The 144179-nt window shown below is 40.7% G+C and overlaps 3 protein-coding genes across 5 annotated transcripts in view; 1 reads left to right on the top strand and 2 right to left on the bottom strand.

Annotated features, from left to right (window-relative positions):
- Positions 1 to 47384: 47384 nt before the first annotated feature.
- Positions 47385 to 121110, top strand: rims4 (regulating synaptic membrane exocytosis 4). 3 transcript variants are annotated; one of them, XM_062051061.1, is made up of 7 exons: positions 47385 to 47866; positions 55245 to 55913; positions 89172 to 89316; positions 102854 to 102966; positions 104978 to 105079; positions 115158 to 115297; positions 118338 to 121110. In XM_062051061.1, the coding sequence occupies exons 3-7, from the start codon at positions 89240 to 89242 to the stop codon at positions 118554 to 118556; spliced, it is 651 nt and encodes a 216-aa protein (XP_061907045.1). In that variant the 5' UTR covers positions 47385 to 47866; positions 55245 to 55913; positions 89172 to 89239; the 3' UTR covers positions 118557 to 121110. The 3 variants fall into 3 exon arrangements, with proteins under 3 accessions (XP_061907045.1, XP_061907025.1, XP_061907035.1); XM_062051041.1 differs by lacking the exon at positions 55245 to 55913 and having other exon boundaries at positions 118338 to 121109; XM_062051051.1 differs by lacking the exon at positions 55245 to 55913 and having other exon boundaries at positions 115374 to 118479.
- Positions 109002 to 114988, bottom strand: LOC133645946 (uncharacterized). The gene is made up of 3 exons (XM_062040873.1): positions 114939 to 114988; positions 110384 to 111522; positions 109002 to 110305 (listed from the first exon to the last, which is right to left on the bottom strand). The coding sequence occupies exons 1-3, from the start codon at positions 114986 to 114988 to the stop codon at positions 109002 to 109004; spliced, it is 2493 nt and encodes an 830-aa protein (XP_061896857.1).
- Positions 121111 to 138289: 17179 nt separating the features above from the next.
- abraa (actin binding Rho activating protein a) overlaps positions 138290 to 144179 on the bottom strand; it is a 7992-nt gene continuing 2102 nt past the window's right edge. Inside the window, exon 2 of the mRNA XM_062051029.1 lies at positions 138290 to 139334. Coding sequence (XP_061907013.1) covers positions 138897 to 139334 — 438 coding nt within the window. The 3' untranslated portion in view covers positions 138290 to 138896. The remainder of the gene's footprint in view (positions 139335 to 144179) is intronic.

The following is a 144179-nucleotide window of genomic DNA, read 5'->3' as shown; positions in this document are numbered from 1 at the left end:
AGTAGAGAAAGTCAAACACAAATACAAATAGACGGAATAGAAATTGAAAGAGTAAATGAAACCAAATTTCTAGGTATAATGATTGATGATAAATTGAACTGGAAATCTCACGTAAAAAATATACAACATAAAGTAGCAAGAAACACGTCAATAATGAATAAAGCAAAACATGTTCTAGACAAAAAATCCCTTCATATTGTCTACTGCTCACTAGTGTTACCATATCTGAGCTACTGTGTAGAAATATGGGGAAATAATGACAAAAGTACACTTAATTCATTAACGGTGTTACAAAAAAGATCAGTTAGAATAATACATAATGTTGGATATAGAGAACATACAAATCCTTTATTTATTGAATCAAAGATACTGAAATTCCACGACATAGTGAATTTGCAAACAGCTAAAATTATGCACAAAGCAAACTATAACCTGCTACCCAAGAATATACAACAATTCTTCTCAACAAAAGAGGAGAAATATAATCTTAGAGAAAAATGTAATTTAAAACATTTGTACGCACGTACAACACTTAAGACCTTCAGTATATCAATATGTGGAATTAAATTATGGAATGGATTAAGCAAAGCAATCAAACAATGTACTAATATGATCCACTTCAAGAAACTCTTCAAACTTAAAGTGTTTACAAAGTACAAAGAAGAAGAACCATGACAAACATTCTCAATTTATTTCATCCATCCATTCATTCATTCTTAAAGTAATCTTACTTATCTCATCACATGAAATATGACTTACTTCACCAATTATTATTATTAAATTCTTACTATTATTTATTTATTTATTTTTATTGTGATTACCTATGGAGTTATTGTGAATAAATTGAGAACAGGAAGTGAATAAAAAAGTTTCAGCAACTGTTATGTAAAGAAAAGGGGTAGGATTAAATAAGCTCTGCTTCTTCCTACTCCTTTTCGAACATGTTGAAAAGAGAAACTGGAAATTGTGATGTATCATGTTGTATGCTTGCATGTTCGAAATAAACTCAAACTCTAACTCTAACTCTAACTCTTAAGGAGGAGCTTTTCCTTCCGCTTAGCTACTTTTGGACCCATGTACCTAGGTAGCTTACATCAAAGCTACAAAGACAAAATAGACTGTGAATCCTGGCCAAAAAACATATAGAGAAAATACAATGACCTGGATGAATGAGAAGATTGATTGGTGTTCGTATGATGAATCACAATTGGCTAGGGTCAGGGCAAAACTTTATGGACTAGCCAATCAGAGGCAAGAGAAGGCGGTCATCAAATCTAATAAACAAAATCGTAACAGTCACGCACTCATGTCACATGACAATGAGGGAGCCTGAGACAGAGGGACGCTTAAAAAAAACATACTTGAAAATGTCAGATTAGATTAGATTTTTCCTTTAGTGATGAAGACAACTTGCAGGAAACCTACGATAATGCGTGTCTTTGGCCATATTTAGACAATTGTATGTGTTTGGAAAAAAAAAGGCCAAAACCTTAGTTTTTAGTGTTTTACTCTGTAAACCAAAATCATAACTGCTCTCTTCATCCAAGACGTCCAACACAAATTTAGGAACACACTTTAAGGTGAGTTCATGAAAAGTTTTACTACACATAATAATTACCAACTGTTCCCAAACAACACACAAGTCATTGTTTGTTTGTTTTTTGTCAAGAAATGGTTCGATGATGTTGTTTACTGTAGGTAGGAGAAAATGAATAACACTAGAGGAGTGGGCCAAAGAAAAGAAAAACTAAAATACATACAGTGGGGTGTGAGGACCCCCAGAGGTAGTTGTAGGTTGTCCCCAGCTAAATGACAGATAGTTAAAAGTAATGGACACTTATTGGGTTAATTTGTGAATATCAGTTACATTAACATTGATATTACACATGTGTGGGGCAGCACGGTGGGACAGGGGTTAGTGCATGTGCCTCACAATACAAAGGTCCTGAGTAGTCCTGGGTTCAATCCCGGGCTCGGGTTCTTTCTGTGTGGAGTTTGCATGTTCTCCCCGTGAGTGCGTGGGTTCCCTCCGGGTACTCCGGCTTCCCCCCACCGCCAAAAACATGCACCTGGGGATAGGTTGATTGGCAACACTAAATTGGCCCTAGTGTGTGAATGTGAGTGTGAATGTTGTCTGTCTATCTGTGTTGGCCCTGTGATGAGGTGGCGACTTGTCCAGGGTGTACACCGCCTTCCGCCCGAATGCAGCTGAGATAGACTCCAGCACCCCCCGCAACTCCAAAAGGGACACGTGGTAGAAAATGGATGGATGGATGGATTACACATGTGGCCCTATATATATAAAAGGCCATTAAATGTAGCTTGTAGTGTAATTTGCTACAATTCTCTGGGGATAGCTTCCCCTATAGCATAGCTACATTTAATTGTGAGTAACTTGTGGCTTAGCTTTCCAAATAGCTGGCCGGTCACTGCATTTAGCATGCACATGTAGATTTAGATCTAACGTTTAGGTTTAGATTTAAGATTTAGGTTTAGATTTAAGATTTAGGTTTAGATTTAACATATATATTTAGATTTAAAATTTAAGTTTAGATTTACCCTTTAAATATATTTAGTCAACATTTGATTTAAACTTAAATGTGCCTGCGCCCGGGATCTTTCTGTGTGGAGTTTGCATGTTCTCCCTGTGACTGCGTGGGTTCCCTCCGGGTACTCCGGCTTGCTCCCACCTCCAAAGACATGCACCTGGGTAAAGGTTGATTGGCAACACAAAAAAAAAAATTGGCCCTAGTGTGTGAATGTGAGTGTGAATGTTGTCTGTCTATCTGTGTTGGCCCTGCGATGAGGTGGCGACTTGTCCAGGGTGTACCCCGCCTTCCGCCCGAATGCAGCTGAGTTAGGCTCCAGCACCCCCCGCGACCCCGAAGGGAATAAGCGGTAGAAAATGAATGGATGGATTGTGATGAAAATTTGCTGAATCTGAGTTATATCTGAAAAAATGAGTTACGTCCGAGAAATATATCTGCTAGAAAAGTGTGACTGAATTTTCTACATTCGACACCGCATATTTTACAACATTTACGTAACGTCATAATATTTACTTTATTTCAGAAAGAAACCCATCACAAATGTCTTCTATGTGTTCCACTTCAACATCATTTCCATTTAAGCATCATAATGGGAACCATTTCTAATTGTATATCTGACTGCTGCTTTGCTGACTTGCAGTGAAAATGCATTAAATGCCTACTGAAACCCACTACTACCGACCACGCAGTCTGATAGTTTATATATCAATGATGAAATCTTAACATTGCAACACATGCCAATACGGCCGGGTTAACTTATAAAGTGCAATTTTAAATTTCCCGGGAAACTTCCGGCTGAAAACGTGTAGGTATGATGACGTTTGCTCGTGATGTCAAGGGTTGAAGCGGAAGTATTGGGACACCATTGTATCCCAATACAAACAGCTCTGTTTTCATCGCAAAATTCCACAGTATTCTGGACATCTGTGTTGGTGAATCTTTTGCAATTTGTTCAATTAACAATGGAGACTGCAAAGAAGAAAGCTGTAGGTGGGATCGGTGTATTAGCGGCTGGCTACAGCAACACAACCAGGAGGACTTTGAGTTGGATAGCAGACGTGCTACCGTGAGTACAGCTTTGGCTTCCAAACATTTGATCGCTTGCCCGTACGTGCGTGGTGCTATGTGCATGTCACGTACGTAACTTTGGGGAAATATATGTTTCTTGCCGACTCTGATGGCGGCCGGGGTTTCGTCGAAAGCTACAACGCCTGCCGCCGCGCCGCTGTCATCACCTTGACTTCCTCCGTCTCCGGGCCGCCGACCGCACCGATCATCGTGGTGAAGTCCTTCGTCGCGTCGTCGATCGCTGGAACGCAGGTGAGCACGGGTGGTGATGAGCAGATGAGAGCTGGCGTAGGTGGAGAGCTAATGTTTTTAGCATAGCTCTGTCGAGGTCCCGTAGCTAAGTTAGCTTCAATGGCGTCGTTAGTAACAGCATTGCTAGGCTTCGCCAGGCGGTACAGCATTAACCGTGTGGTTACAGGTCCAGAGTTTGGTAGTATTGTTGATCTTCTGTCTATCCTTCCAGTCAGGGGCTTATTTCTTTTGTTTCTATCTGCATTTAAGCATGATGCTATCACGTTAGCTCCGTAGCTAAAGTGCTTCGCCGATGTATTGTCGTGGAGATAAAAGTCACTGTGAATGTCCATTTCGCGTTCTCAACTCTCATTTTCAAGAGGATATAGTATCCGAGGTGGTTTAAAATACAAATCCGTGATCCACAATAGAAAAAGGAGAGAGTGTGGAATCCAATGAGCCCTTGTACCTAAGTTACGGTCAGAGCGAAAAAAGATACGTCCTGCACTGCACTCTAATCCTTCACTCTCACGTTCGTCATCCACAAATCTTTCATCCTGGCTCAAATAAATGGGGTAATTGTCGCTTTCTCTGTCCGAATCGCTCTCGCTGCTGGTGTAAACAATGTGCAAATGTGAGGAGCCCTTCAACCTGTGACGTCACGCTACTTCCGGTACAGGCAAGGCTTTTTTATCAGCGACCAAAACTTTATCGTTGATGTTCTCTACTAAATCCTTTCAGCAAAAATATGGCAATATCGCGAAATGATCAAGTATGACACATAGAATGGATCTGCTATCCCCGTTTAAATAAGAAAATGTCATTTCAGTAGGCCTTTAATGGCATTTGTTTGTGTGAATGTATGTGTGTGTGTTTGTGTGCAATGCATGCTGGGAAGGAGCGGAAAACAAAGCGCTGCTGCAGATTGAATCCAAATCACATGCTGGTGTAACTCCCCAGAGAGCTGCAGGTTGAGTCGCTTATTGCAGAGACGGATGAGAGGCGAGCTCGTGGTCGGCATGTTCCACCGGGGCCTGCTTGGCGCTCATGGTGACACACAGAGAGAAATGAGCGCAGACTCCTGCTGGCGTCCTCAGAGTAAGGAGCAGGACAGTTATTTATAGTAGAGAGGATCAATGCGCCTCCTGTGCAAATTTTTTTTTTTTGGAACGCTCATGTGATGACTCAGCGTGCAGGTGCATTTACCTGCACCACAAAACCTTTTCTTTATACTACTCTAACTGATTGTTTACTCAATGTTGACTGTTTTTGGCTGGAATGTGTTTGGTTTACTAAAAGCGACAGTGAATTGACTGAAATAAATCGACAATCAATTTTAACCCTTGTGTAATGTTCATATTGTTGTTACTCAGCCAGCGTTTGTGGGTCTGATGGACCCGTTGCATTTTGTGGCTTTTAATGCCTCACAATCAAACACTTTTATGTTAAAATACTGAACAGATGTTGACCTTATCCCAATAAACATCTGTTGCACATATGAACGTTGCACGGAAAATTTCTCTGCCAGTTTCTGCATCCCACGGGGATTCTTCGTTTGTATTTCTGCACCTGCGGTTCCCACACAAGGTTGCAACATTGTTTGTCAACACTGTCTGCTCTCATTTTCTCGCACATTTGACCCTCTGATGTTCTGTTTACCTACACTCTGTCCTCCTCCTGTCTAGGTCTGCTGTGTGTGTGTGTGTGTGTGTGTGTGTGTGTGTGTGTGTGTGTGTGTGTGTGTGTGTGTGTGTGTGTGTGTGTGTGTGTGTGTGTGTGTGTGTGTGTGTGTGTGTGTGTGGTACACAGAACATCAATTTCCATACTTCTATTAGTCCCGGGTCCAATGGACCCGGACATCTTATATGTAATAGAAATGTGTAGGGGGGGTGTATGGTGTGTGGTCATTAAATATGTATTCTGATATATGTTCTTCACAGAAAATGAGCCAAAGTCAGTGAGTCTCAGTTTGAAAAATTAATTAATTGTATCATTTTTCTTTTAATAAAAAATGAAAACAGATCCCACAGACCCGAACACTACACAAGGGTTAACCCTTGTGTGGTTTTCTTCTAAGAGTTTCATTCAGCAAAAGTGCTTTATTGGATCTTAACGACATGTTCTCCCCTGCTTTGCACTCAGCATCAAGGGTTGGAATTGGGGGTTCAATCACCAAAAATTATTCCTGGGTGTGGCCACCGCTGCTGCGCACTGCTCCCCTCACCTCCCAGGGGGTGATCAAGGGTGATGGGTCAAATGCAGAGAATAATTTCGCCACACTTAGTGTGTGTGTGACAATCATGGGTACTTTAACTTTAACTTTGTTGAAACGGGGAAATTAATTCATAAGTGAATTGTTCGGTTCGTTGCAGAGTTGCACCGAATTCCCGCATAGTACATGTTAAGTGACAGGAAGTAATATTTTGCGTCGTAAACAAATGCAACGCAGACCAGCCTTTGTCTATAGTAAAATTACAGCCCGAAGTCTTCAGTTCGGGTTTTATAAGGAATTTTACCCACAGAGAGATGCATTTATTTTAGTAGTCTGACCATTTTGATGCTGCTATTGTGTTGCCATTTAGTGGACAACGTGAGTAATTCAGGTCAATGCACAGCATTTACCTACATGACCCAATGAAAACAACCATGGTGCAAAAAAAAAAAAAAAAAAAGAATCCAACCAACACAAAATGTCAACAAACATGATCACACATCACACAACCTGCTCACTAAGCTCCAAACACCATTAAAAGAAAGAATACACAAATGTTTGGCACATTTTAGCTGCTTGATATTTCTGATTGATTACAAAATTTTAAGGAGGTTGTCATGGAAGTAAACGAGGTAGAAATTGAACTTTCACACACACACACACACATACACACACACCACCGGTCTATAGTCATGGCTACAGATAGTGCTCAGGAGAAGAAAGAGCTCGTAAACCACCCACACACGTTAAAACCACCTTTTCGGCAACCCTGCAGGGTCTCCCGGTGAAATAGGTGACGGGGCAAAGACAAGTAACCTGACTCTCGCCAGATCCTTGTAGTTCGCTGAGCTCCACACAAGGGTCTGGGACTTCTCAATAAGAGATGTATTTCAGAAGGCGGGGCCTTGTAAAATTGTGATTGGATAAACCACTTGTCCGTTATCTTGAATGGCGTGCTACTTCAAACACTCACATCGACATCAACCCGTGACGCTGATGAGAGCGACGCTGGGAAATCCAAAACAGAACAGCCGACATATTGGATAACAACAGAGCAAAAAGTTTGAGAACTTTTACTGAAACAACGCAGCAATGTCAGTAGACGATCGATGTCGTTTGTGCAAAGAAAATATGTCAGCACACAACTCCTCGCTGCGTGCCGCCATTGTTGTTTGAATCAAACAGTCGCTTCGGCGCTACGTCACATCTATGAAATCCCGCCCGGCGATCCTGATTGGTTCATTATTTTTTGCTATCTTGAAGGAGTTTGCATTGCTCTCGATCCCAGGTCCTTGTGTGGAGCTCAGCAAACTACAAGCATCTGGCGAGAGTCAGATTAAAAGAAAAGCGGATAAGAGGAAAATACAGTGCCACCATTGTCCAGTAGAGATGGGGAACATAAGGTACAATGTGTACAGAAAACAAATCAACAAAAGACAAAACAATTTATAATTACGAAAACCAATTGTAAAAAAAAAACAAAAAACATTTTAGAAAACACATTCATTTGTTAGTTGTTAGTTTAATTTGGTTTGTGTAATTAAAATTGTTTTGTCTTTTGTTAATTTGGTTAGTGTAATTTTAAATTATTTTGTCATTAGTTTGGTTTGTGTAATTGTAACTTGTTTGATCGTTTGTTAATTTGGTTTGTGTAATTATTACAAATAATTTGTTTTGTGTTAATTTTGTCTTTTTATTTTGGTTTGTGTAAGTGTTTGTTATTTTGTCTTTTTAATTAGATTTAGATTTAGATTTATTGGTCCCCGTTGGGGAAATTCATTTTCACTGCCGTACATTTAAACAATAGACATTACACATCACAAAACAAAAATAACAAAAAGACATCATACATGACCAACACATTTACAGGCTTGTCAGACAGGTCGGTAGGGCCTGCTGTTAAGGGCGGCTATAGCTGCAGGGATAAGACTTTTCCTGAGGCGGACCCTCCGGAATTTGATGGTTCTGTACCTGCGCCCTGATGGTAGTGGGATGATGTATTGGTGTAGTGGATGAGTGATATCCTGGACTATCGTGTTTGCCAGTCGAATGATGGACCTGTGGTTTAAATCTGAAATGTTGGGTGTGGGTAGTGTTAGAAAAATTGTATTTAAATTATCAAATAAACTTTCCGTTCTGAGTTTCCAATGAAAAGACAAGAGGCTGTCTTTGTTGCACCAAGCCAAACGCTTGGAAGATTCCGCTGTGTACGGTGGAATGAGACGGGAGGGGTCATCCATTGTCCTCAAAAACCTGCCAGAGCTGAATCCACGACAAGCCCAAGCCCGAGGGATCTTCTTCTTTTGTCTTCTAATGTGACCGAAAACAAGGACTGTTTACATACTACCCATTCCTGTTGAGACAGGTGTTGTTGCGTAAACATTGAACATCTAAATAAAAGAGGAGACGAAAGCCTTCTTCGTCAGAGCGTGGTGCAAGACTGTGCAGAGAGTACAGTGGCCATGTCTCTCCTCAATATTGAGTCCAAATTGAATTCAGTCTCTGTTTGATTCCTTGCCTTTTGTCTTGTTTAATAGATGTCATCAGTGTTTGAACCTGACATCTAATTGGTCCTTCGAGCCGGATCCAAAACGTTTTGACGATTCCAGCATGAATGACTGAAACCAGAAAGACCACGGCAACCAAATCCTGATTGAGGAACTGCTTTCTTCATTTCGGGCTGGAATTGAAAAACTGACGGAAATCCGAAGACAAGAGGAAGGAACGCAGAGAGCAGTGAGTATGTTTTTAATTGACGAAGAGAGAAAAAGACTAAGAAAAAGCGTGTGACTGAGGGTTACGACGCATATACAAACCCTGTAAATCCTAGGCTCTAACAGGTAAAAAGGCCAATATACTGCAGGACGCCGGTGTCCGCGAAAACTGGAATACCAGAAATAAGCTAAAAACTAAAATTCAAAAATTCGAAATAAGATAAATTAAAATAGGAGAGGCCAAAATACTGCAGGTAAACGGAACCGCGAAAACTGGAATCCGTAATATCAAAAAAAAAAACATACTGGAGGGAGGCGGAGCCTACAATAATTTGAAATATCCGTAAGCCATTATCCTGAGGACGACGGCGTCCAACGCAGACCTAAAAAGGTCTATTCAGAAAAAAAAAAGAATTTTGTCCGTAAACAACAATAACCTGGAGGGCGTCGGAGTCCACATGAAGGAAACATTGAAATTTCCGGATGTAAATATACTGAAAGGTGTGAACGTGAGAGTGTGTGGGAGTAATCGCCATTAGGCTATCACTCCATATTAACGTTGTGAGAAGTAAATAGTGGGTTATTGTGGAAGCTTGTAGGCAAGACACCTCCACTGGGGAACCATCTCCAGTAGAAGCGACGTGTACCACAATAATAAATTAAACCACTATCTTACAACAAAGAAAAAAGTAATCCTTATAAGTTCTGCTCTGTAGGGGACGGCGGATTACTCCAAATATACAAAATGGGAAAAGGGACAAGAAAACCAAAGGTTAGTCCAAAAGACGAGTTAAAATGTAAAGACTGGAAAGCAGTAGAAATAACAAACCCAGATTTACTAAAATTCCTCGATGACTGGATTTCAAAACATAAATTTACCGGTTGTCTCAAAGTAGGTGATGTATTAAAATTGAGAGAATCAATAATACAAAAATGTAGAAATAAAAAGAAGCTAGCCAGAATGGGGTGGTATCACACGGGGTGCTGGCTCAAAATAGAGAAGATGGAGAAAGACAGGAAAAAAGGGAAGAAAAGGCAGAAAGTGAAAGAAAAGACAAAGAAATTGATCAGAGGGATAAGAAGGACATCATAATTTAAATAGGAGACATCCAAATCTCCAAAGACCACACGAAAAGACAAATACATTGATAATAAGGACATACTAAATTATGAGGACTTAAGTAAACAAACAGCGAGTAAATCAGAGATAATAATATAAATAAAGGGTAAAGAAATCAAATTTTTGTGTGACACCAGAGCATGTAAAGTTAAAAAAGGTAAAGTGCCAATGATTGTCACACACACACTAGGTGGGGCGAAATTATTCTCTGCATTTGACCCATCACCCTTGATCACCCTGGGAGGTGAGGGGAGCATGTACAAGCACATGTAGAGAATAAAATGACTGTGCTAGGTTTAGCGATAGTATCAGATTATGAAGGAGGAATGAAAAATTGAAAAATAGATGGTAAAATTGAGATTGAGTATGGAGGGAGACAAAGAGAGAGAGAAAAATAAAATGGGAGAAAAATCTCAAAGTGCTAAAATGAGATAAAAGTAAAAATAGATTAAGAAATGGAAAAAAATCAATAAGAACAAGACTGTTCAGGGTGGTCTCTGTAGAAGTCCCTGATGAGAGTGGGGTCGACAATGTGGCGGGAAGGAACCCACTGTCTCTCTTCAGGTCTGTATCCTTCCCAATCCACCAGGAATTGTCTGCCCCGGCCCCGGTTGCGCACTGCCAACAAGCGTTTAACTTTGTATACTGGTCCACCTTCAATTACTTCGGGTGGTGGAGGGGATGTGGTGGCTGGGACCATGGTGCTTTCTTTGACTGGTTTGACCTGACTGACGTGGAAGGTGGGATGGACGCGGAGGGATCGGGGCAGACGAAGCCGAACCGCTGCAGGTCCGACGAGCTTGGTAATTGGGAATGGACCTACAAAGCGTGGTGCCAGTTTCTTTGATGTGACCTTGAGATGTAAGTTCTTGACTGAAAGCCAGACTCTCTGACCGGGTTCGTACGCAGGCGCAGGTCATCTCTTGCGGTCTGCCGCTCTCTTCATCCGATCTTGTTGTCTGGTCAATACTTGACGGGCGGCTGCCCAAATGCGGCGACAACGTCGGACCATGGCATGGGCGGAGGGGACCGACACTTCTGACTCATTCTCTGGAAAGAGAGGGGGCTGGTACCCTAAGGCACAATGAAAGGGAGAGAGGCCGGTGGCTGATGTAGGCAGCGAATTGTGCGCATACTCTACCCAGACCAGGTGTTTGCTCCATGTGGAGGGGTTCTGGCAGACCAAGCACCGGAGGCTGGTTTCCAGCTGCTGGTTAAGTCGTTCGGTCTGGCCGTTGGCTTCCGGATGATATCCTGATGTCAGGCTGGCCTTGGCTCCAATGAGTCGGCAGAACTCCCCCCAGAACCGTGATACAAACTGTGGTCCCCGGTCTGAAACAATGTGTTTGGGAAATCCATGAACTCGGAATACATTAGTCATCATAGTCTCTGCCGTCTCTTTGGCGGATGGTAATTTAGGCATAGCAATGAATCTGACCATTTTGGAGAATCTGTCGACCACAGTGAGGACGGTGGTGTTACCTTGTGAGACCGGGAGGCCTGTAACGAAGTCCATCGAGATGTCTGACCACGGTCTGGAGGGAATGGGAAGCGGCTGGAGAAGTCCCATGCGAGACCTGGAAGACATTTTGTTCCTGGCACAGACCAAACAGGCCTCTACGTACTCCCGGGCCACACCGTTAGCTTGCTTTACCTCAGTTTCTATTGGCCAAGTTACCGCTCCTACCACACAGTTCAGTGGAAGGATAGTCTCAGGTTGCTTGGCCTCAAGCTCGGAGTCGAATAATCGTGACAAGGCGTCTGGCTTGACGTTGCGGGACCCCGGCCTGTAGGAGAGCGAGAAGGAAAAGCGATTAAAAAAAAGCGCCCACCTGACCTGGCGAGAGTTGAGTCTCTTAGCCTTCTTTATGTATTCCAGGTTCTTGTGATCTGTCCAGACGATGAATGGGTGTTCGGCCCCCTCGAGCCAATGCCTCCATTCCTCCAAGAAGAGCTTCACCGCCAGCAACTCACGATTGCCGACATCATAGTTTCTTTCAGCTTTGGACAGCCGCCGCGACAGAAAGGCACATGGATGCATTTTGCCGTCCTGTTGAGAACGTTGAGACAGGACCGCTCCCACTCCTTCATTAGAAGCGTCCACCTCCACGACGAACTGGCGCTGCGGGTCCGGAATGGTGAGGATGGGCGCTGAGGTGAAACGGAGTTTGAGTGTCTGGAAGGCCCTCTCTGCCTCCGGAGACCAGTGGAACCACACTTGGGGAGAGGTACGACCATGGAGAGGAGCAGCTATTGCGCTGAAGCTTCTGACAAACCGCCTGTAAAAGTTAGCAAAACCCAAGAATTGCTGAACCTTCTTGCGGTTGTCAGGTGTAGTGCCAATCGGCCACAGCGCTAACTTTAGCCGGATCCATCTGCACTCTTCCAGGAGCTATAATGAAGCCCAGGAAGGAGACAGTGTCGGCATGAAAAACACTCTTTTCAGCTTTAACATACAAGTCATTGTCCAAAAGTCTCTTTAAAACCTGAGTTACGTGGACTTGGTGAGTGTCACTGTCAGGAGAATAAATCAATATATCGTCAAGGTAGACGTACACAAAATGGTCCAGGAAGTCTCTTAGAACTTCATTGATCATTGCTTGGAACACGGCGGGGGCATTGGTGAGTCCGAAGGGCATGACCCTGTATTCATAGTGGCCGCTGGGTGTGTTGAATCCAGTCTTCCACTCGTCTCCCTCTCTAATTCGGACCAGATGGTAAGTGTTGCGTAGATCCAGTTTGGTGAATATTTTGGCCTGTTGGAGTTGGTCGAAGACAGAAGACATGAGGGGAAGAGGGTAACGGTTCTTGATGGTAATGTCATTGAGTGGGCTGTAATCAATGCAGGGTCTTAACGACCCGTCTTTCTTCTTCACAAAGAAGAACCCTGCTCCTGCTGGCGATGACGACGGGCGGATCAAGCCAGCTTTCAGTGATGCAGAGATGTAATCATTCATGGCTGCCCTTTCTGGACCAGAGACAGAGTGCAGGTGCCCCTTGGGAATAGTGGCCCCGGGCAGTAAATCAATGGCACAGTCGTAGGAACGGTGGGGTGGAAGTGACAGAGCCTTAGTCTTGCTGAAGACTTGTCGTAGGTGGTGGTAACAGGAGGGAACAGAATTCAGGTCCGGAAATTCTGAGTCTGTGGCGGGATTGGCAGAAAAAGATTAATTTCCTTGACATTTTTCTTTTGGACAGTAGAAAAACTACATTTCTGGGTACATTCCCTTCCCCATACACTGATCTTCCCTGTTTTCCAGTCAACCCGAGGGTTATGCTGGTACAGCCATGGATACCCCAAAATTAGCGAATGAGAGGGAGAAATAATCAGGTATGGACAAATTTGTTCCTGATGGCCGTCTATGTTCATTTGGAAAGGTTCACTGATGTGTGTGATGGTGAAAAGCTCCTTACCATTTAGAGACTTGGCCCTAATGGGTTTAGCTAGTGGTTCTGACTTGAGTCCTAGTCTCCTAGCTAAACCCCAGTCCATCAGACTCTCATCTGCCCCAGAGTCTATTAGCGCCTCTAGAATTGTGGTCGTGTGATGGTTATTGTGATCTTGGTAAGAATACGTGGCATCTGAGGAACAGCCGGAACGTGAGTCACCGCCTGGGATCCCTTGGTTGGACACGAAACGACAAGATGGCCGCCCTCTCCACAGTAAAAACATCTTCCCTCCATCAGCCGCTTGCGTCGCTCCTCTGGGGTCAGTCGGGCTCTCCCCAGCTGCATGGGTTCCTCCTCCTGATTTGTGCGTAGGTGAAGAAGTAGCTCCGGAGGTGGGCGCCGAGTCGTCGACCAGCTAGGTGCGAAAGGACGGGTGGTTCTCCCTGCAGCTTCCGATCCTCCTCCTCGCTGTCGTTTGAGCTGGGCTAGTTGGTTGTCCGTCCTGATAGCGAGCGCGATGAGGGCATCTAGGTTATCGGGTAGGTCCAGGGGAATGAGGAGGTCCTGTATGGAAGCTCCGAGCCCCTTAAGAAAAACATCATAGAGCGCCATGTCGTCCCACCCACTTTCAGCTGCCAGCGTGCGGAAGCGGATGGCGTAGTCGCACACGGAGCCGCTGCCCTGCTTTAAGCTGCTTAGCTCTTGTGCCTTTTCTCTGCTGGAGGACACCGGGTCAAAAGTTCTTGTTAGAGCAGCTTGAAAGTCTTTAAATGAGTGGCAGAGTGACGAGTTCCGCCCCCATTCAGCAGAAGCCCACGCCTTGGCTCTATCCGTAAGATGGGAAATCATGAAAGCAATCTTGGAGCGGTCAGTAGGAAATGCATGGGGCATCAGTTCATAATGAATAGCACAGTCAATCAAAAAGGTTTTGCACAAACCGGGAGCGCCATCTTATGGCGCTGGAGGGGCCAGGTTGCATCCGGCTCCGGGAGGAGGTGAAGACAGAGTGGGAGCAGCGGGTGGCGTGGGGGGCTGGGACGCCGGAATCGGTCGAGCAAGCTGCTCAAGTAGTCCATGTAGCTGGGAGGAAAGGTGACCCATGTTTGCTGCCATCGCCGTCTGAAACTCCTCCTGTCGGGCGAGCCGTGTTTCCAGGGTGTGCAGGATTTCCGTCAGTTGTTTAGCCTCTGCTGAGTCCATACTGGCCAGAGTATACTGTTATGCCTTGGCGAGAATGAGGACTCAGGTGCAGAAGGGGGACAATTGACACAGGCTTTATTTAAACAGGTTTCTTTGAAATCTCTTTGAACAAAGTGATTAAAACAAAGCGGCTACAAAATCTAGCTTTGATATATTAGTAACAAAAGACATATAGGCATAAGGCCATAAACGGAAAATCACTCCATAGGGAGGAAAAAGGCAACAGCAAAATAACACACGAATCTAATAACAAAAAAACAACAATCTATGATTAGCTACAAAAAGGTAACTTAATCATGCAGAGGAGACAAGAAACTATAAACAGAAAGTAAGCTATAAAGAGCTAAGATAACTACAAACTAAAGCGCTCCAAGAGTAGGAAAAAAGGAAGGCAAGGCACTATGAAATAACACACAAAAAAAAACTTGACCAAAAACTTTAGCAAACGAAAATCACTCTTTCTCAGAGGAAACAAAGAAATCAATAAATAAGGCAAGGCAATACTTAGCAACTTGGTTCGATACTGTGGACGAATGCTGGCGGTACGTGACTAGACGATATACTCTGGCAACAAGACAGGGGAAGACGAGGACTATATACACATGAGGGAGGGTGACACAGGTGGGCACAATCAGGCAATCAGGAGAGACATCAGACCAGTGACACAGGAGGAAGGGCAAGTGGCCTGAAACGAGAGGAGGATTAGAATTTTCAAAATAAAACAGGAAGTGTGCCAGACAACCCCAAACAGGACTTCCCTCAACACGGTGTGACATGCTGGGTAAATAGCATGAGGTGCATGTACAGGAGTATGACTATAACCAAAACAACTGTTTGCTTTGAATATTGTTGAATAAAAATTGCAAATAAAAAATATAAACAATGGGAAGAATGCAAATTCAGAGTGTAAAAGTATAGATTAAGTGGCGTATAGACAGTTAAGTGAGTTTAAAACGTTACTTAAAAAATACATAAAGTAATATGTATAAAAGTTGTATTAGGAGAAAAATAACATTAGCGTTATTATAAAATCTACATAGTGAAGAACACAAAATAAGCAAAATAAAAGTCTAATTATGCAAAAGAGAAGTAAAGGATCTAGGACGTTCTCTAAACAAAAATGGACGCACTATTGTGGAAAATAGAAAAATAGCAGTACTACAAGTACAAAAACCACAAACAAAGAAGCAAATTATGTAATTTTTAGGATTAAGAAATTATTGTAGAAGGTGGCTGCAGATACCAAATTATGCTGAAATAGTAGCTCCTTTAAGTAAGTTAATGAAAAATTTAATAATCTATAGAGTGGAATTCAGAAGCTAAAGCAGCATTCTGTGAAATAAAAATAGAACAGAATGTGATATTGTTACAGTAATGAAAATTTTTAAAGCTATCAAATGACCATCAAATTGCTCAATGTAAGTGGCAGAACTAGAAGCACTAATAGAAGCATGTAAAGTAATGAAAGATCAAAAGGTCACAATATTCATAAAGATAGCCAAAATATAGGAATGATAAAGTCAACAGGAAAATCTGTAACACACTGGAGAACTGATTAGAAAAAAGAAAAGAAAAAAAAGAGAGAACATTAAAATAATTAGTAGAAGCAGTACAGCTACCAGCTAAAATAGCAATATGCAAATGTGCAGCACACACCAAAGGAACAGACACAGTATCAATAGGAAATGTGTTTGCTGACAAAATAGCAAAACAAGTAACAGAAAAGGAATTACAAATTTCAAACTACAAACTAGCGCATGATATACTAAAAGACATGCAACAACAAAGTACTCCAAAAGAAAAAGATAAATGGATTAAAAAAATGGAGTCACATTGAACAAAGAAGACATCTATGTATGTCCAGACAGTAAACTAATCTTACCAAAAAATCTATATAAGTGGGTAGCAGTTTTGAGCCATGGTTGAACTCATGGCTCAGCAGGAGGGATATGAATACCCTTATACAGATGTACTATACTTCCTATAGTTTAATTCTTATAAAAACATTTTTTTGCATAAAACATCTTTGCAATTAACTAAATTAGAGTGAAGGAAAACATTATTGTCTGGTCATAGTAGATGCATTATCAAAGTGGGTAGAAATATTTCCTGAAGGAAAAGCAGATGTGCTGACAGTAGCAAAAGCATTATGCAAAGTTTGATAAAAATGTACATTAACATTACAAGTACAACACGACTAACACCATTTGAAAGATAGTGGAAAGACCAAGCTGAGTACACTTAGCACATTGGAAAAAGGTCATATAAGGGAAAAAGTATTTGGGATTGTAGTTGTGTTATCAAAGGGACATGTTAACTAGCACACTACAAATTCCACTGTGACAAGTTGTAAACATACCATTTGATGGTGCATCAAAGGTTGATAATAATTGGTTCATGTTTTGGTAATTAATTTGTTCCTTATGGCGGAGCAAGAGGGAAAGGCTACAAAAACTGATTGTGTTGTATGTACAAGCCCAGACAATTACTCAAGATGAGTCAAAAAAAAGTTGAATTGAAGTAATGAGCAAAACAAAATGTACCTTGTAGCTAAAGAGACAAAGCAGAAACCAATATTTGATAAATATGTAAAAAAAAGCAAATTATACCTGCATTAACATACAAGGCTCTGTACAACAGTTAGGAAACCTATCATCAGATAACTGCATACACATAGTAAATGTATCAATATTTGTACAAGAATTGTTAACACGCCTGAACAGTTTGATATCTGAACATTGGAAAATAACTAGACATGATGTAAACTGGCAAAGTGTTGTAGATCCAACTTATATTAATGGGTGTCCAAAGAAGTATATCTGAAGACTATAAATTGGTAAATCAAGTTGCAGCTGGATTTGAATCATATGTCTACTGGTGGTGTACGATTAACAAGAATGTTGACAGAATAAACTACGTCCACTACAACGTACAGAGATTGGAAAATTACACAGGCCAAGACTTGAAGCCGTCGCTAATCAACTCGCCGCCGCCTGCCTTATGGCTTTTCTTTTTTTTTTTTTTTTTTTTTTTTTTTTTTTTTTTTTTTTTTTTTTTTCTTTTTTTTTTATAATGTCCTGCCCAGCTTCTCGGGCAAATCATATAGCAGATGTAGATGCCCATATCGGCTGTTCAGATTTACTTTACAAAAGAGAAGTGTAGGATACTTCTCTTGTTGCCTTACTTGTATTTTGACTTTATTAAATGTATTTATATTATCATTTGGTGCAGCCGGGCCGGAGCAGGAGGGGATAGAAAGAGAGAAAAAGGAAGACAGAGGGGGGAATTGTGGGGACAAGAGGGGGATTAGACAGAGAGACAAAAACAACAACAGCAAACACAACAACAACAACAACAGAGCAACATCAGCAAATACAACATGTACAAATATGATGGTAAAAGTAATAGCAAATAAGCAGTTAGCGAAAATTAAAAAAAAAATAAAAAAATACAGAAATGACAATGAGCATTATTACACTAAAAATGGAGCAATATGAATACCAATAGAAATAGTGCTATTGATAATAAACAATACCAGTGCTTTACCTTTATTATCAACAATACAATTGTTCAAATGCAACAATACATATACGTAATGATAACTTGAGATACGAAAGAATGCAGAAAAATGGAGGGGAAGAAAGAGAAGCAACCTTAACCTTGTAGATTGTTATAGTAACAATAGGTTAAGCTTTGTCAGTGTGCCATGTGTTATACCCAGTTTACCCTAGGGCAACAACGTTAATATATGTTTGATGAAACGTGATTATGTGCATGAGTGTATGTGTGCATATGTACTTGTATATGTACAGTATGTGTATGTGTGCTTGTACAGTGAATGTATATGTACAGTATGTGTATATGTGTGTACAGCGAATGTATATGTACAGTATGTGTATACAGTATGTGTGTTTGAACAGTGAATGTATATGTACAGTATGTGTATATGTATGTTTTTACAGTGAATGTATATGTACAGTATGTGTATACAGTATGTGTGTTTGAACAGTGAATGTATATGTACAGTATGTGTAAATGTGTGTTTGTACAGTGAATGTATATGTACAGTATATGTATGTGTGTGTTTGTACAGTGAATGTATGTGTAGTATGTGTGTGTTTGTACAGTGAATGTATATGTACAGTATGTGTATATGTATGTTTTTACAGTGAATGTATATGTACAGTATGTGTATACAGTATGTTTGTATAATGAATGTGCGTGTGGATGTACGAACTTTGAGTGTGTAAATATGTACTGTATTTATTTGTATATGTATGTGGGAGCGTAGGTACCTATGTATGTCTGTATGTATGTGTGTGAGTATATGTGAATTTGCATGTACAATACATTTGACTCCCAGTGTGTGCGGGAGCCAGAGTACGGCCCCAGCCTCCCCGAGAACCCATCTCACAAACAGTAGGTGTGGTGCCCAGGGAACCAGGGGCCACCGCCCCCACGCAGCCAAGACGGACAGCGACAGGAACCCCAGAGCCTGGCCCACCGTGCCGCCCACAAGGGCCAGCAGCAGGCCGCAGACAGACGCACCCGGCAGAGGACAAGGCACGAGAAAAACAGGGGGAAGCCAGACCCCAAGCCAGCGAGAGACCACACCCCACACGGACAGAAAGGCGGGACGCCCCGCCCGAGGGGCCCGGAGACCCCCCGCAACCGGACGGGAAGACCGCCCCCGCCCCACCGGCAACAGGGCCCCCACGAGCCCCCCCCCACCCCCGGAGAGCGCGGCGAGGCCAGCCCACGGCCACCCCACCCAAGCCGGCCGCCACAGGACCACCCAGCACGGGGCCACAGGAACCACCCACCCCACCCGCAGGGACCCCAACGATGGAGATGGAACAACCAGCAACCGCCCCGCCGAGTCCCCCCCCCCGAGGTAGGGGAATAAATAAATAAAATAAATAAATACATAATAATAATAATAATAATATTAATAAAATATATTTTTTTAAAAAAGGGGGGGAAAAATAAATAAATAAATAATTAAATCTATTTATAAAAATAAATAAATAAATAAATAAAAAAAGAATTAAAAGAAGGTCACAGACATGCTGACACACAAGGTCGCTACCCCAACAACTGGCTGACTCGCAGCACCTCGGAATACCCTGCAGCACCAAGCCACCACAGTAGACGCAGGGACCAGACCCAGCAGGCCCCAACCAAGACGGCCACCCGGAAGGGATGGACGGCGGGACCCAGGAGCTCCAGACACGCAGTCCGGATGCAGTAGCCTGAGGCGCCGACCCCCACCCGACAGGCAGGCCCAGAACGTACCCCCAGAAATATACATACATATATATATACATACACATAAACATACACATGTACACATACACACACATACACATGCATACACATACACATATATATACATACATACATACATACATACACACACACACACACACATACACATACATATACACAGTTTGTCAGCCCCGACAACCACCACGCGCGCGCGCTGCCACCAGTCACAACATCAGCCACCCCCCTGCACCAGACCCAGCAGCCACGGGCGCCCACACCACAAACAAACGGCAGCAGAAACAGCAGCCACAACACCCACAGACAGCCAGCACCACCCAATCAAATCAAAGCGATCAAAAAATAAACCGCGACCGGCAACCACACGCCAACAGGATCACAGATACCAGCCAGCGCCAGCCCGCCAGCAAGCCCAAACGCCAACACGCAAACAAGAGACACCAACACCCCCCCCCGCCAAAAGACCCCACCACCCCAACCCAAACCCGCACAAACACACCACCGCCCAAACAACCGAGACACAGTATCCAGACCAGACACGGGCGCCGCGCCGCCACCACATCAGGTCGCCAACAGAGACCCCACAGCGCAAGGTCGGGCCACACGGGCACGGACCCCACCCAACAGGAAGCGAGACCCGCGCGACGCCACACACAAATAAAAAATAAAATAAAATAAATAAATATATATATATATACATATATACATACACATACATACACATACACATACATACATACATACACACATACACACATATATATATATATATATATATACATACACATATATACACATTAAAAAAAAAAAATAATAATAATAATAAATTAATAAAAGCCTGGCAGGCCACCAGAACGCAGTCCCCGGAATCCGCGCCGGCCGACGAGGCAATGAGGGGTGCGCCGAACCCCAACCCCCCCACATGCATGTGTACAAGGCCCCCAGAGTGTCTACTGTGTAGTTAAAATTAGGAGGTCAGCCATTACAGCCGACCTCCAGTCCCTATTGATGCGTGTACTGTAGCGTGAGTGAGATATGTATGCTTGTGGGAACTAATAATGCGATTAAAATTGGGGGACATCAAGGTCTTGGTGGGTCCCAACCAAGCCGAGCCCTCCAAATCCTAAGTGTCTAATATGCAGCTAAGATTGAGGGATGGCCGAGCAGGGGACAAGACAGGAGGACCGGAGCCCCATAGGAGGCATCCTCAACCCCCCGCCATGCCTTATGGCTTTTCAAAACCGTATGACGCTAAACATGGCGGAAAATGGCGTGTGCGCAATATTTGGTGAACAGTGTTGCATGTTCGTACCAAAGTGCACTGATGCAGAAAGTAGCCTGACCAAAGCACTGGAAGGCCTGCACACCCTTAACGGTAAACTGAAAGAGCATTCAAGCATAGATACATCTATGTGGGAGGGGTGGTTGGACGTGTTTGGCAAATACAAGTCTATGGCCGTGTTCAGCAATACTGACGTTGTGTGGATGTTGTTGTATCCCTGTCTGTTCTCTGTCTGTTCTCTGTTTAACCGTCTGATTACCACAGCGATTAGCCCAGCAGATGATAAAGCTGTTCAGATGTACTTCCTGGTGGACGATAAGGAAGATGAATCTGATGACGAGGATACCTACCTGGATGGTGTTCCTGATTTGTTTCCAGAAATGTCATAATTATGAGGAAACAATTGATGTTTAATTCTGAGTGTAAACATAACTTGGTCCTAGAGAAATTAACCATTAACTGAAAATCGCAAGAAGATTGTTATTGGGGATAAGAAGATTATTGGAAGTTATTTGATAAACAGGAGGGAAAAGTCAGAAAAATTGTATTTAAATTATCAAATAAACTTTCCGATCTGAGTTTCCAATGAACAGACAAGAGGCTGTCTTCATTGCACCAAGCCAAACGCTTGGAAGATTCCGCTGTGTACGGTGGAATGAGACGGGAGGGGTCATCCATTGTCCTCAAAAACCTGCCAAAGCTGAATCCACGACAACCCCAAGCCCGAGGGATCTTCTTCTTTTGTCTTCTAGTGTGACCGAAAACAAGGACTGTTTACATACTACCCATTCCTGTTGAGACAGGTGTTGTTGCGTAAACATTCAACATCTAAATAAAAGAGGAGACGAAAGCCTTCTTCGTCAGAGCGTGGTGCAAGACTGTACAGAGAGTACAGTGGCCATGTCTCTCCTCAATATTGAGTCCAAATTTAATTCTGTCTCTGTTTGATTCCTTGCCTTTTGTCTTGTTTAATATATGTCATCAATGTTTGAACCTGACAGGTAGGCCGATGATTTTAGCTGCTATGTTTGTAATGCGTGTGAGTTTGGTCCGGTTGGTTACAGAAAGCATAGTGAAAAAACATGTGGAACAGTACATAAGGATGGGTCGAACAATGCTTTGGTAAAGTAATAACAGGAGGTGAGGTGCAACGTATAGTCCTTTTAAGTTTACCGATGGCTGACAGTCTTTGTTGACTTCTTTTTTGAATGTCCGTGGTGTGCTGATCAAAGGTGAGTTTATTGTCCAAGGTTACACCCAGGTATTTAAAAGTGTCAACTGTTTTAACTGTTTGTGTGTTTATGATGATGGGGTGCTGAGGTGAGGGGGGGGGGGGGGTTGAACCATATTTCTTCTGTTTTATTGACATTGATTTCCAGATAACTGGCCATGCATGACTCGGTGAAACGTTTGACTGTGTTATGATAGTCCAGGATGGATTGACTGTTGGAGAGGAGTGCAAGAATGGCTGTGTCATCTGAGTATTTTAAGTATGTTGTGGTGATGAGATGCTACGGTAGTAATTGGTGTAGAGTGTGTACAGGAAAGGGCTCAACACACATCCCTGTGGGACTCCGGTGTTGATGGTAAGCATCGGGGATGTGTTTGAGCCCACCCTTACTGCTTGCAGTTGGTTGGTGAGGAAGTTGTGGGTAAGGTGGATCAGCTGAGGGGGGATCTTGAGATGGTGTAGTTTCCGGATCAGTAGATGCTTCTGTAGGGAGTTGAAGGCGGAGCTGAAGTCCACAAAGAGGATCCTGGCAAAGTTGCCTGGGGAGTCCAGATGCTGGAGAAGGAAATGCAGCAGGCAGGCCACAGCATCCTCTGTGCCCCTCCTGGCCCTGTAGGCAAATTGGAGGGGGTCCAGGTGTGTGGTGACAAGTGGAAGGATGATGTAGAGCAGCAGTTTCTCCAGGCACTTCATAATTATGGATGTGAGGGCTATGGAGCGGTACTGGTTGAGTTCTGTGGGTCTGGATTTCTTCGGTACTGGGATGATGGTTGCAGTTTTCCACAGTGTAGGTATTGTTGCAGTCCAGTAGCATTGACATAAGAGTGAGTGTAGAATAGGGGAGAGCTCTATGGCACAGTCCCTGATCACCCTGGCTGGAATGCCATCAGTCCCTGGTGCCTTGCTTGGCTTGCAGCTGCTCAGCTGGCGCCGTACTTCCTCCTCTGTGAAGGGGGCCGGTTCCTCTGGGTCTGGTGGTGGGAGGGCTCTCAGCAGGTCCTGACACTCTGGTGAGAAGTCCAAATTATCAAAACGGGTAAAAAATGTGTTCAGGTCTTTAGAGAGGGTTTCCGGGTCACTGACAGTGCATGATGTTTTTTTTGGCATCTTGTCAGGGTTTTCACCTTCTGAAAGGCCTGCTTGGTGTTCATGCTGCTGAATTCGGTTTCCAGATTGTTTTTGTACTTCAGTTTTGCTTTAAATACCTCGTTTTTTTAAATTCCTATTTTTTGCCTTGAGGCTGGCCCAGTCTTGTTGCCTGAATGATTTATGTTTTTCCCTCAGGCTCTTTTTTAATTGTGGGTTAATCCATGGTTTGGAGTTGGGATAAATATTTATTATTTTGGTTGGTATTGTGGAGCTGATGCAGAATTTGATGTAGTCTGTAATGACAGTGACCCTGTCATTCAGACTACCATCAAAAATAGCCCAGTCAGTACAAGCTAGGGAGCCTTGGAGTTGAGTGGTGGCGTCCTCCGTCCACTTGGGGGCACTGCTGTATTGTGGTTTGTGACGCTTTATTTCCTGTTTGTATGACGGAAGTAAACAGATGACGTGGTCAGCAGCTTCCAGCGGAGGGCATGAATGGGCACGGAAGGCATCTGTGATGTTCCCGTAGCATAAGTCCAATATGTTTCCCCTTCTTGTTGGAATGTCCACATACTGTTCTAAAGATGGTAAAACATTGTCCAGTCTGCATCAGTTAAAGTCCTTCAAATAAAGCAGCGGAGCACCGGGATACTTAGCTAACATGGCATTAGCATCCTCGGCTATCAGCTCCGCTGCTGTGTTGATGTTAGCACTGGGGGCTACATAAATACAGCTGACCACAACAGTGGGGAATTCCCGGGGAGATAGAAGAGACGGAGGCACAGGGTCAACAACTCCAGGTTGGGTGTGCACACTTTACGATGCACTTTGATGTTGTTACACCACCTGTCGTTGATGTAAAGGCAGACCCCACCGCCTCGCGTCTTCCCCTAGTGCTTTGTCCTGTCGGACCTGACGTTGGTGAAATTGTCCAGGCTCACCTCAGAGTCGGGAACCGACTCGTCCAGCCAGGTCTGAGAGCGATGATACAGATGTCTCTGAAGGCCCTTTCAAAACTGCACCTTGCATGTAGTAGATCCATGTTGTTACGGAGTGATCGTACATTGGACATGATGATGGTGGGCAGAGGAGGTTTAAAGGGACGTCTTCTTACCCGGCTCCGGATGCCTCCATGCCTTCCCCTTTTCTTCGGCCGAAACTCCGAAGGTAGGACCACGGCAGGCTTTGTGTTACTCCACAGCGAGGCTCGATGTAACAGGAGTTCATCTCGGCTGTAGGTGAGTAGCCGGTCGTTGGTGTCAGGCTGTAGTGCAAGGCTATCGCAAATCAGCGATAAGATTGTGAAAAAGGCGGCGATCACCTTGTAACTTGTCATAGCTGATCTGTCTGACTTTTGCCTACATGCAATGTGACAGTTACACGTAAAGCACGAACATAAAACATATATAAGACATTAGACACAGGGTACGGTCAGTGCTGTCGCAGCAGAGCACGCGCCATTTTGAAACCGAGATTCAAAATGGCACATGGGTAATTGGTTTGTGTAATTGTAAGTTGTTTTGTATTTTGTTAACTTGGTTTACATAACTATTATAAATTGTTTAGTCTTGTGTTAATTTTGTCTTTCAATTTGGTTTGTGTGATGGCAAGTGCTTTTGTTTTTTAATTTGGCCTGTGTAAATTTTAATAGTTTTGTCTTTTAATCTTGTCTGTGTAATTTGTAATTGTTTTGTCTTTTAATTCTGTTTTGTGCGGTCGTAAGTTGTCTTTTGCTACTATGGTTTGTGCAATTATAAATTGTTTTGTCCTTAGTTAATTTGGTTTGTGTAATTGTGAGTTGTTTTTCTTTTGTCACTTTGAATTGAGTAATTACTATAAATTGCAGCTGGGATAGGCTCCAACCACCCTCGCGACCCCGAGAGGGACAAGCAGTAGAAAATGGTTGGATGGATGGATGGATGGATGATTTGACTTTTGTTAAATTGGTTTGTTTAATTGTAAGTTGCTTTGTCTTTTAATTGTGTTTGTATAATTGTAAGTTGTTTTGTCTCTTATTGATTTGTTTTCTGTAATTGGTTTGTCCTTAATGAATTTGGTTTGTGTGATTGTATTTTGATTAATTGATTTGTGTAAGTTGTTTTGTTTTTTGCGAATATGGTTTGTGTAATTGTAAATTGTTTTGACTTTTATTTGGTTTAGGTCAGGGGTCGGCAACCCAACATGTTGAAAGAGCCATATTGGACCAAAAATACAAAAAACAAATCTGTCTGGAGCCGCAAAAAATGAAAAGCTGGATATAAGTCTTAAAATGAAGACAACACATGACGTGTCTATATTATCTATAATAGCCTACTATCAAAATAACTATGTGTTGCAGTCTGAAGCAAATCTTCGTTGACAGAAATGTTGAAATTGTATATTTATTCTGCACATTTTTACAACATTAGAAACCATCAGTAAATCAGAGGCTACTCAGAAGGTGAGATAACTCCTGGAATTGACTGGCCTTTAATGGCCAACGTTTAGATGTGTGTGTCCAAGTTAAAGGAAACGGCAGACTGTCTTCTTTTAATAGATTTATTACAATCTTTGGCAAGCTAGGTAATGTTTGCTGTGGTCTGAAACAACATGGCACACACACAACTATCTGAAATGCAGCCAATATTACATACAGATAATGTTTCATGAGACATGCAAAACTAAATACAAAGAGGATAAAAATAAAGGATATTAATTGAGCTCAAATCAACCTACAAATGAGGCATAATGATGCAATATGTACATACAGCTGGCCTAAATAGCATGTTAGCATTGATTAGCTTGCAGTCATGCAGTGACCAAATATGCCCGATTAGCACTACAACAAGTCAATAACATCAACAAAGCACACCTTTGGGCATTCACGCACAGCATAAAACTTTTGGTGGACAAAATGAGACAAAGAAGGAGTGGAAGATTTTACATGTAAACAAACTGTTGCGTCACAGTCCACACTATGGTGAGTTCAAGAACCACCCAAATTAGTAGGACAAAACGATGTTCACCAAATACTCTCATCAGCAGGGATGATACTCGAAACCGGTTTTCCCGGTTGTTCGATAAGAAAAGAACAGAGTCCTCGGACTCGAATCCCTTTTCGAGAACCGGTACCAGTTATCAAGACCACTATAGTAAAGAAAAAGAGTTGCTTCTTTATTCGAATCCCTGGGACTAATCCCGTCCCGACCAGAAATGCCCCGTGGGACATCACACGAAATGACGTCACGTAGCTCAGTCATTAGGAGCAGATAGGGAAAGCAGGAAAACAATGCTCCGGAAAAAGCGCTACAAGGTGTAATAAAGTTCAAAACAAAAGGTATAATCCAATGAATAACTTTACTGAGAGATTTGAGCAGGGTACAAACACATGACGAACACTTTTACGACCTACCGAAAACATAGTAACCAGGCTAGCAACGCACCTCCTTTACGGCAGCTGTTGCAACGTTCTTAAGGCAACCGCAGCACATACATATATATACAACATATATGACATCTCCCTTTTTTAACTTTTGTTTTTCTTTCCTTGTAAACAAAACAAAATCACACTGTATATGTGTTGTCTTTCTAATTATAAATAATGCAAACGAGGCGTGTTGGCTGAGTTCTTGACGTTTACTTTCACAGCGTGCTCATAACCTCATTCTTAGCTGCCGGGTGGAGACATGCAACAACACTTTTCGGGGCTACTGCGCATGCTCGTCACTCCCGTTGCATGCTGGGTAGTGTAGTTGTTATATTCCTAGCTCATAACATCACATCTTTTCCCCTTTAAAGAAATAATGTTAACTCAATAAAGTGTATTTCTTTTTTTAGCTTTAACTTATCATTTTTTAGCATTGTAACCACATTTGCAAACAACTTTTCTCTTCATAGAATGTTCTTTCTAATAAAGAAATAAAGTGCAAAAATGTCAAAGCATCATAACAAACAGTTATGTCAAATAGCAGCAGAAGTGCACTTTTTGGAGAGCTGTATTATTTTCAGTTTTGTGCCCAAGGGACTGATTTTATTTAACACTATATTATTATTTATACACCTATAGTGATCACAGAGACAGGTAGTTTTTGTGTTACTGTATATATTTGTTTTACTTAAAAATCCCACTTAATATAATATATAATATTTATTTATTTTAATTTTATTTTTTTAGGGGGGTAACAGTCAATATTTATTTATTTATTAGATTTTATTTTTTTCTTATATAATAAAAGTGAGCTTTTGTTAAACCAAATATTTTGTGTTTTTTTCCATATACAACAACCTATCTGGACTCGATAAGACAATCGATAAGGAATCGGTTCGATAAGAGGATTCGATAATAGGCTCGAACTCGATCATTTCTTATCAAACATCATCCCTACTCATCAGTGAAGCATACACACACACATATTACAACAGTGGGCTTTCTAACAATTGGGAAGGTTTGTGTCATGTTTGTCCTAAAAAAAAAACATACTAAAACAAAAAAAAATATTTCCCCCCCATTTTTTCCATTTTTAATCCGTTTTTAAAAATGCTCCAGGGAGCCACTAGGGCACTAAAGAGCCGCATGTGGTTCGATAGCCGCGGGTTGCTGACCCCCGATTTAGGTAATCGTAAGTATTCTTGTTTTTTGTTCATTTGGTTTGTCGATTGAAAAAAGTTTTGGCTTTTGTTATTTGGTTTGTGACGAGGTGACAAGATTACAATTTTGCAATGTTTTGAGAACAAAGTTAAAAAGTGAAGAAAAAATGGAGTGTAGAATGTGTTGCAGGCTATTAAAACATAGTAGTGGGACTCAAATGGCCCCTGGACAACACTTTTGAAGCCCCTGCGGTCGAGTAAAATGTTCTAAGGTTTCTCGAAAAAGATTATTTTCTACGTTGTCACTAAGAAAAGAATGTTGTGTCCTGGTGGGAGACGAGGAAGAAGAAGAGCAGATAATTGTGAGTCTCCGTTCTACTTTCTAAATAAATTGTGTCTGAGGCCGTGGCCCACTTTGCCCACAAACTAGGCTGAACTTTCAAAAAAGGAAAAACTATTTTCCAACGACCTAAATATCTTCCAACATACGACTGACCTCCACCATCTCGTGGTCACGGTAAGCACAGCTAAGCATCCGGTGAGACGACGTTGTTCGATTCCCATGTCCAGATTCTAAAGGCGCTGAGGCCACTCTCCACTGCCCCTACTGGCCTGCATTCACACTGCGCTACAGCCTTCAGGCTCCACTGGTCTATTGACCTGTGCCATCACTTCATCACACAACCCCCAAGGGTCATTTGTTTCTGTTTGTTTTCGGAGCGCGACAAGAAGTCCTGATGAAACGGTGACGACAACATATGCAACATCTGTTGTAACCTTTACCGTGAAAATGTCACAGCAGCAAGCGGCAACAGCCTGACAGCTATTTATGGCCAAGGGGCGGAGCCATGGTGTCATTTAGCGACAGGGCGCTATCTCAATTCATAGCTGCACTGGGATGTTGTTGTCGTGGCAACCACTACGATGGGGCCTTATTGACAGACCGGTTGTACATACATGTACATCGCATGAACCCTATTGGTTTTGAATCAATGGATGGATAGATAGATTTAGAAACAAGTTGACCCATTTACTTCCTGTGTAGGAGGTGGGGCCATTCCTGGCTCCCATCAGAAACAAGCTGCCCGGTTCACACATGCTCAGTCTGCCACATTTGAAGCTTCTTTGGCTATAAGCTTCTAGAATATTTGTCTGCTGATTGTCAAGTAAAATTCCCACCTGTAGCTGGTTAGCTTGTTAGCAAGGTGACCCTTTTCATGCTAGGGTAGGTAGGTGTTTTTTGAGTTTTTTGGCTTATTGACCTGTTAGATAGTTGGCTACTTAGATTAATAGCTTATTTGCTGGTTGACTAGTTAGCTGGTAAGCTAATCTGTTGGTTACAGTTGGCAGGTTGACTGCTTAGCTGGTCATGCTAGCCCCTTGAATGTTTCCCTGGATATTTTTTTAAGCGTTTTAGCCAGTAGGCTAGTTAGTTGAGAGTAGGGCTGTGCGATATATCGAGGTTGTAAGATATACCAATACATTTTTAAACAAGATATGAAAATATCGTAATATCGATATAATTTGTTTCACGTTAAAATGACCAAACACCGCTTATTTGCTGTGTTCCTTGTCCTCCCCCGCTCCCCCTCCATAGGCTACTAAACCCCTCCCCTTCCTCCTTCCAAGATGTGCTTGCAGGTGTAAGAACATCCATGATTGGTTGGTTGTTTACTATGATGAGTCACGATTGGTTGAGATTAGGGCACAACATTAGGGACAGGCCAATCAGAGGCAAGATAGGGCGGGTCATTGAACCAGGAAGGGAAATCACAACAGACATCCCAAATGACGACGAGAGAGTCGTAGAAGAGAAAAGGGAATTTTCAAGCGGGCGATTTATATATTAAAAAAACTAGTGGAAGATGGCAGAGGGATTCTCTTCCTTAGATATTTATTTTAGCGATGTAGACGATGTCCATGAAACCCACCCTGCGTCTACTTGGATGGACGTATGGATGGATATGCGTCTGGATAAAACATTAATTTGGGTTGTTTACCATGTAAGCCCAAATCAAAACTGTTCTCCAGTTGCCAAGCCGGGCATATTTTTCACAAGAAATGCTGCCAAAAATGTATGTGAAGAAGATCATAGCCACACAATTAAGTAAAGTCACTTACTTGACACTGACCAGAACCGTACGTGTGTGACAGACCATTATATCGTCGACTGGGAATTAAAAAGTGCCTGTCAGCAAATGTATGTTTTATCTGAGTTTGATACATTTTGTATTATTTGCACAGTTATGTTATTTACTTCACATGGAATTATTTTCTATTTTATTTATGTTATGTAATTCAGTGCTACTTAAACAGTTTCTTTTCTGTGCTGTTAATACCCATCTTGACTAACTGGGTTAATAAAACAGCCACTGACTGTTTACTGTACAGTTGTCGTTCACTTCAATTTCAGTGAATCTTACTAAAAAATTAATATCTTTATATGTATACTTTCACCGGAAAATGTATCGAGATGTACACTATATTGCCAAAAGTATTTGGCCACCCATCAAAATGATCAGAATCAGGTGTCCTAATCACTTGGCCCGGCCACAGATGTATACAATCAAGCACTTAGGCATGGAGACTGTTTCTATAAACATTTGTGAAAGAATGGGCCGCTCTCCGGAGCTCAGTGATTTCCAGCGTGGAACTGTCATAGGATGCCATCTGTGCAACAAATCCAGTCGTGAAATTTCCTCGCTCCTAAATATTCCAAAGTCAACTGTGGGCTTTATTATAAGAAAATGGAAGAGTTTGGGAACAACAGCAACCCAGCCACAAAGTGGTAGGCCACGTAAACTGACAGAGAGGGGTCAGCGGATGCTGAAGCGCATAGTGCAAAGAGGTCGCTTACTTTCTGCGCAGTCAGTTGCTACAGAGCTCCAAACTTCATGTGACCTTCCAATCAGCCCACGTACAGTACGCAGAGAGCTTCATGGAATGGGTTTCCATGGCCGAACAGCTGGATCTAAGCCATACATCACCAAGTCGAATGTAAAGCGTCAAATGCAGTGGTGTAAAGCACATCGCCACTGGACTCTAGAGCAGTGGAGACGCGTTCTCTGGAGTGATGAATCACGCTTGTCCATCTGGCAATCTGATGGACGAGTCTGGGTTTGGAGGTCGCCAGGAGAACGGTATATTTCGGACTGCATTGTGCCGAGTGGGAAATTTGGTGGAGGAGGAATAATGGTGTGGGGTTTGTTTTTCAGGAGTTGGGCTAGGCCCCTTAGTTCCAGTGAAAATTACTTTGAATGCTCCAGGATACCAAAACATTTTGGACAATCCCATGCTCCCAACCTTGTGGGAACAGTTTGGAGCGGGCCCCTTCCTCTTCCAACATGACTGTGCACCAGTGCACAAAGCAAGGTCCATAAAGACATGGATGACAGAGCCTGGTGTGGATGAACTCGACTGCCCTGCACAGAGTCCTGACCTGAACCCGATAGATCACCTTTGGGATGAATTAGAACATCAATCAATCAATCAATCAATGTTTATTTATATAGCCCTAAATCACAAGTGTCTCAAAGGGCTGTACAAGCCACAACGACATCCTCGGTACAGAGCCCACATACGGGCAAGGAAAAACTCACCCCAGTGGGACGTCGGTGAATGACTATGAGAAACCTTGGAGAGGACCGCATATGTGGGTAACCCCCCCCCCTCTAGGGGAGACCGAAAGCAACGGATGTCGAGTGGGTCTGACATAACATTGTGAAAGTCCAGTCCACAGTGGATCCAACACATCAGCGGGAGTCCAGTCCACAGCGGGGCCAACAGGAAACCATCCCGAGCGGAGACGGGTCAGCAGCGCAGAGATGTCCCCAACCGATGCACAGGCTAGTGGTCCACCCGGGGTCCCGGCTCTGGACAGCCAGCACTTCATCCATGGCCACCGGACCTATGCAACTCCCCCTCGCAAGGGACAGGGGAGAAGAGGAGAGAAGAAAAGAAACGGCAGATCAACTGGTCTAAAAAAGGGGGGGTCTATTTAAAGGCTAGATTATACAAATGAGTTTTAAGATGGGACTTAAATGCTTCTACTGAGGTAGCATCTCTAACTGTTACCGGGAGGGCATTCCAGAGTACTGGAGCCCGAATAGAAAACGCTCTATAGCCCGCAGACTTTTTTTTGGCTCTGGGAATCACTAATAAGCCGGAGTTCTTTGAACGCAGATTTCTTGTCGGGACATATGGTACAATACAATCGGCGAGATAGGCTGGAGCTAAACCGTGTAATATTTTATACGTAAGTAGTAAAACCTTAAAGTCGCATCTTAAGTGCACAGGAAGCCAGTGCAAGTGAGCCAGTATAGGCGTAATATGATCAAACTTTCTTGTTTTTGTCAAAAGCCTTGCAGCCGCATTTTGTACCAACTGTAATCTTTTAATGCTAGACATAGGGAGGCCCGAAAATAATACGTTACAGTAATCGAGACGAGACGTAACGAACGCATGAATAATGATCTCAGCGTCGCTAGTGGACAAGATGGAACGAATTTTAGCGATATTACGGAGATGAAAGAAGGCCGTTTTAGTAACACTCTTAATGTGTGACTCAAACGAGAGAGTTGGGTCGAAGATAATACCCAGATTCTTTACCGAGTCTCCTTGTTTAATTGTTTGGTTGTCAAATGTTAAGGTGGTATTATTAAATAGATGTTGGTGTCTAGCAGGACCGATAATCAGCATTTCCGTTTTCTTAGCGTTGAGTTGCAAAAAGTTAGCGGACATCCATTGTTTAATTTCATTAAGACACGCCTCCAGCTGACTACAGTCCGGCGTGTTGGTCAGCTTTAGGGGCATGTAGAGTTGAGTGTCATCAGCATAACAGTGAAAGCTAACACCGTACTTGCGTATGATGTCACCCAGCGGCAGCATGTAAATACTAAAGAGTGCAGGGCCAAGAACCGAACCCTGGGGAACTCCGCACGTTACCTTGACATAGTCCGAGGTCACATTGTTATGGGAGACGCACTGCATCCTGTCAGTAAGATAAGAGTTAAACCAAGACAAGGCTAAGTCTGACATACCAATACGTGTTTTGATACGCTCTAATAAAATATTATGATCGACGGTATCGAAAGCGGCGCTAAGATCAAGAAGCAGCAACATAGATGACGCATCAGAATCCATCGTTAGCAATAGATCATTAGTCATTTTTGCGAGGGCTGTCTCCGTAGAGTGATTTGCCCTGAAACCGGATTGAAAAGGTTCACAGAGATTGTTAGTCACTAAGTGTTCATTTAGCTGCTGTGCAACAGTTTTTTCGAGAATTTTGGAAATAAACGGAAGGTGGGAGACCGGTCGGTAGTTTACCATGAGGTCAGGATCGAGGTTAGGTCTTTTGAGCAGAGGATGAATAACCGCTTTTTTGAATGCTAGGGGAACAGTGCCGGAGGAAAGTGATAAGTTTATAATATTTAACACTGATGGACCTAATAATACAAACAGTTCCTTGATAAGTTTCCCAGGAAGTGGGTCAAGTAAACATGTTGTTTGTTTTATCCCACTTACACGCTGTAATAATTCCTCTAATGTTATTTCATCAAAAATAGAGAGACTATTTTGGAGGGCAGTGTCCGTCGTATATACAGTCGTATTTGTGTTAATAGAGCCCAGTTGTAGCTGGGATGCGTTGTCTTTAATCTCCTTTCTAATGAGTTCAATTTTCTTATTAAAGAAATTCATAAAATCATCTGCCGAGTGGGTGGAGCTACTGGGAGGAGTCCCTTGTTGGGTTAGCGATGCTACTGTACTAAACAGAAATTTAGGATCGTTTTTGTTGAGGCGGATGAGATTTGAGTAGTATTTAGCTTTAGCTAAGGTAAGCATGCGTTTATAAGTTATTAAACTATCACTCCATGCTTGATGAAAAACCTCAAGTTTAGTCGCGCGCCATTTGCGTTCCAGTTTTCTACATGATAATTTATGAGCTCTAATTTCTTCTGTAAACCATGGGGTGCGCCTTTTAGGGGCCCTTTTTTGCTTTAGCGGTGCTATACTATCAATAATTTCGCGCAAGGCATCGTCAAAGTTGTTAGTGAGTTTATCAATAGAGCCGACATAATTTGGGAATGGTGCTATTACCGAAGGCAGTAGGTCAGCAAGAGTCATCGTTGTGGCAGCATTAATGTTGCGGCCGCTATAGCAGTTATTATTATTATTAGCTTGTTGACAAAGAGTCAAAACTTCAAATTTTATAAGGTAATGATCGGACATTACTTTAGTATATGGAAGTATCATAACTTTGGAGGTGGTGACACCCCTGACAAGCACTAGATCTATTGTATTACCGTTGCGATGCGTGGGTTCATGTATTATTTGTGTAAGACCACAGCTATCAATTATGGTTTGGAGCGCCACGCACTGAGGGTCCGATGGGGTATTCATATGGATATTAAAGTCCCCCATTATGATTATATTGTCGGCGTGCGTCACTAGATCAGCAACGAACTCTGAGAATTCACTGATAAAGTCCGAATAGGGCCCAGGGGGGCGGTAGATAACAGCCAGGTCGAGAGGTAGCGGTGTGACAGACCTCATAGTAAGCACCTCAAACGATTTATATTTATTATTTAGGTTAGGGGTAAGGTTGAAATTTTCATTGTATATTAGTGCGACACCCCCTCCCCTTTTAAGAGGGCGGGCAACATGCGCATTCGTATAGTTAGGAGGAGATGCCTCATTGAGCGCAAAAAATTCGTCCGGTTTGAGCCAGGTTTCGCTAAGACCAATGACGTTAAGATTGTTGTCTCTAATGACCTCATTAACCAATAACGCCTTGGGAGACAATGATCTTATGTTTAAAAAGCCCATATTATAGGTATTGGGCTGTTTTGACGAGTTTTTGTTAAGATTATCCGTAGTGGCAATATTAACAATGTTGCGTTTATTATGCGTAGTGCACTTTAAATAGTTTCGACCATATCTAGGAATTGATATGACGGGAATTTTCCGATTGTTTGCTTGGTGCTGCAGTAGACTGGACATATCATAATTTGCCACCTCAGTAGAATGCATGTCCACCTCTGACACAGACACAACAGAAAAAACATTATGTGAATTGTGTATTATTCTAAGAGAATTGCTATGCGTACATGGATTATCCAGCCTGGCGCTGGCTAGTTCTAGCTTAACTGACTCCTCACCCGGACTAACAGACATTGTAATTGCCTGTGACCGGGCTTGCTCTAGTGTAGTCAGTCAAGTGAGACTTAAATAGTAGTCTATGTTTCTAGACAGGATGATGGCGCCTTCCTGGTTAGGGTGAAGGCCGTCTCTCATCAGCAAGCCTGGTTTGCCCCAGAAAGAGGGCCAGTTATCAATAAACGTTAGTCCCTGCGTCCTACAGTAGCTAGCCAACCACTTGTTAAGCGAGACTAATCTGCTATATCTCTCATCATTGCCTCTCGCAGGCAGGGGGCCAGAGACAATTACTCGATGCCTGGACATCTTTCTGGCGAGATCACAAGTCCTGGCTATGTTTCTCTTTGTAATCTCTGACTGTCTCATTCTAGTGTCATTGGAGCCAACGTGTACAACTATATTCGCATAATTAGTGGTGCGATTAGCCTGTCGTACGTGTTTACTAGGCCTGTTGCGAGTTAGCTCCCTAAGATTAGCTTCAATGTCAGGTGCTCTGGCCCCGGGGATACACTTTACTGTGGCTGGTTTGCTAAGCTTTATGTTTCGGGTGATGGAGTCCCCTATAACTAAGGTGTGGTGCCCGGTAGACTGGGGTGTAGGACTAGCTAAAGAGCTAAATCTATTATGCGTCTCAACCGGTACACCGTAGCTTGTAGGCCGCTTAGGACTGCTACAAGCTGGGCTAGTTAGCTCGCTACAGCTAACGCTAGCAGATGTGTCCGCAACATCTAAAGTTACGACATTACTCTGCTCTAACTGGCGGACACGGCCCTCTAGCAGAGCCAACCTCTCCGTGAGTATGGTGCAAGACGCGCAGGAAGCCATTACTCACAGTGTTTTCTGTCACCGAGTGAAGTTCCTGCTGTCCTCAGGGAAGTGGTCGCGGTCTGTAGGAGTAGCTTCTTACTGACCGGCGCTGCCTTTCTCCGCGCTAGCTTAGCAGCTGGCTAGCTGAGGAAAGGGTGGTGGGACAGAGATCGGGTGATTTGCAAGTTAAATAGTACCACTAAAAATGTTTGAGAAGTGATAAAGAAAGCTGTAGAACAATTAAAAGCACACAGATAGAGCGCTACTTAGCTTTTTCGCAACAGCGAACAGACGGCGAGCAGTCACGCACGGTGAACCGGAACCGGAAGTGCATGTCAAGACTGAGAGTCAGGCCTTCTCGACCAACATCAGTGTGTGACCTCACCAATGCGCTTTTGAAAGAATGGTCGAAAATTCCTATAAACACACTCCGCAACCTTGTGGACAGCCTTCCCAGAAGAGTTGAAGCTGTAATAGCTGCAAAAGGTGGACCGACATCATATTGAACCCTATGGGTTAGGAATGGGATGGCACTTCAAGTTCATATGTGAGTCAAGGCAGGTGGCCAAATACTTTTGGCAATAAAGTGTATATCGAATGTCGAGTTTAAGTAAAAATATATTGAGATATACTTTTTCGTCCATATCGCCCAGCCCTTGTTGAGAGGCAGCTTGACTGGTTGTATGTTAGCTTTTTATCTATTTAGCTGATTAGCTGCCAGGGTGGAAGGTCTCTTGCGTCATTTTTGCAGCTGTAGTATTCTCATAATCAATAATGTGCACATTAATTGTTGTGTATTGCATAATGGTCCTTTTGGCTCTTAGCTGTTCTTATCTTTGGAGATCCCAGAGGAACACACACACGTACAGTTAATACATCATGGCACCTTATATAACATATATTTATCCAAACACAAAAAATTAGCTAAAGTTCTGTGTTCCTTCATCATTTCTCTCTCTAACGCACACACACACACCGGAGGTCGTACCTCTAGCTGTTTCACCTTATGTCTTGAGGATGAAGTCCAGAGACAGCCTTGTCAGGAATGCCTGCAAATGCACTCTAAATAACGTCTTTTTTTTTTTTTACGAGACAGTGTTTACAGACGGTAACGCGTGAACATCGTGTCGCACTCTGCGCCTGAGAAGGAAGCTGCTAAGGTTCACACACTGGGCCGTGCCACAAGAGCAAAGAATGATGACTAACACGTCTTTGTGCATATACAGTACGGTACAGTACTGCACAGCACGCGCTTTGCTGTTTTAATATGTCATGTTTAAATGAAGACATGAGTTATACAGTATTTTATCAAGCGGTGCTTATATAAGAATGCACTTGCAATGTTTGATGGCATCAATGTAAGCAGAATCATAATAGCATGGACCATCTTTTTATCACCTTCCATTCACCAGGAAATAATAAATAAACACATGACTTTGTTTTTCTTCAGCCTTGGTAGAGGTCAGCTGTCTACTGAAATACTTTTATAGTTAAAGTCTGTGTCCTCAGATAGAAGACACACACTTCCGATAGACATTTTAATAGTCATGCACTTGAGACTAATACTAATATTTTACCATTCACATGCAGCCCCCGCATCTTGGCCAAAATTCTTCAAACCTGCCCTACAGATTTGTGCTAAGTTGATGCTACTGTAACCCGCTTTGTTCAGCCTGTGACTAATAAAACATTAATATCATTAAAACCATATTAGCACACTTTTTTTTTGTTTTTTGAACCACACACAAGTAGAATAAATGTAGCACAAACATTTGGACCAAGTTTGACTAAAAGTGAATAATAAAACGTTAACGACTTTAAAACCACAATAGAACTTTTTTTTTTCTTTTTACTGCACAAAGCAGCACAAATGTAGCACAAACGTTTTGGTGAGGCTGTTTTCAAATAATAAAATGTTAACACATTGAAACCATAGTGTTACGTACGGCGGGGGCAGGACACGGCAGGAATCAGTTAAATAGCTTCATTGAAGCTATTGTGTGTGGGTGTGTGGGATGTGCATGCTACTCTAAGTGTTTGGTGCAAAATGATGTGTAGAATTTACAATGTCAATGTTACCAGGGTTTGTTGTAAGTGCGTGTAGGATGAATCCTTTGTCAGACCAGAGGGGCAAGGCAAAAAGGCAGTCCGTGGGCAAGCAAGCGGTCGGGGCTGGAGAGAAGCAACGAGGTCCGTGTCTAAGCAGGGGTCGAGGATCGAGGGAGGCAACCAAAATCCAGAGAGGAGTCGAGGTACACAACTCGATCACGGGAAACAGGAAAGGCACTGTGGGGAACACAAAGGACATAAGACATGGGAACTGGGAAGACAGAGAGAGCAAGTACGCGGGAGGGAAGCCAGAGACGGGATGCTTACTACAAGGAGTTAACTACGTTCCGGCGCTGGATCTTTGGGTCCGCTGCTGCCTGCCCTTATTAGTCCCAGATGCGCTGATTACCTATTGCCTGCAGTTTTGCCGGCCAGAGCGAGCAGGGGCATGTCCTGGCGCGCTGCCAGCGGAGGTGCCGGCAGAGCTTGCCGCAGATGACATGAGGGATTGCACATGAGCCGTGACACAAGAGCACACATGTTTTACTTTGTTCAACAGCTAAAAGCAGCACAAACAAAAGAAACATGAAGGACATGTTTGGTGAGATTTGGGCAAGGTGTGGGGCTTTGTGGAAAGAAAGTCAATACAACACAATACAAATGTTTTTGGCAGCGTAAATGCAGCACAAACATAGAGGACAAGTTTGGAGCGATTTGGAAAAGGTGGGGGTTTTACTGCATGTGGACGGTAAACATTAATAACATTAAAACCATTAGAACACAAACAGTTTTTTTTATGAGTGCACAAATGTAGGCCAAATATTTGAGCCCAGTTTAGGGAGATTTGGACAAGGTGGGGGAGGGGGCTGCAGGTGAATAATAAAACAACAACATCCTAACCATAATAGCTTTAACAAGTATTTTAGACCGCACATTTGTGGCACAAACATAGCGCAACATTTTAGTACAAGTTTGGAGAGATTTGGATGAGTTAGGGGGAGGCGTCTGAATAATAAAAACATAAATTGTAACAACTGGGTCACATTTTACTGCGCGGGGGTCATCCTCCCAAGACGCAGCAGGAACTCCAGAGGCGACAAGTAGGTGAGACAATGATTTATTTATTTATTCCGATTTATTAAAATACAAAAGACCGAAAAGCGTGCCGATAGCGTGGGAGCTATGGCGAAGCTTAGCACAGGGACAGGAATCAAAGATCGTAGAAACGAACAAGTAGAAAACGTCGTCACTGTTGCGTAATGCAAACAAGGAAGCTAGACAGATTGTGGTGAGAAACGGTAATAATTAGCTTTTTAATTAGTGCCCAGGAGCAGGTGCACGTCCCAAACACTAATCAGAGGCAAGTGAACTTAATATGCAGTCATGGCAACTAAAACACAAACCCAGGGGTGCTAAACACAGAACTGAGGAAGTCTAACTAACAGAACAAAACATGATCCGGGCAACGGATCATAACATAAAAAACATTAAAACAATGATAATTCAAAAGTATTTTTGTGACAACACAAATGTAGCACAAACGTTTAGAACAAGTTTGATGAGATTTGGACAAGGTGGGGTAGACATCAATTGGTAGACATCAATTGCCAGAAAAATAAACACATTGGGTTTTTCCTGTTGGACTCAAAGAATCCGCCCTAATTTAGGAGTAGTGTTGTGGTTTACTAGGGGAGGTGACGGCGACAGACACTAGATGGCAGTGTGAACAATGATTTATTATATATATTACTATATATATATATATAATAATCAAACTATACAAATAAACAATAGAGTGGAGTGTGAACTAGATCCAAAAGTGTATGAGGTGTTAGGCTATGTGTGTAGTTAGCTGAAGTGTGTGTTACCAAGTGTTGAACGAGAGATGAGGAAGTCCAGGGGAAGAGGGGAATCCGTGTCCAAGCGGGAGGTCGAGATCCAAGGGGGCAGTCCGAGAAGCAGGGGAGCGACGAGGAATGACGAGACACACAGCAACGTCAAAACACGGGAACGGAGGTCTGCGGTAGGATGACACGACAATGAAACACGGAAGGGAAAACACTGAGAGAGCAAGATACATAAAGCAGGAGATGATCGCTTACTGTACAGTAGACTATATTCCGGCGCCTGATGGCCGGTTCAGCAGGCTTATGAAGGCAGCGTCCTCATTACCGACAGGTGCGCCGATTGTTAGTGAATGATTGCAGCTGGTGGCTGCTGCAGAGCGGAGACGCGCACGGCGGGTCCCTGGAAGTGCGCCGCGGCCTTGGGCGTGTCCCAAGGTGAGACAAGCAGGGCGCAAGGATGAGAGAGCGCATGTGGGCGTGGCCCGCGGTGAGCTCGCCATGAGGCACAGATGAGGACGCATTGGAATGCGCCCTGGCCGTGACAAGTAGATTAGAATAGTTTATTGGCATTTTATTAAATGCTCCATGATTATGGTTGCCACTCTTGGTCTGTGCTTTAAGAAAAATACAATCATTACTAAATACTATAATCAATACTATAGCTGAAAGTACACAGATAAGACATGTAGCAGGTAAAACACACATTGTTAAAGATAAAACACAAATTGTAGCAATTTGTTACAAAATTCAGTCATTTCACTTGCATTAGTTTCCGCTACGAGGGCAGTTTAAACTTTGCTAACGTTTGAACAGTTTTGTGCGCGTCTACATATCTGTATGTGCACAGCTGGAGAGCTAGTTAACTACATGACCTTTAAACTTATTGTGCAGGTCTGGATTATTGTTATTTAAATGTTTACCTAAGTTTGAAGCGCAGGTGGTCTTGCCACCTTTGGCGAGACAGGTTTTAAAGCACTGCTTGCAGCGTAGCGCTTCAGTGATTAAAGCGTCATCTTGATCGAAAGTTTTGAAGCCCAAATACCTCCATATTGCGCTTCACGCACCCTCTTAATTAACCAGTGGAATTGCCTTTATTTGCCAGTTTTCTTCTCCTCACTGTTTCTGCTTGTACGCGCTGAAACACTCAACATGCTCCTCGGCTTTGGTAACGTTACTGCAGCACGGCAACATACGGATAAAAAAAAAAAACCCTGTGTTTTTCAAAAGCAGTATAATACCGTTTTCAATTCATTGGTACCATCATACAACCCTACATCAGCCCCACGAAAACAGTCTAAGATGAATCTTGTGGAATGTTAATGTCTTGAATGGAATGTGTTTTGTCTATTTTCCGCTCTCATTTTAAATACAAAATCATTCTCTGCTTTTCTTCGTCCTCTTTAGGTGTTCTCATCATCTTCTGTTCAGCTGATTCTGACATGGCTGCTATGGTTACCTTGGTGACCCCTCTGTTTGGCCTACTGCAGTGCTTCTGGAATATTTTGTGGTACGCCCCTCCGATACGGCAAAAAAAAGCATGTTTCCCCGAGGTCTCATGCACAGCGCCTCCAAGGGGGGCCCACCCCACTATTTGAGAAGGACTGGCCTGCTCTAAGTGGAAGCGTTGGACTGTGGGAGAAATAAATCATCAATGCCGGTGTTAATTAATTTGTGTGAAAAAGGCCACATTTCTCATTGCAAGTATTAAAATAACGCTGTTTTTTGTGAGGGCAAAAAATAAACCCTTTTGTGCTATTATTATTCTAATGTCATTTATGTTTTATTACTCACACGTTTTGGGATTCAACTTATAACAAAATATATTCATACTGTAGCCTGCTCACAGTTACTGTAGATTAAATAGAGTTTCATGTGTAAATTATGCATTTTATTTGGTTGGAAATATTATACATTTAAACATGCCAGCATATCAAAAAATGATACGAAAGACTTTGACTTTTGTTTGATTATTCAATTTATTATTATAACACAGGAGAGAACTTGCTGTTGCAGCCACGTGACACTGAGTCGGCCCGTTCCTTGTGCCGTAACCACCACTGGCTGCTGCTACTGGCCGTGTCATCACCAAAGCTGTGAGGAACTCGCATGGCTGCTGTATTTGTGACCCCAAGATGCAGGAACCACGAGAGTGATGATATACAAAACAGAGAAGGAAGCAGTTGTGCATGTAAGATTCTTACCATAAGCAATCCTCGAACACTGAGGAACAGGCGAGCCCGGCATAAATAGCACCCTGCTTATTAACACCAGGTGTGGTAAAGCTGCCAATCAGCAGCAGGTGAGGGGAAAACAGCGCTCAGGGAAACAAGCAAGAAATTGAACCAATGAACCAAACAAAGAAGCACAAACAGAAATAAAGTGACAGATCGTCACAAAAGCAGTATTATTTTCCTAGCAATTTAAAAAAAAAATTGTGTCGTAAACTTTTGACAAATGTATTTTAGTTTTGGTCACATTTTAGTAATTTAAATTGATTTAGTTTTAGTCAACTAAATTCCTCAACATTTTAGTCAACTAAAATTACACTAAATTTAGTCGACTAAAGTATAAAGGATAATAAACCCAATTTGTCATTGCAGAGCATCTTAAAAACTAAATTCACAACAAGACGTGAACTCCATGAATATATCAATAAGTACATTTCAAACTAAACCTACTGTGTGTTATTATTATAGCTGAAATCAAGCATTTTTGTGAATACTGTTGGACTAAAATGGTCATATAAAGAAACAAACTAGTTGTATTGCATATTGTTGACTAAATTGAAAATTCCGTCTTTGCTTTAGTCAACATGCATTTCTTTTTTATTCTGAATTTTTTTTGCCACAAAATTAACACTGCACCCAAGCTGTGCTGAAGTCACAGGAAAAAACTTGTAAGAGCAGTAGACAGCATAAATGATTGACTCGATTAATTAATAGTCGCGCTCACAAACAGGAACAAAAGCATTAAATGCATAGGTGAAAACGTGAATTTTGTGTCCTTGCCTCGATCTTTTACATTTTTGTAATCAAATGTTGGCAAAGCCCGAGCAACCACATCTGAGTGTTGCCAAAGTGTCCACAGAATGTGGAAGTGTGCCTACATGAAGAATGTAGTTGGCGTGAGGCATTGCACATTTCCACGTTCAGTTCACACTAGATACATCTCAACCTTGCCATTAAAAAAAGGAGAACGCCAGGATTTTGTGCATATGCACGCTTAATACATGAGGCCCCTGGCCATGATCATGGTTGTTGTGGCCCCTAAATTCCCTGCTCCTGCCAACTCTCCCAGTCCTTCCGTTGCTGTGTAAGATGCAATGGAAACAAGATCATAACAATTAAAAAAAGGGGCTTAATTAGTTGCAGTTTATTTCGAACATGCATTCAATGCAATTACAATGTAATACATCACATATTTCCAGTTGTTTCATTACAGCACGTCCGAAAAGGAGTAGCAAGAAGCAGAGCTTATCTAATCCTACCCCTTTTCATATTATAGCAATTGTATCCCATTTATTCGTCCTCTGTTTTAGTACGACTTTGGTAAGCTATGAAGTGCACCGCTTGATGGATTGTTCTGTGCTTCAACATACGAGTATTATATTATGGTGTGTGTAAGGTAAGATATATTATCTGGCATTTTTGTTTTGCAATATTATGCAAAAGCAACTTTTCTTACCTTCTGGTACCTGCTGATCTGTATTTGGGATCTGCATAAATTCTGAAAAATTGTACGCGTCCACCTTTGTAGTCCGTGCCGACACCGTAGTCGATAAGCTTCTTCTTTTTTTCTATCTTCTTGTTACGTGACATTCATCCTTCGCTGTTGCCATTTCTAATATAAAGTAGTGTAAAGTTCTTACTTATATCTGTCAGTAAACTCACCATGAAAGTGCTAAAACATACCGGTATAGTGAGTTTACATTATTCACCCAAGGAACTTTAGTTATTAGAGAGTTCCGGTCGGACGGTTTTTCATTTCCGGTGTTGTTGTTTCCGGATGAGGAGATGCTGCTCCGTTATTGATTTAAGTAAAGTCTGAATGTCATTAAAACAGTTAGCTCCATCTTTTGACACTTCTTCCACACCCGTCCTTGCACGCTACACCGCTACAACAAAGGTGACGGGGAGAAGATGCTGCCGAAAGTGAGCCACGTAAATAAGACCGCCCACAAAACGGCGCATCCGGAAGCGACTGTCAGAAAGTGGCTTGAAGATGATGTGTAAAACATAATCTATGCAACATTTTGACCAAAGAACCACCATTACATGTTATGTAGACCACAGAAGTGTTTTCAATTTAGAAAAAAATATATAAAATATGACTCCTTTAATGCGCCCTATTATCCGCCTTATATATGAAAAAAGATCAAAAATAGACCATTCATCAGCGGTGCGCCTTATAATCCGGTGCGCCCTATGGTCCGGAAAATACGGTAAGTGCTTCTGCTCTACAACGGCTGCCAGATCGAGGTGGTGGTTCCTTTCTTGGAGAAGGCATGTGACCGTTTCCCTCTGGAAGTCCCTTGGGGAGTGCTCAGAAAGTATGAGACACCTGACCGCCTGATTTAGGCGGTCCTCTCCCGGTATGATCAGTGTCAGAGACTTCGTCCTCATTGCTGGCAGTAAGTCGAACCCATTTCCAATGAGGTTTGGTTGACTGCCCTGTGTCACCGATTATGTTCATATCATTTATGGACAGAATTTCTAGACTCAGTCAGGGCGTTGAGGGGATCCGGTTTGTTTACTGCAGGAATAGGTCTTTGCTTTTTGCAGATGATGTGGTTTGCAGCCGAGTGTGAAGCGACTGGGATGAGAATCAGCACCTCCAAGTCCGAGTCCACGGTTAATGCTCTGAGAAGTTTGGAGTGCCATCTCCGGGTTGAGGAGGAAATGTTGCCCCAAGTGGAGTTCAAGTACCTCAGGGTTTTGTTCCCGAGTGAGAGAAGAGTGGATTGTGAGATTGACAGGCAGGTCGATGCAGTGTCTGCAGTGATGCAGACCCTGTATCGATCTGTCAGGGTGAAGAAAAAGCTGAGCCGGAAGGCAAAGCTCTTAATGTACCTATGTTCCTATCCTCACCTATGGTCATGAGCTTTGGGGTATGACCGAAAGAATAAGCTCAATCAAGTTGCCAGCTAGCAATTATCGTCCTATTTGCCAGCTAGCGATCAGCGCGCTAGTTGCCAGCTAGTGACAAGCACACTATTTGTCAGCTAGCGCTGTAGTTGTCACCTAGTGATTAACACCTGAGTTGTCAGCTAGTTATTAGCACCCTAGTCGCCAGCTAGCGATTAGTGCGTTAGTTGCCAACTAGCGATTGACGTGCCAGTTGGCAGCCAGTGATTAGGGCATTAAAGCACTAGTTGTCAGTGATTAGCATTGATTGATTGATTGTTTGTTTGAAACTTTTATTAGTAGATTACACAGTACAGTACATATTCCGTACAATTGACCACTAAATGGTAACACCCGAATACGTTTTTCAACTTGTTTAAGTCGGGGTCCACGTAAATCAATTCAGCGAGGTAGTTGTCAGCTAGTGATTAGCACACTAGCTAGAAATTAGCGCTCTAGTTACCAGTTAGTTATTAGCGTGCTAGTTATTAGCGTGCTAGTTGCGAGCTTGCCATTAGCACTAGTTGCCAACTGTCGATTAACGTCCTTTTTGCCAGCTCGCGATAAGCACGCTATTTGTCAGCTAACGTTTGGCGCTCGAGTTGTCACCTAGTGATTAACACCCAAGTTTTCAGCTAGTTATTAGCACCCTAGTTGGCAACTAGCGATTAGCATGCTAGAAGTCAACTAGCGATTGATGTGCCGATTGGCAGCCAGTGATTAGGGCATTAAAATGCTAGTTATCAGCGATTAGCGGGGTAGTTATCAGCTAGTGATTAGTACACTAGCTAGCAATTAGCGCTCTAGTTACCAGTTAGTTATTAGCGTGCTAGTTGTCAGCTAGGGATTGATGCGCTAGTTGCCAGCGAGTGATTAGGGCAGTAGTTGCCAGCTTGCAATTAGCACTAGTTGCCAACTGTCGATTAAAGTGCCTGTTGCCAGCTAGCTATTAGTGGCACAATACTGTCATTGGAATATCATTACACACTAAAAAATTCTGGGTTATTTTGATAACCCAATTTATGAGTTGCGAGTGTTGGGTTACATTTTGGAGTTATTTTTATGAAGAGCAATCAATTTTTTGGGTTATAAGGGTATCATTTTAACTCAATTTCTGGGTTTTCAAAACTATGAAGCATTCTTGGGTTGTTTTTCAATGGGTAACACATTTTAAAGGTTTCTTTTAATTAAAAGGTACTTTTTTCTTGAAGGGAATTTTATTAAGGATTAATCTCATTAACATTATTTACAATCACACATCTTATGTACATGAACATATTTGAGCATGCTGTATAGGACAACTATGACCATACAAGGCAATCTTTTAAAATAAAATGTCACTCATATCTTGCTTTTGAGTATATTTTAATGGAATAAAGATAATTTTGATCAATAATTGGGAAGGATTAGAATAAACCAGCAGTAAAAATGATCATTTTTAACCAACTATTGGGTCAAGGAGCGCTAAATTGCGCAACCCAATAGTTGGGTTTGGAATAACCCAACATTGTAGTGAGCATAACTCAGCGTTTGTGTTAAATAAATTCAACCCAATAGTTGGGTTATGAATCAATTAACATTGAGTTAACATAACCCAATTTTTTGGTTAAATAATTTAACTCACATGTTGGGTTGAAAAAATTAACCCAAAATGTTGAGTTAAAATAACTCAAATAAGGGGTTCGTCCTTTTCTGAACCAGCAGTTGGGTTAAAATGTGGTTATTTTTTAACCCAACATTTTTGTGTGTGTAGTATTGCACAATAATAAGGCACCTTTAGTACTAGTTTAATGTAAAATACGATCATAATTTCATACACGATGTACAGTATTGTCAGGGGGTCAATCAGTTTGGGGGTCTTTGGCCTGGAAAACATTGAAGATCCCATAAAAACATAAAACTTCACTGGATGAGATTAGAATATTTTACCAATTTTTTATTTTTATTTAAAAAAAAAATTGTAACCTTGTTTCATCTCCATGAGAGTCAGGGATAAGGTTGTACGGTATACCGGTAATAGTATAATACTGCGGTACTAATTAATCATATTCGGTAATATACTACCTCTGAAAAGTACCGGTCCTCCACCCAGAGCCGGCCCAAGGCATAAGCGTACTAAGCGCTTGCTTAGGGCCCACATAATAAACATATGTTTAATGTACCCAAATATTTTTTGTTAAAATAAAGCCAAAATACATGTATTGTGTGTGGTCCCCTTTATTTAGAAAAGTATCGAAAAGTACCGAAAAGTGTCGAAATAATTTTGGTACCGGTACCAAAATATTGGTATCGGGACAACACTATAGTCAAGAGAGACAAGAAAGCAAGTGTCCTTAAGCCACGCCCCTTACTCACTCAATCAGCTCGTGATTGGCCACTCTGTCAGCAACAGTGAGCCCCCTCCTTTGCGAGCAGCCTGGTGGGGTCTAGTCAGACACTGACTGTCAGTCATCAGCAGTGTTCGGACTCAGCGCTCAGGTGCTGACCCGGACCGAGAGGCGACCTCCTTTCAGCAGCGACTCCTACCAAGTGTAGGGCTGGCAAAGTTCCGTGTTTCGTCATGATGTATCCGGCGGAGCCAAGCAGAGAGCGACTGGACCAGTAGAAGATGAGCGGGTAGCGAAGACCGGACCGCAGCCTCCAAAGCCGCATCAATCTCTATGAGAGCACCTTTCCCGCCTGCAGCCGCCCAGCTTGCCGGCCTCTGACTCGCCTTTTCCGGCTGCCGAGGGTCTGCCGTTGGGGGGCAGCCGACAGCCGTCCAAGACGCCGCGAGCCGTACTCCGCGTGAAGAATGCTCAGCCACGCCTGGCAAAGCCGGCCGACCCGGGCCCGGCGGCGGGCCTTTACATGGAGCGGTCCCAGAGCCGCATCAGCCTGTCCGCCTCCTTCGAGGCGCTCGCCATCTATTTCCCCTGCATGAACTCCTTCGACGAGGACGATGGCGGTGAGTTAGTGCGTTGTGTTTTTGTGTGTGTGTGTTTAGTGTGTTTGTTTGTGCAAATCACCTGTTTTATGCATTAGTCTGGATGATTGCAGCCACAACACAATCTGTTCCAGGGTCAAACTGGGGCCAGTATCAAGTGTACGGCAAATGTTTTAGGTCACATATTAGCATTCTTAACTGTCACGCAAGTGTAACAAGTATTTAACCACTCTTGATAACAATGTAAATAAAAATAATCTGTTCCAGGGTCAAACTTTGGCTATTAAAAACTGCACGGGTAATGTTTATGGTCACATTTCAACTTTCTTAGCTATCACACAAGTGTAACAAGAAGTTAACCCCTGTTAATAATAATGCAAATAGAAAAGATTTGTTCCGGGGTCAAGCTTGGGCCATTATTAGGTGTATGGGCAAAGTTTAAAGGTCACATTTCAACAGTCTTAACTGTCATGCAAGTGTAAAAAGAAGTTAAAATAATATTTTAAGAACAATTGAACTGATATGTTCCAGGGTCAAACTAGGGCAATCCATCTTCAATAAGTGTGCAAGCAATGTTTCAAGTCACAATTTCCCATTTTTAACCGTCACACAAGTGTAAAAATAAGTTAACCACTATTAATAATAATGCAAATACAAAATATATTTTCTAAGGTCAAGCATTGGCCATTATTAAGTGTGTGGGCAATGTTTAAGGCAGTGGTTCTTAACCTTGTTGGAGATAACGAACACCACCAGTTTCATATATTCAAAGTTATGTATTTTTACTGGCGCACAAAATGAACCGTGCATCAACATCACCTTGTTCAAAGAACAAAACCAACACAGTGCATGAACTCACAACAACTTACACACATGCAAATCAGTCTGACTTCTGCTGTTGCCGTATCCATAAAGCCGAAAGGGAGAAGTTTTTATTTACACGATAAGTCGGGTGTGTCTTGACCTCTGCGGCGGAGGCTCCGTCGAACCCCTGAGGCTGACTCACTGAACCCCTAGGGTTCGATCGAACCCAGGTTAAGAACCACTGGTTTAAGGTCACATGTCAACATTCTTAACTGTCACACGAGTGTAACAAGTATTTAACCACTGTTGATAATAATGGAAATAGAAACAATCTATTCCAGGGTCAAACTTTGGCTATTATTAACTGCACGAATAATGTTTATGGTCACATTTCAATCTATTTTAGCTGTCACACAAGTGTAAAAAGAAGTTAACCACTTTTAATACTCGCTGAGAACCAATATGGATACAGAGCTAATGTTTCAACTTCGATGGCTTTAATTGAAATTACAGAAGAAATTACCAATGCAATAGATAGTAAAAAAATGTGCAGCAGCAGTGTTGATGGATCTAACTAAAGCATTTGACACAATTAATCACAATATTTTAATAAAAAAAATAGAATGATATGGCATCAGAGTGTTGGTCTTAAACTGGATTAGAAATTATTTAACAAACAGGAAACAGTACGTGAAGCTTGGCGAACACACATCTACAGCACTAAATATATCCTGTGGTGTACCTCAGGGATCAATACTAGGACCAAAATTGTTCAATCTCTATATAAATGACATTTGTAAAGTTACAAAATATTTAAAGTTAGTATTATTTGCGGATGATACAACAGCGTTTTGTTCAGTAGAGAACACACAGAAGCTAATACAAATAACAGAAGAAATGAGCAAATTAAAAAGATGGTGTGACAAAAACAGATTATCTTTGAATCTCAGTAAAACTAAAATAATGCTATTCGGTAACAGGAAAAGGGAAAGTCAAACACAAAAACAAATAGACGGAATAGAAATTGAAATAGTAAATGAAACCAAATTTCTAGGTATAATTATTGATGAAAAAATTAACTGGAAATCTCATGTAAAAAATATACAACATAAAGTAACAAGGAACACGTCAATAATGAATAAAGCAAAACATGTTCTCGACCAAAAATCACTTCATATTCTCTACTGCTCACTAGTGTTACCATATCTGAGTTATTGTTCAGAAATATGGGGACATAACCACAAAAGTACTCTTCATTCATTAACGGTCTTACAAAAAAGATCAGTTAGAATAATACATAATGTTAGATATGGAGAACATGCAAACCCTTTATTCATTGAATCGAAAATACTGAAATTCCATGACACAGTGAATTTGCAAACAGCTAAAATTATACACAAAGCACACTACAATCTGCTACCCAATGTAATACAACAATTCTTCTCAACAAAAGAGGAGAAATATAATCTTAGAGAAAAATTTAATTTAAAACATTTGTACACACGTACAACACTTAAGACCTTCAGTATATCAGTATGTGGAATTAAATTATGGAATGGATTAAGCAAAGAAATCAAATAAGGTACTAATTTAATTCACTTCAAGAAACTCTTCAAATTTAAAGTGTTTAAATAAATGATAAATGGGTTATACTTGTATAGCGCTTTTCTACCTTCAAGGTACTCAAAGCGCTTTGACAGTACAAACTACAAAGAAGAAGAACCATGATAACTGTTCTGAATTTATTTCATCCATCCATTCATTTTCTAGATAATCTTACTTATCTCACCATATGAAATATAACTTGCTTCACTAATTATTATTTATTTATTTTTATTGTTATTACTTATGGAGTATATTATGAATACATTGAGAACAGGAAGTGAACAAACGTTTTAGCAACTGCTATGTAAAGGAAAAGGTGTAGGATTAAATAAGCTCTGCTTCTTCCTACTCCTTTTCGAACATGTTGAATAGAAAAACTGGAAATTGTGATGTATCATGTTGTATGCATGCATGTTCCAAATAAAAACAAACTCAACTCAACTCAACTCAACTGTAATGCAAATAGAAAATATCTGTTCCAGGGTCAAGCTTGGGCCATTATTAAGTGTATGCGCAATGTTTAAGGTCACATTTCAACATTCTTAACTGTCATACAAGTGTAAAAAGAAGTTAAAATAATATTATAGTTCCAGAGTCAAACTGGGGCAATCCATCTTAATTAAGTGTGCAAGAAGTGTTTCAAGTCACAATTTCATATTTTTAACCGTCACACAAATGTGAAAAGTATTTAGCCACTGTTGATAATACTGTAAATATAATAATCTGTTCCAGGGTCAAACTATGGCTATTATTAGGTGCACAGGTAATAATTAAGGTCACATTTTAACATTCGTAACTGGCACGCAAGTGTAAAAAGAAGTTAAGATAAACATGTAAATGGAAATAATCTGTTCCAGGGTTAAACTGTGGCCATTATTAAGTGTACGAGCAATGTTTAAGGTCACGTTTCCACATTCCTGTCACACAAGTATAAAAAGAAGTTGAGATATAAATGTGAATAGGAAAAATCTGTTCCAGGGTCAAACTGTGGCAATCCTCGAAGCTTTACTAGGTGTGCAGGCAATGTTTCAAGACACATTTCAAAACGATCAACTGTCACACACCCGGGCCCCCACCCACCCGGGGTGGGGGCCCGGGTGCCGGTAGGGCGGGGGCGGTCTTCCCGTCCGGTTGCGGGGAGTCTCTGGGCCCCCCGGGCGGGGAGTCCCGCCTTTCTGCCCGTGTGGGGTGCAGTGGGCCTGGCTCTGGGGTTCCTGTCGCTGGCCAGCCTGGCTGCGTGGGGGCGGTGGTCCCTGGTTCCCTGGGCGCCACACCTACTGTTTGTGGGTTGGGCTCTCTGGGGGCTTGGGCCGTACTCTGGCTCCCACACACACTGGGAGTCAAATGTATTGCACATACAGATTCACATATACATACATACATACTGTACATACATATATACATACATAGGTACCTACGCTCCCACATACATACCCAAATACTGTACACATCTACATACTCAAAGTTCGTACATCCACCCGCACATTCATTGCACAAACATTAGGGTTGGGTATCGAGTATCGAGTATCGATTGGAACCGGGACTAACTTTCCGATTCTCCCGGAATCGTTCAAAAGTTTACATTTCGATTCCTATTTTCGATGCTGTCACGCCAATTTAGTCCGCTGACCGGAAAAAAATATGTCAGAGGAAACCGGAAGAAGAAGCCGCTGAACACCAACGAAGAAGCGCCCACCGCCGGAAGTGTTAGCATAGCCGAGCGAGTCAGTCAAGCTCAAGCATGGATAGCGGGCATCTGCGGTCGAAAGTGTGGCTTTACTTTACCAAAAAAATTGAAATAACCGCGAAATAACAGAGCTCCATGTCCATCAAGAAACGAGTGGAGAGAGAGCTGCAGATGTACCAGGACGTTCCACCGATACTTATGTCTGACGACCCTGCTGCATGGTGGTGGTCCGGTGGAACCAACAAAAGACTTATCCTTTTCTGTCATATCTCGCTTTCTCCTATTTATGCGTTCAAGCTTCTTCCACACCCAGCGAACGTGTATTTTCCACAGCAGGAGACACTATCTGTCCAGAACGCTCACGCATCCTGCCTGAGAAGGCGGATATGGTCATTTTCCTAAACAAGAACTGTCTCTGATTTTATACTGTACCTGCTGCTAATCTGGACTGGGTTTTGCAAGTTGTTTCTTATTGTTTATTTGCTTTTCTGCACCAGGTTAGCCCATCAGTGGGAGCACGGTAACATGTTTAAATACCTGCAGCATCATACACTTGTGTGTGTAAATGTGTTTTCATGAGGTTTTCAAAAATAAAGCTCTCTTGAGGAAAGTGTACCCCTGGGAAAATGTATTCATAATTTATAATATTTTAAGGCTGAAACGACGCGTCGACGTCATCGGTTACGTAAATACATCGACGCCGTTTTTGTGCGTCGACGCGTCGCATATTTACGTCACACTACCGTCATGGCGAAGCGCAAAGCAGACGATGCGAGCGGTGCGAGCAAGGGGGAAAAATCACGCCAAAAGTCGTCAAAAGTGTGGGAGTATTTCAATACACGGCCTAATAATGTTGTTGTATGCACACTGTGTCGAGCGGAAATGGCCTATCATAGCAGCACAACGGCTATGAACGAACATTTGAAAAGAAAACCATCAACTAGTCAATCGTCCGCGCGAGTATACGTTGTCATCATTACACAAAAACATGAATGTGTCATTTGTATCTGCTAGGGGTGTAACGGTACGTGTTTTGTATTGAACCGTTTCGGTACGGGGCTTTCGGTTCGGTACGGGGGTGTACCCAACGAGTTTCTAAGCTAAAGCTAACTTTAGCTGCTAAAGTGTTAACAAGCTGCTTTGCTCCTTCTGCTTCTGTCTCAGCACGCAGCATTGTCCCACCCACACAACCATCTGATTGGTACACACAAAGCATTATCAGCCAATCAGCAGTGCGTATTCAGAGCGTTAGCAGCCAATCAGCAGTGCGTATTCAGAGCGCATGTAGTCATCGCTTCAGCGTGGAGCAGATAGGTGTTTAGCAGGTGAGCATCAGGCAGCGGACTCTCCCCAAATGATAATAAACATCTCCCAGTCAACTACTAGTAACATCACTATGAGCCCGTTGACCTTCTAGAAACTTCAACTGCAGCTCAGCTCACTCGCAGTCCTGGCTTGAGGTGAAGGCTAATTACCTCTCAGTTCCAGCCACATCGACCCCTTCTGAGCGCCTATTTTCAGCTGCTGGGAATATTGTAAACAAGAAAAGAACCAGAGCATGTAGACATGCTAACCTTTCTTCATAACAACTGTTAGTCACTCACTGGAATGAGTAGAATTGGTTATTGTGTACTGTGTTGGACTGGATGTTTATTTTGCACATTTTAAAAGCAATACTTAATGTTTACAGTGCTCCAGAATATTTAGATTGGCACTTTTTTGTATTGGATGTTTATCTTTATTTTTGCACATTTTAGCAAATAAGCAATACTTTCACTTTTGTTGAAATGTTTACACTGTTGTTACAGAATATTTTGTTTTGCACTTTTTTGTATTGGATGTTTATCTTTATTTTTGCACATTTTAAAGCAAAATAAGCAATACTTTTACTTTTGAAATGCTTATACTATTGCAGAATATTAAGATTTGCACTGGATGTTGACTTTTATATTTGCACATTAAAAAGCAAATAAGCTACATTTAATTTTGTTAAATGTTAAAAGTTTTAAATGTTTACATTGTTACAGAATATTTAGTCATGTTGTTGTCAATGTTGACTGAGTGGCCATACTTCTTTTTTTTTGTAAATAAAAGCCATGCCTTTTCAAAAAAACTGGCCTACATTTATTTTTTAATCTTCATTTTGAATAAAAAAAATAATCAGTAAAAGGAAAAATAATCTATAGATTAATCGAAAAAAATAATCTATAGATTAACCAATTAATCGGAAAAAAATAATCTATAGATTAATCGATAGAAAAATAATCGTTAGCTGCAGCCTTATAATATTTATATTCAAGTTCATAGATTTGATATTTATATTCTAGTTGAAAACAGCCCTGTGAGGAATTTATAGTAAAGTTCATAAAAAGTTAATAGAATTAAAATTGATGGAGAATGTCAGACTATTTCATTCAGAAAGACTGTGGGTTAGCTAGCTCATTTAAAATATCCTAAACTTTTTTTTGACCCTGCCTCTTAAAAGAATCGGAATCGAGAATCGTCAGGAATCGGAATCGAAACAAAGAACCGGAATCGGAATCGGAATCGTTCGAATTCAAACGATACCCAACCCGAACAAACATACACATACACATACTGTACATATACATTCACTGTACAAACATACATATACACATACTGTACATATACATTCACTGTACAAACATACATATACACATACTGTACATATACATTCACTGTACAAACATACATATACACATACTGTACATATACATTCACTGTACAAACACATATACACATTCTGTACATATACAAGTACATATGCATACATAAACTCATGCACATAATCACGTTTCATCAAACATGTATTAAGTTGTTGCCCTAGGGTAAACTGGGTAACACATGGCACACTGACAAAGCTTAACCTATTGTTACTATAACAATCTACAAGGTTAATATAGGTTGCTTCTCTTTCTTCCCCTCCATTTTTCTGCATTCTTTCGTATCTCTAGTTATCATTACATATATGTATTGTTGCATTTGAACAACTGTATTGTTGATAATAAAGGTAAATTATTGGTATTGTTCATTATCATTAGCGCTATTTATTAGTATCTGTATTGCTCCATTTGTAGTGTAATAATGCTCATTGTCATTTCTGTATTATTTTTTTTATTTTTCGCTAACTGCTTATTTGCTATTACTTTTACCATCATATTTGTACATGTCGTATTTGCTGATGTTGCTCTATTGTTGTTGTTGTTGTTATTGTTGTTTTTGCTGTTGTTGTTTTTGTCTCTCTGTCTTATCCCCCTCTTGTCCCCACAATTTCCCCCTCAGTCTTCCTTTTTTTCTCTTTCTATCCCCTCCTGCGCCGGCCCGGCTGCACCAAATGATAATATAAATACATGTAATAAAGTCAAATACAAATAAGGCAACAAGAGAAGTATCCTACACTTCTCTTTTGTAAAGTAAATCTGAACAGCCGATATGGGCATCTACATCAACTATATGATTTGCCTGAGAAGCTGGACAGAACAAAAAATAAATTAAATTAAATTAAAAAAAACAACAAAAAAAGCCAAAGAAAAAGTGAAACGTGAATAATCTTTTGATGCTCAGTGTATGAAGTTGCGGCGTGATCTCATGAATGAAGAGTGAATCCTGTGGTTTTGTATATCCATCCATCCATTTTCTACCACTTGTCCCTTTTTTGGGGTCGCGGGGGTGCTGGAGCCTATCTCAGCTGCATTCGGACGGAAGGCGGGGTACACCCGGGACAAGTCGCCACCTCATCGCAGGGCCAACACAGATAGACAGACAATATTCACACTCACATTCACACACTAGGGCCAATTTAGTGTTTCCAATCAACCTATCCCCAGGTGCATGTTTTTGGAGGTGGGAGGAAGCCGGAGTACCCGGAGGAACCCACGCAGTCACGGGGAGTACATGCAAACTCCACACAGAAAGATCCCGGGCTCCCCAAAAAAATCTACGACCTTTGAGGTATATTACTATGCTGATACTGTAGTTGATGACGTGTTGACTGCACATTTTACAGCAGACGTGGTCTTGTGCTTGTGAGGTCATGGATCAGGTCGCTACAGGCTCACGTTAGTTCAGTTCAGTTCAGTTTGAGTTTATTTCGAGCATGCATACGATGCAATGTAATGCAGCACATATTGCCAGTTGTTTCATTACAGCACATCCAAAAAGGAGTAGGTAGAAGAAGAGCTTATTTAATTCTACCCCTTTTCATACCATAGCATTTTGTCCTATTTCCTTGTTCTCTGTAACAGAATGAATAAATTATAAATAAATAATATACCAGAGTAAGTAAACAAATATTAAATACATGAATAATCTTTGTCTCAATAAAAAAAGAAGGAAAAAAAGGGTTCAAGATGTTCATCATAATTCTTGTTCTGTGTACTTTGTGAACACTTGTAGTTTTGAACAGTCTCTTATTGGTGCTTTGTTTCATTTCTTTGGTTAATCCATTCCATAATTTAATTCCACTTATGCATATGCTAAAGGTCTTAAGTGTTGTACGTGCAGACAAATGTTTTAAATTAGATTTTCCTCTAAGGCTATATTTCTTCTCTTTTGTTGAGAAGAATTGTTGTACATTTTTGGATAGCAGGTTACAGTTTGCTTTGTACATAACTGTAGCTGTTTGCAAATGCACCAAATCATTGAATTTCAATATTTTTGATTCAATAAATTAAGGGTTTGTATTTTCTCTATATCCAACATTATGTATTATTCTAAGTGATCTTTTTTGTAACACCATTAATGAATGAAGCGCACATTTGTAGGTGTTCCCCATATTTCTGCACAATAACTCAGATATGGTAACACTAGCGAGCAGTGAAGAATATGAAGTGACTTTTGGTCCAGAACATGTTTTGCTTTATTCATTATTGACGTATTTCTTGCTACTTTATATTGTATATTTTTTACATGAGATTTCCTGTTCATTTTATCATCTATTATTACACCTCAAAAATTGTTTTCTTTTACGCTTTCAATATCTACTCCGTCTATTTGTATTTGTGTTTGACTTTCTCTTCTACTGTCACCAAATAGCATTATTTTAGTTTTACTGAGATTCAAAGATACTCTGTTTTTGTCAAATCATCTTTTTAATTTGTACATTTATTCTGTTATTATTTGTATTATTTATGAATTTGTCTAATCATTTGTTAAACAGTTTTTCAATAATTTTAGAAAATTGTGGAAGTAAAGACACAGAACGAGAAAGAACACACACACACACACACGCACACACACACACAATATGTTAGACGGTCTGCCAGAACCACCGGAATCTGTGATGATGTCATTCATTTGGCTGAGATCCACTATCATTGCTACATTACACAGGTGGTCATTTCATGGACATCGTGTACTTTCATTCAACTGAATATATTTTGCTCTTAAAGCTGCAATAAGAAACCATGAGTTGTGTCTCCTCAAACAAGATGTGCGTATGGTAAACTCATGATATTGCCTAGCTGATGGCATGTTGTCAAAGGAAACCTTCAGGGATGCAGTCAGTCTATTAATATTCTGACAATCAAGCTAGCATGTCGTAGAATGTAAATATTATGTCAATTAAGTAAGTAGGTGGCCTCAACCCTCAACTTTCTCAAGTCGTCTTTTCAATGTTAACGCCCCAATAATCAGTTGCATTGGGCAGTAAACCTGAGTTTAGTGTACGTTAAAATGTGGCTGCAAAAAAAGGAGGAAAGTAAGAGGACACATTGACCATCTCCTATGGAATCAGAGTGGATAAAAATGGAATGGTTCTTGGATCTGGACATGCACCGACATTGAATAGCCTCTTTTTTGGTCCATGCCTGCTCATATAATAATGATAATTGATCTATTGGAGGAAACCCGTTAGGATTAGGGATGGGTTTCGTTCATATTTGTACCAACATGGTACAAATTCCCGATAACGGTACTCTTCAGTACCAATTTTCTGTACTTTTGTGTGTGTTAATAGATATTAATTGTTTGACAACATTTTATTTTTCAATGTAACATTTAAACAGCTGATTATGATAACTGTGCTGTCGAGTTGCACTTCCAAGACATTAGATGTAGCACTCTATGGGCTATCAATGAGATGTTGTTTTTGACAACCATCTTACATTTAGTCTTAGTCTTAGTCTTAGTCTTAGTCTTTTGGACTAAAACGCTTATTAGTTTTAGTCACATTTTAGTCACTTTTATATGTGATAGTTTTAGTCCAGTTTTAGTCGACGAAAACTCAAAAGGGTTTTAGTCTAGTTTTAGTCGATGAAAAGTCAAAAAGGTTTTAGTCTAGTTTTAGTCCAAAAAAAAAGAATAAAAAGTATAATATAAGTATATAAGTATAGTCTTTTAACAAATTAATTTTGGTCAATAAGTATTGGAGATTGCTGTTGGGCAGTGTCACACATAAGTTGTGAAAATAGTAGCAGATCTATAAATTCAACCCATTGTAAGCTTGCAGATCTGCTATTTTCACAAATAATAACAATAAAGGAATGGTTTTAGACATATAAGGTTTCCACCCAACAGCAAATTTCTGATCCAAGGATTGTGTATTACACACAGATAAAGTGGTAACAGTGGAATCAAAGTTCATTACTCCAAAAAAGCCAAAAAACAAAAACATTCTACTTCAGCAATTGTGGCTTTATTTCTCAGAATTTGTTAAAGTACAATGAACATAAACATGCCCAAAATATGAGTGATGGGTGAGGAACACATATGCTCAACATGGCCCTGTCTGCCAGTGCAATTACAACAGATATCATACAACCCCACTCTCTTTAATTTGTGCAAACCATGTAATACAATAATCAATTAATTCCTGATTCCTTAATGGGGCTGCACAACGTAACTTGTGGCTTTTAGGCTAAAGCAGACTCTACGTATAACAGTAACTCGACCTGTTTAACATATCAAGTTACGTGCTGACAGAACGTACCCACAAAGAGATAACCACACCTTCACTGAATGTAAACATGGCTAAACATGCTGCTAAAGTAACACACACATAATAAATTGACGTTAGCGTAACAAAAGCTAACTTTAGCCTGAAGTTAGCAGCCCATTTGCGCCAGGAGTATGTGGAAAACGTACTTATGTATTAGCTTACTATGACATTTATCGATGATGTTAACAGCATTTGTAACTTACCTTCGAAAAAATATCTTTGTGGCGAGCCTTAAGGTGCCGCTTAAGGTTGGTCGTATTTTTTCCGCATATTTTGTGGCCACATTTGTCACCGTCTTCCTTCACAATACACTCTGTTTTATTATCTGCTGGTTTATATTTAAAATACACCCATAAGTCGTCTCTACGTTTGCGACCACCGAGCCCCTGTGTTGAAACTGCCGCCGCCATTACGATCCATTGCCTGATGAGTAGCAACAGTCTGACGTGTTGAGCACGTTGTGCGCTGCACGCCAGTTGGTGAGCGTGGTTTTAATTGCCTCACACAATAAACAGAAATGTCATGCATTTTAAACGTCTGACAGATTACCCACTAACATTTTCGTCCGTTCTCGTCTCGTCAATGAAAACTCACACACGTCTCGTCATGTTTTCGTCATCAGAGAGACATGTTTATCTCGTCACCGTCTCGTTATCGTCATGAAAAAAAGTGGCGTCAACGAAATGATTTCGTCATCGTCATCGTTGACGAAAACAACACTGCTATCAATGAGATGTTGTCTAACTAGAAAGTAGCTTTTTTCAAGAATCTGAATGTGTTATGTTGCGCCCCACAAAGTGTTTACACTGTAAGTATTGTGCTTATTACACACCAGCTGTTTTGTTGTAATATTCATCGTGGGTGTAGTTTTCATTACCCAATTTGGAAGTGTTAAATCGCCATGTAAAATCACTAATGCTAATATTAGCCTGTCTATGGCAAATCCAATGTAGCATCGAGCTAGCACATTTTGGAAGAGTGGAACCTTACCTTTTTTTACGAAGCATTCTTGCTTTTTTGTTGGTGTTGAAATTTGCAACATTACTCATTGGAAGTTTGGCTGAGGCCACCCTGAGTGCTGCTTGATTGATGGTTTACATGAGCTGGTGTTTAGTCTGCAACCGACATGACGGTTCGTAGGTATCAGAATATGATTATACATGAATTGATAGCTGGTAGTACCGTTGTAATTCAGTCTGTGTCTATAAAAGTACAGAATTTGGTACCCATCTCTAATTGGGATGCATTGTGGTTGTTTTTATTGCATGTAGGGAAAAGGCAGAATGTGCACTAGATCTCATTTGACCAGCATAAGTACCATATTTTATGGACTATAAAGCGCACTTAAAATCCTTTTTTTCTTCTCAAAACTCAACAGTGCGCTAAATAACCCGGTGCGTCTAATGCATGGAATTATTCTGGTTTTGCTCACCAACCTCGAAGCAATTTTATTTGGTACATGGTGTATTGATAAGTGTGACCAGTAGATGGCAGTCAAACATAAGAGATACGTGTAGACTGCAATATGATGGCAATAGCACTCAAGTGAACAACACCAACATTGTATATGTTTCATTGAAAATATGGAACATTACACACGGCGCGCAAAAATCTATCAAAATGTTTTTTTGTTTTTTTTCATAAAGAAATACAATCATGTGTGCTTACGGACTGTATCCCTGCAGACTTTATTGATCTATATTGATATATAATGTAGAAAGTGTGTTTTTTATGTTGATTTAATAAATGTTTTTATTTTACTTTATTTATTTTTTATTTTATTTTTTTTATTTCTTGTGCGGCCCGGTACCAATCGGTTGGGGACCACTGATGTAGACCACAAGGAAATGTTTTCAATTTGGAAAAACATAAATAATAATATGACGGCGTGGCGAAGTTGGTAGAGTGGCTGTGCCAGCAATCGGAGTGTTGCTGGTTACTGGGGTTCAATTCCCACCTTCTACCTTCCTAGTCACGTCCGTTGTGTCCTTGGGCAAGACACTTCACCCTTTGCCTCTGATGGCTGCTGGTAGCGCCTTGCATGGCAGCTCCCGCCATCAGTGTGTGAATGTGTGTGTGAATGGGTAAATGTGGAAATACTGTCAAAGCGCTTTGAGTACCTTGAAGGTAGAAAAGCGCTATACAAGTACAACCCATTTATCATTTATCATTTATGACTCCTTTAATGCGACTTATAATCCGGTGCGCCTTTTGTATGAAAAAAGATAGAAAATAGACCATTAATCGGCAAGTGCGCCTTATTATCCAGTGCGCCCTATGGTCCGGAAAATACGGTAACTTTAGTGATGCAATTTGTCACGTGATGCTGTGTCTTTGTTAGCGCACATCCGTACTTACACTTAGCCTTTTGAGTGCATAAGTGCATTCACGCTGAGAAGTACAGACGGATGTGCTGTGCTGGATACTTGGCAACATAGTCGAAGAGGAGAGACTACAAAACAAGTGACGGCCTAATCTCCGCCTCATTTTAAGCAAGCCGGTACACCAAGCAAGAAGAAAGTCAGACCAACTCATCTTTAACTAGCAAAGCAAAATAAGTTTTGAATCCAGACAGTGATCCGGATATAGTCACTTGTTTCTTGTCCCATTTCCAACGTTTTCTGAAAGGTAGATGAACAATCCGCCTGTAACTTTTTGAGCTGTCTGTAGCGGAATGACAGAAACAGAGTGAAGTCTCTAGTCAGTCATGCACTGTCTTTGTCTCTGTGGGTGAAGGTGTGACCGCTGGCATACACACACAGGCATTAAAGCTCATTACGTAAACGTAAAGTAACTTTTTTGTTTGTGCGAGGCTACTTGTATAATACACACACACAGAAGTATAAAGTGAGGTGACATAGAAATGATCCGAAACTGACCCAAAATCTTATCGGTTGTTCCTTTTCCCATTTAAGACATTTCCTGAAAGCTTCATGAAAATCCGTCTGTGATTTTTTTAGTTACAGCGGTACCTCAACTTAAGAGTGTTTTGAGATATTAGCTGTCTCTCGGCTAATTGTTATGCCTTAAAGTTGAGTTACAAGCCTCCCGGCCATTAGTTGTTCTAGTAAATGCCACAGTGAACCCTGTAAGCTCGGACCAAAACATCCGGTCATGCTCACTTGCTCATCAGCTTATAGCTAGAGGTGAACATAACTTTGTTTTGCCAAGCATGGGAATAAAGAAAGTGAGTGTGAAGGACAGTGCTGAGAAGAAGAAGAGGATGATATTCATAGAATTAAATAAGTAAATCATCAAAAACATGACAGAGTGTGTCCCCAACTTGGCAAAGAAATTTGAGTGCATCACTGCTAGTCTGCACCATACTGAAGCAGAATGAGTCGATAACGCCAGCCAAGGATGTTAAAATAATATCTAAATGGTGGACATCTACTCATGAAAATACGGAGAAGCTGTTGATGGTGTGTTTGATGTTGAAACAGCTAGAACAGGCATATTCAACCAAATTGTTTTGGGAGCCACATTTCTAGAAAGCTAAGGACCGGGGCGCCTGACTTCTCCCTTCACTATTAGTCTTTTTTTTTGTATATTCATGAGAAACAGCGTCCTCTACAATAGACATTAGTTTTGTTATATTTTTGTTGTCAGAGTTACAGGAGTGCTCTGCTGTTTATTAAGACCTTCAAAGATCATCTCTATGACAGCACTCTAGTGTTTTTAGGAATCTGCTGCAAAAATGTGAGTGTCTCACAAGTTTTTTGAATGGAACTTGCAGGCCTCGAGTTGAATAGCTCCAATGATGAAAAAGAGAGGATATGAAATAGAACCTTAAGGAACACTATAACTAAAGAAGTTCATCAAGTGACTGTATCTGAGGTTAAATAAAAAAAGCTACTGCAACACCTTACTTACAGTACATAAAATCAGAGGTGGGTAGAGTAGCCAGAAATTGTACTCAAGTAAGAGTACTGTTACTTAAAATATTTATTACCCAAGTAAAAGTAAGGAGTAGTCACCCAAATATTTACTTGAGTAAAAGTAAAAAGTATGTTGTGAAAAAACTACTCAAGTACTGAGTAACTGATGAGTAACCTGTTCGTTTAATGATGACGGCAACAAATAATGCACAAAAACATAAAAATAGCAATGAGCAAATTCAGAGCCAGGAATATCTCTTAAGCAACTAAAACAATAATATATATATTAAATATTAATACATTAAAATTAAAAAAAATTAAGGCAAATTGAGCCACAATAACTTAACAGCACCATAGGCTCAGTAGGCATTCATTAAATGATTGATTGAAACGTGTATTAGTAGATTGCACAGTACAGTACATATTCTGTACAATTGACCACTAAATGGTAACACCCCAATAAGTTTTTCAACGTTAATCAATTACTTAATAAATGACCACGTCGAGGTGATCTACCTCATATATACATATACATACACACACATATTATATATATATATATATATATATATATATATATATATATATATATATATATATATATATATATATATATATATATATATATATATATATATATATATATATATATATATATATACATACATACATTTATATATACAGTATATAATTTATATTTATTTATTTTGCCGTTTTTGTTCACATGTTAAAGGTGTTTTAATGAATATACATGCATGTTTAACATATAGATTCCTTTCTTTCATGAAGACAAGAATATAAATTGGTGTATTACCTGATTCTGATGACTTGCATTGATTGGAATCAGACAGTAGTGCTGATAACGTCCACGTTCTCAAATGGAGGAGAAAAAAAGTTCCTCCTTTCTGTGTAATACCACATGAAAATTTGTCCAGCTTCCATATTCGTTTTTATACACTTTACAAGAAATACATTGGCGGCAAACTCTGCAGCTTGCTAGCTTGTTTGCGCTGGCTTTCGGAGACTCTTATTTTGTTAGCGCAGGCGCGAGGGAGCGGTACTTTTATTGTGAAGGCAGGAACTGTGCGGTCAGTCTTTAGGCTTTTGAGAGAGGTACGGTTGAAATAAAAAAGTGTCTTTTTTCCTCCACACTTTTGATTGATTGATTGAAACTTTTATTATTAGATTGCAAAGTACAGTACATATTCCGTACAATTGACCACTAAATGGTAACACCCGAATAAGTTTTTCAACTTGTTTAAGTCCACGTGTGACGGTCATGTGACCGCCTGGCTCAGTTTGATTGAACGTCACCCGTGACTGCATCTGATTGGTGAAACGGAGTCAAACGTCACCAGTGACTGTATCTGATTGGTGAAACGCAGGCATGCGCTAGAACCTACTTTGAAGGTCTGTCTGACAAACCAAAACAAACAAAGCGTGCATTAACAGATCGATAAAAATTAGTAGTGAGTAGCGAGCTGAATGTAGATAAATGCAGCAGAGTAAAAGTAACGTTTCTTCTCTATAAATATACTCAAGTAAAAGTAAAAGTATGTTGCATTAAAACTACTCTTAGAAGTAAAATGTATCCCAAAAGTTACTCAAGTAGATGTAACGGAGTAAATGTAGCGCATTACTACCCACCTCTGCATAAAATACATTACGAAAACATTTTGGGAAAAAAAGGAGATGACTTAAAGGGGTGCCTTGAGGAATGCCTCAGTTATGTAAATCATATGTTTGCTAACAAGGTTAAAGGACCTGCCAATGTGTGGTCCAAGTTCCTTGTTTTTAGGAAATTGCTGCAAAAGCCTTTGTCTCCCAAGTTTGTATGGTGTCAGTTGAATAGCCCTGAGCTAGAAGGAGGTACCAAAGTCTGCTATTATTAATATGTATTATTACTGTACTTAATAAATCTACTGTTGTTGTTTTTACTACATTCTATTAGGGCTGGGCAATATGGACGAAAAACTATATCTCAATATATTTTTACTTAAACTCGATATTTGATATATATCTCGATATATTTTTAGGTGAAAGTATACTTTTTTTTTTTTTTTGATCACTTTGATTTGATTGGGTGGTGCTGGCTGTCTGGGGGTGTTGTGGCTGCTGTTTCTGCTGCCGTTTGTGGTGTGGGCGCCCGTGGCTGCTGGGTCTGGTGCAGGGGGGTGGCTGATGTTGTGACTGGTGGCAGCGCGCGCGCGTGGTGGTTGTCGGGGCTGACAAACTGTGTATATGTATGTGTATGTGTGTGTGTGTATGTATGTATGTATGTATGTATGTATGTATGTATGTATGTTTGTATGTATGTATATATATGTGTATGTGTATGCATGTGTATGTGTGTGTATGTGTACATGTGTATGTTTATGTGTATGTATATATATATGTATGTATATTTCTGGGGGTACGTTCTGGGCCTGCCTGTCGGGTGGGGGTCGGCGCCTCAGGCTACTGCATCCGGACTGCGTGTCTGGAGCTCCTGGGTCCCACCGTCCATCCCTTCCGGGTGCCCGTCTTGGTTGGGGCCTGCTGGGTCTGGTCCCTGCGTCTACTGTGGTAGCTTGGTGCTGCAGGGTATTCCGAGGTGCTGCGAGTCGGCCAGTTGTTGGGGTAGCGACCTTGTGTGTCAGCATGTCTGTGATCTTCTTTTAATTCTTTTTTATTTTTATTTTTTATAAATAGATTTAATTATTTATTTATTCTTATTTTTTAATATATTTTATTAATATTATTATTATTATTATTATGTATTTATTTATTTTATTTATTTATTTCCCCTACCTCAGGCGGGGGACTTGGCGGGGCGGTTGCTGGTTGTTCCATCTCCATCGTTGGGGTCCCTGCGGGTGGGGTGGGTGGTTCCCGTGGCCCTGTGCTGGGTGGTCCTGTGGCGGCCGGCTTGGGTGGGGTGGCCGTGGGCTGGCCTCGCCGCGCTCTCCGGGGTGTGGGGGGGGGGGGGGGGGGGGGGGCTCGTGGGGGCCCGGTTGCCGGTGGGGCGGGGGCGGTCTTCCTGTCCGGTTGCGGGGGGTCTACGGGCCTCTCGGGCGGGGCGTCCCGCCTTTCTGTCCGTGTGGGGTGTGGTCTCTCGCTGGCTTGGGGTCTGGCTGCCCCCTGCTTTTCTCGTGCCTTGTCCTCTGCCGGGTGCGTCTGTCTGCGGCCTGCTGCTGGCCCTTGTGGGCGGTGCGGTGGGCCAGGCTCTGGGGTTCCTGTCGCTGTCCGGCTTGGCTGCATGGGGGCGGTGGCCCCTGGTTCCCTGGGCACCACACCTACTGTTTGTGGGATGGGCTCTCAGGGAGGCTGGGGCCGTACTCTGGCTCCCGCACACACTGGGAGTCAAATGTATTGTACATGCAAATTCACATATACTCACACACATACATACAGACATACATAGGTACCTACGCTCCCACATACATATACAAATAAATACAGTACATATTTACACACTCAAAGTTCGTACATCCACACGCACATTCATTATACAAACATACTGTATACACATACTGTACATATACATTCACTGTAAAAACATACATATACACATACTGTACATATACACTCACTGTGCAGACACAGACATACACATACTACACATATACATTCACTGTACAAACACACACATACATATACTGTACATATACATTCACTGTACAAACACACATACACACATACTGTACATATACATTCACTGTTCAAACACACATACTGTATACACATACTGTACATATACATTCGCTGTACACACATATACATATACTGTACATATACATTCACTGTACAAGCACACATATACACATACTGTACATATACAGGTACATATGCACACATATACTCATGCACATAATCACGTTTCATCAAACATATATTAACGTTGTTGCCCTAGGGTAAACTGGGTATAACACATGGCACACTGACAAAGCTTAACCTATTGTTACTATAACAATCTACAAGGTTAATGTAGGTTGCTTCTCTTTCTTCCCCTCCATTTTTCTGCATTCTTTCGTATCTGAAGTTATCATTACGTATATGTATTGTTGCATTTGAACAATTGTATTGTTGATAATAAAGGTAAAGTATTGGTATTGTTTATTATCAATAGCACTATTTCTATTGGTATTCATATTGCTCCATTTTTAGTGTAATAATGCTCATTGTAATTTCTGTATTATTTTTTTATTTTCACTAACTGCTTATTTGCTATTACTTTTACCATCATATTTGTACATGTCGTATTTGCTGATGTTGCTCTGTTGTTGTTGTTGTTGTGTTTGCTGTTATTGTTTTTGTCTCTCTGTCTAATCCCCCTGTTGTCCCCACAATTCCCCCCTCTGTCTTCCTTTTTCTCTCTTTCTATCCCCTCCTGCTCTGGCCCGGCTGCACCAAATGATTATATAAATACATTTAATAAAGTCAAAATACAAGTAAGGCAACAAGAGAAGTATCCTACACTTCTCTTTTGTAAAGTAAATCCGAACAGCCGATATGGGCATCTACATCTGCTATATGATTTGCCCGAGAAGCTGGGCAGGACATTATAAAAAAAAAAGAAAGAAAAAGAAAGTATACATTGAAAGATATTCATTTTTGAGCGAGATTCACTGAAATTGAAGTGAATGACAACTGTATCGTAAACAGTCAGTGGCACTTTTATTAACCCAGTTAGTCAAGATGGGTATTAACAGCACAGAAAATAAACTGTTTAAGTAGCACAGAATTACATAATATAAATAAAATAGAAAAATATTATTTCTATGTAAAATAAATAACATAGCTGTGCAAATAATACAAAATGTATCAAACTCAGATAAAAAAATAATTTGCTGACCGGCACTTTTTAATTCCCAGTCGACGATGTAATGGTCTGTCACACACGTATGGTTCTGGTCAGCACCAAGTAAGTGACTTGACCGAATTGTGCGGCTATGATCTTCCTTTCTCGTGTGAAATATGCCCGGCTTGGCAACTCGAGAACAGTTTTGATTTGAGCTTACATGGTAAACAACTCAAATGAATGTTTTATCTAGACGCATACATTTGTCCAAATGTGGCCAAGTCAGAATCACAATCAGAATAGTTTTTATTGCCATTGTTTGAAAACGGGTTCACAAACAAGGATTTTTTCTTGGTGCAATCGTGCTACATAAAACACATAAAAGTGGACGCAATGTGGGTTTCCTGGACGTCGTCTACATCGCTAAAAGAAAAATCTAAGGAAGAGAATCCCTCTGCCATGTTCCACTCGTTTTTTTAATATATAAATCGCCCTCTGGATTATTCCCTTTTCTCTTTTCCGACTCTCTCGTTTTACATTTGGGATGTGCTTGTCTGTTGTGATTTCCCCTCCTGGTTCCATGACCCGCCCTGTCTTGCCTCTGTTTGGCCTGTCCCTAATGTTTTGCTCTAGTCTTAACCAATCGTGACTCATCATAATAATAATAATAATAATGGATTAGATTTTATATCGCACTTTTCTATTATTAGATACTCAAAGCGCTCACAGAGAAGTGGGAACCCATCATTCATTCACACCTGGTGGTGGTAAGCTACATTTGTAGCCACAGCTGCCCTGGGGTAGACTGACGGAAGCGAGGCTGCCAGTTTGCGCCTATGGCCCCTCCGACCACCACCTATCAGTCATTCATCATTCATTCACTAGTGTGAGTGGCACCGGGAGCAAGGGTGAAGTGTCCTGCCCAAGGACACAATGGCAGCAATTTGGATGTCAAGAGGTGGGGCGCGAACCTGAAACCCTCAGGTTTCTGGCACGGCTGCTCTACCCACTACGCCATACTTGTAAGTTGAGGTACTACTGTATTATGATAACTAACTGACAGACAAAACAATGTGAACAATTACACAAACTCCTGGTGGAGGTAATTGTTGTACAATAGAGAAGTGGTTGACTTAGGCAAGGCAAGGCAAGGCAAGGCAACTTTATTTGTATAGCGCTTTTCATACACAAGGCAGACTCAAAGTGCTTCACAGACAACAAAGTGAAATGAAAGAAAATAAAAGCAAAATTAAAATGCAGACAATAAAAATAAAAATAAAGCTGTCTGATATTTCCAATGTTGGTAAACATTGCGATCATTACTGACAGTTATTGATTTAGAACCAAGTACTTATTGATGCTGTCAAATGTTAATGCCTCTCTTACTTTTGTCATATGCGCAAACGAAAGCACGTGATAAGAGTGGGAGTCTCTCAGCTGTTTGTTGGACTTTTTCTGTCATTTTTATCACGTCCCCAGGAACTAAGTGCACACAGCACATTTATTAAAGTGTACTGACAAAGTATTCATCTTAATTCATGTATTCAAAGTATTCACTCTAAATTCTACCTCTTCTGTGTAAAAATGTAATTTTTGAGGCGGCAATAAAGTCTTTGATCTGCAGCTTCAGGCCCCCCACCACCCATTTTTCTTCCATCCCAGTGGAGCAGACCTCCTTTCCTGACAGCCCATTTTTTACTCCGGACTTTTCTGGGTCGTTTCTCCAGCAAAGAGGCACTCCCTCTCCCCTATCCCCCACCCCCCCATCCCGCCTTTGCTTCTCTTGCTTCTCCATAAGTCACATTTTTGACATCGGCCTGAAGCGGCTTTGTTCGTCATTCGTCTCACTGAGAAAACGGGCCAAGCCGGACGGAGACAAAGGTGGCTAAGCAGAATGTATGTTTTAAATTTCAATCCACTTTCTCTCCCTCCCTCACTGCTCCATTATTTTCTACTCCTTCATCCTGATGGAATCTTCACCTCCCTTTCCTTCAAGTCTTCCTCAGGCGTTGCATTCACTGTGGATAATGATGATGAGGATGATAAATAAATGAAAAGTGCCAGCTGACTGTTGTTCATCCTGACACACACTCACACGTCACTCTTGCCCTTATTTAGGTTTAGCGATGCAACGTTAAAGTGATAAAAAGCTGTCCTATACTATATGGATGGGTGCCTTTCACCCACTACCTGGGTATCGATACTGTTATTCAACGGTACCAATGTTCAGTAATTTTGTTTCTGTTCAATTGTTGTTTACAATTATTCAACATCTAACACTGAGGTGTGCTGTCCAGTTATCTTGTTTTCTTACACTTAACTGTCTCATTTGCAAGTGCTGTACTGTATTGTATACTGTAGTATACTTTGTATGCAGGTACAATTCCAAGATATAGATAACAGTGTGTTGTCATTGTCAGGAAGTAGTCTTTGCCATTGAGGTGAATGTACCAGTCCACTACAAAATGTTTATACTGTAAGTATTGCAGGCTTTCCCTTACATGTAATTGATTGTGACTTATCGCCACGGAAAAATAAAATCTGCAACACCTTAACAATGAGGGGTTTTTTTTGTGAAAAGAAATTTAAGTAATATAATGTATGAATGGATATATATACCCTTTTATTTGCGCGCTATTGACTAATGATGCACCGGAAATTTGACCACCGAAAAAAGACTGATCACGGTAACAGCACTACTAAAACAGGATGTTGTGATTACGTAAGCAAGACACACGTGATTGTCCGGAGCAGAAACAGCTTGTCTGCGACGTCGACGTCCTGTTTCCTGTTTGCTGTGAGTGACTGCTCGCTGTTGCCGCGAAAAAAGCGAAGTATTATATTTCTATCTGTGTGCTTCTAATTGTTTTACAGCTTTCTTTATTCCTTCCCAAACATACTTAGTAGTCTTATCTAACTTGCAAAACACCCGCTCTCTGTCTCACCGCCCCTCTCTCAGCTAGCTAGCTGCTAAGCTAACGAAGCCTGGCGTGGCAAAGGCGGCAACGGTCTGAAGGAATCTGCTCCCACACGTTGCGACCATTTCTCCGAAGACAGCAAGAACTTGACTCAGTGAAAAAAAACAACGTGAGTATGGCTCCCTGCTCTTCGTGCATCATTCTCATGGATAGGTTGGCCCTACTAGAGGACCGTGTCCGCCAACTAGAGCAGAGTAATTTCGTAACTTTAGACGCTGCAGACACATCTGCTAGTGTTAGCTGTAGCGAGCTGACGAGCCCAGTTTGTAGCAGCCTTAAGCGACCTACAAGCAACGGTGAACCGGTTGAGACACATAATAGATTTAGCCCTTTAGCTACTCCTACACACCAGTCTACCAGGCACCACACCTTAGTCATAGGGGACTCCATCACCCGAAACATACAGTTTAGCAAACCAGCCATAATTAAGTGTATTCCCAGGGCCAGAGCACCTGACATTGAAGCTAATCTTAGGGAGCTAACTTGCAACAGGGCTAGTAAACACGTACGACAGGCTAATCGCACCACTAGCTACGCGAACATAGTTGTACACTTTGGCTCCAATGACACTAGGATGAGACAGTCAGAGATTACAAAGAGAAACATACAGTAGCTAGGACTTGTAATCTCGCTAGAAAGATGTCCAGGCATCGAGTACTTGTCTCTGGCCCCCTGCCTGCGAGAGGCAATGATGAGAAGTATAGCAGATTAGTCTCGCTTAACAAGTGGCTGGCTAGTTTTTGTAGACAACAGGGCCTAATGTTTATTGATATTTGAACCTTTTTCTGGGGAAAACCAGGCTTGCTGATGAGGGACGGCCTTAACCCTAACCGGGAAGGCGCCATCACTCTATCGAGAAACATAGAGTACTGGTTGGATCACACTTGACTAACTACACTAGAGCAAGCTCGGACCCAGGCAATTGCAGTGTCTGTTGGTCCGGTGGAGGAGTCACTTAAGCTAGAACTAACCATCGCCAGGCTGGTAAATTACTGCACACATAGCATTTTTCGTAGAATAATACACAACTCACATAATGTTTTTTCTGTAGTGACTGTGCCAGAGGTGAACATGCTTTATACTGAGGTGGCAAATTATGAAGCGTTCAATCTATCGCAGCACCATCATCTGAAGATCCCCATCATATCAATTCCTAAATATGATCGAATTATTTAAGGCGTACTACACAAAATAAACGTAACGTTATTAATATCACTACTACTACTACTACATATAATATGGGCTTTTTAAACATCAGCTCATTGTCTCCCAAAACATTATTAGTTAATGAGGTCATTAGAGACATCAATCTTAATGTCATTGGTCTCAGCGAAACCTGGCTCAAACCTGATTATTTTTTTACCGGTTAACGAGGCATCTCCTCTTAACTATACGAATGCACATATTGCCCGTCCCCTTAAAAAGGGTGGAGGGGTCGCACTAATATACAGTGAAAATCTTAACCTTACACCTAACCTAAGTAATAAATATAAATAATTTGAGGTGCTTACTATGAGGTCTGTCACACCGCTACCTCTCTACCTGGCTGTTATCTACTGCCCCGGTGGGCTCTATTCAGACTTTATCAGTGCATTTTCAGAGGTTGTCGCTGATCTAGTGATGCACGCAGATAATATAATTACAATGTGGGATTTTAATATCCACATGAATACCCCATCAGACCCTTTGTGCGTGGGACTCCAGACTATAATTGATAGCTGTGGTCTTACACAAATAATAAATTAACCCACGCATCGCAATGGTAACACGATAGATCTAGTCCTTGTCTGGGGTGTCACTACCTCCAAAGTTATGATACTCCCGTACATACACTAAAGTAATGTCTGATCATTACCGTTTAAAATTTGAAGTTCTGACTCATTGTCAACAAGCTACTAATAACCACTGCTTTAGCAGCCGCAACATTAATGCTGTCACAACCATGACTCTTGCTAACCTACTGTCTTCAGTAATGGCACCATCCCAAATTATGTGGGCTCTATCGATAACCTCACTAGCAATTTTAACGATGCCCTGCGCGACGCCATTGGTAGTATAGCACCGCTAAAGCTAAAAAAGGCCCCTTAAAGGCGTACCCCCTGGTTTACAGAAGAAACTAGAGCTCCATGTAGAAATCATGAAATCATGTAGAAAGCTGAAATGCAAATAACGTGCAACTAAACTCGAGGTTTTCCATCAAGCATGGAGTGATAGTTTAATAACTTATAAACGCATGCTTACCTCAGCTAAAGCTAATTACTACTCCAATTTCATCCGCCTCAATAAAAATGATCCTAAATATTTGTTCAGTACAGTAGCATCGCTAACTCAACAAGGGACTCCTCCCAGTAGCTCCACCCACTCGGCAGATGACTTTATGAATTTCATTAATAGGAAAATTGAACTCATTAGAAAGGAGATTAAAGACAACGCGTCCCAGCTACAACTGGGTTCTATTAACACAGATACGAATGAATATACAACAGATAATGCCCTCCAAAATAGTCTCTTTTCTCCTTGATGAAATAACATTAGAGGAACTCCCCCGACGTGTAAATGGGAAAAAACAAACATGTTTTCTTGACCCACTTCCTGGGAAACTTATCAAGGAGCTGTTTTTTAATATTAGGACCATCAGTGCTTAATATTATAAACTTATCACTTTCCTCTGGGACTGTTCCCCTAGCATTCAAAAAAGTGGTTATTCATCCTGTGCTCAAAACTCCTGACCTCATGGTAAACTACCGGCCGGTGTCCCACCTTCCCTTTATCTCGAAAATCCTCGAAAACATTGTTGCTCAGCAGCTAAATGAACACTTAGAGTCGAACAATCTCCGTGAACCCTTTCAGTCCGGTTTCAGGGCAAATCACTCTACAGAGACAGCCCTCGCAAAAATGACTAATGAGCTATTGCTAACTAAGGATGCTGATGCGTCATCCATGTTGCTGCTACTTGATCTCAGCGCTGCTTGCGATACCGTCGATCATAACATTTTATTAGAACGTATCAAAACACGCATTGGTATGTCAGACTTAGTCTTTTCTTGGTTTAACTCCTTTCTTACTGACAGGATGCAGTGTGTTTCCCATAACAATGTGACCTCGGAGTATGTTAAGGTACCGTGCAGAGTTCCACAGGGTTCAGTTCTTGGCCCTGCACCCTTCAGCATCTACATGCTGCCGCTAGGTGACATCATACGCAAATACTGTGTTAGCTTTCACTGTTGTTCTGGTGAAACCCAACTCTACATGCTGACCAACACGCCAGATTGCAGTCACCTGGTGGCGTGTCTTAATGAAATTAAACAATGAATGTCCAGCAACTTTTTGCAACTCAACACTAAGAAAACGAAAATGTTGATTATCGATCCTGCTAGACACCGACATTTATTTAATAATACCACCTTAACATTTGACAACCAAACAATTACACAAGCGACTCGGTAAAGAATATGGGTATTATTTCCGACCCAACTCTCTCGTTTGAGTCACACATTAAGAGTGTATTATTGCTAAAATTCATTCCATTTTTTCCACCAGCAACGCTGAGATCATTATTCATGCGTTCGTTACGTCTTGTCTCGATTACTGTAACGTATTATTTTCGGGTCTCTCTTTGTCTAGCATTAAAAGATTACAGTTGGTACAAAACGCGGCTACTAGACTTTTGACAAGAACAAGAAAGTTTGATCATCTTACGCCTATACTGGCTCACCTGCACTGGCTTCCTGTGCACTTAAGATGCAACTTTAAGGTTTTACTACTTACGTATAAAATACAAAAGGATTTAGCTCCATCCTATCTTGCTGATTGTATTGTACCATATGTCCCGGCAAGAAATTTGCGTTCTAAGAACTCTGGCTTACTAGTGATTCCCAGAGCCCAAAAAAAGTCTGCGGGCTAAAGAGCGTTTTCTATTCGGGCTCCAGTACTATGGAATGATCTACCGGTAACAGTTAGAGGCGCTACCTCAGTACAAGCATTTAAGTCCAATCTTAAAACTCATTTGTATACTCTAGCCTTAGACCCCTTTTTAGACCAGTTGATCTGCCGTCTCGTTTCTTTTCTGCTCTGCCCCCCTCTCCTGCGTGGAGAGGTTATCAGGTGACCACAGATGAAGCGCTAGCTGTTCAAAGTCGGGACCCGGGGTGGACCACTCCTCTGCGCATCAATTGGGGATGTCTCTGCGCTGCTGACTTGTCTCCATTCAAGTTGACCCCCTGTTGGCCCCACTATGGACTGGACTCTCACATTTTTAACTAGATCCACTCGACATCCATTGCACCGGTCGCCCAGGGGGGGATCCCCACATCTGCTGTCCCCTCCGAGGTTTCTCATTGTGCCCATTTGGTTTAGTTTTTTCTTGCCCTGATGTGGGATTTGAGCTAGGTTGTCGTTGTGGCTTGTGCAGCCCTTTGAGACACTTGTGATTAAGGGCTATATAAATAAACTTTGATTGATTGATCGATTGCCTTTAATATATCTGTGATATATCCGCGGACAGCCATCTACAAATATTAAAATGTGCTATGTGAAAATATTTAAAGTGGCGCTCTTTCAAAGACAGACGGTATAGCGCAGGGTTGTCCAAACTACGGCGTGCGGTCCAAAAGCGGCCCGCCGGCATCTTCAATTTGGCCCGCGAGACGGCACAATATATATGTATGTTATTTTACATGCAGTCTGCTTTTGGCACCCGGCCAATTTTTTTAGCCCAATGCGGCCCCCAGGTCACCCCTGGTTTAGTTGGAGCAGCAACGCAAAGCAAGTGTGAAGTGGCTCGCTGCAGCTCTCGCTGTTCATCAGACATCGAGCGACAGACGAGCGCAGTCTCCAGTAAAACCAGAAATACATGCTGTTGCTTGTCATTTTTAATAAAGAAAAAGTCACTAAAAGGATTGGAGAAGTCTCTACAAACCTGAAAAATGCTCAACAAAGTGCAGCCATTGTTACAATGTACAATAAATAAAAATAAAGCACCACATTATAATATAAGAAACAATATGTTAATAATAATTATTAATACATACATACATACATTTGTTTTAGCCTTTTTAAAGAAAATATATGCATCAGCACCGATTATGCAAATTATATGATGATGTAATATTGGCCAAGCGCCACCACGCCCCAACGCCACAGGTATATTGGCAATCTAGGGGAAACCCTGATTGTACTTATTACACACTTGCTGTTTGATTGTAACATGGATCTCAGTTGTAGTTTACTACCAAATTTTGAGGTGTTGAAATCGCCATGTAAAATCGCTAATGTTAACATTAGCGATTAGTATTAGTATCGAAAAGTTATATAAAATATAAATGGCAAATCAAATCATGATCGCAATTTTTGGAGAGAAAAATTGCAATTAGGTGTTTTCTCAAAATCGTGGAGCCCTGATTTGTAGCACGTATTTTGGCCGCTTTGCGTGCAACATTATTACTTAATCTATCTCAATTAGAAGTGCGCCAATGAAGACACAGTCATAGATAGTCTCTCTTAACTTGAGAGTTTATTGAGTGTGTGTGTGTGTGTGTGTGTGTGTGTGTGTGTGTGTGTGTGTGTGTGTGTGTGTGTGTGTGTGTTTGTGTTTGTGTGCGTGCGTGTTTGTGTGTGTGTGTGTGTTCTTGTATTCCCAACCTTCTTGAGACATCAACAAGGAAAAATACCTTCCATATGAGGACCAGTGAACAAGTTAGGACCAAAATTATGGTCCCAGTATGGAAAAACATTAGATATAATAGAGAATGTCTCATTTGCATCCCTGGTGGTGAAATCTATCAAAATTAGGGTGGCCCAAAAAGGAGGGATTTTCCAAATTGACTGTGTGTCGGTTTTAAAAGTGCTCCCCCTCTGGTCAACATATGAAATAACAAGTGTGTGTCCATCCATCCATTTTCTACCGCTTGTCCCTTTTGAGGTCGCGGGGGGTGCTGGAGCCTATCTCAGCTGCATTCGGGCGGAAGGCGGGGTACACCCTGGACAAGTCGCCACGTCATCGCAGGGCCAACACAGATAGACAGACAACATTCACACTCATAAGAAATTGAAATGTGCCCGTTTTGGCCAAATTAAAAAAAAAATGTATATAGAGACATACTATAATAACTTGAAGTATTGAAGATTAAAAACCAATTACAAACAAAAAATTAAATAAATAAAAAATTACTAAAAGCTTACCTTTTTATATTTGCATAGTATGTATATATTATTAATGTTGTAAATACAAATCTTTATATATCTAGAAAGCGTGGTCCTAAAGAGGTAGGCATTTTTTGGAGGTCTCAAGAAAGTAACAAATACAATAATGCGTGTGTGTGCGTGCGTGTGCGTGTGTGTGTGTGTGTGTGTGTGTGTGTGTGTGTGTGTGATGATAGACTTTCAAAGTTGACCAAAAAGAAACAGTCTGTGACTGCTAACAAGTCTCTCCCTCCCGCTGTCGTCTTAATACTTCTTTGGATGAAGTCGTGCGCCACTTGTCAGCAGGTGGCAGCGTGGCTTTGTTCCTTGTGAAGACGGCGAAAATAGAAATAGGTGTTTCCTCAAAGATTTACACAGTAAAGGGAACAACGATCTTTGGGGATATTTCTTGACTGATTCACTGACTCACCACACCTGTGCATGACGTGCACTACTATGTCTACTTTTAGACAGTCAGCTGGAGTTAGCTTCTGCACATCTTGTGTGATGACTGTATTATGATGATAGTATATATGATAGTATATATCTGTATCATGAATCAATTTAAGTGGACCCCGACTTAAACAAGTTGAAAAACTTATTCGGGTGTTACCATTTAGTGGTCAATTGTACGGAATATGTACTTCACTGTGCAACCTACTAATAAAAGTCTCAATCAATCAAAAACACGTGTTACAATACGACACACTACATATTGCTTTATATCCTTCATTATCTATTGTTCTATGAGTTGCATGTATTCATGTTACTGTAGCAATGTGGTAGGATATGGCCTAAACCACAAAACCAGTCAGGGTTGTAGTTGTATTTGGCTTCAAAGTTAGGACTTTATTTCCACTTTTGGTTGCTAAAGTCCGCTTGTATTGGGACTAAGTGGTGGTAGCAGTGTTGCCAGTTCCTCAGTGAGTAAAGTAGCTATTGGCTTTGTAAAAAAATCACCAAATTTGCCAAATTTTCCATTTCCTATTTGTATACAACTCGTTCGGATACACGTAGTAACGCCTCTACGAACGCCTTCTGCCATTTCTGATCAACAATTGGGCCTTCTTCACATTGCAGGTCAATTCCAAATTTTTAATTTCAATGTGAACAATTCCGACTTTTTTCAAATACGACCTAGGCCTCTTTTGTATGTGGATATACTGTAAATAAGACACGTGTGCAATGCGACTGCAGTGTTAACGATCGAGTTGCGTTCATTCGACCAAAACGTCATGAAAAAGCGGTAATATGTTTTAGGAACTCATGTCAATGTTCCACCACTCCTGTCTCCGACTGCTCGCCCACCTGCTCTTTGGACTAGACGTCGAAGCAAGTGTCCCACAAACTGCGAGAGCCAAAATGCTTGCTCTCTTTCTTCTTAATGTTTTATGCGCAGTAATACGGTTCAGAAAATGTTGACTTTGATTGCACAATATCCTTTAAATCGCCACAAATGCACCATGTTTAAAGTTAAAGTAACACTGATAGTCAGTCACACACATTAGATGTGGTGGAATTACCCACCAGTGAAATTACCCTCTGCATTTGACCCATCCCCTTGTTCCACCTCCTGGAAGGTGAGTGGAGCAGTGAGCAGAAGCGGTGGCCGCGCTCAGGAATCTTTTTGGTGATTTAACCCCCAATTCTAACCAATCCAATCCAATCCACTTTATTTGTATAGCATTTTTAAACAATAGACATATTTCCAAAGTGCTGCACAACAATATTAAAAACAACATTCAAATATTATCCTAAGCTCCACCAATGACTGAATAAAAACAAAAAATAAATAAATGTAAAACCAATATAATAACAATATAAAAATAAATATGATTAAAAACTATTTTAAAGCGTAAAACCAATTAAAACAACAAATTAAAACAACCCTTGATGCTGAGTGCCAAGCAGGGAGGTAATGGGTCCCATTGTTATAGTCTTTGGCATGACCCGGCCAGGGTTTGAACTCACGACCTACCGATCTCAGGGTGGACACTCTAACCACAAGGCCACTGAGCAGGCTTTATGTCTGCAAACACTGCAAAACATGTGACGTCATGTCTGTCATGACAGAAGAAGCTAACAAGCTGTTAGGTCAACAAGAGTTGTGGTTGCTTATTGATTTAAATCTCACGAAAAAAAGCCCCCTTATCATTTCAGCATAGAATTTCACGTCACACACTCAACCTATATGAAAAGCTATAAAAGGATCAAGAAGGCGTCGGAAGGGACGCTGTACCGAATACTTGGAAGCAAAATCAAGGTTTAGGAATGATCTAATCATTCTCCAAAAATAATAAATTACATCAGAAAAAGTCGGTGGATTGGCTATGTTTGCTGAATATAGTGACGGTGTTGCTAAATTGGCAGGCTGCAGCTATCGATTATTTTAGAAATCGAATAATCTGTCGATTATTTTTTGGATTATTCGAATAATTGAATAAAACACACTTTATAGCAGGCCTGGGCCATTATTTTGACTCGGGGGGCCAAATTTTGAGAAAAAAATGTATCTGGGGGCCGGTATATCTATTTTTAGGAACACTAATACAAAACCTCACAATAATGTCTGATTGAATGCTAAAAACGTTATAACAGACCGCCTGAAAAAACAGAATGGAATTGTATTTATTTTTAAATAAATGAGACACCTAGAATTTACATGAAAATAAAGACTGTGGGATTTACAATATTAACTATGAACGATAAAACACTGAATATTGACAACATATGAACATATATATCGACATATTTTACAATCAAGGAAAACGCAACAAAAATGCAACAAACAGCAAAGTATGAACACAAAGGGTAAAAAAAAACCTACTTACAATCTGATACATCTAATACATCACTAAGCTTTAGAACTTTGTTGTAAAAATTAGGGATGTCCCGATCTGATATTGATATCGGAAATCAGTCCGATATTAGCCAAAAAAGTGAATATCGGATTTTATCGGACTGAATCTAAAAACTCCGATATAAGCGCTCCGATATAAGCTGTCCATTTTCTGCTGCAGCACGTCTATAATAGGTGACTCTGGTTTGATCACACTCCAACACAGTAGGTGGCGGCATTGCCCCTTAATTAACGTTGGTGCTGGCCGCGGAAGAAGAGCTTCTCTGATCCAGCATGCACAGCCCACGTGATCAGGACAACGCGTGTGCTTGCAGCAAATGTCGGCTGTGTGGAAGTATTTTAAAGTAAACTCGGACAAAGACGTTGCCGCTAAATGCAACATTTGTCAGGCGCAAGTGTCCTGTGGAGGGACAGAACCGGGAAGGTTCAATACAAGCAACCTCATCGCACAGTTGAAAAAACACCACAAAAAAGAACATGAGGATTTTTGCGAGAGCAGCAAGGCGAAGCAACGAACCTCTAGCTCGCTTCAGCAACCCACGCTGGCCGAAAGCTTTGCAAGACGTGCCAAACTACCACGGGACAGCAAAAAGGCAATGGCCATAACAGAAAAGATAGCCCAGTTTATTGTGCTTGATGACCAGCCCCTGTCGGTGGTGAGTAATGTCGGGTTTAAACGCTTAAAAAGTGTATTGCCGCACACGTGGAGAAGGCAAATGCTCGTTATTAGAGTGATATGTTTATTGTGTTTACACTATTCTTCAGTGATGACTAAGAGTAATTATTACATTGTTTTGGGCACAGTCAGTCAGTGAAACTGGAGCTGTGAACTCTTAACTTAGAGCAGTTGGACAGTGGACAATATTGTGTTGTTTTTGTTGTTTTTGTCCCTGCCCACAGTTGTTTCCAACGTATGCTGACAGTAAAAAAATAACTGAAGTGAACTTGAATTGTTTGCACTTTAAAACTTTTTTTTTTTTAAATTGGATTTATTTAGGTTATTTTTCAGGGTCTTGTAATTTATTTTTAATTTATTCTATTCAATTGTATAATTATGTTGGTATTAGTGGTTATTTTGCACTTTAAATACAACATTTTGTTTTAATTGGATGTTTTGAGGTAATACTCTTATGTTGAAGGTAAAAATGTATGTAACCAATTGGTTAATAATAAATGGGTCAGTTTTTCCTATACCTACTCTTGCTGACTATTGTTTTCTGTTTTAACACTACAACATCAGTAACAGTAACATCCATTTATCAAGCCTTTTCTAACATTCCACACAACAAAATAAGGAATAAATATATGTATGATTCGTGCCAATATCGTATCGTATTGATATCGGTATCGGCCAATACTCAAGGCTACAATATCGGTATCGTATCAGAAGTGAAAAAGTTGTATCGGGACATCCCTAGTAAAAATCTCCTTCCGCGTCTGTCCCTGACGCGCATTTCAGGCTGGCCGCTCTGGAAACCCTCTGTGGAAACGCTCCCCACCCACACTGCTTGCTGCCTTGTCTGAGCTGCTGTGACATAGATTACCATAGTAACTAATTAATTTACCATAGTAACTAGTATATCATGCAAAAGCGCAGATTCCAACCATTGAAATACTTTGTATAGTTCAAGACTTCCGGTAATTTGAAAACATCACTGCACATCATAATGGAAGCTACAGTTTCCATCTTAAAGATTGAAAAACATTTTTGGGGAATGTCCGGCGGGCCAGATTGAAAAGCTTAACGGAACGCATGCAGCCCCCAGGCATTAATTTGCCCAGGTCTGCTTTATAACCTCAATGTGTCTTTAAAGGAGAACTGCACTTTTGGGGGGGGGGTTTTGCTTATTGTTCACGATCATTATGAAAGACATGGATGGATTTTTTTTTTTTTATACATTGTAACTTGTAAATAAACACAAATAAAAGTCAGCTTACAGCGACGCCAATAGGAGGGCCTCTATTTCGCCCATAAAATCCAATAATAACCATTCAAAGAGCGCCAACAATACTCCATTTACATTTCGTGATTTGAATATTAACCAAGAATCAGTGATATTTTTATTATAAGCTCGAACGCAGACAAACTATTTATAGCGGCGCTGTGATCACAAGCCTGTCTACAATTTCGACATGATCGACTGGCGAGGTGTTTCCTCGGTTCCTTGCTCCCTGGAAGTTTATTGTAGATCATAAATCATGCATCTCACCTGGACAGACGAAGTCTGAGGACGTATTCCGACAAGTTGGTACACTTTGACAGCCATTTAGGACCCGGAACTGGTGAGAACAGCACAAAAGACGCTTGGACCTCCCCGGCCCCCACTTCTTTTCTTCGTGAGGATTATCAGTCATGATTCCCGGGCGCGGCCACCGCTACTGCCCACTGCTCCCCTCACCTTCCACGGGGTGATCAAGGGTGATGGGTCAAATGCAGAGTATAATTTCGCCACACAGAGTGTGTGTGTGACAATCATTGGTACTTTAACTTTAACTTTAACTATTCTTCATCTAAATGGGAATATATGAACATCGTATCAGTCAGCATCCTAATGACAGCAGACATTGTACAGTAAGTGATGTTTTATTATGTTTGTTGGCTCTCATAAAGTATGCAGTGAGTAGTAATCAGTGATGAAGAAAACAAATGTGATGCGTTTTTTAAATTAATGCGCCGTATAGGCTTAAAATGATAAAAATAGGTAAATATTAAAGATTAAAGTACCAATGATTGTCACACACACACACACTAGATGTGGTGAAATTTGTCCTCTGCATTTGTCCCATCCCCTTGGGGAGCAGTGGGCAGCAGCAGCGCCGCGCCCGGGAATCATTTTGGTGATTTAACCCCCAACTCCAACCCTTTGTTGCTGAGTGCCAAGCAGGGAGGTTATGGGTCCCATTTTTATAGTCTTTGGTATGATTAAATGTTTTTTAATAAATGTGCCTGTTATAAATATTATAACAAATAAATATTTGTAATAAATATTGCAATTGTTATTTCCTGTAATAAACACAATTATTGCATTCGGGAACAAAGTACACGCCATTCACACACTACGCATTTTAAAGAGTGCTGACTGAAGTTTTTAATTTAAGACACACCCCCACTTGTCTTTGTCATGCTCATTACTCCAAACCTGCAGGAATGGAGCACAGTATATGAGTTGCTCTTCTGGTGTTCTGTAAAATTAAATTACATTTTGTCCGGTATGTTTCTCTTAGGTTTAATGCCGTTCACTTATATATTCCATATGTTCCACATGTATTCCTGTAGATGTCATTGACATGTGGTTATACACTGAGACCATGTGGCACAATGACATCAGCACATACATGATGATAGACGCTGTCAAACGCACAAGCAGTAACCTGAATCTGCCAGTGTCTCATCCCATGCGTACGATGCAAATAGACCACTTCTAGGTCAGACAAGTCTGCGTAGGTAACAGAAATCTTCACGTTTATTTATTTATTTACACATTTGAATTCCAGCATGTATTTATGCTATGATGTCATTTGGAAGAAAATGTAATTGTGTGACATGATCTCACTGATTGGCTGACTGACAAATATTGCTGATATCAAACAGACACTCATGTATGCTGCATAAAATATTATATGAATATATATTATAATAATATAATATGTCAGTATATATGATGTACTGCATATATAATATGTAAATATTACATATATGTTATATTTTATATTGCTACTATGGTACATTTTAGTCTACTTTATACCTTTTGTTTTTGCCCTCTTTTTGTGCCATTGTGTACATTATCCTTTCCATCCTTTGTAACCGAGCTACTGTGGGGAACAATTTCCCTTTCGGATCAATAATGTTTGTCTAAGTCTAATTAAAAATAAATTAATTGCAAATTTCTTTACTTGAACAAGGTTTGCATCTGAACTGATAAATATTACCACTAATAAGTAGTATTATATAAATAAGAAACCTCAACCCCTAACAAAATACAAAGCTAATATAAATATCAACTTTAAAAAGTGCCTTCCATGTAATTTAAATATAAAACATCTAAATATTTCAAACTTTGCAAACAACAACAAAACTTGAATAAGAAATGTGTAAAAAAAAAAAAGTAAACACAATCTGCACTCAGCACCAAGGGTTGGAATTGGGGGTTAAATAACCAAAATCGATTCCCGGGCGCGGCCACCGCTGCTGCCCACTGCTGTCCTCACCTCCTAGGGGGTGAACAAGGGGATGGGTCAAATGCAGAGGACACATTCCACCACACCTAGTGTGTGTGACAATCATTGGTACTTTACTTTAACTTTAACTTAAACATGTTGTAAATTATCTTTTAGGCCCCCGTTTTGGTTTTTAATATTATTAGGATATGATTTATAGGTTGCTTACCCAGATTGAACTCTCCAAATACCGCTAGTTATTATTATTCTTTGAAATATAAACATCTCAATTAACCTAAACGTGCCTTTTAATCAAGTAACCCCCCTAGTATTTGTGGCCCTAAACAACCACTTTGAGTGTTTATGCCATCAGCATGTGTGTGCAAGTGTGTGCACGTGTGTTTGTTAGTGCATGTACGGTGGTCCGGCTCATAATGAAGTGCTCCAGCAGGAGATGTGTGTGTTTGAGTGACCTTGTTTTTAGGGCATGACAGTTTCCTTCTCCTGGCTCACACACACACACACACACACACACACACACACACACACACACACACACACACACACACACACACACACACACACACACCTTCACCTTTCATGTGAATGACCACTGTGCATCGATTTCTGCGATGCACGTTCCTACAAGATGAATGAGGGCTCCCAGAAGAGTGTTCTGGTGCTTGACTTTGTAAAGTGATTTCTCATCACCACCTCGTCCTTGATGGTGGGTGCCGCCATGGACCCAAACCATCTGATTTCGAAATGTATTTTTGATTACTTTGAATGCACAGCTAATACACTCACTGGACATGAAATTGATGCAGCAAAGATGACACATTTTTTTATTGATTGGTCCTCTCACGTTGCTAAATAATGGTACCAAAATATGAGAAAAAGTTGGTAATAGGATACAATACAATGATAAACATATTGGCAAACCAACAGCTCTTTGACAGTGTCAATCAAAGCGGGCCATTGTTATCTTCAGAAGAATGTATTTATTAATTTGTTTTTTATATGTTTTTTAGAGTGTATTTTTTTAAGGGACAAAACTTTTCTAAGAAAACAGTCAGGGCCAATGTATAAAAAATCCTTCTCATGTTTAAGTTTTATTTTATAAAATTCTTTACTTGCAGTTGACTAAAAGGGGACCTATTATGATTTTAATGTATGTTTAAATCATTTCCTTGTGGCATAGGTTAAGAACCTTTTTGACCTCAGGGCCCAACTTTTCTACTACAGAGGGGCCTGGGACCCACTCAAATATTAACACTGAATTTGTAATCTTACTCCTGATTTGAATCATAATCAATAATTAAATCTAACCGTCTTACCGTTTTCAACCTTGTCAAATTATATGAAACCATGTGTTAATCACAAAAACTAATATGTATTTAACACATGAAGTGAAGTGAATTATATTTATATAGCGCTTTTCTCTAGTGACTCAAAGCGCTTTACATAGTGAAACCCAATATCTAACTTACATTTAAACCAGTGTGGGTGGCACTGGGAGCAGGTGGGCAAAGTGTCTTGCCCAAGGACACAACGGCAGTGACTAGGATGGCGGAAGCGAGAATCGAACCTGGAACCCTCAAGTTGCTGGCACGGCCACTCTACCAACCGAGCTATGCCGCCCAACACATAAGCCTTAAGCTTAGGTCAGGCTAATTAGAAGAAAAAAAAAATGTTCTAACCAAATATATTGCATATGAAGAGACTCGAAAAAACTTAGGTTAGAGTGTCCGCCCTGAGATCGGTAGGTTGCAGTGGCGTGCGGTGATATTAATGTCTGGTGAGGCACTGCATCATCACAGTCAGATTTACAAACATATGTACCCTAAATAGTATCTTATTCACCATGTGATTGGCAGCAGTTAACGGGTTATGTTTAAAAGCTCATACTAGCATTCTTTACACAACTGTAGCACACAAAAAAGCACATTTAATAAAAAAAACATTATTATGGTCTTACCTTTCTTGCTGGACAGCCTTTGCGTGTGTACCACGCCGTTTGAAAAGAACGGGTCTTCTGTCCCGAAGTCAAAAGCAAACCTTTTAGCTCCGGCGTTGGTATACCTTTAATTATTACCTCCTGCTTCGATTGAAAGTCCAGTTTAGAAAACTGTTTTATTTTACATATGTAATCCTCCATGTTTTTAATAAAAGTCCAGGCTAGAGGAAATAAACAATCGCTTGCAAACTTTTTTTTCTTTTTTTTTTTCTTCTGCGGCCGAGGAATGATCTCTGGGATCACTACCACCCTCTACCACCAGGAGGCCGGATTACTGCGAGCCTCAACCAGTACTCTTTTGCAGCAGATTTATGAATGCTCAGCACAAGAAATACGTTACACACATACAGTTTTTGACAAAATACACTGTACATTATATACCTCAGCTAACTAAACTATGCCATAGTTTAGTTAGCTGATATAATTCATATAGCAATACAGTCTCACTGCACAGCAGCTCAGCAGTTAGCCGAGTCATTGTGCAATCCATGTTGAGGCACAAATCAGTGACGTGCCTCATCTGGCTGCTGATCACCGCACCGTCTCTTCTCAGTATTTGAACGGCAAATGTGAAAATAAAAATAAAAATAATCTAAAACTGGTGAAGTTAAATGGAAAATAACTTTAGTATAATCACTGGATACATATAACAATTTAATTATTATTTTTTTCTTTTTACATTTTTTTTCTTTCCATGACGGCAGGTGAGGCCCCGCCTCCCCTGCCTCTAGTGACGGCACGCCACTGGTAGGTTGTGAGTTCAAACCCCGGCCGAGTCATACCAAAGACTATAAAAATGGGACCTATTACCTCCCTGCTTGGCACTCAGCATCAAGGGTTGGAATTGGGGGTTGAATCACCAAAAATGATTCCCGGGCGCAGCACCGCTGCTGCCCACTGCTCCCCTCACCTCCCAGGGGGTGAACAAGGGGATGGGTCGAATGCAGAGGACACATGTCGCCACACCTAGTGTGTGTGTGACAATCATTGGTACTTCAACTTAAATAAATAAACTGTCAATAAAATTAAAGTGCAATTAAAAATACAGCTCCACCACTTTAGTCATAATTTTTGCGCTTAAGACATTTCTCTATGACTTTAGTTCGTTTGTTTTTGTCATTACTGCCAAAAGTAGAGGAAACGTGTATTACAACTAAAGACCGCTGCGGCCCATACGAACCACAGCTGAGAAACAGATATTTTTTGGTGGATCTAAACACTGCTCTAAATAATACGTATTGGATATGCGTTGGTTTAAACTTGGTTCCACAGTCACTTTTATGACTCCTTTTTTTTGAGTCAGTCTGCAAGATATTCGTTTGTGGAGGAGTTCCCAGATTGCAAATGAAACCACGCCCACCCTCTCCAAAAGTATCATCATTTATATTTTGAAAATGTACACTGTTTAAATATATACATTTGTTGAAGTCGTCACCACTTTTTTTCCCCCCCAAACGCAGTAAAAAATACACTTTGTTAACAGTATATATATTCACCCGGCCACAAGAGTAGGTACACCTGCATAAAAAACAACTGCTTTTAGCATCTGTGTTATTAGCCAAGCCAATATTAGATTAAAATAGTACTTTATCCTACCTATGTTCTTGTTTTCTTATAGCCTAAAGTAAAAGGGGGGAAGCTCCTACTACTCTGACTAAGCACTTTACTTATTGTCTAAATGAATACGTTGACCTCGCTGTGATGTCACGACGTAGCCAGACTGCAAAACCATGTGAACAGAGGCGTCAAAAACTGCGTCCAAGCTAACACTCAATGCATGAACCTCATGATTTAATACTTTAGCATCGTTTAACACAAGTATCTAACATTGTATCAACATTATTAAGTCGTAAAAGACACATTTCATCATAGCTCCCCTCTAAGAACCAAAACATAATTGGGCATAGTGGACCATTGAACAACAATTTACACTAAACTGAACCGAAGTGAAAACCGTGTCACAAAAATGTAATAAGATCCGAGCCTTGGATCTTGTGAACCGTTCCCAACAGTCCCATTATAATGTGTTTATGAGTGAAGGTGCACAGGTATCAGTCAGTCTATTTGTGGGGGTCTACATTTATTTGTGGCATTCCAATGCATTTATGGAAAACACGGATTGGTGTCCAGGAAGTCCCCATAGAGCTGAACATAGAGAAAGTCAAACGCAAATACAAATAGATGGAATAGATATTGAAAGGGTAAAAGAAAACATATTTTTGGGTGTAATAACATATTAATTAAATTAATTGAAATTCTCATGTAAAAAATATACAACATAAAGTAGCAAGAAACACGTCAATAATGATTAAAGCAAAACATGTTCCAGACCAAAAATCACTTCATATTCTCTACTGCTTGCTAGTGTTACCATATCTGAGTTATTGTGCAGAAATATGGGGAAACAACTACAAATGTGCGCTTCATTCATTAAATGTGTTACAAAAAAGATACATTGGAATAATACATCATGTTGGATATAGAGAACATACAAACCCTTTATTTATTAAATCACAATTATTGCAATTCAACGATTTGGTGCATTTGCAAACAGCTAAAATTATGTACAAAGCTAACTATAACCTGATACCCAAGAATGTACAACACTTATTCTCAACAAAAGAGGATCATTATTAGAGGAACATCTAATTTAAAACATTTGTATGCTTGTACAACACTTAAGACCTTTAGCATATCAGTATGTGGAATTAAATTATGGAATGGACTAACCAAAGAAATTAAACAAAGCACCAATATGATTCAGTTTAAGAGTCTGTTCAAAACTACAAGTGTTCACAAAGTACACAGAACAAGAGTTATGATGAACATCTTGAAACCTTTTTTTTTCTTTTTTTCTTTTTATTGAGACAAAGATTATTTAAGCATTTAATATTGGTTTACTTAATATGGTATATTATTTATTTATTATTTATTTGTTCACTGTTCTGTTACAGAGAACAAGGACATTGGATACAATTGCTATGGTATGAAAAGGGGTAGGATTAAATAAGCTCTGCTTCTTCCTACTCCTTTTCGGACGTGCTGTAATGAAACAACTGGAAATGTGTGATGAATTACATTGTATCGTATGTGTGTTCGAAATAAACTGGAACTGAACTTAACTGAACATTTTGATGTGCCTTGAATCAGCTGAGTAGTTGAGCGACAACAATGGGGTGAAATTTTGGTGCAGATTAACACATATATGTGTGAATTACAAATTACATTGATACTTGATTGATACCAAATTCAATTCTGGCCAGAAGCAAATATCATCCCTGACGAAAAAACTTTGCTCTGCATTTTCATGTGCATATTTTGTCTCCTCCTGAAACGTCACTTGATTTGCAGCAGCATAAAAATGACGTTTTAAATCTTTTCAAGGTCAGCCCAGTTAAAGAGGACTTTTCTGTACTTTCAGTGGATAACGAGGGCCGGAAGCTGAAGGGCGCCATCCAGAGGAGCACGGAGACAGGTCTGGCCGTAGAGATGCCCAGCAAGACGGTCCGCCAGGCCAGTCACGAGTCCATCGAGGACAGCGTGAACAGCTACGGCTCGGAGGGCAAGTGAGTGTCGCGGACAGTATTGTGTAGTACGGTGTTTTATTTTTTTTGCGATTAGGGGTGTAACCACATGCCGTAATCATGGTTTGGTACCTCTGCCACCGAACCGAAAATGTCCATACAAATACATGAGAGGTTACACTCTCTGTAGCGGCGACATCTACAGAGCCATCCACACACAAAGAGGCAAGGAGCTTAGGACATCAGCAAAACTAGTGTAGTACTATGACACACACACACACGCACACACGCACACACACTACATCGGAACATTTGCCAACCTGGCGACCAGCGAAGTCCTGCAGTTACGTAAGAAGACGGAGCAGAGCTGCTGATGGGGGCTGGGAGGCTTTAAAATCTCACAGAGGGGGGCCAAAATCAGAAGAGGATGATTGGATCACACGCACACACACACACACACGCACAAACACACACACACACACACACACACACACTGTGTTTTGTTCCCATATTCATCTTCTTCTCTCCATGCACAGCCGAGATATTTTATTTAGGAATCGGCACTTACAGATTTCATTTGGAAAACAAGTAAGGAGGAAGTGTGATGAATACTTTATTCTACATGCAGGCTTAGGGCGGGAAAGGTGCGGCTTGAGACAGGCACTGAAGAATAATTGTAATTTATCGTTAAACAAAACAAAATAAGAAAACAAAGACTGACCTTTTTTCGTGTCACAAACGGTTTGTGTTACCGCTGCAGCGCAGAAGGGTGAGCAAGTGGTGTGTCATGATCTGGCAGCTCTGCTGTCGCCTGTGTTCTTTTTGTTGCTGTGCCTGGTTTTTGGGTTACGGGGCAGAGCCACCTGCGCGTACCCCTGATACTCATTTCCTCCTGATTACTTAAGCTCTCCAGTCCATTCACTCGGCTAGCTTCATTACATTATGATAGCGCGTACAAATATGCATGAAAACACTCCAACAGACATCACACATCCGACATTTTAGTTAGTAAGAATTGTTTTAGTTATATTGTAAAACTTACAAACATTGCTTGGAGTGATGAATGAAGAATCCACACAAGCTGGAACGCTATGGACGATTAGAAGACGGAACAGCACTTGCACGTCCGGTTCAAAGCATTTAAACAGCAGAAAACACTGTAGTCCAGGGGTCCCCAAACTTTTTGACTCAGGGGCCGCATTTGGCCGTGGCGACGCTGACGACGAGTAAGATGAAGAAATATGCTTGTAAGTTCCAAGCCGCACAGCAATGCATCATCAGAGAGGGTGTTCAGCATGGTTAGAAAGATAGTGACAGAGAATAGAACAAGGATGGACAATTCAACCCTTAACTCAACAATGAGTAAATGAATGTTATGTGTGTGTACATGTGTAAATAAATGAACACTGAAATTTAAGTATTTATTTTATTTATATATACATAATAAAATAAATATATAGATATAGCTAGAATTCACTGAAAGTCAAGTATTTCTTATATATGTGTATATATATATATGAAATACTTGACTTGGTGAATTCTAGCTGTAAATATACTCCTCCCCTCTTAACCACGCCCCGCCCTGCCCCCGACCACGCCCCCCACCCCCCGAAATCGGAGGTCTCAAGGTTGGCAAGTATGCTGTTAGAAGATAACGCAGTAGTAAACAGTAGGGAAGTAAAAGTGCTTGGTATAATTTCGTCCGCTTTTGTAGTCGATGCCGGCACCGTAGTCGATAACCTTCTTTTTTTCTCTATCTTCTTGTCATGTGACATTCATCCTCTGGTGTTGCCATTTGTAATATAAAGTAGTGGAAAGTTCTTACTTATATCTGTCAGTAAACTTGCCGTGAAAGCGTTAAAACATACCGGTATAGTGAGTGTACATTATTCACCCAAGGAACTTTAGCTATTAGAGAGTTCCGGTGGGACGGTTTTTCACAGGACACATTTCCAGCATTGTTGCACTAGTGAGCCACAAATGAGGACATGCTGCTTCGTTATTGATTTAAGTAAAGTCTGAATGTCATTAAAACAGTCAGCTGCATCTTTTGACACTACAACAAAGATGACGGGGAGAAGACGCTGCCGAAGGTGAGCCACGTAAATAAGGCCGCCCACAAAACGGCGCATCCTGAAGCGGCTGTCAGAAAGCGGCTTGAAGATGATCTGTAAAACATAATCTATGCAACATTTTGACCAAAGAACCACCATTTCATGTTATGTAGACCACAAGGAAGTGTTTTATATAAAAAAATATATATATGACCCCTTTCATGCGCCTTTTGTATGAAAATAGACCTGACGAGACCCGCTCATCGGCAGTGCGCCTTATAATCTGGTGCACCCTATGGTTAGAAAAATACTATTCTAAAAAACTCTCCAGACACTTTTTGTTCAAATCATTTTTGGGTTTATGGATACAAACATTTTCTTCCTGAAATAATCCTGTTATATGTGTTGGTACACATTATTTTACAGTACCTCAAATTCAAACTGCTCTTTAATGTTTTTTTGTTGTTTTTTAACATAAGATACTGAATTTGAGATTTAAAAAAACTCCAAAATCTGTGTCACCGCTTGTCGTTTGCCAAAGCACTGGTGAGAAGCGCTGATGTACATACAAGTCATTAAATAATACAAATACCGGTAATAAATTACGATTTGAAAGTGTTGTTTAGTAAATGTTAACTTAAAATAAAAGTTGTGTGATATTTACAACACCATTGATACTTTGTCTACTGCTGAATTAAGTTTGTGATGACAAGCAAATAACAAAAAAAGGTAGTTTTCTTTATCACCTCTCCAAAACATACTATAAAAGAAGGGAAACCGTGGCCTTAAACTGAGGTACGGACCTTAGCATGGGTTACCTGTACTGTCACACCCCTATTAAACGGTCAATCATAGGTATAAAAAAAAGGACAGTTGTCAGCTGTTAGCATATGTTACCTTTATCAACATGGCAGAAATTTATTATTTATTAGCCTTTATTTAACCAGGTAAAATCCCATTGAGATCAAAGATCTCTTTTCCAAGGGAGACCTGGCCAAGAGGGCAGCAGCAAGGTTACATTAAAAACAGTAAACAAATACATAAAACATCACATTTACGACATTAAAACTTGCTCACATAACACATGTGCATACAGACAAGGTAGACTGCAATCCTTTCACAGAAGCTTTAAACTCATTCAACGTAACAAGGGTTTGAAGTTTAATATTCGATTGTAGGTTATTCCAAGCCTTCGCTGCTGAAAACCTAAATGCTTTCTTGCCCAGTTCAGTTCTTACTTTGGGGACGACAAATTGCAGAACATTCGTTGAACGAAGATTGTGACTTCCTTGTTTCTTTGTTAAAAGACAAGACAGATAAGATGGAGTGATACCCAGAATGGTTTTGTAGATGAAAACATACCAATGATTGAGGCGTCGAGCACATAAAGATGTCCAGTTAACCATTGAGTATAATACGCAATGGTGAGTAAGGGGAGCGCAGTTGGTGATAAATCTCAGTGCACCGTGGTACACACTATGCAGCTTGAAATGTCTGTTATAATATGCGACAATAATAAACAGTAGGGCTGCAAAAGTACAGTGTATAATCTTTGATTAAAAATATATTTTTTTATATTAATCAAGATCAAATGATACGAAAAAATGAATCGTGATAATTTTTTTGCTTCATTGCCCAGCCCTACAAATACATCAAAATCATTCATGTGTATCGTTAGATGCAAATATAGATGCAAATGATATTTTTTATTTTTGTTCTTTAAGACAGTAGGGCTCAAGAAGTTAGACGTGACCATCCTCCAAGTGAACATACGCCAGTTCATTATTGACATCTGCCTACGTTCCCAAATAAAAAATGTTTCCTGCCCGGGATAAAGATGCAAGTGTTCAGTGACGCACATTTGTGACTGACTCCATGTAGGAGGAAAGCGCTTGCCTGTTTGTTTGTCTATGCCACAGAATCTGTGTCTTTTAACAGGAACAAGAAGGTGTTGTTGTGCTCACATAACGGCCATCTTGGCCTCCATCTACAGCCACTCAGCGTTTGAATGCTTCTTTCCAACTTTTGAATTTTGTCTAACCTTTATAAATTCAGTAAGACTTTAAATGTCCTAAAATGAGCCCATATGGTCAACAAGCACACTTTTTTAGCATTTAACTAATTTAGTGCTTTAATAGTGTTTTTTTACAATTCTACTCTTCTTATGTTCTTATGGTAGAAAAAATCTGGAAAATATTACTATCAGGCTTTTAGTGTGCTATCTAGTTGTTAAAGTTTGTATTTTTGCACTTCTGTGTCTCATTTGCAAGTGTGCATTCAGTTAAATGTGTCCTAAGTATGCTGCCGTAGTCAGGAAGTAGTCTACTGCCATTTATCGGAATGTGTCAATCTTGGTGTCTGTTGAGAACTGCAAAATGTTTGCCTGTAAGTATTATACTTATAACATTATTATCTGTTTGATTTTAATGTACATCTTAGATCTGTATTTGATTGTCCAATTAGGAGGTGTTGAATTTGCCCTATAACATTTTCAATGCTAACTATTAGCTACCTATGGCGAATACAATGTAAATTAGCATCAAGCTACTGCATTTGTTTTTAATGCATTTCTTTTCATTTAGAATTTTAACGGTAAATTATTTTGTATCTAATGTAAGTTTTATGGACACCATTTTCTTTGTTTGTCCAGTTTTGAAGAGCTTGAAGTATGAACTTTTAAAATGACCTCAACTCTTTATTGACAACCTGTTGATCTTTCTGAGCTAGCAAAAAGAGAACTTTAGCCTTAAAATGTCTATGGAAAGCCTGTCAAACACTTATAAAAAGCTCTTCAATAACTTTTACTTATTTATAAGTAAATATACAGTAGGTGGTCAAAAGTTTACATACACTTGTAAAGAACATAATGTCATGGCTGTCTTGAGTTTCCAATAATTTCTACAACTCTTATTTATTTGTGATAGAGTGATTGGAGCACAAACTTGTTAGTCACAAAAAAAACATTCATGAAGTGTGGTTCTTTTGTGAATTTATTATGGGTCTACTGAAAATGTGACCAAATCTGCTGGGTCAAAAGTATACATACAGCAATGTTAATATTTGGTTACATGTCCCTTGGCAAGTTTCACTGCAATAAAGCTTTTTTGTAGCCATCCACAAGCTTCTGGCAAGCTTCTGGTTGAATTTTCGACCACTCCTCTTGACAAAATTGGTACAGTTAAGCTAAATTTGTTGGTTCTCTGACATGGACTTGTTTCTTCAGCATTGTCCACACATTTAAGTCAGGACTTTGGGAAGGCCATTCTAAAACCTTTATTCTAGCCTGATTTAGCCATTGCTTTACCACTTTTGACGTGCGTTTGGGGTCATTGTCCTGTTGGAACACCCAACTGCGCCCAAGACCCAACCTCCGAGCTGATGATTTTAAGATGTCCTGAAGAATTTGGAGGTAATCCTCCTTTTTCATTGTCCCATTTACTCTCTGTGAAGCACCAGTTCCATTGGCAGCAAAACAGGCCCAGAGCCTACCACCACCATGCTTGACAGTAGGAAAAGTGTTCCTGGGATTAAAGGCCTCACCTTTTCTCCTCCAAACATTTTGCTGGGTAACGTTTGTTGTTTCATCTGACGTCACATGAACAAAGATAAGACCTTCTGGAGGAAAGTTATTTGGTTCAATTCAAAGGAAATGTGTGGTACTAAGCACAAATCATGTTGAGTTACATTCAAAATTAAATAAGTAGCATACAGTATGTTACATCACACATCTTTGACATTAATTTCTATTTGAAAAAAAATAAAATAGAAGAAAAACACAAGAAATGTTGGGCCCAATTCGGTCTGAGTTCTTATTGGTCAATACAAATTGATATACATAAAATGTTTCATTTCGTACACAGCATATCTATAACAAAGAACTGACTAATTGACTCTTCATTGTTCCAGTAGTTAATGGAATACAATCAAATGTCCATCTCGAGAGTACATGTTTAAGCTGATCTGCCTTCAAGTGTCGCAACAAACAAAAAACAGTCAGAATCTTCTTGGATGTGCACTCAAAATGTACAGTTTAAGTATAGTGTCCTGGTTGCAGGAAATAATCGTAAAAAAGTGGATAAAGTGTGACCTTAGAGATGCGTGATTCGTTGCCGGTTTACTGTACGTCCGGCATTATTTTTCTGTGAAACTGCAGCCTAATCTCCACAGCTGCGTTCTAATCTAAAACCCAACATTTTATCACCCTGTAATACCCACAGGGCTAATGTTGCAATATTACACACACACATTTGGGTAAATATACAGCACATACACGCTGACCTCATTAGAACTTGCTGGAATTAATGTCATTGACGTGCGCTACATGCCTCAAGCAGGCTGCAGAGCACATGATGTAACAAAGCAAATTAATGAATATTAAAGTGACCTGAGAAAAGATGCTAATCTTTGCATGAACTACTAATCTTCGCTAAGTGGTTTTGTGTGCAGAGACTGTAAATTATTCACTAATGACTGCCAAACCGCTCTGCGCTTAATTAAGTGCCAGTCGGAGTGCCTGTGACCGTCGGAATAGTCTCGTAAATATTCCAAAACATTTTCCCTTCGTTCAGCACGGAAGCTGGGTGATTTAAATATGCACATTAAGGGTCCGATCTACTGAAGGTATGCGCGTAATTAAACCTGTGCCAACTTGATAGCGCACGCAAAGCTGAGCTACTAAACTGGTGGGCCGAGGATTGTGTCGCTTAAGTAAGCAGAATAAAGAGCACAATCCATTTAGTGTGTTTGTCTTCACCAATAGGCATAATACATGCTCATCATCAGAACGGCTACAATATTGGGAGGAAAAGATGCAAATATAATTTTTCAGCACTTGCAGTGTGATCTATCAGGGCTGAAACTGCTCTGCGAACGCCATTTTGAAATTGAATACGTCTGAAATACAAAACCCAAAACCAGTGAAGTTGGCACGTTGTGTAATTCGTAAATAAAAACAGAATACAATGATTTGTAAATCTTTTTCAACTTATATTCAATTGAATAGACTGGAAAGACAAGATATTTAATGTTCGAACTGAGAAACCTATTTTTTTTTGCAAATAATCATTAACTTAGAATTTAATGGCAGCAACACATTGCAAAAAAGTTGGCACTGGGGCATTTTTACCACTGTGTTACATGGCCTTTCCTTTTAACCACACTCAGTAAACGTTTGGAAACTGAGAAGACCAATTTTTTAAGCTTTTCTGGTGGAATTATTTCCCATGCTTGCTTGATGTACAGCTTAAGTTGTTCAACAGTCCGGGGGTCTCCGTTGTGGTATTTTATGTTTCATATTGCGCCACACAGTTACAATGGGAGACAGGTCTGGACTACAGGCAGGCCAGTCAAGTACCCGCACTCTTTTACTATGAAGCCTGACTGTTGTAACAAGTGACTTGGCTTTGTCTTGCTGAAATAAGCAGAGGCGTCCATGATAACATTGCTTGGATGGCAACATATGTTGCTCCAAAACCTGTATGTACCTTTCAGCATTAATGGTGCCTTCACAGATGTGTAAGTTACCCATGCCTTGAGCACTAGTACACCCCCATACCATCACAGATGCTGGCTTTTGAACTTTACGCCTATAACAATCCGGATGGTTCTTTTCCTCTTCGTTCCGAAGGACACAACGACCACAGTTTCCAAAAACAATTTGAAATGTGGACTCGTCAGACCACAGAACACTTTTACACTTTGCATCAGTCCATCTTAGATGAGCTCTGGCCCAGCGAAGCCGTCGGCGTTTCTGGGTGTTGTTGATGAATGGCTTTCGCTTTGCATAGTAGAGTTTTAACTTGCACTTACAGATGTAGCGACAAACTGTAGTTACTGACAGTGGTTTTCTGAAGTGTTCCTGAGCCCATGTGGTGATATCCTTTACACACCGATGTCGGTTTTTGATGAAGTACCGCCTGAAGGATCCAAGGTCACGGGCATTCAGCTTTGCTGCTTACGTGCAGTGATTTCTCCTGATTCTCAACCTTTTGATGATATTACGGACCGTAGATGGCGAAATTCCTAAATTCTTTGCAATAGCTGGTTGAGAAATGTTGTTCTTAAACAATTTGTTCAGGCATTTGTTCACAAAATGGTGATCCTCGCCCCATCCTTGTTTGTGAATGACTGAGCATTTCATGGAAGCTGCTTTTATACCCAATCATGGCACCCACCTGTTCACCAAATAAGTGTTTGATGAGCATTGTTCAACTTTCTCAGTCTTTTTTGCCACTTGTGCCAGCTTTTTTGAAACATGTTGCAGGCATCCATCCATCCATTTTCTACCGCTTGTCCCTTTTGGGGTCGCGGGGGGTGCTGGAGCCTATCTCAGCTGCATTCGGGCGGAAGGCGGGGTACACCCTGGACAAGTCCCACCATGAAATTCCAAAATAACTAATATTTGCAAAAAACAACAAAGTTTTCCAGTTCAAACGTTAAGTATCTTGTCTTTGCAGTCTATTCAATTGAATATAAGTTGAAAAGGATTTGCAAATCATTGTATTCTGTTTTTATTTATGATTTACACAACGTGCCAACTTCCCTGTTTTGGGATGTTGTATATGGGCAAACTGACACAGACACGGACACACACGGCTGTGAGCAAGGAGGTGATCTCGCTGCAAAGGCAGTAGATGGACGACGTATCCTTAGTCCTGCGTGTGTGTCAACATAATTGGACTGTTGGAATTAAAAAATATTGGACATATCGTCTATTCAGCAAATAATTTAATGATTTTATAGCTGCTGGATGACTTAAAGGGAAACTTCGGTTTTTTTCAACCTGGGCCCTGTTTTCATAATTTTTTCTGTATATGTGAGTGCTGGATAAAACATTTTTTGAGGTCGCGCCAGTATTGAGCAGGGCAGGCAGCCTCCAGCCCAGCTAACGCTCGTACACAGGGCAACTGGCTCTCGTCAAAATTCGGCCTATAAACATGCATTTTTTTCACACTGACAGGCTCAGATAGTTACAATGAGTGTCCGACAACATACTAGAAAGGAGAAATTAACGTATGTCTCTACCTTTAGCTGGAGATCGCTGTTTGTTGTGAGCTGTGTCCAAATCTCACCACGCTACAAATCTCGTTCCGAAATCTCGCGATAACTCGCGACAAAACACCGGTGGAAAAACAGTTACCTGACTGAGGTGAAGAGAGATGACTGAAGTGATTTTCTGTTGGATTACCGAAGACTGTTATTTTAGTTTTATAGAAAAGTTTGTTTGTTTGTCTGTCATGGCTGAATTTTTGCCTGATGTGGACGACGTGGATGAAATTGCATTTGATTTTGATGGCCGGCCGTATCTATTTGAGCCGGAGTACACAGATGAAGAGCTTCAAGAAATTGAAGAACGGACGAGGAGAGACGGAGTTGGGCAACAGGCAGAGGGCACGGAACCAGCTGCTGCAAGGCTGCGAAACACTGGAAACTGGTGGTGTTCCTGTGGGTGCTGTGTACCTTTGCCTACAGAGGAGGAATGCCTCTGTTGCAGGGAATGGGACCTTTTGCAGCCAGCTGTGTTTGGGGATTACCCAGTGGACGGTACACAACGCTGTGTAACGTCATCAGAGGATTTCCCCTCCTTGATCAACAGGGCAGTGCTAGAGACCTTCTTCCATGTTCCCAAAATCAACTGGAAGAGGCGGCCAAGACCACAGGGAGAAAACGGCCAGCTGTCTATTGAGTGAGTATACGTGACATATTTAGCTTTGTGTAATTTATTTACTGAGAAAGGTCTCTGGTATGAGTAATTACTGTTACAGTATGTATTTAGTCATTACAACTGTTACAGTATGTATTTAGTCTTCATAACTGTATGTATTTAGTCTTCATAACTGTATGTATTTAGTCTTCATAACTGTTACAGTATGTATTTAGTCTTCATAACTGTATGTATTTAGTCTTCATAACTGTTACAGTATGTATTTAGTCTTCATAACTGTATGTATTTAGTCTTCATAACTGTTACAGTATGTATTTAGTCTTCATAACTGTATGTATTTAGTCTTCATAGTCTTTAATCTTCATCTTCCTGTTGAGACTGCAGAAACAGGATAGATGTGAAATTTATAACAAACATCAATAAAATCTTGACACTTTTTTCTTTTACAAAGTTGACAAAAAGCCATACTACTCACTTGTGATGGATCCTCACTGTCTGTATGCGGGACAGTCAAAGCTGCAGTTGATGCAGGGGCAGTCTGGTTGTTGTACACACAATAACAATTTGCACTGAGTGTCATTCCAGTGATGTTGAATTTGAATGGTTACAGTTCAATTGTTCAGAAAAGGTATTGGCATAGCTAAACTTACCACTGATTGTGTCCAAGTAGGAGGTAGTGCCAGATAGGTCCCGGACAATGATGGCTTGGTGCGAGGTGTGGTCTGATGGGGACTTGAAAGAAGAACTTTCAAGCAAGATGAGAGATTAGGACCTCTTGATTGAGATGGATCTTCGTCTGCTCTGTGTTGCGTTTTGACAGGAGTGGATTGTGGGACTGCAGCAAATTCTGTTGCTTGTGGAGAATCACCACCATCAGCCTCCTAAAATTGTTTTATTCACAGCCAAGTAAGAACATTATTATTGTACAACTCATAATTATATTTCTTCTATTACAGTTTATAAGTTTACAACATATACAATTGTTTCCCTGTTCTCAAAATCAGAATAGCCATAAAGTATAAGTGTGTAGTCTAAAACATTACACAGTCATTGAGCTACACTTCAGCGCCACTAATAAGCTGATCTCTATGATGTTTCCTAATGTATTAGTTGTCACCAGTGCCTCATGTGCAAAGGTAGATATAAAAACAGTCTTATGTTATGTAATTGGTTAGTATAAATATTACATTTTTACACCATGCACACACACACACACTTTAGAAAAAATATTACTCAGATATCAATTTGTGAATATCACTTTTCAGATTCTGATTACTTTATTCTAATATGAATGTGAAACGCAGAAAAGAGGGGATAAGTCTCTATTCATAGGCCATTAGGCTCAGTCGATTTTTTGGGGAAAAAATATGGGTTTAGGTCATGCCATCCTATCATATCAAAAGAATCAAACAAAGGCAATAATCAGAAAAAACTATCCGCAAAGTAGTAGCTATACCACCCATTGTAACTGAGCTACATTTTGATCTAAAAGATATTGTATTGCGCCTGACACCCATATATATATATATATATATATTGTTTATATATTGGATGTAGTGTTTTGAGAATGCTGGATTGTGAAAAAGACCACTGCTCATCCGTAAACTAAATGCTTATAAGCGGTGCTGTAGCTGAATTTACAAACTAAGAAAAACATCAAAACAGCGATCACACATTCAACTCATTGATAAAGTATATGCACAGTGTTTGAAATTACAAACTAGGTCAATTATAGATGCTGTCAGCTACGTATGAGCATCCTTTGTCCGATTTTTACACTAGTTGAAAGTTTACACATGCTATTTGCTAGTAAAGGTGCTAATACAGTGCTTATATTTGCTACTATCATTCGTGTATACTGATATCACATCAACACAACATATTAGCTAATAACGTAACATTACCTGCACTCTGCATGCAGCTGGTGTCTCCCATCTTGGGACTGCACTTTTCTTTAGGTAAAGGTGCTTCGGATTTGGTCTCTTCTTTGACTGGCAGTAGTCATCCCGATCAAAGTGATCACTGCAGACCCTGTGGTCGGCACGGCGCAGTACATCAACAGGAGTGTCGGCATCCATTTGTAGCACAGCTAGCCATAACTTCAGTGTGTCCGTGTTGAAGTAAGGTAGTCTATGAAAGCTGCGCGAAGAGTAGCGCAACATTTTGTTGCCACAGTTTGGAAATGCGCACTCACGAACCATTGTTTTACTTTTATCCTTTTCTATAAAACTAAACTAACAGTCTTCGGTAACTTAGTCCAATACAAAATCACTTCGGTCGTCTCTCTTCACCTCAGTCAGGTAACTGTTTTTCCACCGGTGTTTTGTCGCGAGTTATCGCGAGATTTCGGAACGAGATTTGTAGCGTGGTGAGATTTGGACACAGCTCACAACAAACAGCGATCTCCAGCTAAAGGTAGAGACATACGTTAATTTCTCCTTTCTAGTATGTTGTCGGACACTCATTGTAACTATCTGAGCCTGTCAGTGTGAAAAAAATGCATGTTTATAGGCCGAATTTTGACGAGAGCCAGTTGCCCTGTGTACGAGCGTTAGCTGGGCTGGAGGCTGCCTGCCCTGCTCAATACTGGCGCGACCTCAAAAAATGTTTTATCCAGCACTCACATATACAGAAAAAATTATGAAAACAGGGCCCAGGTTGAAAAAAACCGAAGTTTCCCTTTATAAGGAGTTGATGCATTTTGATGTCTGCTGGCATTTTCTTTTTAGATACCGTTCACATTTTCATTCAGGAAATGTATTATTATAATATATTTTCGATAAGAAAAATGTCTTTGTGGAAGTCTTCCTCCCTTGGGTTCACCTGATGCCGACAAACCCCCACAATAGCCCGGATGTCTGGTGTTAGCAATGTCTTTTTATCTGGCAGCGCACACACGCTAGGAAAAACACACCCAACTTTTCAGTTTTAGCTCTATGACTTTTCAGTCTCTCTGGTCTTCCTTTTCTCCCGCAATGTCCAGTGCACGTCTGCTCAGCAACACCAACTCCAACAACTGTGTCTCGGCCCGGCTGCTGCTAATAAGCATGGCAGGTGAATGGATAATCAGACCCAGCTGGGTAATCCAATCACCTGCCAGCTGTGCTTCGAGGCCGGTCCTTACACACCCCGCTCCGCGGCAGGCCTGCAGACCACGGTCTTACAAAATGCATTTTTTTTTGCGTTTGGATTAATCCAGACACATGAATGTTGTGATGGTCCACCGCATTCCTGCAGAGCATGTGTCAGCGAGCAAAAGTAGTTTTTGTTGTCTTCATTGTGATTCTATAGTGCAGAAAAGGTGTTACAGATTATAATAATAATAATGGATTAGATTTATATAGCGCTTTTCTAGGCACTCAAAGCGCTTCACAGAGTGAGAACCCATCATTCATTTTTACAACTCATTCATTCATCATTCATTCACCGGTGTGAGCGGCACCGGGGGCAAGGGTGAAGTGTCCTGCCCAAGGACACAACGGCAGCGATTTTGGATGGTAAGAGGCGGGGAGCGAACCTGCAACCCTCAGGTTTCTGGCACGGCCGCTCTACCCACTACGCCATACCGCCCCATAGATGTGTGCTGCTGGTTCAACAACATCGCATACAAAATGGAGAGCATATTAACCTGAATGTGGAGGGAAGTGAGTGTTTCCATGGCCACAGCCAGTAGTACACACAAAAACCTCATTTCAATAAGGCGGTCTGCACCACTTTTCAATTGTACACTCAGTCTTAGTAGATCACATGAAATCAAAAGATCAGGCCATTAAAGCTTTAATCGACAACACAATGCAAATGCTGTGGTGTGGATCTACGTACAACAATGTGTGACCATCTGTTTTTATGTGTCTCTCTGTAGTCTCAACTACAGTGGCGTGTGTCTGGCATCCGACACCCAGTTTAGCGACTTCTTGGACGGGATGGGGCCGGCCCAGTTTGTCGGCCGGCAGACGCTCGCCACAACATCAATGGGTAGGAGACCAAATGAGCTTTTAGCCTATTGACAGCTAGTTTGTCTGCACTGAAGGTCATGTGTTGTGTCAATTACTTCCAAGTGTAAGTGTCGAAGTGCGCAAATTGAGCCATTGTTTTTTGAGTGCATAAGTGTGTTCACACCGAGATGCATGGCAAAAAAAAAGTCACACATTTTGTTCTATCCTGTAGGTGTTACTCACATAAACATAAAGTACTTTTGTGTTCTCTGCTAGCGTTCTCAAGGACAGACTGTAAGTGGGTCACTCTTCTCCCTGGCAGACAGTCAGTGTCCTTGGCTGATCAATGCTGATAGAACCCGGTCCAGTCCACTTTTATGTAAAATCAGAGAACCTCTAATAGCCTACAGGTCATTTTGGCTATAATAATGTCCGAAAATGGCATGAAACCTGTTTTATTTTTGTACTAGCAAAGTACATCGCGGTCCCTCTTTCTCGGTTTATGTGGGCTTAGAAGACATTACGTTTATGTATCGACACTGGACATGTACTGTAGGGCAAATTAGAGATTCAGTCACTGAAATCCTAACAAATAGAATTACTGTAGTGACACGCATAAGCTGATTTATTGCAGCATGTCAACACTTACAGATGGAGAGCTGTATCAATTAGGGATGTTTGCAATGGAGGTTTTATGCTGATACTGATCATCCATGAGTGAGAACGATACCAGTCACGTGTACTTTATTAACTGTAGGGCTGGACAATTATTAACATTTTTAATTTCGATTTTGATGATGTTTTTTTACGATTATTAAAATATAATAATCTGAAGAAAAAAAAGATTAACGTGCATGCAAATTCCTGAGCTTGTGACGGTGAAACAGATGAGGAGCGAATGAGTCATTTTATGTGACACAATGCCATTATGCCTATTCAATAATCACTAAACTCAAGAAAAAATTTAAGACATATGATCACAAAACCGCAGACGTAGTCACAGAATTGGCCAATAAAACGAAATCCGCTGATAAACGCAAAATAATATCAGGGAAATCGACAATAATGTGAGTGAAATGATGTCATTGTGAGGAGAAGGAATATTTATTCCCGACACACTCAACCGCCCCTTCCTGAACTAAACAATGTCGAAACGGCAACTTTAAACAGCGTCTAAATTACGAAGCCAAAGCTAACAAGAACAATCCATACAACCACAACACATCTCTTTGTTGTGAACGACATCATCGATGTAACATCAGTGTACAAACAGTGGTCACAACTTGAGAGGCGCTCCCTTTTTTTTTTAACAACCTCTTTACTCGTCAAGATGAGAACAACAGCACAGCACCCTTCCCCCTTCACAATAATAGCTTGGTGCGCAACATCCGCTACATCTGCGCTAACAAAATAAAGATTTTAAAAAAGTGCCTTACACATCATAATGTACTTAAAGCACTTATTGATATGTTTAAAAAATTATGTTTTGATCTAAAATACTAGTCAAAATTGTCCAAAGATGTTCAAAAGTGTGCAGATTTTTGCATTTAATTAACAAATATTTTATAACATTTTATTTTACACAAAAAGCACACATTCTATGGTGGTAAAATAAGTGTAAAAGGAAAGCAACTGAATTAAAAACAACACAGAAAAACTGAACTATAGCGTTTTTATATTGCTATTGTTATTTAAATGTATTTGTTATTGCTACAATTATTATTTTTACTTCTTGTGGTTTATTCGTTACTAAATCTTATCCAATTTGTTTTTTTCAACTATATTTTAAGTGGCGTTTTGGTGGTAATATAAATACTCATGTTTTCAAATTAAAGAATAATTGTCCATAGACACAGGTGGGCTTTAAGGGCAAATACCAAAGGATTTAAATCAGAGCCAATAGTAGAAAATAATTTCCTATAAATAATAGATTTTAGGCCATATCACCGATCCCTAGTTCCTATGTGCACGTCAACATCCAGATGTATTTATTGGTTGGTTGATTGGTTGGTTAATTGAGTGAATGAGTCACTTGGCTGTCGTGCGTTTAGGTGACGTGGAGATTGGCCTGATGGAGAGGAATGGCGGTTTGGAGGTGGAGGTGGTGCAGGCCAGAGGACTCACAATGAAAGCCGGGTCCAAAGGGCCTCCAGGTGAGCCCTTGACACCCACTCACACAACACAAGAATAACTTTGCATTACATGCCTCATTTCTTAAAATAAAAAATTCAAACTCCTAATGTCTGTATATCTTTAGTACATAATGATAATTATTACAAATACATATTTGATCCATCACTGCAGGATCTCAATCCATTACATCAAAGTGTGTTGCTAATTCTTTACTTGGAGACTGTGATCCAAACTCCCTTGCCATCATTAATCCCATTCTCCCGTGGCTGGTCCCTCACCTTTCTCACAATCATCTTTACCCCACCTGCTGACGTCTTGCATGAAGTTCCAGAGTGAGGCCGACTGACAGTTATCTTGTATTTCTTCCATTTATTAATTATTGCACCGATAGTGCTCTTTTTCCTTATCAAGCTTCTTGCTGATGTTCATGTAGTCCAGTGGTTCTCAACCTTTTTTCAGTGATGTACCCCCTGTGAACATTTTTTAAATTAAAGTACCCCCTAATCAGAGCAAAGCATTTTTGGTTGAAAAAAAGAGATAAAGAAGTAAAATACAGCACTATGTCATCAGTTTCTGATTTATTAAATTGTATAACTGTGCAAAATATTGCTCATTTGTAGTGGTCTTTCTTGAACTATTTGGAAAAAAAGATATAAAAATAACTAAAAACTTGTTGAAAAATAAACAAGTGATTCAATTATAAATAAAGATTTCTACACATAGAAGTAATAATCAACTTAAAGTGCCTTCTTTGAGGATTGTAATAGAGATCCATCTGGATTCATGAACTTAATTCTAAACATTTCTTTACAAAAAAATAAATCTTTAAAATCAATATTTATGGAACACGTCCAAAAAAAATCTATCTGTCAACATTGAATATTGCATTGTTGCATTTCTTTTCACAGTTCTTTTTGACAGACATTTTAGTGAGGGTCAAACCATCATGGCATGGGGGAAACTCTGGGTTTATGGTAATGAATGGAATAGCCTACTTGATTTGATGTTCAGTTTATGAACTTACATTCATATTTTGTTGAAGTATTATTCAATAAATATATTTATAAAGGATTTTTGAATTGTTGCTATTTTTAGAATATTTTAAAAAAATCTCACGTACCCCTTGGCATACCTTCAAGTACCCCCATTTGAGAACCACTGATGTAGTCTATTCAAGTCTTGTACAGGTCTACAATATTGTTCCTGTGGTCTTTTGACAGCTATTTGGTCTTTCCCATGTTGGTGAAGAGGTTTTAATGGAAGAGACTGCTTATTTGACAGGTGTCTTTTATCCACATACATATTTGAGATTAGTAATACGGTGGTACCTCAAGATACGAGTTTAATTGGTTCTGTGACGCAGCTCGTACATTGAAAAACTTGTATTTAAAACAGCCATTGAATTGAATTGAAGTCAATTTAATCTGTGCTTGGCCCCCTCCAAAACGGCAACATTTTAACAAAAAACTAACTTTAAGATCTCCAATATTGTATGAGAGCCTATCCCAGCTGCACTTGGGCGGAAGGCGGGGTACACCCTGGACAAGTCGCCACCTCATTGCAGGGCCAACACAGATAGACAGACAACATTCATATGTGTATATATTAGGGCTGTGAATATTTGGGTGTCCCACGATTTGATTCAATATCGATTCTTGGGGTCACGATTCGATTCAAAATCGATTTTTTTTCAATTCAACACGATTCTCGATTCAAAAACGATTTTTTTCCCGATTCAAAACGATTCTCTATTCATTCAATACATAGGATTTCAGCAGGATCTACCCCAGTCTGCTGACATGCAAGCAGAGTAGTAGATTTTTGTAAAAAGCTTGTATAATTGTAAAGAACAATGTTTTATCTACTGATTGTAATAATGTAAATTTGTTTTAACTATTAAATGAACCAAAAATATGACTTATTTTATCTTTGTGAAAATATTGGACACAGTGTGTTGTCAAGCTTATGAGATGCGATGCAAGTGTAAGCCACTGTGATACTATTGTTCTTTTTTATTTTTTATAAATGTCTAATGATAATGTCAATGAGGGATTTTTAATCACTGCTATGTTGAAATTGCAACAAATATTGATACTGTTGTTGATAATATTCATTTTTGTTTCACTACTTTTGGTTTGTTCTGTGTCGTGTTTGTGTCTCCTCTCAATTGCTCTGTTTATTGCAGTTCTGAGTGTTGCTGGGTCGGGTTTGGTTTTGGAATTGGATTGCATTGTTATGATATTGCTGTGTATTGTTTTGTTGGATTGATTAATTTAAAAAATAAATAAATAAATAAAAAAAAATGTTTTTAAATAATTTTTTTTTTTTTAAATCGATTTTTTAAAAATGAAAATCGATTCTGAATCGCACAACGTGAGAATCGTGAATCGAATTCGAATCGATTTTTTCCCACCCCCCTAATATATATATATATATATATATATATATATATATATATATATATATATATATATATATATATATATATATATATCATACAAATCGCCATGTGTATGCTTCAAGAGCATTCACGCTTTTCAATGGTTTCAGGAGCTGCGCGCGTTTGTGTCATAGCGGAATGAAAAGAAGGGGGTGAATGATCTTGTCTTTCATTAAGTGTCTTGACGGTTTGTGCGGAAAAGCAACGCCGCTTGCCCCGCTAGCAGCATCACACAGTGCAGGCCTGGCTGTCAAGTTCCACTTATTGACTCCGTAAAGGACACCAGGACAACTCGGATTTCCAATTGATCAACTTTATTTATCCAACTTTTTGGCTTTGTTGGTTTCTTTTCTGTTGATCTTCATTCAATCAGGTTGTTAACCTTCGAACACAAGTGTTAACAATGGAAAAACAATATATGTACAGGTATTTACAAAAAGGTTCAAATTCAACTGACTCAAACAGGTATTATTTTTAAAGTTAAATTTGCAAACTTTTAAATACCATTGTTTAAACTTTTAAATTATCTAACATTACTTTTCAAAAGGACTCTAGACACTTAGATTAAATGCATGTGAATGCACTGTCAAATTAACCAGTTTCAGTAAAATGAAACAAGTAAATCAGAAAAGTAGTTTTAGTCACTTTAAAGAAGTCAAAATTAATTGATCATTTAATTTAATCAATCAATCGTTTAATTACTTAATCGTTCACTCAATTAATCATTTAACTAATCATGCAATTAAGTAATCAATCATGTAAATTCATTACCATGATGGAACTGAGTAAATCCACCAAACGGAGTAAAGGTAAGTAAAAGGTAAGTATAATTAGCTTAATTAATAAGGTAGCTTAATTAGTAAGGTAAGTATAAAGGTAAGTATAATTAGCTTAACTTTAAGCAAAAGTTTTAACATTTTTATCCTTCAACTTTGCTTTTATCTTTATTACTTTTAACTTTGAACCATAATCTTTGACTTTTTATCCCTTTAAATTGAGCTTATTTAACAATTCAATTAATTCAAGCTTTTTAATTATCAAACAGTAAGAAAATACCCAGATGCAATCAATGCTCAAGGTTGGAGTAAATTTGCTGTGGTTCAAACTAAAAACAATTTAAGACAGGTAAGTAAACCAACATGTCAAGGTGAGTTTTAACAAATAAGCATTTCAGCATATTGCAAAGTGGGTATATTCACCGACCATTGGTGTGTTGGAAGTCTTTTAAAGATGGATCTTGTAGATTTTTGCGTCTTGCCGCTCTGCTTGCTTGCATGAAATGAGACAGCACCACCATTCCTTAACAGCTGCCTTGAATCAGCCAATTGGTGGCCATCTTGACCTTGGTGTTCTGGGAAATGTAGTTCTTTCTGGTACTTCACCAAGGAGTAAGATTAAGGAGGAGACAGCTCCTTACTTCCAGGGCAGGGACACTTCATTCACACTGAGTTTCAACTCCACACCTCCCACTTGGCCCTCATGGTTTTCAAAACCCAATGGGGTCACACAGGTCCTTCTTTCCTTTGTTCTTCAATGGGAATTAGAATGATGAGGCGTCTGACATCCCTATGCAGGATTGTTGCTGGGATTTGATGTCTGAGCCTCTTGGTTTTCGTGGTCGGTTTTTCTTTGTCGCTTGTCTTCTTGATGGGGACAGGATAGCTGGGAAAGGTCCTCACAAGCACGTCTCTTACGATGCCTTTGCTGTCCGTATTGGCTCTGACTACTCTGGCCAGCTTGTACTGTCCTCTCAGGGCATTTTGGTCAGCCAACCAGACCACATCTCCGACAGAAACATTTCGCTCTTTGGTGTGCCATTTGTTTCTTATGAAGAGGTTGGGTCCAGCTAGTTGGCTCCATTTCTTCCAGAATTTGGTGACTTCAGCTTGAATTACTTGCAGTCTTTTATAAGGATAGCGATCAAACTGGAAGTCTCCAGGATCTCCCTTAGGGTTGGCACGCCCTAGGAGCAGAGAGTTCGGGGTGATGTATTCCACACAGTCTTCCCTGCTTTGAGTTCTTGCATCGATTGGTCGCTCATTTGCAAGGTTGGCAGCCATGTAGAGGAAGGTTTGAAATTCACCCCAGGTGAAGACACCATCTCCGCCGACATTGGTCAGGGCCCGTTTGACCACTCTGACAGCCGCTTCTGCAGCACCATTTCTGTGGGGAGAATCCGCAGGGTGGATCTTCCAGGACCATTCTGTTCCATGGTTGGCAGCCATGTCTTCGACTTGAGACTTGTCCAGTCGGTCAAGGAATGTGTACAGCTGTTCCAGAGCAGGTTTGGCGCCCACAAAATTTGTGCCGGGGTCTGACCAGAGCTTCCTGGGATGTCCTCTGAGTGACGTGAACCTCTGATAGGCGAGGAGGAAGCCTTGGGATGACTGGTCACTCACTAGTTCAGTGTGTATGGCACGGGAGGCCATGCAACTGAAGACGATTCCCCACACTTTCAGTCTGGTTCTTTTCTTGACTTCATCCTTCACTTCATAAGGGCCGAATAGGTCCATGGTTGTGAATTCAAAAGGAGCAGCTGGGGTGGTTCGCTCTGGAGGTAAGTCTGCCATGATTTGTTGACACTTCTTTGCTCTGTTCTTTCTGCAAACTATGCAGCTGTCAACTACTTTCTTGGCAATTCCCCGGCCCTTTATTATCCACGCTGTCTTCCTCATCCGTAGAAGGGTTCCTGCTACCCCCTCGTGGTTAGCGTCATGGGATTCTTGTGCCAGCAATGTTGACACCCATGCTTCAAATGGCAAGACTGGCACGGCTGTCTCATCTTCGTTAAATATCTGGATCCTCCCTGCACAAACGAGGAGTCCAGTTTTCACATCTTTGAATACTGCCAATCTGCTCAGAGTAGTGACTGGGAATGTTACACCTTCTTGAGCTGCGAGGAAGACGTCTTCACGTGCACCTTCTAGTTCAGTGCCAGCCAATCCAGCCTGCTTGGGTGTTGCCTCCCACTTTGGTTGTCCTGGGTTCGACCTCCTCTTCAGCCACTGCTCGGCAGCTCGTCGTGTCCAGGCAACAACTCTGATCAGTTTTGTCAGGCTACTGAACCTTTTTACATCCACAAGATGTTTCACCCAGCTAGTGGGTTTTCTTCTTGGCATAATAGGTTTCGATTCTTCACAGGGACTTTCCTTTTCCGGAGTGGCCAGTGGGTCTTCTTTTTGCCGACTCATCTTAGCTTGAGCTCTGGTCAGTGCAGCAGAGAATGCCTTTCTTTGAAGCTTGTTTACACTCTCCCTGGCCTGGGCTGCAACTTCTCCAGCTGACTGAATAGGCCACTCCTCCACTGGCCACTTCAGGAACTCTGGTCCGTTTTGCCATGTGGATTCCTCATTTAAGTCTTTGGGATTGCCTCCTCTTGTTATTAAGTCAGCAATGTTCAGATCTCCTCTGATCCACCACCAGTCTTGCACTGGCCCGGACATCTGGATTTCGCCCACTCTGTTGGCGAAGAAGGTTTGGTATCCGTATGATTCTCGTTGGATGGCCCCGAGGACTGTTTGACTGTCCAGTAGGTGGAACCATTTCTCAATCTTCATACGGGCATGTTTCTCCACGTACTTCCGAATTCTGGCAGCAAAGACTGCGCCACAGATTTCTGCTTTTACAGCATCTCCCTTTTGGTCCAGGGGTGTCAGTTTGGCCTTTGCTTCCACGAATCGAACTTCAGTTCCGTGACTTGTCTCCCATCTGACGTACATCACAGCACCATAGGTTTTGTCACTTCCGTCAGAAAATGTGATGCCGTAGGGTTTCCCTTTCCAGTCGGGCGGTGTGAGGCTCCTGTGGAATTTCACCTGTCCAAGCTGGGCATATTCCTCGAAGAGCTGTATGGCTTCTTCCCTGAGTCTTTCTGAAAGAGGTTGATCCCAGGTTTCTTGGGTCAGCTTGCCACCCCCTCCTTCTTGGAATGCTTTACGGACGAGAATTGCTCCCTTCTGCTTGACCGGTGCAACTAGGCCGATTGGGTCGTACAGTGCAGCAACTTGGCTTAGGAGAGCTCTCCTCGTCAGTGGTTAACAACTGTCAAGTTCCACTTATTGACTCCGTAAAGGACACCAGGACAACTCGGATTTCCAATTGATCAACTTTATTTATCCAACTTTTTGGCTTTGTTGGTTTCTTTTCTGTTGATCTTCATTCAATCAGGTTGTTAACCTTCGAACACAAGTGTTAACAATGGAAAAACAATATATGTACAGGTATTTACAAAAAGGTTCAAATTCAACTGACTCAAACAGGTATTATTTTTAAAGTTAAATTTGCAAACTTTTAAATACCATTGTTTAAACTTTTAAATTATCTAACATTACTTTTCAAAAGGACTCTAGACACTTAGATTAAATGCATGTGAATGCACTGTCAAATTAACCAGTTTCAGTAAAATGAAACAAGTAAATCAGAAAAGTAGTTTTAGTCACTTTAAAGAAGTCAAAATTAATTGATCATTTAATTTAATCAATCAATCGTTTAATTACTTAATCGTTCACTCAATTAATCATTTAACTAATCATGCAATTAAGTAATCAATCATGTAAATTCATTACCATGATGGAACTGAGTAAATCCACCAAACGGAGTAAAGGTAAGTAAAAGGTAAGTATAATTAGCTTAATTAATAAGGTAGCTTAATTAGTAAGGTAAGTATAAAGGTAAGTATAATTAGCTTAACTTTAAGCAAAAGTTTTAACATTTTTATCCTTCAACTTTGCTTTTATCTTTATTACTTTTAACTTTGAACCATAATCTTTGACTTTTTATCCCTTTAAATTGAGCTTATTTAACAATTCAATTAATTCAAGCTTTTTAATTATCAAACAGTAAGAAAATACCCAGATGCAATCAATGCTCAAGGTTGGAGTAAATTTGCTGTGGTTCAAACTAAAAACAATTTAAGACAGGTAAGTAAACCAACATGTCAAGGTGAGTTTTAACAAATAAGCATTTCAGCATATTGCAAAGTGGGTATATTCACCGACCATTGGTGTGTTGGAAGTCTTTTAAAGATGGATCTTGTAGATTTTTGCGTCTTGCCGCTCTGCTTGCTTGCATGAAATGAGACAGCACCACCATTCCTTAACAGCTGCCTTGAATCAGCCAATTGGTGGCCATCTTGACCTTGGTGTTCTGGGAAATGTAGTTCTTTCTGGTACTTCACCAAGGAGTAAGATTAAGGAGGAGACAGCTCCTTACTTCCAGGGCAGGGACACTTCATTCACACTGAGTTTCAACTCCACACTGGCCTATATCGGTTTCTGCGGCTGCGTGCGCTTGAACTACAAATAAACGGTAGTAATATTAACCGCTGTAAAACCGCTAATCATAACTGCACATTGATAGTGACGGACTGGCGCTAGCTTGCTAGCTCGCTTAAATTATATCATGTAAACAACAGAAATGAATGTATTTCCCCATTATGAAATGTCACTCCCCAATATAAACTTGTATAAACACATTGCTGTTTAAAATCACAACGTTGTTCTTGCACAAAGTGATCGATAAACTCGACATGTTGATACAGACGGACAAAGACTCAGTTCAACAGGAAGCCGCCAATACCAAAGGTATCTTGGCAGTCGAGAGGAAACCCTGTTAAAACATAACAATCAGCCAAGAGACAGCTTGTAAACCAAAAAAAAGCTGGGTAATACACAATACTCGTACATCGAGATACAACTGTAAGGAAAATATGTGGCTGGAAAAGGTCAACAATTATGTCTACAAAGCGCACTGCATGGTTTGCCACCACATTTTTTCTATTGCTCAAGATAATGGATTGTGTGAAGTTAAACAGCATGCTGCAAGTAGTGGTCAATAAAAATATCAGAGACGACAAAACCAGTGGAAACTTTGACTGTTTTTTTTTTCGTCCACCGGGCAACAACAACCAACCAGAAGTTAAGCAGCATTTAGTTTTTTTTCCCATCCCTCCATCCATTTTCAACCGCTTGTCCTTCTCGGAGTCACGGGTGTGGCAGGAACCTATAAGAAATATATTTATTTTATTTTGATATTTTAAAAATGTTGTATTAAACGTAAGTTGTTGAGCAATTTGTTTCCCATGGAGCCTCATATTACTCCAAAAAGACCAAACCAATCACCACGCTGGTAGGGTTGAAGAAGATGAGTTTGGCCGGTGTTCTGAGACAATGTGTTACCTGTAAACTTATTTCTTACTATACTTACTGTCATTAAGTTTTTAGCAAATCCATGGCTTGCAGTGCAGCAAAAACTTTTTGAAAACATTCCTGTATGACATCCTGACTAAAAAATTGAATTTGTATCCAAATATTGGGTTGTTTTTTAAAAAACAATTTATTTATGCAAGCATATGATAACTTGTGATAAACCATGATTATACACAGTCCAAGAGTGTAATTAATCTGATTTTAAAAATGAACCACTTGACAGCCCTAATATATACCGAACCCCCATTGTGGTTCAACAATCCAAACAACACAACAACGTTACAGTAAGCTTAAATGTAACACACATACACACACACGTTACATGCTCTACAAAACCAAAAAAGGAAAATCATTTTTACTTGGGTTTGGGAATATTTGTGGCATTGTTGAACACTCTTGGAGTTTCGGAGTAATAAAAGAGCGGTGGCTTCACGTAGTCACCGCTAGCGTTAGCAAAAACTCACAGTGTGAGGCAATCCTTCCTCGGCTTGCGTCCTGGTAGTGCCTTCTCTTTCGCTGTAACCAAGGTCCACCGTGGCACCTTTTTGGTCTCATCACAATTCAAGATTTACCCCCTTCTCTGATAAAATTCTCAAACTGAAGGGCCGCAAGCCGGAAGCCAACACACTAAAATGCTCGCTGTATAGCTTGTCTAGCAACACAACGCTATATAGCAAGACTGTGAGAGTTTGGACACATTTTAAGCATTTTTATCACACAAATTGATCTCTGAGACAGGCTGACACAGTTATGACCGGCGCAAGGTACGACAATTGTTGAAAAAAAACTAATTTGAAGTGGCGCTGGCCTCGAAGCTCTTAGAAATGATCGTGTCCGTGTGTATAGGATGTAAACAGAATGTGACATAGAGTGCCCTGCTTCGTGTACAAGGAAGTGATGTCATCGAAATGGCAACCACCGATGGCTTCAAGCAGCATGCAAAATGAATGAATGACTGACGAATGAATGAATGAAGCGTTATTATGCGGAGACATGGTCTGCACACGGAGTCATATTTGGCGCGATGTAAACGTTTGTAAACTGAAAAGGGTGCAAATAAAGGCAAATCAAGGCTCCACTGTACTTATTTTCTCCACTGTTCATCTGCGTCATCCATTAAAGGCCATATTCACCTCTTCCATCAACCTTGTGCTGAGAGGACGATTATAGTGTGTGTAGTCAGAGTTAAAAGGTTTTAAACGCTGGCTGAATTGTGTAACGGCAAAATATTACAATTGAAACTGCACTTCCGCTTTGTGCTTGCATAGTGTGGAAGCAGCCATCTCCGTAATTGCATAAGAACAAAGCAGCGGCGGCCAAAGGGGAGAACAAACAAAATGCAGACGGAGTAGATTTAAGAGGATAACAAACTCTCTCACTCTGGCTGTAAAAGTGAGATGGACAAAGTTCGAGGTAAGAATCCTATTGATGTCCTTCCTGCTTTCCTTGCAGCGGCTTACATCAAAGTCTACCTACTGGAGAACGGCATGTGCGTGGCCAAGAAGAAGACCAAGTCTGTGAGGAAGTCTCTGGACCCTCTCTACAACCAGGTCCTAGTCTTCTCTGAAAGCCCTCAGGGGAAGGTGGTCCAGGTAAAACCTTTTCTTTATCCCTGTCCCTCGTAAAGGACTTTTGTGTTTGGTTTTATTCCAGTCACTTTCCTTTCAGTGGGGGAGAATAACACTACAATCCAGCAGCTGCTTGCGCTCTACAATTAGCCCGCTAAGCCACACCCCCTTAATTAGCCGCTGTCTGTCTCGCCGCCCCCGTAGCCGGATGAGGAAACTTCCTTTCACTTGTTTGGCTTAAACTCTTTCATGCTTCGTGGTCACTACAGCGGATAGCCTTTTTCTCGTCCGTGCATGTCAAAGTGGCACCTCAGTTGGACCCTATTCTATTTTGCCACCCATTGGTCGGCTTTTTTGTAAGTGCAAAAAAAAAACTTCTCAAAAACAGGCGCATACGTGCAAAGCAGGGGATAAATATATGTCCATTTCATCAAGAAACAACTAATGTGTAAAGTAATTTCCCCACTATTAATTTTGTGATTTAGGGAAATTGTCATTGGGGATGTAATGATAAACCATATTAATGATAAGCCGTGGAAAAACTCTTGACGGCTAGTATCAGAATCAGAAATACTTAATTAATCCCCGAAGAGAAATTGAGATATTTTTTTTTTTAGTTTTGACCGTTTTAAATTAAAATGATCTTAAAACTACGATTGATAAACACACCTCGATAAACTCAAAAACAGAGGATTGTGATCTTTACTGGAGACACTAATGGCAGGCTCGTTAGTTTAAATGTTACCATAAACAACCGCGCAGCCCTCGTTTTGCCTTTGTCACAAAAAAAAAAAAAAACATCCTAAAACCTTCACAAATTAATACGAAAGGAGATAAACATATTTAAACTCATGTTTAATGTTTCTTCTGCCAAAAAAAGTGCATTGTGTGTCATTTATTTTTTAAATAAAACTTGGTTAAAATAATTTAGTGTGTATACAGGTATGTTTTGAGCACATTCAACAATACTGTAATAATGTAGCGGCTCAGTCGAAATTAATGTATTTGTATTTTGTATTTGTATTTGTTTATTTGAAGGACAATGTGCAGTTACATTTAGAAGGTGGCTGCACCAGATTTAGCACCATGCTAATTTCCATCTGTAGTCCTTTTATGGTGCATCTAAATCCACAATAAAATGACACAGGATCAAAAATACACAACAATATTAAAACTGCATAATGATAAACAATTTAAAATACAAGTACAATGCATAGAGGGTATGTGAGTTACAAATCGGTGGGCGGTCGAGTTACAGTATTTTAGCAGCTTCATTTAAAGTGTAGAAGTATATAAAATGCAGCAGTTTTTATCAAAGTCCACATACAGTGCAGTAGCCATTAGATGATACACATAAGAGTATCATTCAATAACTATATACCCCGTTGATATTGCATACATAAAAAAGTTTGCGATGTTACAAGATTGGAATGGTACTCTGGTGGCCATCAGACTACTCCCGCCAGGGTATCATCCGATGGTCAACTACCTGCCTGGTATTGCTAATGTGAGCAGGACTGGTGGTCTAAAAGCCATGTCTGGAACTGATGGTCAAATGGTCCTTTATTTTACATCCTTCACCGTGTGCCCAATGACCAACGTAAGAGCTAATGAGCAAGCATACCAGATAAATGCTACATTAGAATACGTTGTACTTAAGCATTCAACATATGTACATTTAAAACAAATTAAACTGCAACAATTTACCTTGTTTCCCTTTCAACTGGCGCTAGAATCATTTTAACTGTTAGTTTCCTATTTCACCTTTACATATACTCTTTACCATAGTGTCGTCCTAACCGTGACATTGAAAAGCAGCAACTTCCTTTCCCGTTTTCATTCGTAAGTTCCTTAGCACAATAAAAGCAGATCCGCTTGCACATCCTGCAAAATAACAGTCATATATTACATAACAAAACAGGAATACATTTACTAAACAGCATTTAACAGTTGTCCCTTATAAATAATAATTGCGTTTTCATAATGTTACATCCCTAATTGTGATCAATCATGTGTCCACTAAATTGCATCACTGGCTGTATTTTGTCTGGTGTGTGCGTCTGCAGTAATGTTTGGCTGCAAATCAATGTATTTATATTTATGTTTTATTAGAATGCAGCCATATTTTGTGTATCACCGTCTATCATCGTCTATCACGTCTATCATCAGAAAAGTTACTTTTGATGTCAGGGCGCTCAATGTTTTAGCAGTATATTTGATAGTATTAGAATATCTTCAAATGTGTTAAAAGACATTGTTACAGATCATTAAAACCACACAGTTTTTTTTACAAAATCTTATTTTATTAATTGAAAAATGTATTTTGTAATGCAGTGGTTCTCAAACTTTTTTTTACCAAGTACCACCTCAGAAAACGGATGGCTCACCAAGTACCATCATAATGATCAACATTAAAATACAGTAGCATAATAGGCCTAAATATTCATTAAAAACAAGGCAGAGGTTTTTTATTTTTTCTTCATTTATTCATTTATTTCCGGCAATGACATGAAAAAAGTACAAGGTAGACAACACGTAATAATATAAATTCATATAATGCAAAAGGTAATGTACAGTATGTAAGCATGATGATCCAGTTTTGCCTGAAAGGGAGTGAAAAGATAACACCCCTATTTAACAATTTGCTTTATATGTTTGGCCATTGTAACATTACACACAGTTTGAACAGTAACAATGTGTTTGAATATTTAATTTAGTGATTATTTGGCGTACAACTAGATGGAGCCTGCGTATCACAGATTGATAATGACTGCTCTAATGCATGTTGTGCACCCTAACGGACAGTTCACCAACTCCTTAATAGATGTATCTTCATGATTTCTTCATCGACATGGCAACATATTACAGCACCATCTAGTCCTGTTGGTGGCAGTAATGCTCACCACAAAGCAAGCTTTGTTCATCACATCTCCATCTGCTGGATCTGGTGACTCACTGCAAGTTCAGCTGTCGTCCCGATATTTGTGTCCATAGTTTCATTTTCAGTTCAAACTGCGTTGTCGTCCAAATAAATGCAGGTTGTTGTCTTGTTTGCGTGTGACAGCTGATAGTTTGGGGCAACTACGGACGCATGGAGCGCAAATGCTTCATGGGCGTGGCTCGCATCCTCCTGGAGGAGCTGGACCTGAGCTCCATGGTGATTGGCTGGTACAAGCTCTTCCCTACCTCGTCCATGGTGGAGCCCACCATGGCGCCGCTAATCCGCCACTCATCACAGATGTCCCTGGAGAGCGCCATGGGGCCCTGCTGCGAGCGCCCCTGAGGTTGGCGACCCGAGCGTCGCCCTTTTCGCCCACCGGGGTCAGCCTGCGTCCGCACCGCGCCGTCTCTCAAGTAGACGGCTCGTGGACACATTTGGGACCTAAGAGCCGTCGGAGGCCGAAATTTTGAACGTGATTTTCTCTCCCGGGACCACTCTGATGAGGACGCTGTTTGGACCAACAGAACGCTGCGGGCTCAGCTCTGCTTCATGACGTCCTTCAGTACCACCTGGGATACTTGTTTTGGTATTTTCGCTTTCATGTTACGTGCGTGTGGACACAAGACCAAGGTTTTTTTTGCCCTTTCAAACCACAGAATGTTTCAGTGTCGGACCAAGTTAGCTGTGTAGCAGCATCCTCACAGCACTAAAGGACATCTCTTTGCAATGGAAAGCACGTATCGCCACATGTTATGTCCTTTATCCCTCAAACCCCCTGAAAAATCTCACAAAATTAGCATAATTTCCTGTGGAGGGTGGCAAAATGTTATGCGCTTAGTCCAGGGGTGTTCAACGTGTGGCCTGGAGCTTGACTTTTATTTGCCTGTGGGATATTCTGCATTAAAACAAAGGAAAACGTCCAAAATCCCTTGAGAATTGTACCTCCAAACCAAAATGTCTGACACAGCATGTGCTCTTTAATGATATCAGTGCACCTGACTTCCTGTCAGTCACACACTGGTTGGTGGAGAGTATTTCTCACTTCCTGAGCAGGTTTTCACTATAGGATACAAACACATGCTTACAAGATTTTGAAGAGCTTTTTAGATCCCGAAATAATAATAACTTGATGATTTTAGAGCAGGGGTGTCAAACGTACGGCCCACAGGTTTTAACCGGCCCGCGGGATGAGTTTGCTAAGTAAAAATGAGCCGACATTTTTGAATGAAAAAAAATGCTGTTCTACATGTGTCCACTAGATGTCTCAATAGCAATATGAAGATGATGCTACATATGTAGAAAATAAGAATAAACCACATGATGTTAGTGCACCAGTCGATGCAAAATGAGCAAACTACATGAATAACATTCTGTAATTTGATTATTTTTTCATCTTGATAGATTGAAAATTACCTGCTCAGTGGCCTTGTGGTTATAGTGTCCGCCCTGAGATCGGTAGGTCGTGAGTTCAAACCCTGGCCGAGTCATACCAAAGACTATAAAAATGGAACCCATTACCTCCTCAAGGGTTGGAAATGGGGTTTAAATCACCAAAATGATTCCCGAGAGCGGCCACCGCTGCTGCTCACTGTTCCCCTTACCTCCCCTCACCTCACAGGGGGTGGAACAAGGGGATGCGTCAAATGCAGAGGGTAATTTCACCACACCTAGTGTGTGTGTGACTATGTATTTTAACTTTAACTTTTAACACCAATGAGTTGACTGATGAACATTATCACATAATTTATTCAGAAAGTATAAATAATGACAAATAAAGATAGAATACTATTAACCGCAACATGTAAGTGTAAAAAAAAACCAACAAAATTATGATTTGTACATTTTCAGAATGTGCTTGTTCTATTTTTAAACAAAGAAAACAATCTGAAGTTGTCTTTATTTTTTAGTTATCGTGCCGGGATTTTACCAGTCCGGCCCACTTGGGAGTAGATTTTTCTCTATGTGGCCCCCGATCTAAAATGAGTTTGACGCCCCTGTTTTAGAGTGTCTAGTCAATACAAATGTGAAGAATCCTCCTGAGAACTAGTGTCCTCTGCTGTGGGCTTTTGTTTTTAGGCGATTTCTTTTATTAGAACTAAAATATTTCTGGAAGCGTTCTTGTGTATCTTTGTAAACGTCCACTGCAGAGGTGGCTGGCTCTCTGGCTCTCTATGCGGCCCTCAAAGGTGCAATGTTGGACATCCCTCTGACTGAGGCGATACAGTAATCCCTCGTTTATCACTGTTAATTTCCGCAAAAAGGAATTTTTCATTTATATTTTATAGCTAGAGCATTAAAAAACGGTTTGACCTTATAAATACATATTTTGTACATAATGAGACCAATCTAGACATCATATAACCCCCACACAGTCACCTTCACACTCGTTAATCCAATATAGTCATGTTGCCTGAGGCTGAGCCAATCAGTGGCCACAATACTGAACAGTGTGCTGTGATTGGTTTGTTCTCATCTAGTGTCCAATAATATTGGAGTGTCTGTATTTTCGGTTCGTTTAGCCATTTTTATGCTTAAAAATGCTTAATTTCGGCCCAAAACACATACACTATGCTTACAAACAATTAAATACGCACTTTGAAGTGCAACGTAGCGAGGGACTACTGTAATATTTTAATTTTTGCTGTACAAAACATTTCTGCCCCCTGCCAAAAAAGACTAAATAGAAATCATCGAGAATGCTGCTGCAGTAAGAAAATGGGATATTATTGCGAGAGTAAAGCCATAGCATAACTTTAAATCAAGATGTATATTATTTATATATATATATATATATATATATATATATATATATATATAATAATAATAATACCTGAGATTTATATAGCGCTTTTCTAAGTACCCAAAGTCACTTTACATGTTAAAAACCCATCATTCATTCACACGTGGTGGTGGTAAGCTACTTTCGTAGCCTCAGCTGCCCTGGGGTAGACTGACGGAAGCGTATATATATATATATATATATATATATATATATATATATATATATATATATATATATATATATATATATATATATATATATATATATATATATATATATATATATATATATATATATATATATATCAGAATCAGAATCAGAATAGTTTTATTGCCATTGTTTGAGAACGGGTATATATATATATATATATATATATATATATATATATATATATATATATATATCAGAATCAGAATCAGAATCAGAATAGTTTTATTGCCATTGTTTGAGAACGGGTTCACAAACTAGGAATTTTTCTTGGTGCAAATATATATATATGTATACAGTACAGGCCAAAAGTTTGGACACACCTTCTCATTCATTGTGTTTTCGTTATTTTCATGACTATTTACATTGTAGATTGTCACTGAAGGCATCAAAACTATGAATGAACACATGTGGAGTTATGTACTTAACAAAAAAATGTGTAATAACTGAAAACATGTTTTATATTCAAGTTTCTTCAAAATAGCCACCCTTTGCTCTGATTACTGCTTTGCACACTCTTGGCATTCTCTCGATGAATTTCAAGAAATGGTTTTCACTTCACAAGAGTGCTTGAAGCTCATATATATATATATATATATATATATATACATATATATATATATATATACATATATATATATATATATATATATATATATATATATATATATATATATATATATATATATATATATATATATATATATATATATGAATATTTAGCTATTTCTGAAACTTGCGCTAACTTACACTTTTCCCTCGCACCATTTCCACTACTACAAATTTTTCAGCACTTTTCTTCAACTTTTCTCTCAAACTATCACAGCTTTTGTCTGATAAAACTAACCTCCGGATGTCACTTTTGCAAAAGCACTTCAGCTAACGAAGTGTAATCTTTTCGAGGAAAAAACATGGCGATTGTGTTATAATAAGTGTTAGAATAAGTGTTCTTATTTCCAAACTCTTTGTTGGCCCCGCCTCCTAAAACACCACCCCTAACGTTGTCAGGTCTGTCAATCAAGGTGACGCAACAATGTTGATTCTGAGGAACGGCATTAAACGTGGTCGTGTTGTTTGCTTTACTTCTGTCCCATGTTGTTATGCTAACACAAACGTCTGTGTCCGATCTGTGTCGCGTATTTGTACACTTCTTCTGTAAGCTTTGGCTAACCGCTAACGGTTGTTAATGTGCCAACTTTGACCAGCGAGTGTCCTTCTCCTCCTATGTCATCACTTCAACACAACGCTGTCGTCATGGGGAAGAATGTAAACACAGCTAGCTATTAGCAGGCTACATATTAGCACGGCTATTGGCGGAGGAAGGAAGCGGGACTATTCTGGATTCCTAAAAAAAAAATGTTTATGTAAATATTATAATCTTCAGCTAAAGGTTTTAGCTCAGGTGTGTTATTAACAGATATATTATTAGATATTACACAAATTTAATTTGTAACTTATAACACAAGAGCTAAACTCTGCATGTTTTGTTCATGTAGCTTAGCATAAATTGGCTCAGTGTTAGCATCTTTAATGCACAAAATGTATTTAATGTGGCCGCCGCGTTTCAAAATGTGGAAACAGTGTGGACACCCCTGGTTCAGTTTTGATGGACGAAGGCGTTTGTAGCGTTAGCGCTAGCATCTGCATGCCCGATGATACCAGGCCTAACATGAGTGCCAGGCTGCATGCGATGAGCTAAATGAGAAACACTACGTAGCGTTCATCTTTTAGCATTCAGACAAAAAAAAAATATTTTTAATAATCCTGTTGAATTTTGAGGCTGACACGTCGATATGGAACCACACAATTTTATTTGACTGCGTTCAGGCCTCAGGTTTGCCAGTAGCAGCACTGCAGGGAATTAATAATTGTTATTATTGTTACGATTCTATTTTCTACAAAGCTACATAGTGTCAAGCAATAAACACAAAGCTGCAGTCAGGGCAGTTAAAAAAAAAAGAAATCTTCAACATCCGCCATTGAGAACAGCTTGTCAAATGTTGACCTCGGACCTAACTTTTTGCGAAAACAAACCAAGACGTTGTTGTTGTTTATTCCTGTCCTTATATCACATGCTGTATGACAACTGTTGCTAATATTTGGACCCACTCGTGTAGCTTCTTAATAAGGTCACCAAAATATTAGAAACAGTTGAATAAACACATTGTTACATGGAATCGTGGTCACTGCTGAACACTGCAGATGTATTATTATGGGATAGAACATATGTATTAAAATGATGTTCCATTAGGATGTCTTTAGGTGGCTGCTTGGAGAGCGAGGGTCTGCTTTCAAGAAACGCAAACAAATACAAGATAGAAGCTATTGTATAAATATTTAATATTTAATACAAACCAAGCAGCAGAGGACTTGAGCCCTTTTCTGTCTGAATGTGATTTTTTTTTTTTTTTTTTTTGGTGCCAAAAATATTGTTTGCAGGGCTAAATGAGAGAATCACTGAGTTTACAAACCCTCGTACCAACTGCAGAAGAAGAACTTTGTGTAGCTATTTGGCAACAATACACTCTTTAAAGGCCTACTGAAACCCACTACTACCGACAACGCAGTCTGATAGTTTATATATCAATGATGAAATCTTAACATTGCAACACATGCCAATACGGCCGGGTTAACTTATAAAGTGACATTTAAAATTTCCCGGGAAATATCCGGCTGAAACGTCGCTGTATGATGACGTATGCGCGTGACGTAGTCAGTTAAACGGAAGTTATGGTACCCCGTAGAATCCTATACAAAAAGCTCTGTTTTCATTTCATAATTCCACAGTATTCTGGACATCTTTTGCAATTTGTTTAATGAACAATGAAGGCTGCAAAGAAGACAGTTGTAGGTGGGATCGGTGTATTAGCAGCAGACTACAGCAACACAACCAGGAGGACTTTGTTGGAGAGCAGACGCGCTAGCCGGCGACCTCACCTTGACTTCCCACGTCTCCGGGCCGCCAAACGCATCGGGTGAAGTCCTTCGTCCTTCCGCCGATCGCTGGAACGCAGGTGAGCACGGGTGTTGATGAGCAGATGAAGGCTGGCTGACGTAGGTGGAGAGCTAATGTTTTTAGCATAGCTCTGTGCGGTCCGGTTGCTAAGTAGGCTTCAATGGCGTCGTTAGCACAGCATTGTTAACCTTCGCCAGCCTGGAAAGCATTAACCGTGTATTTACATGTCCACGGTTTAATAGTATTGTTGATTTTCTATCTATCCTTCCAGTCAGGGGTTTATTTTTTTTCTTTCTATATGCAGTTAAAGCACGATGCTATCACGTTAGCTCGTAGCTAAAGCGTTTCGCCGATGTATTGTCGTGGAGATAAAAGGCACTGAATGTCCATTTGGCGTTCTCGACTCTCATTTTCAAGAGGATTTAGTATCCGAGGTGGTTTAAAATATAAATCCGTGATCCACAATAGAAAAAGGAGAGAGTGTGGAATCCAATGAGCCAGCTTGTACCTAAGTTACGGTCAGAGCGAAAAAAAATATGTATTTCACTGCATTCTAGTCCGTCACTCTAACGTTCCTCGTCCACAAATCTTTCATCCTCGCTCAAATTAATGGGGTAATGGTCCGAATAGCTCTAGCTGCGTTGAAAACAATAGGAAAATATGAGGGAGTGAACAACTGACAACGTCAGTAGGGGCAAGGTTTTTTTTTATCAGAGACCAAAAGTTGCGAACTTTATCGACGTTGTTCTATACTAAATCCTTTCAGCAAAAATATGGCAATATCGCAAAATGATCAAGTATGATACATAGAATGGATCTGCTATTCCCGTTTAAATAAAAACATTTCATTTCAGTAGGCCTTTAATGTGTAGCTGTGTCCCTAATAGAATACTTCAGTCAGTACACTTCAAGAAGTATACTGTGTCTCAAATGGAAAACTTCAGTCAGTACACTTTATTAAGTATACTGTATTCAAATGGCAGACTTCAGTCAGTACACTTTATTAAGTATACTGTGTCTCAAATAGAATAATTCAGTCAGTACAATGTATTAAGTATATTGTGTCTCAAATAAATTACTTCAGTCAGTACACTTCAATAAGTATACTGCGTCTGAAATACAATAATTCAGTCAGTACAATTTATTACGTATACAGTGTCTCAAATAGAATACTTCAGTCAGTACACTTTTTAAGTATACTGTGTCTCAAATAGAATACTTCAGTCAGTACACTTTGATAAGTATACTGTGTCTCAAATGGAAAACTTCAGTCAGTACAATTTATTAAGTATATTGTGTTTCAAATAAATTACTTCAGTCAGCATACTTCAATAAGTATACTGTGTCTCAAATAGAATACTTCCGTCAGTACAATTTATTAAGTATATTGTATTGTGTCTCAAATAAATAACTTCAGTCAGTACACTTCAATAAGTATGCAGTGTCTCAAATAGAATACTTCAACCAGTACACTTTTTTAAGTATACTGTGTCTCAAATAGAATACTTCAGTCAGTACACTTCAATAAGTATACTGTGTCTCAAATAGAATACTTCAGTCAGTACACTTCAATAAGTATACTGTGTCTCAAATGGAAAACTTCAGTCAGTACACTTCAATAAGTATACTGTGTCTCAAATACAATACTTCAGTCAGTACACTTTATTAAGTATACTGTGTCTCAAAAAGAATACTTCAGTCAGTACACTTCAATAAGTATAATGTGTCTCAAGTACAATACTTCAGTCAGTACACTTTATTAAGTATACTGTGTCTCAAATAGAATACTTTAGTAAGTACTCTTCAATAAGTATGCTGTGTTTCTAATGGAAAACTTCAGTGAGTACACTTTATTAATTATACAGTGTCTCAAATAGAATACTTCCGTCAGTACACTTCAATAAGTATACTGTGTCTCAAATGGAATACTCCAGTCAGTACTCTTTAATGAGTATACTGTGTCTCAAATGTTAAACTTCTGTGAGTACACTTTAAGTATTCTGTGTCTCAAATAGAACACTTCAGTCAGTACACTTCAATAAGTATAATGTGTCTGAATTATTTTGTACAATACTTCAGTCAGTACACTTCAACAAGTACACTGTGCCTCAAATGGAAAACTTCAGTCAGTACAATTTATTAAGTATATTGTGTCTCAAATACAATACTTCAGTCAGTACACTTCAATAAGTATACTGTGTCTCAAATGGAAAACTTCTGTCAGTACACTTTATTAGGTATACTTTGTCTCAAATAAAATACTTCAGTCAGTACACTTCAAAAAGTATACTGTGTCTCAAACCGAATACTTCAGTCAGTACACTTTAATAAGTATACTATGACCTTGTGTCAAATGGAATACCTTAGTCACTACACTTTAATAAGTATACTGTAACTGTGTCTCAAAAGAAAAAGTAATTTTCAATACACACACTTACACACTTACACTTTTGAGTGCATAAGCATCTTCCCGCTTGCAGTGCACTGTATGCACCTGGATGTTGCAATGAAAATAGTGAGTGTGCAGTGATGGACACGTAGCGGAAGAGGAGGAACGACACACTACACTGTCAACATGTGTGCACTCAGTAACTAGTACACGGTGCAGCAAGTCTTTGTTTTGCCTAACAAAACTTTGAGTGTTAAGCGATGACAGTGCACTGCATTTTGTCGTACTCAGAGTGAATGCACTTACAGTGTGTACTCAAAAATCTAAGTGTCAGTACGGAAGTACACAGATGAATACACATGGTGTGTTTTTCATTTGAACAAAGAACAATGTCAGATTACTTTCAGGCTGACATGTTTTAACCTGACCTTATTTTTGAACATTGAAATAACTAAAATAATAATTTAAATATACAACATGTGATTCTAAGGAACTTCCTGGTCACATGACAAAATGTGGCGGCCTTGGCGGAGGTCTGCTCCTGTTTGCTTCGCTCAGCTGGAAGTAAGCAGAGGCCTTAAACGCACCACAAGGACTAACATTAATAAGTTAAAAAAAAAAAGTATCAGTGTTTGATTCATCAACTTCCTGGATTGAAAAAAACTAAGTAGTGATTCTAACACTTTTTTTTTTTTCCTTACAAGTCGTATTTCTTCAATATGGGCTCCTGTTTGTTTTGTCTCTGTTGTTTGAATGCACATGATAATACTTTGTGACTTGGACTAAATAAAGTACAAAGGAAAATGATCAAATGGATAAAATGTGACACTTTGTTTGTCTTATTTGACCGTTATTTACTTCATTTATGACTTTCCTTTTCATCCATTCTCGCTGTCTCACCACTTTGCAACTGGTATTTACTGTACAAAGTTTAAAGCAACTTCTCGACTACCATACAAGTGTAAAAAGAAGTATTAACCAAAGATTTAACCAAAACTCTGCGGGGAGGTGGGTCTCTTCACAAAAAGTACAAACACAGCTGACTTTGTGCTGTGCATGTAAATAAATATACTGATTACTGTAAATGATTTTAAACTCAGCCATATTGTACTGAGCAGCCTGGACAATGTCTCGATCAGTTCTAAGTTTGTCATCACATTCATCCTTTAAAACCCTAACCTTCCTCTTACCCTTAACCCTAACTGTAGTGATGGGTAAATCAGTGAGTGTGTGCTACACTTACTGGCTGTATTGACACAGTGTTGATAGTCGGTTGCTATTTCATAATGGCGCCATCTGCTGGATTAAAAAAGTCACTATATTTGACCTTAATAAATAGCCAATATTAATTGTTTATTTTTTCAAAGGGGGAAGGAGCCTGAGCAAGTGCGCGAGGTGGAGAAGTTCGACGCACAGCAAGGGCTCTGGAACCAGTTCTCTCGAGAGGGGCTGGACTCTCTTCCACACTGGCGTTGCATGCAGTGAGAGGCGACGGGCTGGGGTGGCAAATCTTGTTGCCCCCCGGCTCAAAGCCGTTGGAGTTCAACCCAGTGGACGAGAGGGTAGCTTCCCTCCGCCTTTGGGTGGGGGGACGGGTCCTGACTGTTGTTTGTGCTTACGCACCAAACAGCAGCTCAGAGTACCTACCCTGTTCGGATTCACTCAAGGGAGTACTGGTGAATTCGACTGGGGGACTTCAACGCTCATGTTGGCAACGACAGTGAAACCTGGAGAGGCGTGATTTGGAAGAATGGTCACCCGCATCTGAATCCGAGTGGTGTTTTGTTATTGGACTTTTGTGCTCGTCACAGATTGTCCATAACAAACACCCTGTTCAAACATAAGGGTGTCCATATGTGCACTTGGCACCAAGACACCGTAGGCCGCAGTTCCATGATCGACTTTGTAGTTGTGTCATCAGATTTACGGTCTTGTGTTTTGGACACTCAGGTGAAGAGAGGGGCGGAGCTTTCTACCGATCCCCACCTGGTGGTGAGTTGGCTGCGATGGTGGGGGAGGATGCCGGACAGACCTGGCAGGCCCAAACGCATTGTGAGGGTCTGCTGGGAACGTCTGGCAGAGTCTCCTGTCAGAGAGAGTTTCAATTCCCACCTCCGGAAGAACTTTGAACAAGTCACGAGGGAGGCGCTGGACATTGAGTCCGAGTGGACCATGTTCCGTACCTCTATTGTCGAAGCGGCTGATTGGAGCTGTGGTCGCAAGGTGGTCGGTGCCTGACGTGGCGGTAATCCTAGAACCCGCTGATGGACACCAGCGGTGAGGGATGCCGTCAAGCTGAAGAACGAGTCCTATTGGGTCCTTTTGGCTCATGGGACTCCGGAGGCAGCAGACAGGTACCAACAGGCCAAGCGGTGTGCGGCTTCAGCGGTCGCGGAGGCAAAAACTCGGACATGGGAGGAGTTCGGGAAAGCCATTAAAAACGACTTCCAGACGGCTTCGAAGCGATTCTGGACCACCATCCGCCGCCTCAGGAAGGGGAAGCAGTACACTGTCAACACCGTGTATGGTGGAGATGAAGCAGTTCCTGGGGAATCTGTGATGGGCTCTCCTATTTCTGGGGCTGAGGTTGCTGAGGTAGTTAAAAAACTCCTCTGTGGCAAGGCCCCGGGGTTGGATGAGATCCGCCCGGAGTTCCTTAAGGCTCTGGATGCTGTGGGGCTGTCTTGGTTGACAAGACTCTGCAGCATCGCGTGGACATCGGGGGCGGTACCTCTGGATTGGCAGACCGGGGTGGTGGTTCCTCTCTTTAAGAAGGGGAACCGGAGGGTGTGTTCCAACAATAGTGGAATTACGCTCCTCAGCCTTCCCGGTAAGGTCTATTCAGATGTACTGGAGAGGAGGCTACGCCGGATAGTCGAACCTCGGATTTAGAAGGAACAGTGTGGTTTTCGTCCTGGTCGTGGAATTGTGGACCAGCTCTATACTCTCGGCAGGATCCTTGAGGGTGCATGGGAGTTTGCCCAACCAGTCTACATGTGCTTTGTGGACTTGGAGAAGGCATTCGACCGTGTACGCCAGGAATTCTTGCGTGGAGTGCTCAGAGATTATATGGGGTATCGGACTGTCTGATTGTGGCGGTCCGCTCCCTGTATGATCAGTGTCAGAGCTTGGTCCGCATTGCCGGCAGTAAGTCGGACCCGTTTCCAGTGAGGGTTGGACTCCGCCAAGGCTGCCCTTTGTCACCGATTCTGTTCATAACTTTTATGGACAGAATTTCTAGGCCCTAGTCAGCGTGTTGAGAGGATCTGGTTTGGTGGCTGCAGGATAAGGTCTCTGCTTTATACAGATTATGTGGTCCTGATGGCTTCATCTGGCCAGGATCTTCAGCTCTCGTCGGATCGGTTCGCAGCCGAGTGTGAAGCGACTGGGATGGGAATCACCACCTCCAAGTCCGAGTCCATGGTTCTCGCCCGAAATGCCATCTCCGGGTTGGGGAGGAGATCTTGCCCCAAGTGGAGGAGTTCAAGTACCTCGGAGTCTTGTTCACGAGTGAGGGAAGAGTGGATTGTTAGATTGACAGGCGAATAGGTGCTGCGTTTTCAGTAATGCGGCCGCTGTATCGATCCCTTGTGGTGAAGAAGGAGCTGAGCCAGAAGGCCAAGCTCTCAATTTATCGGTCGATCTACGTTCCCATCCTCACCTATGGTCATGGGCTATGGGTTATGACCGAAAGGACAAGATTATGGGTACAGGCGGGTGGTGGGGCTCTCCCTTAGAGATAGGGTGAGAAGCTCTGTCATCCGGGAGGAGCTCAAAGTAAAGCCGCTGCTCCTCCACATCGAGAGGAGCCAGATGAGGTGGTTCGGGCATCTGGTCAGGATGCCACTCAAACGCCTCCCTAGGTGTTTTGGGTGCGTCCAACCGGTAGGAGGCCACGGGGAAGACCCAGGACACGTTGGGAAGACTATGTCTCCCGGCTGGCCTGGGAGCGCCTCAGGATCCCCCGGGAGGAGCTGGACGAAGTGGCTGGGGAGAGGGAAGTCTGGGCTTCTCTGCTTAGGCTGCTGCCCCCGCGACCTGACCTCGGATAAGCGGAAAAAGATGGATAGATGGATGGATTTTGAAACTCTGGTCAATGCGCCAAATAGTAAACAGGAAAAGAAGAAAAGGTACCTTATTTGGCACTTTAAGATCAAAATTGTCCCACATTTATTTTCTTAGTTCCATTAACAAACTCCAATACCAGTGAAGTTGGCATGTTGTGTAAATGGTAAATAGAAACAAAATACAATGATTTACTAATCCTTTTCAACTTATATTCAATTGAATAGACTGCAAAGACAAGATACTTAACATTCGAACTTGAAAATGTTATTTTTTGCAAATATTAGCTCATTTCAAATTTGATGCCTGCAACACGTTTTAAAAAAGCTGGCAGAAATGGCAAAAAAGACTGAGAAAGTTGAGGAATGCTCATCAAACACTTATTTGGAACATCCCACAGGTAAACAGGCTAATTGGGAACAGGTGGGTGCCATGATTGAGTATAAAAGCAGCTTCCATGAAATGCTCAGTCATTCACAAACAAGGATGGGGCGAGGGTCACCACTTTGTCAACAAATGCATGAGCAAATTGTCCAACAGTTTAAGAAGAACTTTTCTCAACAAGCTATTGCAAGGAATTTAAGCACTTCACCATCTACAGTCTGTAATATCATCAAAAGGTTCAGAGAATCTGGAGAAATCACTGCACGTAAGCGGTATTACGGACCTTCGATCCCTCAGGCGGTTCTGCATTAAAAAGTGACATCAGTGTGTAAAGGATATCACCTCATGGGCTCAGCAACACTTCATAAAACCACTGTCAGTAACTACAGTTTGTCGCTACATCTGTAAGTGCAATTAAAACTCTACTATACAAAGCGAAATACATTTATCAACAACACCCAGAAACGCCGCCGGCTTCACTGGGCTGGAGCCCATCCAAGATGGACTGATGCAAAGTGGAAAAGTGTTCTGTGGTCTGACGAGTCCACGTTTCAAATTGTTTTTGGAAACTGTGGACGTTGTGTCCTCTGGAACAAAGAGGAAAAGAACCATCCGGATTGTTATAGGCGCAAAGTTCAAAAGCCAGCAGCTGTGATGTATGGGGGTGTATTAGGGCCCAAGTGCCCATATGTTGCCATCCAAGCAACGTTATTATGGACGCCCCTGCTTATTTCAGCCAGACAATGCCAAGCCACGTGTTACAACAGCGTGGCTTCATAGTAAAAGAGTGCATATACTAGACTGGCCTGCCTGTAGTCTAGACCTGTCTCCCATTGAAAATGTGTGGCACAATATGAAGCCTAAAATACCACAACGGAGACCCCAGACTGTTGAACAACTTGAGCTGTACATCCAGCAAGAATGGGAAAGGATTCCACCTGAAAAGCTTCAAAAATGTGTCTCCTCAGTTCCCAATCGTTTACTGAGTGTTGTTTAAAGGAAAGGCCATGTAACACAGTGGTAAAAAATGCCCCTGTGCCAACTTTTTTGCAATGTGTTGCTGCCATTAAATTCTAAGTTAATGATTATTTGCCAAAAAAGAATAGGTTTCTCAGTTTGAACATTGAATATCTTGTTTTTGCAGTCTATTCAATTGAATATGGGTTGAAAAGAATTTACGACTTACACAACGTGCCAACTTCACTGGTTTTGGGTTTTGTAGATCAGAAGTTTTCAACAAGTGGTCCTTCCGGATATGTACTGCAGAAATATATTAAAATGTATTGTTAAATGTGACGACCAGGTTGCATAGTGGTGCGAATGTGTTCGTTGTCCCAGGGATGCAGATCGGGCTTCGGACATAGCTTGCAGGTAAAGAATGATTTATTTAAGAAATAAATAATACTGAACAAACAAAACCGTGCTCATAGCACTTAAGGAAGAAACAAAAGGAGCTAGCGTGGGAGCTAGCAGGTAAACAGTACTAAACACTAAACAGAGCCTTTAGCGTGGGAGCTAGAAGGTTAACAGAGCAGGAAACAAAAGTCGTCAACTGTTGTATGAAAACAAACTACGAAGCAAGACCGACTGACTGGGAAGGCAGGCTTTAAATAAATGACAGTGATGAAAAACGGGTGCGCGTCGGGAACACACGCGGCAGGTGAAAGTAATCAGTTGCTATGCTAACAAACTCAGGTGCATAAACAGGTACTAAAAAGGAGTCCAAAACTAGCACAAAAACACAAGTGACCCGAAAACCCAAACAGAACAGTACCCCCCCCCCCCCCTTAAGGGACAGATTCCAGATGTCCCCTGGAAAAACTAAACCCCCCCCCAACTACAAGGCAGTTCACAAGTCAAGGGAGGGCGGAGGGAGGTCTTGGCGGAGGGTCGCCAGGCCACGTGTCCCCGAATCCAACGGGGAGGAATCAGGTGGCGGTGGCTAATGGAACGCCGCTGCCGCAGGCAAGGCGGGCGACCACGGAAAGGCCACATTCGTAGCCGCCGAGAAGGCGGGCGTGAGTGGCGCCAGAAGTTCAGCAGTCTCAGAGTCCTGCAACAAAGTCTTGGGTGTTGCTGCTGTTTGCACCACTGGCGTCCCTTCACTGACCTCTGAGCGAGCTGCTTGCGCAGTCTGACCACTCGAGGTCGCTGAAACGACGATGAGGTCGAGGAAGGTGGTGGCTCCCTGAGAAGACTTGGAGAGATCAGACGTCGCCGTGGAAGCAGGAGGCGATGACGTGGGCGGAGCCAGAAGCGGAGCAGGCGGCTCGTCTGCCGGCGTGGGCGGAGCAGGCGGCTCGTCTGCCGGTGTGGGCGGAGCAGGAGGCGACGTCGTCGTCGTTGCCGTGGCAGCAGGAGCTGGTGCGTGAACCAGTCTGGGGACAGGTGCTGGTACGTGAACCAGTCTGGGGACAAGTGCTGGTGCGTGAACCAGTCTGGGGAAAGGTGCTGGTGTGTGAACTAGTCTGGGGACAGGTGCTGGTGCGTGAACCAGTCTGGGGACAGGTGCTGGTGCGTGAACCAGTCTGGGGACAGGTGCTGGTGCGTGAACCAGTCTGGGGACAGGTGCTGGTGCGGAAACCAGTCTGGGGACAGGTGCTAGTGGCCGGGCCGGGGGTTGCGGCTTGGCTGGGCGCAGCTGTGCTACCTCTGTAGCACAGCTCCCAGCACTAGCCCCCCCCTCAAGAAGCGGATCCCAGACGCCTTCTGAGCAGTCTGGAACAGTCTTTAGGGGTGGGTGGAGGGAGGTCAGGAGGAGGGCAGAATCCTCCCCTCTAAATTGTCTTTTTGCACCCCCCACTAGAGACTGGGTGGGAGCACAGGGGGAAAAAAATATGTGCTGAGGGCGGGGCAATAGTCACTGGGGGCGGAACCAAAGTCACAGGAGGTAGAGCTTAAAAGTCAGGTGACTGGGACCGACTAGGTTTACATTTTAAAAAAATGTCCAGAATATGTTTAATTCTATCATTAAAGTCACTTGTAAATGGCTGACAATAAGAATTAACAAAATTTAAAAAAAATGTCTTTGTCTCTGACGTCATCAAAAATGGACGGGTCAACGTCAACAGGGAGCGTGTCATCAGGGGGCGCCGACGGAATGACGTCATAGCTGAAGTCCCAGTGATTGACAGGCCAGTAGGAAAAGTCCTTGGCAAAGTGATCGATAGAATTACCAGACATTTGAAGAGGGGAATCCTGGGCAGCTTGTAGATGGCTGTGTTCCGGAGGGACGAATTGCGGGATTTGCGCGTCTCCTTCGCAAGCCGAAGCCTTCTTGTGAGACTTCCGCCTTCGCTGACGCGTGCGAGCGGGCTGAGAGCGGACCTCCCCTGGCCAGATGAAGTCGATAGGGACCAGAACACCTCCAGGTCCCCAAATCATCTCCTCATCTGGTGAGCAGCGGAGCGTCTCTGCCTCCATCGCTCGGAGGACCATCCACGCACCTTCATCCACTTCCGACATGCCCGCAGTGAGAGAACTTCTTGCTTGATCCGTACTGTGACGACCGGGTCGCATAGTGGTGCGAATGTGTTCGTTCTCCCAGGGATGCAGATCGGGCTTCGGACACAGCTTGCAGGTAAAGAATGATTTATTTAAGAAATAAATAATACTGAACAAACAAAACCGTGCTCATAGCACTTAAGGAAGAAACAAAAGGAGCTAGCGTGGGAGCTAGCAGGTAAACAGTACTAAACACTAAACAGAGCCTTTAGCGTGGGAGCTAGAAGGTTAACAGAGCAGGAAACAAAAGTTGTCAACTGTCGTATGAAAACAAACTACGAAGCAAGACCGACTGACTGGGAAGGCAGGCTTTAAATAAATGTCAGTGATGAAAAACAGGTGCGCGTCGGGAACACATGCGGCAGGTGAAAGTAATCAGTTGCTATGGTAACAAACTCAGGTGCATAAACAGGTACTAAAAAGGAGTCCAAAACTAGCACAAAAACACAAGTGACCCGAAAACCCAAACAGAACATGATCCGCGCAGCGGATCCTAACAGTTAAATACACTTTTTTAAAATGTATATTCATTTATATTCACCCACAATTTTTTTTCACAAATTTAGATGTCCTGAAATACACTAACATTTATCCAACACACTCTAGTGCAGTTTAAAAATGACAGCTACCTTGCAAGTTATAAAATGAATACAAATAAATAATTACTTAATTTTATTCATAATAGCATTCAAGATAGCTAGTGATTAGCGAGCTAGCTGCCAGCTAGCAATTAGCACACTCGTCACAAGCTGGTGATGAGCATGCTAGTTGCCAGCCAGTGATTAGCGCTGTAGCTGCCAGCTAGAGATTTGCATGCTGGCTTCCTGCTAGCAATTAGCATGCTAGTCGCCGTCTAGCTAATAGTGGGAGTGCTTCCTCATAAACTGCTTGGAATTTCACATACAAATGACATAGCAGTTGTATTGATCAAATTGTCACGTTGGGGTCGCATGATTTTGAGATAGTCGTTTCCCCAAAATGCAGAAGAACGTTCGGAAACAGCGTGCAGGTAAGAAAAATTATTTATTCCAGTAATTAAGTCAAAATACAAACATAAAGCTACGGCTAAGGCTTAGTAAAAAGACCAGCTAAGAAAAAAGAGCGAAAAGCAAATAAATCCCAAGTAACTGTCGCATGTTGCGAATAAGACAGGAATAAATAGCTCTCTGATTAGTGACCGGGAGCAGGTGAGCGTCCTGACCAATAGTCAGAGGCAGGTGACAAAAATCAGCACCCATGGCAACAAAGAAAACAAACAAGGGTGCTGAAACAGAACTAAACAACTAAGGAAATATCAAACTGAACATGACCCGGGCAACGGATCATGACACAGATGTTTGTTTTTATTCTTCAAGTAGTACCAGTAGAGAGGAAAAACAAGTTGACTTTATGTGCATAATTGTGTTTCATTGTATCCATTAAACCATATTTAATTATATATACAATCCGCAGAGTTTGTGAAAATACCGTCTGAACATCACAAAATACCACAATGTTAGACGGCCATTTTGAATATTCCGCTCCGAATGTCTTCATCAATTTCTGTAGATTCGCCGCAATCGCTTGTGCACTCTGACCATATCAACAGATCAGTCATACCGTAAACAATTAGAAAGAGATGTGCTGTCTATTGTTCACAATCCTTTTATACGACATGAACACATATTTTTGTATTTTTTTATGCATTCTAAGTCATAAATAGATAACAAGTCAGCTAAAAATTTAGTCAATGAGGGCTATGTATTCCGCCCACACAGCCTTCAAAATAACCATCCAAAACCCGCCAAACCTACTGTATTTACATAACGTGACCTGAACGAAGTGGCTGGGGAGAGGAAAGTCTGGGCTTCCCTGCTTGGGCTGCTGCCCCCGCGACCCGACCTCGGATAAGCGGAAGAAGATGGATGGATGGACGGATGGATGGATGGATGGATGGATGGATGGACCTGAATGTTAACCAAATATTAGCGATGTTATTATTATAAGTGCTAACACAGACAAACAATTTTTTAGTGGTGCATTGATAACAGACAGCTAAGTAGCCCTTTGTTGCTTTACTGTCAGCTCGGCTCGTCAAAATTATTCTACATTCTAAATCATGCCTCTCATTCGGATATTAGGAGGCTTTAGCCATGACTCGGGAAGTTGTTCATCTGTGACATTCAATTTATACCCGTAGATGGAGACTATGACACACAAACGAATATGTTTTATGCAGGCAGCAACTTTTCCTTTTAACCCTTCGTGTGGATCATGATTAATTCTTCATCTAAACGGGAAGATTTTAACATTCCATCAGTCGTCATTGCAGTGACAGCTGTCCAGTAAGTGATTGTTTTATTATGTTTGTAGTTTGTATTTCTTCTTTAGTATGCCACATGATGCTATGGTGTTTCACTAAAGCTGGATCTGTTTAGCACACAGCCTCTAAAAACTTGTAGCTCACCCTCCTTACTTTCAGGCTCAAAAATATAAGTTTCTGGATCATAATTTTTGGCAACATAATCATTGTTGGCTCTCACAAAGTCTGCATGACTTGCAATGTTGTTGATGGGTAAGGGATCTGTGGTTCCCACCTTTACGTCACTGATCACGTGTCTGGCTTACTCATTAACTCTAAAAATGGTTCGGAATCTCCGTGAGATTGATACCATTTTGATCGTATCGATTTACTCGCAAACTTTGTATGTCTTTTGGTGTCATAAATCAGATATAAATGATAATAGGTTCAATATAGAGCCAACTTGCTTTTCCACTGTACTGGTACTTTAAAGTGACACATTGAAGGAGACAGTATCAGTCCTTGTGTTTCATAATGCATCGATGTTTCAGTATCATTTGACCCATCACTACACACTAAAAAATGTTGGGTTAAAAAATAACCCAATTTTAACCCAACTGCTGGTTCAGAAAAGGACAAAGTTATTTTAACTCAACACTTTGGGTAAATTTTTTCAACCCAACTTTTGTGTTGAATTATTTAACCAAAAAGTTGAGTCAACCCAAACTATTGGGTTGAATTATTTAACCCAAATCACTCAATGTTGGGTGATTGTAAATAATGTTCGTGAGATTAATCCAAACTAAAAATTCCCTTCAAGAAAAAAGTAACTTTTTAATAATAAAAAAAGCCTTTTACCCAAAAATACGTTACTCGTTGAAAAACAACCCAAAAATGGTTCATAATTTTGAAAACCCAGAAATGTAGTTAAAATAATAACCTTATAACCGCCAAAATGGATTGCTGTTCATAAAAATAACTCCAAAATTTAACCCAACACTAGCAACTCATAAATTGGGTTATCAAAACAACCCAGCATTTTTTAGTGTGTACATAACCCTACACACAAAAACATGTTGGGTTAAAAAATAACCCAATTTTAACCCAACTGCTCGTTCAGAAAAGGATAATCCCCTTATTTGAGTTATTTTAACTAAACATTTTGGGTTAATTTTTTCAACCCAACTTTTGCGTTGAATTATTTAACCAAAAAGTTGAGTTATGATAACTTAATGTTGGATTATTCCCAACCAAACTATTGGGTTGAATTATTTAAACCAAAATTTGAGTTGTGCTAACTCAATATGGGTTGATTCATAACCCAACTATTGGGTTGAATTTATTTAACACAAAAGCTGAGTTATGCTCACTACAATGTTGGGTTATTCCCAACCCAACAATTGGGTTGCGCAATTTAGCGCTCCTTGACCCAATAGTTGGTTAAAAATTATACATTTTACTGCTGATTTGTCCTACTCCTTCCCAACTACTGATCCAAATTATTTTTATTCCATTAAAATATACTCAAAAGCAAAATATGAGTGACATTTTTCTACAAGAATTGCCGTGTATGGTCATAGTAGTCCTATACAGCATGCTCAAATATTTCCATGTACATACAATGTGTGATTGTTAATAATGTCAATGAGATTAATCCATAATAAAATTCCCTCCAAGAAAAAAGGGGACTTTTTATAAAAAAAAAAAAAAAGCCTTTTTACCCAAAAATATGTTACTCATTGAAAAACAACCCAAAAATGGTTAAAAATTTTGAAAACCCAGATATTGAGTTAAAATAATACCCTTATAGCCCACCAAAAGGATTGCTCTTCATAAAAATTACTCCAAAATTTAACCCAACACTAGCAACTCATAAATTGGGTTATCAAAATAACCCAGCATTTTTTAGTGTGTAATCTTGCTTTACCTCAAAACATCCTAACCAAGTCCTATCCAGACTAACCCTAACATGGTGTTAAGGTTGATCAAGTCTTTGGTGATAGTCAAGTCTCATGAGATTTGTCTAAGCATGACTGAGGTTTTTTTGGTCAAACAACAAGACCTCAGAGGTAAACTAGCTAAAGTTTCCCATGGTCCACTGAGAAGGTTAAGGGTCAGTCCGTCAGCGTGATGACGACGTGGTCGTCCTGTCCTTTCCACAGCATCTCTCCCTCAAAGTGCACCATCTTGTGTTTGCGGCAGCGCAGCAAGATGCCCACCACCTTGTCCGAGATCTTTACGTATCGGTCGAAGAGGCGTCCGAAGGTGACCGCCGCCCGGCCGTCTCTGTCCTCGAGGCCCATTTCTCTGATGATCCACACCATCTCCTCCATCTCCCTGTGGATGTGCCTGTGGGCCCGGTCGCCTCGCTCGGCCGTCTTGGAGCCCTCTTTGGGGCGCCCGTAGCCGCTGTCGCCCTTACGCAGTCGCAGGCTCATGGCGTAGTCCTGGTCAAAGTCCTCGCTGAACGGGTTGAGCTTCTGGCCCTCCGCGTGCTGCTCAGACCACTGCTGCCAACGGCTCTTGATGTTGCCTGTGGCGGAAATCTTCATCTGGGGAGGAGTCACATGGTTGTTTTGAGAGGTCTGTGTATCATCTTTGTGTTACAAAGTATTATTATTGGTATTATGGAGAGAAATGTGTCTCTATTATGCAATCTAACAAAAATAATAGAATTAAATATAAATGTATATTTTCTAACAAAAAACTTTGGTTGCAAATCTTTTTTTTCTGGTTACGACTCAACTTCAATCTTGTGGGCGGGGCCTCCTCCGAACATTATCTTAGAAGCCTTTGTATTGGTCACTGTTGCCCACTTCTAGTCTTTGGTGTTTTCATTCCAAATACATTGAGGGTTTAAGTCAGGGGTGTCCAAAGAGCGGCCTGGGGGCTATTTGCGGCCCGTAGCTAATTGTTTACCGGCCCGCCACACATTCTGGAAATACTATTGCAAAAATAAAAAAGACCATTAAAAAAAGTGGAATGAGGTGAAATCTAACGAGAAAAAGTTGCAATGTTGACACAAGCTGCCACGCAGGCTGTTTTTTATACTTTTGTCTTTCTTCATTTTTCTTTTTTTGCCAGTGCTCAAAAAAAAAAAAAAAAGACAAAAAATCCATGTTATAATGAATTATTTTCAGGGCTCCAATTACTTCAAATATTTGACTTTAAAATGTTTTATGTGGTAAATATTGCTTATATTGTGTAGTAGTCATATAAAAACATCAAAGTTTTCTTTGACAAAAGCGCATAAAACAAACAAAATAATAGTTCCAGCATAAAATCGACAGATATATCTGAAGTTGATCTCGTAACTTAAGTGTTGAAAGTAAAAGACAAAAATAATGAAAATGTATCACTTTATGAGTGGGGCACCTTTTGGATCCCAAATATATTTAGTGATTCTTTATTTATCTTTTCACTGTGATTACTCAAAAATATGAAATAATTAAAATCAATGGTGCCCTGCATTATTGATCTTTTAGGGCTCTAATTACTAAATACTGCACGTTTCAGTTTTACTATAAAAAAAACTAAGTTGTTTTTGACAGAAAAGCCATAAAAAAAAATTTAAAATTTGTATTACTTTATATCAACTTGAAGTTGATATAGAGATTTACTGTAAGCATTAAATAATAATAAAAAATAATAATCTGATTTATTTTTAACATTTTAATGACTGAGACCCTTTATGGTCCCCAGGACCCCTAAAGGTAAAATAAATAAAAAAATTGCATATATTTTGTTATGGTTTGAAAATGAAAAATATCAAAATGGCCCCCACATGCTTTAATTTTTCCGTGTGCGGCCCTCAGTGGAAAAAGTTTGGACACCCCTGGTTTAAGTAGTCAGCAGCCATGTTCATAGTGATGTCATCATCAGAGACTGACCAACAAAAAGGCTTCTTAGATACTGTCCAGACGAGGCCCCGCCCACACCAAAAACAAAAAATTCAATTTATAACAAGGGGGGGAGAAATAAAACATATTCAGTCTAAGCCTGGGCCCCTGGAGAGGGGGTCCAGACTGAGGCCAAAGAAAATAAAAACCTCATTGCCATAGCACACGTAAACATTAAAAGAGCAGAGCTGATGCAACCAGCCACTTCTACACACAGCCACAAAAATAAAACAACAACAACAAAAAACATATACACTGTAGTGGCCTCTGCGGTGTTCCACGCCATCGTCTACTGGGGTGGGGTGAGCATGGCCAGAGACAGGAGCAGCCAACTGTCGTATCTGCTAGTCTAAGAAATAACATGTTTTGCATACGGTGAAAGACTACATTCCAGTTTGTGTAAGTAAGGGTCCAGCTTCTTGAGCAGGTTATAAAGTATGACCAATACGTGTGACATGCGCAGGTAGATATAGTATCCACTTCACAAAAAAAAGGCTGAGTAAATCTGTCGATGATAGGATTCTCCAGACCGTTCGCCATGAATATCAGTCATAATACTGAGATAATGTCTAACAAAAACCACTCACAGACACGCAAACATTGCCCCTATATGGGCTTGACAGGGTCAATTTCAGTATTATAAACACAAAGAGAAACTGGAAATTGTGATGTATCATGTTGTATGCTTGCATGTTCGAAATAAACTCAAACTCAACTCAACTCAACTCAACTCAAAGACCTTAGATGACATCATTTCAGGCTGTAAAGACCAAAGGGAGAGCTTTATTTTGGCGAGTTATCCTCCAGTTACAGCAGAACTTCCTATAATGCTTGCAGATCATTAAAGTACACTTTTGTTCAACGATTCATCACCTTCGTCTGTCTTGTTTCATGACACGCTCATGTCGCCTTTCGGCTTGGGAGAAGACGGCAAGGCCAGCATAACCAAAAAATAAATAAATAACCACCAAAGAACCCAAAGAATGTTTTGCAGCCAAAAAAACTATTTGTCACCAGAAAAAACTTGGTGGCAAAACATTTTTTTGCCACCAAAAATCAATTTGTAATGTAAAAATGATTATAAACTTTTTGCAACCAAAAATAAACAATTCATAACCAAAAATAATATTTTCCAACACTACTTTTTTGTGTGAAAACATTTTTTTAAATTTCAAATATATATATATTTTTTTGCTAATACTTGTTTTTGTTTTCCTATGTTTTTTTTGTTTGTTTTGGTTGCAACACACCTTTCTCTCTGTGTGTTAATAAAGGCCTACTGAAACCCACTACTACCGACCACGCAGTCTGATACTTTATATATCAATGATGAAATCTTAACATTGCAACACATGCCAATATGGCACTTATAAAGTGCAATTTTAGATTTCCCGGGAAATATACGGCTGAAAACGTCTCGGTATGATGACGTTTGTGCGTGACGTCACGGATTGAACGGAAGTATTGGGACACCATTGTGTCCCAATACAAACAGCGTCTGTTTTCATCTCAAAATTCCACAGTATTCTGGACATCTGTGTTGGTGAATCTTTTGCAATTTGTTTAATGAACAATGAAGACAGCAAAGAAGAAAGCTGTAGGTGGGATCGGTGTATTAGCGGCTGGCTGCAGCAACACAACCAGGAGGACTTTGAGTTGGATAGCAGACGTGCTATCCGACGCTAGCCGCCGACCGCACCGATGATCGGGTGAAGTCCTTCGTCGCACCGTCGATCGCTGGAACGCAGGTGAGCACGGGTCGTGATGAGCAGATGAGGGCTGGCGTAGGTGGAGAGCTGATGTTTTTAGCATAGCTCTGTCGAGGTCCCGTAGCTAAGTTAGCTTCAATGGCGTTGTTAGCAACAGCATTGCTAGGCTTTGCCAGGCGGGACAGCATTAACCGTGTGGTTACAGGTCCAGGGTTTAGTTCGGTGTCTCCTGATAGTAGAAGTAATAGTAGTATTGTTGATCTTCTGTCTATCCTTCCAGTCAGGGGCATGTTTCTTCTGTTTCTATCCGCAGTTAAGCACGATGCTATCACGTTAGCTCCAAAGCTAAAGTGCTTCACCGATGTATTGTCGTGGAGATAAAAGTCACTGTGAATGTCCATTTCGCGTTCTCGACTCTCATTTTCAAGAGGATATAGTATCTAAGGTGGTTTAAAATACAAATCCACAATAGAAAAAGGAGAAAGTGTGGAATCCAATGAGCCTTTGTACCTAAGTTACGGTCTGAGCGAAAAAAGATACACCCTGGCGTCCTGCACTGCACTCTAATCCTTCACTCTCACTTTCCTCATCCACAAATCTTTCATCCTCGCTCAAATTAATGGGGTAATCGTCGCTTTCTCGGTCCGAATCGCTCTCGCTGCTGGTGTAAACAATGTGCAGATGTGAGGAGCTCTTCAACATGTGACGTCACGCTACTTCCGGTACAGGCAAGGCTTTTTTATCAGCGACCAAAAGTTGCGAACTTTTTCGTCGATGTTCTCTACTAAATCCTTTCAGCAAAAATATGGCAATATCGCGAAATGATCAAGTATGACACATAGAATGGACCTGCTATCCCCGTTTAAATAAGAACATTTCATTTCAGTAGGCCTTTAACATGGGTACCTAATCTCGTCACATTAAACCTTTTTATTCCAGTTTTGCATCTTTTTTATAGTTGACTTGTTTATTTTCATTTTTAGAAAGTGCCTATGGCCACGCTTCGATCGACATCTTTTTAAAATCGCTCACCTGTCAGCTGTCACTCAAGGAAGCCTCCACCTTTTTGCTGCTGCACCTGAAGGTCAACACGTTTATTAACGTGTCTTCCATGGTGCTGCAGGCCAGCTCCCGTTTTAACGACTCACACTTTGAGGGGCCGGCCTCGCCTTTTATAAGCCACATTTTAGTGACGCATTTGCGTTTGGAGTTGGATTTCTCCAAGAGACGTCAAAGTGACTGCAGTGGTTTGTGCTGGAATGTTCCGGCAGACCACTCAGAACACTTTTTTTGTGTTGCACTGTCGCACGTGACTCTCGGGCAAAACACTTCTTGGATTTTCAGGGTAAAATGACTGAGGCCAACATTTATAATATGCAATTATAAATAATAATAAAATGTACCATTTTTTAATTCAATATACACAGTACATGTTGTCTGTAAAGTCAGAACATATAACATACAACAGGGGTGTCCAATTTGGGTTTTTAACACATTCTAAGAATACTATTACAAAAGAAACCACACTTAAAAGTGGAATAAAAGAGTAACTGTAATTCAATGAGAACAAGTAGAAAAGTTGACACCTAGTATCACAAATCTGACATACAGGCTGTTGTTTCTTTTAAAGAAATCTAAATGTTATATCGGTTTTGAAGGTGAAAAATATCAAAATGGTACATCCTTTGATTTATTTTAGTCTGTGGACCACAAAAAATTGCATTATTGGCTTTATTTTAACAAAAAATCTTACATTAAACATATGTTTCTTATTGCAAGTTTGTCCTTA

This window comes from Entelurus aequoreus, linkage group LG01 (assembly GCF_033978785.1).
Source record: "Entelurus aequoreus isolate RoL-2023_Sb linkage group LG01, RoL_Eaeq_v1.1, whole genome shotgun sequence".
Lineage (NCBI taxonomy): Eukaryota > Metazoa > Chordata > Actinopteri > Syngnathiformes > Syngnathidae > Entelurus > Entelurus aequoreus.
This window is presented reverse-complemented; position numbering and strand designations above follow the sequence as displayed.

What these genes read in the sequence shown, in the direction of transcription:
- rims4 (XM_062051041.1), top strand. Translation starts at nt 47,770, where the DNA reads ATGGAGCGGTCCCAGAGCCGCATCAGCCTGTCCGCCTCCTTCGAGGCG. An exon ending in CTTCGACGAGGACGATGGCG is followed by an intron (nt 47,867 to 89,171) that starts GTGAGTTAGTGC and finishes CTGTACTTTCAG; the next exon opens with TGGATAACGAGGGCCGGAAG. An exon ending in AGCTACGGCTCGGAGGGCAA is followed by an intron (nt 89,317 to 102,853) that starts GTGAGTGTCGCG and finishes GTCTCTCTGTAG; the next exon opens with TCTCAACTACAGTGGCGTGT.
- LOC133645946 (XM_062040873.1), bottom strand. Translation starts at nt 114,988, where the DNA reads ATGGCTGCTTCCACACTATGCAAGCACAAAGCGGAAGTGCAGTTTCAA. An exon ending in GCGGAAGTGCAGTTTCAATT is followed by an intron (nt 111,523 to 114,938) that starts GTAATATTTTGC and finishes ACCACTGACGAG; the next exon opens with GAGAGCTCTCCTAAGCCAAG. An exon ending in CTTCCTCGCAGCTCAAGAAG is followed by an intron (nt 110,306 to 110,383) that starts GTGTAACATTCC and finishes TCGTTTGTGCAG; the next exon opens with GGAGGATCCAGATATTTAAC.